The 144179-nt window shown below is 34.8% G+C and overlaps 6 protein-coding genes across 8 annotated transcripts in view; 2 read left to right on the plus strand and 4 right to left on the minus strand.

Annotated features, from left to right (window-relative positions):
* LOC141299866 (unconventional myosin-XVIIIb-like) overlaps positions 1-1684 on the minus strand; it is a 78840-nt gene extending 77156 nt beyond the window's left edge. The window contains exon 1 of the mRNA XM_073830232.1: positions 1550-1684. The gene's annotated coding sequence lies outside the window, so the exon portion shown is untranslated. The remainder of the gene's footprint in view (positions 1-1549) is intronic.
* Positions 1685-9450: 7766 nt separating this feature from the next.
* grk3 (G protein-coupled receptor kinase 3) lies at positions 9451-91041 on the minus strand. 2 transcript variants are annotated; one of them, XM_073829127.1, is made up of 22 exons: positions 89054-91041; positions 80150-80226; positions 53505-53578; positions 53144-53245; positions 51439-51513; positions 51232-51293; positions 51082-51133; positions 50902-50993; positions 50715-50814; positions 50544-50622; positions 44722-44852; positions 41737-41831; positions 37449-37556; positions 32982-33048; positions 30307-30407; positions 29159-29225; positions 26069-26164; positions 25540-25702; positions 21164-21300; positions 21026-21064; positions 18105-18218; positions 9451-11074 (listed from the first exon to the last, which is right to left on the minus strand). In XM_073829127.1, the coding sequence occupies exons 1-22, from the start codon at positions 89164-89166 to the stop codon at positions 10913-10915; spliced, it is 2106 nt and encodes a 701-aa protein (XP_073685228.1). In that variant the 5' UTR covers positions 89167-91041; the 3' UTR covers positions 9451-10912. The 2 variants fall into 2 exon arrangements, with proteins under 2 accessions (XP_073685228.1, XP_073685229.1); XM_073829128.1 differs by lacking the exon at positions 21026-21064.
* Positions 91042-94504: 3463 nt separating this feature from the next.
* cryba4 (crystallin, beta A4) lies at positions 94505-100217 on the minus strand. 2 transcript variants are annotated; one of them, XM_073829698.1, is made up of 6 exons: positions 100150-100217; positions 99764-99810; positions 97707-97825; positions 95075-95216; positions 94827-94969; positions 94505-94738 (listed from the first exon to the last, which is right to left on the minus strand). In XM_073829698.1, exons 2-6 carry the CDS (start codon positions 99800-99802, stop codon positions 94591-94593), a joined length of 591 nt encoding a protein of 196 aa, XP_073685799.1. In that variant the 5' UTR covers positions 99803-99810; positions 100150-100217; the 3' UTR covers positions 94505-94590. The 2 variants fall into 2 exon arrangements, with proteins under 2 accessions (XP_073685799.1, XP_073685800.1); XM_073829699.1 differs by having other exon boundaries at positions 99764-99807; positions 100150-100197.
* An 8165-nt stretch (positions 100218-108382) lies between these two features.
* On the plus strand, positions 108383-111244 carry crybb1 (crystallin, beta B1). The gene is made up of 6 exons (XM_073829594.1): positions 108383-108519; positions 108722-108868; positions 110090-110208; positions 110453-110585; positions 110665-110807; positions 110890-111244. The coding sequence occupies exons 2-6, from the start codon at positions 108743-108745 to the stop codon at positions 111065-111067; spliced, it is 699 nt and encodes a 232-aa protein (XP_073685695.1). The 5' UTR covers positions 108383-108519; positions 108722-108742; the 3' UTR covers positions 111068-111244.
* Positions 111245-113541: 2297 nt separating this feature from the next.
* acads (acyl-CoA dehydrogenase short chain) lies at positions 113542-121701 on the plus strand. Its single transcript, XM_073829827.1, has 10 exons — positions 113542-113616; positions 114495-114658; positions 114751-114900; positions 116181-116292; positions 116513-116664; positions 116770-116940; positions 118706-118843; positions 118978-119073; positions 120383-120439; positions 120523-121701. The coding sequence occupies exons 1-10, from the start codon at positions 113589-113591 to the stop codon at positions 120673-120675; spliced, it is 1221 nt and encodes a 406-aa protein (XP_073685928.1). The 5' UTR covers positions 113542-113588; the 3' UTR covers positions 120676-121701.
* A 3827-nt stretch (positions 121702-125528) lies between these two features.
* On the minus strand, positions 125529-126986 carry cldn5b (claudin 5b). The gene has a single exon (XM_073829591.1). It carries the CDS (start codon positions 126878-126880, stop codon positions 126227-126229), a length of 654 nt encoding a protein of 217 aa, XP_073685692.1. The 5' UTR covers positions 126881-126986; the 3' UTR covers positions 125529-126226.
* Positions 126987-144179: the final 17193 nt, after the last annotated feature.

The raw sequence follows: 144179 nt of genomic DNA on the forward strand, positions 1-144179 counted from the left end.
CAACATAGATAGCTGATCATAACTAAATAAAATTATTTTAATTCAATTATATGATGACCAAAGGCCATATTACTGTACTAAAACATACAAATATAAAAGGTTTTCATTACTTTGACAAATAAAAAAATTAAAATTCTGCCAAAAAAAGAGGAAAATATTTTTATTTTAACCATATAAATATTCTAAAATATTCTAAAATCAATATTAACAGTTGCAACATAATATTATATATATATAGAGAGAGAAAAATTTAAAAAAGAGAGAAAAATTAATATAAAATAAAAATATTAATATCTAAAATATAATCGACCAACATACATAGCTGATCATAACTAAATAAAATTATTTTAATTCAATTATATGACGAAAGTCCATATCACTGTACTAAAACATACAAATATAAAAGGTTTTCATTACTTTGACAAATAAAAAAAATAAAATTTCTGCCAAAAAAGAGGAAAATATTTTTATTTTAACCATATAAATATTCTAAAATATTCTAAAATAAATATTAACAGTTGCAACATATATATATATATATATACACACATACATATACAGATACATATATATATATATATATATATACATACATATACACACACACATATATATATATATATATATATACATACATATACACACACACATATATATATATATATATATATATATATATATATATATATATATATATATATATATATATATAAAGAAATCATGGTATCATCTTGTGTGTGTGCTTTAATTTTTTGTTGTTGTTTCATGTACTATATTTTTTATAAACTGCAATCATTTTATGTCAGATATCTCAGCCATTCATTGACACATTCTCAATCTAAATGCTCGACTCTCATGTTTTTTGTTATGAAACATAACTAGGCTTAGAATAAAAATATATTTGGGCTTTACCTCTAAATAATTCCTGACCTTGGTACAATGGAAAAAACATGATTTTTTACAGGTAACAAATGAAGTACTTTGGAATACAACGTTTGCACCAAATAAACATTAATTAATCATCAAAAAGCATGCATCTTTTTTGCAAATCACAGCTTTCTCTGGAAAATAAACAGTTGCTCACTTGTTTTCTGCAAATCACCTCATCTTAATGCAAACACACACACAAACTCTGACTCATGTAAAGTTCAGGTCGCATGATCATGACATTGCATTCTCATTTCAAATCCTGCCAAACCTCCACATCTTGTCATCTGTTTTGACATTACACGGCAAACAACAAAACAAATCAGTCAGAGGCTGAAAATGATCCTAGGAGACGGAGCTCAGGTTTCAGCTGGAGTCAGCGCCACGTTTAGTCGGGGAATATCCCGGCGATCCAAACACAAGGCCTTTAAATTTCCCAACCTGAACAAAAGACTCGACTTTTGGGCCTAGACCAATGACCCCAATGTCTCAACCTCTCTTAATTTCATGAGGAGAACACCAGACTGGCCAAAAGAGACTTGTGGCTGCTTGTGAAGGTCTGGGACCTAGAAATAAATCACAGTATCTACAAAAGAACAGATATCTACAAAGAACACCATACCTTGTGATGGCTCCTCAATGGAGTGGAAGAATATATCCAATGAGAGAAATGAATGTGTAAAACTCCAGGGGAAAACTAAGAGGCCAAAAGCAAGGTACACAGTCTCACTGTCACTGAGAGGGTGAAGCTACAATCTGAAATAGACACATACACACACACACACACAGAGATAAGCATGGCAGCTGAGTTAACACAAGACACACAGCTATAAATATCCCGCGGCTAGAAGAGGTGGGACATACTACCCTGTTTGGGAAACACTTGAGAGCTGTAAACGGGGGGGGAAACAGGACATTATTTTGACTTTAACACGTTGAGGATTTGATGCATCACCTGAATGTGGATGACTTCAAAACATGGAGGATTAATTCGGCAGCGATGTTCGGCCGTCTCACATGGACTTTGTCAAGACTGGACGTCCAGAATGACCCTTTTTAGACATTGAGACACTGGAAAACAGGGCTCAAAACAGCTCGAAAAAGCACACAAGTAGACCATCCGCAGGCTTGCTAATGGCTGTCGGCGCGGTTTGATGGACAGACTCAGCTGTGAGACGCTGGGGGTGGGAGGTGAGCTGCGGGACAGCGGGAGGAGGTGTCAGAGAGAATTAGAGAGAGGACACGAGCGAATCATCACAGTCATGATCTCTGGGAGGAAACGCCGGAGGCCAATGGATATTATGGTTTGCAGATGAAGCCGCCGTGGAGGAATATCTCATCCCGTCGTTTTGATCTCGAGATGATCTAAATTTAATCTTTAGTGGGCTTGATTACCATCTGTTGAATCAATTTCACACGGAAGGTCTTACTTTGTCTGGTTTCATTAGCTGAAACCGTTTAGGTGGCTGGAATATTAGGTATTTTATCGACTGGGTGATCAAATGGATGCAGTTTGATTTCTGATTCTGAGAGGAATAGGTACAGTTGAAGTCAGAAGTTTACATGCACCTTGCAGAAATAAGAGGGATCATGCACAATGCATGTTATTTTTTATTTAGTACTGACCTGAATAAGATATTTCACCTAAAAGATGTTTACATATAGTCCACAAGAGAAAATAAGTTGAATTTGAATCTAGATCCATCTTTTCACACTGAGGACAACTGAGGGACTCATGCAACTTAAGGTTCAAATGCTAACCGATGCATTAAGAGCTGGGGGTGAAAACTTTTGAAACAGAATGAAGACGTGTACATTTTTCTTATTTTGCCTAAATATCAGATTTTTTTCATTTAGTACTGCCCTACAGAAGACAAAAAGTAGTTAAATTTACCCTGATCTTCAAATTCAAAAAGTTTTCACCCCCTGGCACTTAATGCATGGTTTTTCCTTCTGGAGCACCAAGAACAGTGGCACAGTGAGCGTTTGAACCTTCTGTAATAGTTGCATATGAGTCCCTCAGTTGTCCTCAGTGTGAAAAGATGGATCTCAAAACCATACAGTCATTGATGGAAAGGGTTCAAATACACAAAACGCTGAAAAACCCAAGAAAGATTTTTCTGAAGGACAGTTTTGCAGATTCTGCAAGTTGTATGAAAACTTTTGACCTCAACTGGATATGAACCCTCAACACTGTGATATGCTTCTTATATTCATTTTCATGTGCACTACATGCATTTCAAACACTTATGTGCAGGCTAGTTCCCAGTCCCAATTACCGTTGATGACTTAAACATTATAAGAGGTTTCTATCTAAATATTTAGTAAATATTTAGACTCATTCATTGACAGTTCACATCACGTGAGAAGGAAATAAACACACACAATGATACAATGTGAAATGGAAGTAAACTTAAGTTGCATGAGGCTTCTACATTAAAACAAGCCATTAAAATTCTAACCGATGACACATTTTACATGAGAACTTGAGCTTCTTATCTTTAAGGAGACAATTTAGAATTCTAGAATGTGAATCAAATTGTTACAAAAAACGCTTTTGTGCCAAGAATTCCAAAATTTGGATTTGTAAAACTTCTGTATGCATGCAAGAGGTTGTAACATACACTACCGTTTAAAAGTCCATGATCAGTAAGATTTTTCATGCTTTTTATAGAAGTCTATATGCTAACCAAAGTTCCATTTAATTGATTAAAAAATCAGGAAAATTAAGATATATGATTGCATCTTAAAATAACAGTTTTCTATTTTAATATACTTTAAAATATAATTTACTTCTGTGATACAAACCTGAATTTTTACCCCAGTCCTTCAGAAATCATTCTACTATGCTGATTTATTATCAATGTTTGAATCAGCAGTGCAGCTTAATATTTAGTTTGGAAGCTGTGATAGTTTTTTAGGCATCTTTGATGAATACAAAGTTAAAAAGAACTGAATTTATTCTAAATAGATATCTTTTCTAACCATAAAAGTCTTTACTATCACTTTTTAATCAGTTTAACACATCCTTGCTGAATAAAAGTATTCATTTCTTGCGAACAAAGAAAGAGAGGAAAATTACTGACCCTCAAACTTTGAAAGGTAGTGTATATTGTTACAAAAGATTTCTATTTTAAATACTTTTTAACGTTTCCAACATTACTAATAAATCAGCATATTAGAATGATTTCTTAAGGATCGATGTGACACTGAATACTGAAGTAATGATGCTGAAAATTCAGCTTTGCATCACAGGAATAAATTACATTTCAAAGTACATTAACATAGTAAACCACTATTTTAAATTGAAATAATATTTCACAATATGACTGTTTTTTTTTTCTGTTTTTTTAATCAAATAAACAGCCTATTTTGTTTTTATTTTATATTTATTTTTATTTTGAACAGCAGTGTATTTGCATTGCAGCATGATTTTATTATTGTATTATGTGCAACTATGTGATGTGTGTTAGAGGGACAAACTTCACAAAAAATGGGACAATAAAAGTATGCTATATTCTATGCATCACATCTGTGCATTGTACAAAGTACTTTTGAATCCATTTGAAAAAAGTCATATTCAAGCATTAACATGATTCATTTTTTCCTATTGATTAGACTATTTCAGGTCTACACCACTCTTTTTAATTTGTTTTGTTTATATCCAGTCCATCAAACTATTATCAACCGATTATTTCGATGCATGTAAACATAGCTATTATGTTATGGCAACCATTTTCATTTTTTAACTAATAATCCCAGTATTATACCAAAAATAATAAGATCATTTTACATACAGTAGCCCCAAGACACACCAGACATTTGAAGTCTACATTAAACAAAACTGCAGTCAAAAACAATTCCACAATATGACATTTCAGAGTAAAAAAAAAATGGGGGCAAGACTTGATTTGATTGTCGCCGTGGTTCTGAATATTTTTCTCCAAAGGCTTCATAAGTTTTCAAAGGTTTTTACAGTTGATTTATGATTTAGTGCATTGTTAGATCATCACAAACATTTAAAATCCATTTTTAATCACCTAATAGCATGGCATGAAGAGAAATGTGACCCTGGAACACAAAACCAGTGTTTAGCGCCTTCATTTGATTATCAGAAAAATTAGAAAGTACATCATCATAGTAAACCACTATTTTAAATTGCAATCATATTTCACAATATGACCATTTTTGTCTGTATTTTTAATCAAATAAACAGCCTTGATTAAAGAAAAGACTTCTTTAACAACATTAAAAACCTTACTGATCACAAACTTTTGAACAGCAGTGTATTTGCATTGCATCATATTATTATTATTGTATTATGTGTAACTATAACACTTAATTGTAGAAAATATACTAAATTATTATTAAAGCTTTTTAAACTGAATATTTAATTTTCATTTGATTAAAAATAAATAAATGTTTAAGGCCTTCATTTGATTATCAGAAAAATTAAAAAGTCAACATAGTAAACCACTATTTTAAATCGCAATAATATTTCACAATATTACTGTTTTTTTCTGTATTTCTAATCAAATAAACAGCCTTGATTAAAGGAAAGACTTCTTTAACATTAAAAATCTTACTGCTCACCCACTGATTTACCCCTGGCAAATTCTGACTTAGATACTTTTATTCAACAAGCAAGTTTTTTTTTGTCCAGAAATGACACAGGCTTCTCCCAAAAGATAATAAGACGATGTACAAGAGGCATCATTGTGGAAAAAAATATTTCTCAGCTTTTATTTTATTTGAACAAAAAGTGGCATGTCCAAAATTATTCATATCCTTTGCAAACTGTCACAGTCTATGGGAAAATCCAAAGTTCTATACCATTCCAAATAGTCCAAGCTGTTCTAAAGCATCCTAATTACCCTGATTCATTGGGAACAGCTGTTTTAATCAACTCAACAGGTGAAAAACAGAAGCTCTCTGCTGTTGGTTTGTGGACAGTCACGGCTAAGACAAAGGAGCTCACTGAGGACCTGCGGCTGCGCATTGTGGCTGCTCACAAGTCAGGAAAGGGCTATAAGGCCATATCTAAAGGTTTTGAAGTTCTGGCTACAGTGCAAAGTATTATTAAAAAATACAAGACGTTCCGCACTGTGAAAAATATCGGAGGACGTGGTCGGAGGCCAAAAGTGACACCTGTGCTGGCCAGGAGGATAGTGAGAGAAGTAAAAAAGAATCACCACCAAGGCCATCCTGATGAATCTGGGCTCTGCTGGTGGGAACATCTCAAGGCAGACAGTCCAACGGACACTGCACACCGCTGGGTTCCAGGGACGCAGACCAAGGAGGACACCACTTCTCCAGATAAGGCACACAAAAGCCTACTTGGCCTTTGCAAATGCTCATCTGGACAAAGAAGACGACTTCTGGTCTTCTGTTTTACGGTCAGATGAAACAAAAATGTAATTGTTTGGCCACAATGATGTAGCCTTCATTTTGCTGAAAAAGGAGAAGCCTTCAACCCCCAAGAACACCATCCCCACTGTGAAAAAATGGTGGTGGGAACCTAATGTTTTGGGGGTGTTTTTCAGTCAGTGGACCATGGAACCTAATCACAGTAAACGGCACCATGAAAAAGGAGCAATACATCAAAATTCTCAACAACAACATCAGGCAGTCTGCAGAGAAACTTGGCCTTGGGCACCAGCGGACATTTCAGCACGACAACGACCCAAAACACACAGCAAAAGTGATGAAGAAATGGTTAGCAGACAAAAACATTAACGTTTTGCAGTGGCCCAGCCAGAGTCTTGACTTAAATCCAATTGAGGATTTGTGGAAGGAGCTAAAGATCAGGGTGAATGGCAAGAAGACCCTCCAACCTGAAAGAGCCAATAAAGGCTTTACTATTGACTATTGAGAAGGGTATGAATAATTTTGGACACGCCACTTTTTGTTCAAATGTAAATAAAAGATGAGTAATAATGTTTTCCACAACGATGCCTCTTGTACATTGTCTTATTATCTTCTGTAACTTTAAGTCAGAATTTGCCAGGGGTATGCATAATTTCGGCCTTGACTGTACCTGTGCTACTTAAGACATATTTTGGTCTTTGTGGTCCAGGGTCAAATATGTATTTTCTTCATTTAGTTATACTCTTATTTCTATGACTTTTTTAGGTCTAGAAATCACCTCAAACATCCAGGTTTTTCAAAGCAGTAGGAGCAGGTTCTTCAAAGAACAAAACACTGTTGATTTGAATGCTTGTTTTGTCTCGTCTCGGGCCACTGATCGAGAACCGCTGATGAGTTGGGAATTGACTGAATCATCAAAAATGAGACCAGAAAAAATAGTTAAGCAGATCAAGCTGTTTTCATTTTGATGAGAGATTAAGACATTTTCACTGACAAATGCTTGAAGAAAAGCTTGTGTATGAACGTACACCTTTAAAATAGTTTACAGGAAACTGAATGAACCGGTCTAACAGCATTTAAGCACAGATGCCACTTGGTGAGATTTTAATCTAATGACGTTTAGACATTGTGACTCGAGCGTCCAAAACCCTTCCAAGGCCAGTGGAGTTTCATTCAGAGTGGTAAACAAGGACAGATATTACAATACGTCGAGGATAATAAACCTCAAGAACCCTTCGATTCATTTGAGCTGTGATTATAGCTGCAGGATAGAGAAGGATGTCCAAGAGAGGAGTGTTTACTCCAGAACACTAATGCACTGCTCAATCACACGAGCTCCAGCGACGAGACTTGGCCGCAGTCCCTCCAAATGGCTTTAACATGCCCTGAAAGTTGGCTAATGGAGGTTTGAGTTTATAAATCGTGTCCTCGTTCTAATACAAACAGGATAAATCCTCGAAAACCAAGCAGGAGACAACAGACGTGGCAACACGAAAAAGGGGCTTTTATTTCTGAACTGTTTTTATAAGCAGTCCAAACACACATGTTCCTAGCTGTTCTGAAAAAACGAAAACAAAAGGAAATAATCTTAATAACAATTATCATTCATTGAATAATATTATCAATAATTATTATAATCATAATCATCATCATCATCATCAGAACCGTAACGGTAATAACCCCAGACAGTAGTATTTGCGTTTGCGTTTGTTTGTGGCACATGAAAAAAAGAGAGTTTCGGTTGACTGTAAACCCGGATACTCGACAGCTCCGTGCCCTAGGTAAACCAACGCACAGAGGGACTAGCTCCCCGACCAGACAATAAATATGAAAGAGAGCAAGAGAGTCCTGTATTAAACGAACAAAAATAATAATCTGTAACTCGTAGGTACAATATCTAAACTTTTATGTGCAAGATCTGAGCTGATTCTTCTCCACAAATAGTTGAACTCATGTCGAACCCGATCCCTTCCCCGATTCGATTTTTTTCGTGTGTCTACGTCGTAAAAGTCTTTTAAATAAACCTAAGCTCACTTGTTTTCATTTCATATACACATATATACTTAGATTTTTCTTAGTTTGTTTTTTTTTTTCTTTTTTTTTTTTTAATCCTTCCTATTTATCGTCCTGCGTTCGCCCACGCACAAAATTCACCGCTACGGAACAGACACACAAGCAATCGAATGAAGCAAACACTGACGAAGTGACTGAAAAGCTACCGTTAAAACAAAATATAAAACCCCTGAATAAAACATGGATATTTAGGACTGGCGGAGGTGCCACCCTTTATTTTTGAGAAACGGGCTAGCCGGTCAGTAGCTTTTGAGGCGTATGAGACGTAGGATTCGATTCTTGTTCCACGTCACCTGAATTTGGTCACATTTTTGTACCCTTTCTCAAACTCGCCCGTACCAGTTTAACATCTCGGCGAGCATGGCGTGAGCTTTTCATTGGTTCAAGGACATTCTCCTACAGTCGTTTGGCACATTTTTGTCGTCAGCTCGTGAAGCGTGGTGGAAAAAAGTGCAGTGATGTACATTTCAAAAGAAGCCATTTTGGTTTCAAAATAAACTAAAACATCCTTGGGATGGCACCTCCCCAACAATTAAAGGCTACAAAAACTGATCGACTCCCAAAGCCCACAGGCCCAAAAACAAACGGAAGTCGTAAAAAAAAATTACTGCATGGAAAACAAAAAACGAACCTGAATATACACGAAGAAAACACTTCTTTTAAAAATCACCTCATGCCTGTTAAGCTGTGCTTGTTTTTCCATTCAACAAAAAGAAAACCGAAATAAATGCACATAACATACTCCAAAAAATATGTCATCTATAGAAATCTGCATTTGCGTCACATTCAAAACAATATAAAAATTAACTATATTCAAATCAAGCCTTACAACAAATGGTTTGAAGTCATCTCTGTCCTTCCACCTATCCGAACACCTGTGAGCGTGAGCGCCCTACCTTCGTACTGAATAACGGTCTGCCTGCCCGCGAATGGATAACGGCGACGCCAGAAGACCTCCTCGCACCTCATTATGAGATAAGCCATCTGACTCTCCGCTCTCTCACACCGATGGTCCTAAAAGTATGCACACGCCCGCCGGTTGATTGACAGATGTGAACCCCGCCCACCCCGCCCGCCCCCAAGCTGAGACATAGGGACAAACACAGACAGGCAGAGACAGAGATTCGCCATATATGCAAACATTGTCAAGAAGATTATACTGTAGATGCACAGAGAAAGGATTCATATATACAGTCGGATAAAAGACTCCAGGGATGCTGCTGCTGCTGTTTTTTTTCTTTTTCTCCAAGTGGTCCCTCGAACCGAGACATCACGCATCATCATTGGCGTCCATATGTTCAGTTTTTGTAATTCTGTGCGTTCGGTTTCCAACACTGTTCACAGGTGGCCTGGACTCAAGGAATCCTCAGGTGTCTCAAGTCGAACGTTTATTTCATTGGCACTTTTTGCACTTCTGAGGGTTCTGGGGAAAGGGGTTGGGTTTGTGTCTTAGTAAACGTCCCGCCACGTTCTGTCCCATTGTGTCGAGCAGCGTAAATCACTCCATCCACGAAAAAACAAACGAACGAAAAAGAGAAACAAAAATACATTCAAGGTGAAAGAAAACAATTCTTCCTGGGGGCATTTCCTTTTAAAGCGACAACACCTAGTTTTTGCAATCGTGTACACGCACAAGTACACGCATTTAATGCACGTGAGCAACCCAAATGAATTGTGTTTACAAGGGCTGAGCACCAAAAAAAAAAAAAAAAAAAAAAAAGACAGAAAACGCTCCCTAGTTTTTACACTGTACGTAGTCCTCTGAGAGCGCAACTTGAATGCGCAGCACTCGCCAGTGCAGTTCGTTTAATAGCGAGTATTAAGGAAGTGTCGAAGACTTTTGTACTTTACAAGTACGGGACAAGAATCAGGTGCCACAATAGTCTACAAATCCGAGTCCCTTTAGGACAAAACGGCATGCCATGGTCCCACGATGTTGACAGAAAGTGGTGCAAAGCATACGCTTCAAGAACGGCACAGTCAGCGGCCATGGCGTTCCCACAAAGACGACGGGAGGGATATTCGGGTGTTTCCATCTGATCAGATCTCCCAGGCCGCATGGCTCTAGTTTCCCTCTAGTGGAGGTACTGATACTGTCTGGCGTTAGCACACTGCCATTTGTAAAGAAGCTCATCAGGTCTCTATACGAGCATGCCAGCGTGTGCAAGAACAACGTGGGGATCACAGAAGGAATGACATGCTCACAAACAAGGCGCAGTATCCCAGCCTGCACCACGAGGTCCCAGATTCAGCACTGATTGTGAAGGTTCTTTAACATTATCCTGGAGCGATGCCCACCCCGGCGTGTCAAGTTGCAAAGAGGTGTGTACGTGTATGTACTGTGTGTGCATTTGATTGACGGAACAGTTGAGGAACACCTTCTGAAAGGGCCGTACGGTGGCTTGCTGTGCCGGTTGGGAAGCCTAATGGTGCTGGACAAGCGTTTTGCTGGGAGACAAAAGAGTGTGAGAGCGTGTGCATGTGTGTCGATGAGGTGGATGGAGAGGAGTGGTGGACGAGGGTGGCGGGAAGGGGGGTAGGCGGCTCACAGGCCGTTGCTGTTGCGGTGCGTGAGCGGAGGTTTGGACAGTTCCACCACATTGGTTCGGCCCTTGCCGATGACTTTGGGCGCACGGCGCAGCAGCTTCTGGGCCTCGGTGAACGCTTCGGTGAGCTCCTTCTTCCACTGTACGAACTCTGGGTCGCTCTGTGAAAAGAGAAACAACATTAGTGATTCATTCTCAGCTGCTTTATGATTTTTTTAAAGGAGAACTCCGGTGTGATATTGACCTAAAGTGCATTGAATCATGATACCGAGTGTGACGTACCTTGCATATCTCATCTCGTCTTGTCCACTGCAGTCCGAAATCTGGGGTCAGTTAGCCGATGCTCACAACAGGTTGTCAATGAGAGTCAATAGGGCATCGAAGTAGCCATGTAAATAAATCACTGTTTTATGCCATTTACGAGGCACAAAGTAGCTCCACACTGCATTGGTAGACTTCCAAGGGCCCTGACATTTAAAACGAGACATTGAGAACTGCAAGAAGTTTAGCGATCGCCGCCATCTTGAATGTAGTCACGATAAGTCGAGTGACGAGCAGGAAGGAACTTATCAGGTTTTCAACTTATCAGGTTGTAGTTTCCTTCCTGCTCGTCACTCGACTTATCGTGACTAAATTCAAGATGGCGGCGATCGCTAAACTTCTTGCAGTTACTGTCTGTATAAATCTTCTCGTAAATAAACTACCGGTGCTTTTTCTGAGTTCTCAATGTCTCGTTTTAAATGTCCGGGCCCTTGGAAGTCTACCAATGAAGTGTGGAGCTACTTTGTGCCTCGTAAATGGCATAAAACAGTGATTTATTTACATGGCTACCTCGATGCCCTATTGACTCTCATTGACAACCTGTTGTGAGCATCAGCTAACTGACTCCAGATTTCGGACTGCAGTGGACAAGACGAGATGAGATATGCAAGGTACGTTCACACTCGGTATCATGATTCATTACACTTTAGGTCAATATCACACCGGACTTCTCCTTTAATACACCTAGTGAGCTACTACTAGTCAGCGCTTTTGAATGCAAAATTTCAAATACAGAAAATGTCTTTCTTTTTTGAATGAGGCCACACCTCAATTAATCGAAATTCAGTTTCGATTTTGACTTCAGCTTCAAACGATCATTAAAATACAGTGATCGAGATTAAACTATTATTGCGCCTCACCGCCACCTTTCCAGTGGTGCGCTTTCACTCCTCCATAAAAGCCTAATTTCACATGAAAATCAGTATCATGTAACGTGACTTTTATAAAACGGGACGTGCTTGATTTATTAATGTTTCTTGAGGTTGTGTTTTTAAAAGCGAGAAAGAGAACGTGCACTGTTCTGTGCATGCGCTCAGGGATGAAGCAGAACACGGACATGTAAAGTTTTCTTTTAGCTCAAGGTGCGTGCCAAAACGGTCAAATACACGCAAAAATATTTCAAAATGATTATTGGTGATTTATTCATGTAAACCCTTGTCAGTTATGTCTTAAATGATTATAAACAGTTGAGAATAAAAAAAATATGCGTGTAAACGTATATTGCACCCGTGTGGCTCTTAAAGCGACAACAAATAATATTCCTTCAGCCGTCTCTGTGCTTAATATTAAACGTAAAAAATACAAAGAGAAAAATCACTCACTGCTCTTGAATGAAGGACTTTTTTAGTTTTAATAAAGAAACAAAGCATGTTTAATTCACTAATATAAAGTTTTTGGACCAGTCATAATAGTGTTAAATAATCGTGATTACAATATAGACCAAAATAATCGTGATTAGGATTTTTGCCATAATCGAACCGCCCTAGCCACACCACACTCTGAAAGCCAGTTAGATGTTGAAGGGATGTTGGGATGTTGAACTCCACCCCAAAATGTCAATTTTGTCAGTCACTTGCCCAATGTCGTTCCAAACCTGTAAAAGCTTTGTTCGTCTTCAAAACACAATTTAAGATATTGTGATAAATATCTAAAATGGTCCATCTGCCATCAGTGGTTCAACCATAATTTTACGAATCTACAAGAATACTTTTTGTACGCAAAGGAAAAAAAACAAAGAATTTGTCTCCTTCACGTCAGGAGATGAATTGTTAAATAAAGTCTTTATTGTAGCTTCATAAAATTATGGTTGAACCACTAATGGCAGATGGACTATTTTGACGACGTCTTTCATACTTTTCTGGGCCTTGACAGTAGCCCCTTTCTCACATACAGTCTTTACTGGTAAATTACTGTTACAAAATCATGTGTGAATAGGATAGAAATACCGGTATATTTGTTCCGGCAATTTACCAGTAAGGGTAGTTGTAACATTACCAGTAAATTGCCGGAATGACGCTGTGTGTGAACGCGGAATGAAGATTACCGGCATGAGCAAGTAGAATTGGCCAATCATAGCGCTCTTATGGAGATGACGTGATTACTCTGAGCTGTTTACCAAGCTACACTGCTTGTTTAAATGGGTTTTTGGATATCTTTGACCATTGCGCCTCATCTCACAGCTGTTTCAAGTGTTGCGATCAAGACTCAGCCTTCTTTCTTATTCATCAGCACTGTGGCTCTGCAGTGCAGGATAATATTATGCGCGTCTCGGGTTTATAAGAGCAAAAAACACGTTCTGGTGGATCATTCCCTTATGCCGGACACTATACTTTGTCAAATTGCACAGATAGTAAAACTGAAGCAGCATTCTGCAGACATGACAGAATTTACCAGCATTTTGGTGCTGTTGTGTGAATGGTCTCTTACTGTTAAAAAGTCAGAACACCTTTGCCCATGTGAACAGCATATTTCTGTATTTACCGGCAAAGTCACACTGGTAATTTTTCGGCAATTAACCGGGATTGCGGTGTGAAAGGGGCTAGTGTTTTTTACTTGGCAGTCAATGGGACAGCCACAAAGCTCCTGGTTTTCATCCAAAATATCTTAAATTGTGTTCTGAAGACTAACAAAGCTTTTACAGGTTTCATTTTGGAGTGGAGTAACCCTTTAATTGTGACCCTGGGCCACAAAACCAGTCGTAAGTACCACAGGTGTAGGGCTGCTCGATTTTGGCAAAAATCATAATCACGATTATTTTGGTCAATATTGTAATCACGATTATTTAAATGATTATGACAGGGTCCAAAACATTATAAAGTGATTAATTTAAAGATAGCAATACAGCGAGAAAAAAAGATACAAATTTAAAAAAGTGCTTAAAAAAAATACTGAATACTTTTATGCAAGTCTAAAGTAGTCTAACAATACTACAGAAAATGAATGTAATTATTTGAATGTAAAATAAAACAGCGCCTTCACTGTAATAGTTAAACATGCTTTGTTTCTTATTAAAACTACAAACGTCCTTCATTCAAGAGCAGTAAGTGATTTTTCTCTTTGTATTTTTACATTTTATTAATATTAAGCACAGAGACGGCAGAAGGAATCTTACGTGTTGCACTTAACCACACGGATCCAATATACTGTTACACACGTATTTTCATTCTCAACTGTTTATGATCATTTAAGACATAACTGACAAGCGTTTACATGAATAAACACCAAGCGCCTCATTTAGAAATATTTTTGCGTGTATTTGAGCATTTAAGCACGTACATGGAGCTAAAAGATAACTTTACAAGCCCGTGTTCTGCTTCGTCTCTGAGCGCATAGACAGAACAGCGAAAGTTTTCCTACGTGCTATTAAAAATACAACAAAGAAACATTAATAAATCAAGCACGTCCCGTTTTATGAAAGTCACATTACATGATTTTGCTGATTTGCATGTGAAATTAGGCTTTTATGGAGGAGCGAAAGCGCACCACTGGAAAGGGGGCGGAGTGGGCCGCAATAATAGTTTCATTTCGATTACTGCATTTTCATGATCGTTTGAAGCAGAAATCGAAATCGAAACCGAATTTCGATTAATTGCACAGCCTTACACAGGTGTATTTGTAGCAATAGCCAACAATACACTGTATGGGTCAAAAGTATCCATTTTTCTTTTATGCCAAAAATCATTAGGATAGCAAAGATCATGATCCATTAAGATATTTTATGAATTTCCTCTGTAAATAAATCAAAACTTAATTTTTGATTAGTAATACGCATTGCTAAGAACTTCATTTGGACAACTTCAAAGGCGATTTTTTCAACAGTTTGATTGTTTTCCAGTATTCAGATTCCAGATTTTCAAACAGATGTATCTCAACCAAATATTGTCCTATTCTACAAACCATACATCAATGGAAAGCTTATTTATTAAGCTTTCACATGAAGTATAAATCTCAATTTCAAACAATTGACTCTTATGACTGGTTTTGTGGTCCAGGGTCACAATTTTATTTTTCAATTGTATTTCGCAACAATATTTTGGTATGCTTTCACGCCTAGGGTATCATTATCGTGCAAATGTCAAACTGGATTGGAATCAATCAAGCTCGAGGCTTGTGCATTTAATGTTAGAGATATTTGTATGGCACAAGATGGCCATAAAAAGTATTTCAAATCAGTTCTATATGAGGTTTAATTTCGGATCAATGTTCACTAAGGTCTGTAAATGCACAGACATGCACTTCAGATGCTGCTCCAGACTCAAAAGGAAAAAGGTTTCCTAGAACAGTAGTTCATAGCAGCACATACAAAAGCCCACAGAGGCCCTTCTTGTTTCTGCAAAATCCATCCTTTTTGGATTATCTAGTAAATTAAATGTACTTACTTGATATGATCATATATAAGAAGCACATAATGGCTGTGCGTTCCTTTTTTTTTTATGTAACAAAAGCAAACACAAAGGAAGTTTGGGCAATATGACCATATGCATATATTATGGTAATTATGGCTATATAATCACTTATAATATTAATTATTATTATTACTATTATTAAATAAGGATGTTATAGCTTGTTTAATTCAGGCATAATCCAGTGAATTAAATATTTTAATTTATTATTATCATATATAAAATACATCGTACGGACAAGGCTTAAGCTGTTCTGCCTTATTTTTGTGATTTAAACCAGTTTTCTTTTTTTGATGAGAAAAACAAGGCTGTAAAATAACAGTAACACACTCTAGTTAATTTTTATTATTAATTGTATATTATTATTATTTAATATTATTATATATTATCATATATAAGCAGGCCATCGAGGCAGCACTTTGTTTTCAGTCACAAAGTTGAGGCAGAAAAAGAAAAGCAAGGCCATAAAATACAACAGTAACATTTTTTTTTTTTTTTTTTTTAAGAAGTCTCTTCTGCTCACCAAGCCTGCATTTTTTGATCCAAAACACAGGAAAAACAGGACAATTTTTAAATATTTCTTACTATTTTAATACATTGTAAAATGTAATTTGTTCCTGTGATTTCAAAGCTGAATTTTTAGCATGATTCACATGATCCTTCAGAAATCAATCTAATATTCTGATTTGCTGCTCAAAAAACATCATTACGTTGAAAACAGCTGAGTAGAATTTTTATAGAATTTTTGATAAATAGAAAGTTCAGTAGAACAGCATTTATCTGAAATAGAAATATTTGTAACATTATGAATGTCTTTATCAACACTTTATCAATTTAAAGCACCCTTGCTAAATAAAAATATTAATTTCTATAATTTATTTTCCCACCCCAATAAAAAAATAAAAAATAAATACATACATTACACTGACTTCAAACTTTTCAACGGTATAGTGTATAATGTTACAAAAGCTTTTTATTTCAGGTAAATGCTGATCTTAGAATCGTTCTATTCATCAAAGAAACTGTTTTAAATATTGATAATAATAATAAAATAATAATAATAAAAATGTTTCTTAAACAGCAAATCAGCATATTAGAATGATTTCTGAAGGATCAATGACACTGAATACCGGAGAATGATGCTGAAAATTCAGCTTTGAATTCACAGGAATAAATTACATTTTAAAATATATTCAAATTGAAAGTAGTTATTTTAAAGAAAGTAAAAATATTTCACAATATTACTAATTTTGCTGTATTTTGAATCAAATAAATGCATGCTTGGTAAACAGAAGAGAATTCTTCTAAAAAAACCATTATAAATTCTATGGTTCAAAAACATTTGACTGGTAGTGTACACTGTAATATTTATAATTTTTGTATTATTACAATTATAATATTTAATCTTATATGACATAACTTGACTTTTTCACTGTTATATGCATGAGGGCGCTATTATGCATCTCCTGAATGAGTCCAGAATCTCCCGATCAAAAACACAGGAGAGGAAGACGCAGAAGTGAACAATCTCATATGTGACCCTGGACCACAAAACCAGTCATAAAATTAAATTTGACAAAACTGAGATATATACATCATATGAAAGCTCAATAAATAAGCTTTCTATTGATGTATGGTTTGTTAGGATAGGACAATATTTGGCCGAGATACATCTATTTGAAAATCTGAAATCTAAGGGTGCAAAAAATCAAAATACTGAGAAAATCACCTTTAAAGTTGTCCAAATTAAGTTCTTAACAATGCATACTACTAATCAAAAATTACATTTTGATAGGTTTACAGTAGGAATTTTACAAAAAATCTTCATGGAACATGAACTTAATTTCCTAATGATTTTTGACATAAAAGAAAAATCAATCATTTTGACCCATACTATGTATTTTTGGCTATTGCTACAAATATACCCCAGCGACTTAAGACTGGTTTTGTGGTCCAGGGTCACATATGTAAGCAGATGCATATAAAAACAAAAAAACAAAAAATCAAAAAAACAATGCTATTATCAACAATAAACAGCATGATGAAAACGGAGTAAAAATGTCAGTGGTAAAGAACTGTGAAGCTTTGGGAGCGCTGATGGAAGCATCTTTGATTTGAAACCTACATTCAAGTGTTGATTAAAAAAAATGCTTGAAGCTAGAATAAAATGGATTCTTTTGTTTATTTTGCTATATTGCATGCTCATATATTTATACAACAAGCAATCAAATTTTAGCAAAAATGCTGGTGGGGAAAGCGTTAAGTACTAAAAATGTGTGACTTTGTTAGATTAGACTTCTTGGCTTATTTTTACAGTTAGTTATGCATTCATTTATAATGAGACACCTCACTCGAATTTGGAAAAGAGGCATAGGGAACAATAAAAGTGAAGCAAGATAATCCAAGAGCAAAAGGGGAAGAGAGAAACCCACGACGAGACGGTGAGAACAGCATGAAGGTGCCCTACCTCGCACTGCAGGACAAACTGTTTCCCTCCTTTGATCCTCAGCAGGATGCACTTTTTGTCCTTGATCTGCGTCTCCTCCACAGTCACGATCTGCTCCATGGTCAGCAGGTTTTGCTGGGGGGAGGAAAGACTAATTAGTGCGTCCCTGTAAGAGCCTTCTCGCAGACTATCCTACTGTGTTCGAGAGGAACACGCCATGCTACCTGCTAGCTCAGGACGGGTGGGATTTTACTCTACGCCTGAGGTATACTCATCTATCCGTGTCACTTACACTATGGCAGAAATCCTAGAGGCTGTCTGGGGCTACGAGGGAGCAAAGACACGGATGACAAGCTGTTCTTGTACTCAATGAGTCAGCTGTGGTACAACAGGCTGCAGACGTAGCATCTCATGTAACCGTCTGATCGTGGAAACCTGATACCCATCAGGCTGAAGGATAATGGAAGTCACTTCAAATCTGTACAAACATTTTTCCTCTAAATGACACGTACCACATTCAGTCAGGTTTCTAAAGGCCTTGATTTAAAGTACGCTTCTGTGTGAAGACTAAGAAATCCAGTGCTTTTTTTATCTAAGGATCCTTTTATTCAATGTTCGCCAGAACAGAAAGCGATTTTCAAATAATGCTGTATAACAACAAAGCTAGGAATGCACAGATGATAATGATGAACAAACAAACAAAAGGTTTTATATTATAGTAATAGCATGTCAGAAAAGTAGTTTTTATTGACAATTCATGGAAAAATATATATACACTGCCGTTTAGAAGTTTGGGATTAGTACGATTTATGTTTTTTGTTTTTTTAAGATGCTTCTTACGCTCATCAAGGCTACATTTATTTGATAAAAAATAAAGTAACATTGTGAAACATTTAAAATGTAAAACATCTGTTTACTATGTGAATATATTTTAAAATGTAATTTAATCTTGTGATGCAAAGCTGTATTTTCAGCATCATTACTCCAGTCTTCAGTGTCACATGATCCTTCAGAAATCATTTTAATATGTTGATTTATTATCAATGTTAAAAACAGTGCTGCTTAATATTTTGTTGGAACCTGTAATACTTTTTAAGGATTCTTTAATAAAAAGAAAAAGAACAGCATTTATTTAAAATAGAAATCTATAGTAACATAAATATAAAATATAATTTAAAAGTTTGTGGTCAGTAAATTATTATTCTTTTATTCACCAATGATGTGTTAAATTGATAAAAAGTGATGTTAAAGACTTGTATTGTTAGAAAAGATTTCCATTTTGAATAAAAACTGTTCTTTTTACTCATCAAAAAAATCCTAAAAAAAAAAAAAAAAAAAACGATAAACAGCATAGAGTGTTGAAAGTGGTAAAGCACTTGGTGGTCAGTAAATTAGATTTTTTTTCTTTTTTTAAAAGAAATTATTACTTTTATTCACCAAGGATGTGTTAAATTGATAAAAAGTGATGCCAAAGAAATGATTTCTATTTTGAATAAAAAAAGATTTTTACTCATCAAAAAATCCTAAAAAAAAATATTACAGGTTCCAAGCAGCCTGTTTCCAACATTAATTAATAATAGGAATAAATCAGCATATTAGAATTTCTGAAGGATCATGTGACACTGAAGACTGGAGTAATGGCTAATGAAAATTCAGCTTTGCACCACATGAATAAATTATATTTTTAAATGTATATAAATAGAAACCATTATTTTAAACTGTAAAATTATTTCATAATATTACAGTTTTTTCTGTATTTTTCACCAAGTATATGCAACCTTGATGAGCATTAGAGAGAATTCTTTAAAAAAACATTAAAAATCTTACTTTTGAATGGAAGTGTAAATAATTATATATATATAAAAATCCAGTCCATTTTTTTTTATTTGAAATTATCTTACAAGTTAAAAACAATATTAAATAAACAAACATTTGTTCATTTTTCCAGCTGCCAGAATATAACATTATTTTTTAAAAACACTGGATTACAACATAAATCTAAGGGTGTACAGATTATTAGTGTTATATTATTACATAAGTATTATACATACTAAGGTTGTATACATAATGTTACATATATAAAGGTTGGGCTATATGACTAAATTTTATATTACTGTAATTATATACAACAAAATGAATTATTTATTGATTCATTAAAAAAATTAAATCATGTCATAATGGCATTTTTTGGTTATTCAGTGAATTTAATATTAAATAAAAAATAGTATTAATAACAAGTTTTATTTGAAACTGACAGAATGGGAGCAAACTGAAAGACCGTAAAAAGTTCAAAAACACTATACAGGACTGTAATATCAAATAAATAACGAATGAATGAAAATTAAAGCCAGACTGGCTCTCTAAAATTGATAAAAACACAGATCTGCAATGTAGTCAAGTATAAGCATCACAGCTTGCAAATCTGACTTGTGAGTTTTTTTTTTTTTTTTTCATGCATCTCCTCTCCAGCATGTTCCACAGGAAGTGCATTTACCCCTCAGATTGAAGATTCAGGAACTCCGGGAGTTAAAAATGCAGGAAACTGGCAATATCTGCACTTCTTAATCTTAGTTACAGATCAGGGCAGAAACTCTCTGGCCCCAGGGAACCTGCAGTGACCTACTTCTGCATTACACAGATCTGAGCGCAAACGCAATCGGCTTCCTCCGGATGGGAAAAGATTGAGGTTTGCTTTAGCGGTGGAAAGCAGCAGAGGATGTTTAAAGGGAGAGGTGGGCATCTCAACGGTTTAGGCTGCAGGTGAATCTGCGTCACTATGGGAATTTCGGAGCAGGGTGGAGCACGCGTATGCTAATCTCTAAAGAAATGTGATTCCTCCTCGCCTTTTTTTCTTAGAATAGTTCTTAATACTTCCTGTTCTGCAATAGGTAATGAAACTTTAAGCAGAGGAGGAATCAGCTAATCAAATGCATCAGACTCACCTTGAATTTACATTTTTTTAATGTTTTAGTCCAATGTTCCTACAGCATAGGGACACACAGGCATGTTCATTCTCAAAAAAATTGAATTTCAACCCTTTATACAGGTGGTAAAAGTAAAGAAAACACAAAAACACTCACCCGAGACTCTCCTTCACCTCTCCACTCGACGCGGTTAGGGAATAGGTAGAAATACCGCCGCTGCCACTGTGTCAGGAAGGGGTTTCCAAGCTTTAGCATGTAGCCGTGCATGATACAGTCCTTCCCCAGCGCATAGTCTGCACAAACACCACATAAACACAATCACAATGCACAATGTCATTTTAGAATAAGTGTACATATCTTTGGGACATTCTCATTGAAACCCTATTGTAACTGTTAGAATGGTCACGGATCAGCGATCTCCACGTAAAACTGATCGTGCAGAGCAAACCGTAAGTCGTAGAGACTTGAAACTTTAAGGGATGGTAGTACTCACACTGCCTACCATGTGACCAAGGCTTGCCCCAATCGGCCTGACGGGGGCGCTATAGCGATCAAAAGTACAAAAATTGCATTTTTTGGAAAACCTACTTTTACCAACTAGACGTAAGGTTTTTCGCCCGATCGGAACTAAACCAGTCAAGAAAGATCCTCTGGAGAGCGAATTAAAAAAATGATCACAAAAAAAATTTGAACTCTAGACTTACTGTCGCAAAGGGATGTCAAAATGTTCGAAAGGGGCAAATGTTCGAAAGGGGCAGGGACACTTTTAGTAAAATGCCTAAAACTCAATCTGAGGTCACAGGGAAAAAATTGTGGAGCTTGGCCACTTGGTGGTGCTATAAGAGGGGGCTATAACTACGCAATCATTTGTCGTATCAACATGGAAATCAGTGTGCATGGTCTTGGTCCAAAGTGTCACAAGTGTCTACAAGGACATTTGCGTATCTCAAAAAACATGGCCGATGAACTTTGAGCACCTGTTAGACTATTTTAACAGAGGCATGTTCGACTCTATCGGCCACTAGAGGGCAATACCGCACTTTTCAAAGATGTAAACGATTGTACGTCTTTAATTTTTTGCACATATGCACGATATTTATATACCATAGAACAACTCATTCTGGACAACTCGGCCTCTAGAACCACTGCTGTCAATCAAATCATATGTAAAATGATTGAGAAGATGTTTAAAAAAAAAAAAAAACTACTTTTGCAAACTAGTCCTAGGTTTTTCGCTCAACCTGAGAAAAAAAAGTTGTAGTACAATTCCCTAGCCTTTCTTGGCCAATCAAAAAATGTTGAAATTTACTCTTGAGAAGCTGTAACTATAGAAGCCTCTGAATACAAAATAAAAAAGGTTATTGCAACCTCTCACAATTCTGACTTTTTTCTCAGAATTGTGAGATATAAAGTTGCAATTGTGTGACAAACTTGGAATTGTGAGTTATAAAGTCAGAATTCCAAAATATAAACTCTCAATTTTGAGAAATAAAAACTCGCAATTGCGAGTTAAGTCAGAATTCCCGAGATATAACTCACAATTCTGAGAAATAAAGTCAGAACTGCGTGACATAAACTCACAATTGCGAGTTATGAAGTCAGAATTGCAAGATTTAAACGCACAATTTTGAGAAATAGTCGCAATTGTGAGATATAAACTCGCAATTGCGAGTTAAGTCAGAATTCCCGAGATATAAACGTGCAATTCCAAGAAATAAAGTCACAATTCTGAGAAATAGGCACAGTTGTGAGATATAAACTCGCAATTGCGAGTTATTAATTCCGAATTTCAAAATATAAACTCTCAATTCTGTGAAATAAAGTCACAATTGTGTGATATAAACTCGCAATTGCAAGTTATTATGTCAGAATTCCCGACATATAAACTCTGAGATTCTGAGAAATAGTCAGAATTGCATGATATAAACTCATAATTCTGTGAACATATCAGTCTTTTTTTCTCCTCAGAACCAGACTTTACAACTCGCAATTGCGAATTTCTCACAATTCTAAGAAAAATTGATACGAAAATGATACAAAGTTGCAATTGTGAGAAAAAAAAAATCTGAATTGCGAGTTTACATCTCACAATTCTGACTTTATTTCTCACAATTGTACATTTATATCCTGCAATTCTGGATTTATATCTAGCAATTCAGACTTTATAACTTGCAATTGTCCATTTATATCTTAGTTCTTAGAAAAAAAAAGTCAGAATTTTTAATTTTTAATTTTTTTTTTTTAATCAGTGGCGGAAACAGGCTTCCATATATAACAGGTTCGTTTAGAAATAGGGCCTGACCAAATTTACGCAAAAAATTACCCATCCTATAAAGCCAAAACGAAAACTCAGCTTCATGAAACCTGCTGAGCAGGTTGAAGGGGGTCAGACCACAGCTGGTGCTATTTCAGTCATAACTGTTAAAAAACAAAATTTCTATGGTCAATTACCTTGGTTTACCAAAAATGCTTTTTAAATAATTGATTTAGGTTTTCACAAGCTTGCTAAATAATGTCTTTTTTCATATGAGCTTAAATGCTTTAAAGTGCTTGAACCCCGGTAATCGCTGGTTGCAGCTATAGTTATTATATTTTTGTAAAGAAAGTCAAATTTGGAAAGACACAGGAGTGAACAAATTAATTTTTTTGGGTCATCAATTCCTTTTAACTCCTGTGCTTGTTTCTTGGAGATGTGACACACACAATTAAATTCAGCGTTTGCTAAATTACACGGGCTCTTTCAGATCTATTTCTGACCATCACACAGTCGGTCATGTGATGGGTGCTGTGTCTTTCCCTTGAGGGAAGCATGTGGCACCAGCACAGCACGACAAGTACGTAGGGTTCAAGCCTTTCCTCGAGGTCACTGACGGAACTGACGCTGGACCCGTGAAAGTCGATTAGCTGATGTCAGTCCGGGCCTTTAATTCATGCTGGAGAATGTGGCACTACCGTAGCAGAGGCCGTTTTCCTCTCTCTGCACCATCGTGTGAAATTACTGCTTGTCAATTCTGTAGACGGCTTATGATTTAACGTAAACTGGAGCTTCCAGCAGAAAGCATTATCTTTTGGACCGGCTTAAAACCTGGGTAAATGACCGAGCGCCGCAGACGATGCGACGCCTGGAGCAGCCGTTCATTAGCTTTCATGACCCCATGTCCAAAATACAGGACACTCCCAAGGAACTCGCTACAGTAGTCAAAAAATGAGAGTCTGCTGAATAAGAACAAACAGGATGTTTACAAACAGCATTTTGCAACCAGCTGTTCTGTGTACATTGCCATGACACCTCTCACTAGTCACAAACTTATGTGCATATGAAAAGATTTCTTCAAGAAATATAATCTAAATATCTATTCAATGCACAGGCAGCTCTGCTATACATTAGAGAATGTTCAAATGCTCACTGATGCTTCAAAAGGAAACACGATGCATTAAGAGAAGGGGGATGAAAACTTTTTGATTTTGCAGCTTAGGGTAAATTTGACTTATTTTGTCTTCTGGGAAACATGCAAGTATCTTCTGTAGCTTCTAAAGGGCAGTACTACATGAAAAAATATGATATTTATGCAAAACAAGAAAGATATACACATCTTTATTCTGTTAAAAAGTTTACACTCCCTGGCTCTTAATGCGTTGCGTTTCCTTCTGAAGCATCAGTTGTCCTCAGTGTAAAAAGATGGATCTCAAAATCATACAGTCATTGTTGGAAAGGGTTCAAATACACAAAAACGCAGAAAAACCAAAGATTTGTGAGACCTGAAGGACTTTTTATGAAGAACAGCGGGCAGTTTAACTGTTCAGAACAAACAAGGGACTCATGAACAACTATCATTTATAAAAAAATAAATAAATAAATAAAAAAATAAAAACAGCTATGGATAATTTAGGTAACAGAATTAAGAATCAAGTGTATGTAAACTTATGAACAGGTCATTTTAATAAATTATACTATTATTTTCTTTTGTGGACTATATGTAAACATCTTTTATGTAAAATATCTTATTCAGGTCAGTACTAAATAAAAAAATAACATGAATTTTGTATGATCCCTCTTATTTTTGTAAGGTGTATGTAAACATTTGACTTCAACTGTATATGCTAGCTTATTAGTAGACGAATGCTGTTCTTTTGAACTTTTGATTCAAAGAATCCTAAAAAATCTGCATATTAGAATGATTTCTGAAGGATCATGTGACACTGAAGACTGGAGTAATGATGCTGAGAATTCAGCTTGCAATCACAGGAATAAATTATATTTTTAAAAATATTAAAATAGAAGACAGTTATTTTAAATTGTAAAAATATTTCACAATATAACTGTTTTTACCATATTTGATTCAATAAATGCAGCCTTGAGGAGCCTTGTTTTCAAACTTTTTGAAAACATAAATATAATACAAAATAAATAAATTAAAATTATATTTGAATATAAAGCTATAAGGCATTCATTAGAAGTAGGGGGTAAACTGTGCAGAAAATAAATATAACAATAAAATGTTATATGGCATAACTTATATGCCATGTCTCACCCTCTTCATGGCCCTGTTGCTTGTTTTTGGCCCTCTTGCGTGCCTCATTCTTATCCGTGTCACTATTGACGGCATCATACACCGTCTCGGCCACCTCCTGCTGCCAGCGCTCGGAGATCACCAGCGGAAAATTCTTATAGAGCTCCTGATCACTGTCAAGCAGCTGAGAGAGAGAGACGAAGACGACAGTTACTTTCAATTCAGGCAGTCTCTTCATGTCTAAATAGGCAGTCTTGGGGAGAATAAGTTGCAATGTAGACCAGACTTTATGCTTGAAGTCAAATTCAGTCTACAAGGGAGTAATTTAACATGCTCACAGCATAGTGGAAAATTCCTCCAGATTTCAAAGCATGAAACACAAGCTCAAGTGCTCTCAGATTTTAATACGGTTCTCTCAGTGCTGGACGCAATCTTGGCTGTACTTGAAAAACTACTAAGTAGTCCACTATGATGGTCACTGGGCTGAAGCAAAGACATCAGCCTTGAGTGGAATAAGTGAAAAGTTTGGTCCCACGGTTACTAGTTTTACCTTAATTCCCTTGGTGTCCTCCTCGTCGAACGAGCCGATGTCGAAAGCATCTGCAGCGTTGACTTCTCCTCTGGGGGGAATGAGGGGTGGCGGGTACTGCAACCGAACAAAAGATACAGAGAATATTACACAAATCCTTTGAAAAACAATAATGGGAAGAATGTACAAATATATTTGCAGAATTGTAAATCAGGAACCAATTAGATGTACAGTGGTGGCTAAAATTATATTTTCACCAGCTAAAAATGGTTTAAAAGTCATTTATTTCTATCTTTTGCTCTAGTGTGTCAGTAGGAAATATCAGGTTACACTTTCAAACACTCATTTTGCCATTAATTGTAATAATGCAGTGAGATTTTTGTTTGCACAAGGAGTCTGACAACAGCCAGTGCTCCACACAGAGATCTGATCTCATCATCATCCAGTCTGGAATGTCTCTTGAAGCATCTTGGAGATGTTGCCATAGTTCTTCTGGATTTAGTCTGTCTCAGTTTGTTCTGTTTCATGTCATTCCAGACAGACTGGATGATGATGAGATCAGATCTCTGTGTGGATCACTGGCTGTTGTCAGACTCTTGTGCAAACAAACATCTTTTACAATTAATGCCAAAATTGGGAAATGTAAACTGATTTTTTCTACTGACACACTACAGCAAAAGATAGACTGACTTAAAAGTATTTTTTTACTAGTTTCCTAATCATTTTGGCCACCACTGTAAATTTTGGTCATATATTGATGTTAAAAAACAGCCATTCAGTGCATCAGTGCCTGACTTTTTCAACAGCGTTGGTTTCCAAGTATTTCTTCCATTCATTCTTCCCACAGGGATTTTAAACAGTGTCTTCATTAAATCATTACGTCATGCAGCAAATGAACTATTTACACAAGGTGAATCACAACATTACTAAATTTGATTTGAAGAAAAAAAGCATTTTTAAAAAAACAGACAAAGTCACAATGCTGTGTACTTACTTTTATGGAATTAAAAATGGAGGATTATAAAACTATTAATTTAAAGTTGTTGATTATACACACAGAAGCGATATATTTTAAGTTAATTGCAAAAAGTGCAATAAAATTAAATATAACTATACAAGAGAAAATTATTAATAATTGAAATAATAGTATTATTTAGTTACTTTAATAATAAAAAATAAAGTTTGATAATACTATTACATAATTTATTTTAAAATAAAAAATGTGTATTAAATAAAAATACATTTATTTTATAGTACACTTAGAAAACAATGCTTATATTTACATTTTTATTTTATTATTTATTTATTTTTATTTTTTTTACTTTTTTAATATGTGACCCTGGACCACAAAACCAGTCTTAAGTCGCTGGGGTATATTTGTAGCAATAGCCAAAAATACATTGTATGGGTCAAAATTATTCATTTTTCTTTTATGTCAAAAATCATTAGGAAATTAAGTAAAGATCATGTTCCATGAACATTTTTTTGTAAAATTCCTACTGTAAACCTGTCAAAATGTAATTTTTGATTAGTAATATGCATTGCTAAGAACTTAATTTGGACAACTTTAAAGGTGATTTTCTCAGTATTTTGATTTTTTGCACCCTTAGATTTCAGATTTTCAAATAGATGAATCTCGGCCAAATATTGTCCTATCCTAACAAACCATACATCAATAGAAAGCTTATTTATTGAGCTTTCATGTGATGTATATATCTCAGTTTTGTAAAATTTAACCTTATGACTGGTTTTGTGGTCCAGGGTCAGATATGAATTTTCAAACCTAAAATCAGAAAGCTTCTTTTTTGGCAGGTTGCCGGCTCTGCCAGGTTTAGCGCTGCCGAGCAAAGTGTGCCAGTAAATGAAATGTCACACTTTCGCATATTTGCTCTGAAACCAGCAGTGCACAGCCTAGATTAATGCATTCATTTCGAATGGATATCTTATACAGTACTACAAGTCAATCGATCTGAAATGGTGATCATGCATTAACGTGCATCAATCGTGCACTTTGTTACTGATAGTTGTTCATGAGTCCCTTGTTTGTTCTGAACAGTTAAACTGCTGAGATGCTGAAAAACCAAATAGTTAGTGGGACCTAAAGGATTTTTCTGAAGAACATCGGTTTAACTGTTCAGGACAAACAAGCGACTCGCAAACTACTATTACTAAACAAAAAAAGCTGTGGATCATTCAGGTAACAACACAGTATTAAGAATCAAGCGTTTGTAAACTTTTGAACACGGTCATTTTTATAATTCAACTATAATTTTCTCTTGTGGACTATATGTAAACATCTTTTAAGTGAAATATCTTATTCAGGTCAGTACTAAATAAAAAATAACATGCATTTTGTAAGATCCCTTTTATTTCGGTAAAATAATTAACATTTTCTGCAAGGTGTATGTAAACTTGTGACTTCAACTGTAGAATGCATTTTAACAGCAAAGCGTGATGGGTGTGAATGTGAGACTTCAGCAAAATAACCACTGAACTCAGTAGTTCTGTCTTTAAAGCTTTACAAGTTATCGTTACAAATCAATTCCCATATGGATAAAATGAATGAAGATTTTTACTTGCACAGCCATTGCGCTCCATAGGCTCATCGACCACTACCTTTTATTTCAGAAAACTATGATAATCCTCATAACGCAGAGATCTACAGATTGCGCACACTAATGGGAACACTGCTCACAGGAAGTGATCTGAGGTCTGACAGTAATTGTCTTATGAAAATGTATCGTCGAAGGCTTGGCTTCGTGCTTTGATGGCAGTTCCGATGGTGTTGTAAAGGGGATGAAATTAGAGTCACAACTTCCTAGAGAGGATTTTAGTATGCTAACAGCCACTGACAGCACTCTAATACACTCTCCGTGATGATGCTCATCTAAATTCATGCCTATTAAAGCAGCAGCACTAAAAAGAAAAAGGAAAAAATCCGAGGCTTGCTAATCGATGGTTGGATAACTAGTCCATCATCTGGACTCCAAATCAGATCAGTTATAAATTGCAATTACACAAAACCTCTTATTCTATCAGAGTGTGAGACAGGAGGACTTCAACAGAGCTTCGTATTAGGGCTAATACCAAAAACAAGGTCGAAGGACTCACCTTCTGAAGATAGACCTGCTGCCAATCGATTCCCTTGAAGAACACATGCTCCTTTACCTCTGACGCCCTACAGAGCGTAAAAGAGATCAGAAGTCAAATACATTTGTAAAGCAATCTTCACACTAAACATTGTTTCACAGCAGCTTTAAAGAAATTCATGTGAATGTTTTTAACATCTTATCATTTTAAGCCCTTATAATTGCATTGAAAATATATATATTGTATATTGTATGCATGCAGAGAAAGTCAGATTTATATGTGCACTTGGACCACAAAACCAGTCATAAGGGAATTTTTTTTAAATTGAGATTTATGCATCCTCTGAAAGCTGAATAAATAAGCTTTCCATTCATTTATGGTTTGTTAGAATGGCCGATACACAACTATTTGAAAATCTGGAAACTGAGGGTGCAAAAAAAAATCTAAATATTGAAATGGATATTACTAATCAGAAATTAGGTTTTGATATGTTTGCAGCAGGAAATTTACAAAATATCTTCATGGACCATGATCTTTTCTTCATATCCTAATGATTTTAGCATAAAAGAAAAAATATTTTTTTTCCATTTGTCAACCAGAACCACAAAACCACTCATAAGCAGCATGGGTATATTTGTAGCAATATCCAAAATACTTGTATGTATGGGTCAAAATTATCAACTTTTTTTTGCAAAAAAAATCATTAGGATTTGTTCCATCAAAATATTCCATAGATTTCCTACCATAAAAATATCATAATTTAATTTTTGATTAGTAATATGCATTGCTAAGAACATAAGAGGTGATTTTTTCAATATTGAGATTTTTTTTTTGCACACTCAGATTGCATATTTTCAAATAGCTGTATCTTGGTCAAATATGGTCCTATAACAAAACATACATAAATGGAAAAATTGAGGGGTACATACTGTATGTATGCAGGTAAAATAAAATATCAACCATCACCACTTCTGACCAGCAGGTGTCAGCAATTCAGAACAAGCTGCAAATAATTCCCAGCATGCCGTTCTGTCTTTTATAAATCTAAATGCTTTCAGACAGTTGCTTCATTTGGACATAGGGCATCGCACAGTTTGTTTTCATTTGTATAGTTCACTACAAACCAAATACAAATCCGTCTCGACAGACGTCTAATCCTGAAAACTTACCCTCGTCCCAGACACCCCAATCTTTTGGCGACGTCTCTCTGTAAGAGTCCTTCCAAGAGGGACTTGAGCTCAGGTGTGAAGGAGTCAGGCAACTCCACATTCTGACGAGAGAGAAGGAACAGGAAGCGGCTCATGAGTTTGACTGACATCTCGTTAAACACGACTTTATGCCGTGTCGGCCGGTGTTTGACTTTCAAGAGATGTTTGCTTTTGTTTCATTAGCTTTCCTCATCAGTTACACTGAACATTCATTAGTAAAACGCAAATACACGGGAACGGCAAACTTTCCAGTAGCCGTCTGGATCAACAGAGCTTTAACAGTAGCGAGCGCTTAACGGTATTTAAATATCCTCACAATCATACAAATGAAGGCGAGGACAACCAAAACAATTCTCTTACATAACAGGCAGTGCCAACTGCACATTCAAATCAAGGTCATTGTTCACCAAAGTCACAGTAAATGCATGCAAACAAACTTCACTCAGTTCAGGCTGTCAGGTACTGTCATCGTAACACTGAACTAAATAACAGGGCATTGCATTATAGATGATAAGGTTTTCTGAGTGGTTTTCTGAGCTTGTTGCTATGTACTTGCGAGTGCGTTTGAGTCAAAAGAGCCCAAAAGTTTTTGAACAGTAAGATTTTGTAATGTTTTTTTTCCTGCTCACCAAGCCTGCATTTATTTGATCAAAAGTACAGCAAAAACACTAAAATCTTGAATTTTTTTTTTTCTGGTTAAAATAACTGTTTTCTATTTGAATACGTTTTAAAATGTAATTTCTTCTTGTGATTTCAAAGCTGAATTTTTAGCATCATTACTCCAGTCACATGATCCTCCAGAAATCATTTTAATATTCTCATTTGCTGCTCAAAAAAAATTGTTGAAAACAGTTTTTCAGGTTTCTTTGATGAACAGAAAGTTTAGAAGAACAGCATTTATCTAAAACAGAAATATTTTGTAACATTATAAATGTTTTTATCATCACTTTTGATCAATTTAAAGCATCCTTGCTAAATAAAAGTATTCATTTTTATTATTTATTTACCAAAAAAGAAGAAAAAAAAAAAACACTCCAAGCTTTTTAATGTTTTTTATTTCAGAAAAATGCTGATCTTTGGATTTTTCTATTCATCAAAAAATTCTGAAAGAAAATGTACTTAACTGTTTTAAATACTGGTAATAATAATAAAAATGTTTCTTGAACAGCAAATCACTGAAGACTGCAGTAATGATGCTGAAAATGTAGCTCTGATCATAAGAAATAAATTGCATCTTAAAATATATTCAAATAGAAAGCAGTTATTTTAACTAGTAAAATATTTTACAATATTACTGCTTTTCTTGTAATTTGGATCAAATAAATGCAGGCAAAAAACATTAAAAATCTTGATAGTGATAGTGTGTGTATATATATCCACTCTTATAAAAACAGTTATTTTATACTGTAATAATATTTCATTAATTCAGATCAAATAAATGCAGCCTTAGTGAGCATCAGAGCCTTCTTTAAAAAAAAATCTCAACTCTAAAATTTTGAATGGTAGTGTACACTGGCCAACGAACCTCTGGAGTTTTCCAGTCCAATCTTAATTAAATCTGATCAGACTATAAAACAGCTTATTTTACAAGATACCCTCTAAATCCTTGACTAATGAAAGCTGGAGATAATTTTCCCTGTGAGGTCAGCATCCAAAAACAAACCTTAATAGCTAAATTATTGACAGAATTGCTCTGGGTCCACTGGAACAGCTTATATTTCACCAGAGAAAAAAACAACAACGATTTACTGCTTGACATTATAAAAAAAAAAGGAAAAAAAAGGCCTCTGAACATTCACGATCATCCTGCCTGTCAGAAGAAAACTGTTTAACGTCTCTGCCGGGTGAACACCTGCTTGGACACCGATGAGCTTTTTCTGCTGATTTCTGACTAGATTTTTCCAAGTCCTAATGACTGATCTGCATCATGCTTAAAAGGAGGAAAATAAAATCTGACATGTTTCTAAACAAGCAATTTGATACCCTAATAAGAATAAAAAATGCATTCATCATTGACATTTGCATCCACTAAGCTGCACAATGTATTTTTAGGACTGCTTTGATTTTAAATCAAAACAAGATGTCTCAGAAAGTAGCGTCATTTTGCCTTGGGATCGCTGACGCTTAAGTAGACAGCTCTCTTGAGTCTTCATTTTGAAGGGAAACCACAAAATCAGCATTAAAAACAAGTGACTTCCTTTCTAGTGACTGTACAACAGTCTGAGCGTGGCAGCACGATGAGGACTAAATTACTGTGATGGTGAGAGGAGGACAGTAAATGCAAAGCGTGGATGCAAATTCCTCTCCATTAGCATTCCCTTGTTAAACATGGTGGGTGTAAAGGCACAGGTGCTCCTGTGATGAAATGTTCCCTCCTTACTTCCATGGAAAGCTGTGGCTCGTTTATCCATCTCCTGTTTCATAGCAATATCAGTCAGTCGGCATAACGGAGCTCGCTCCAGTCTGAGCATTTGTAGACAGGAGTCACTTGAAGTCTCTTAAGCTATAACTAAGAACCGGGTGGTTGCTTAGATGTTCTAGGTAGCTGCTGCTGGATTAATTATATACATATATGTGATTGTGTGTGAAGGTACATAAAGGAAAACAACAGAGAAAACGTCGCTTTGGTTTCTTACCATGGTAAGGGTCATGCGGTCGATCTCATGTTTGTCTTTGGTCTTGTGCTGCCTGAATGGACTGTGCCTGCAAGAAAAGAAGAAACAGAGTTCACGTATCTGAAGACAGAGTGCTTAGCCTCGCAATGTCACACAGAGGACACAGGTAGTGATTTAGCAATGACATGTAGGCGGGAGGGGGTTTCCATGAGAAAGTTTCAATCTCAGTCATTGATCGTGAGACACAAGCATCTTACTGTCATGTCCTTTTGGCAACTGTTGTGAAGCAACAGTTGAGAGGATATAAATATGTTATTATGAAATAAAAAAAATATTAGAGGGGGGGAAAAAAATACATACATTAGCAGTCAAAAGATTTTTTTAAAAGAAGTCTCTTCTGCTCACCAAGCCTGCATTTATTTGATCCAAAATACAGCAAAAGCATTAATGTTGTGAAATAGTTTTACTATTTAAAATAACTGCTTTCTATTTAAATATGTATTTAAAAATGTCATTTATTCCTGTGATCAAAGCTAAATTTCCAGCATTATTACTGCAGTCTTCAGTGTCACATGATCCTTCAGAAATCATTCTAATATGCTTATTTGCTGTTCAAGAAACATTTTTTATTATTATTAATATTTAAAACAGTTCAGTACATTTTCAGGATTCTTTAATGAATAAAAATATCCAAAGATCAGCATTTATTTGAAATAAAGAACTTTTGTAACATTATACACTATACCCGGGGTCGTCAACTGGCGGACCGCGGTCCGGATCCGGACCTCAAGATGCGTCCATGCGGACCGTGAAAGCTTTTGACATATTTAAATAAAAAAAATGCCAAACGCTAATTTCTAATAAATAAATTTATATCAAGCATTTGGGTGCAATCTTCCGTGCAGTCATGAGAGCAGAGATCGGCGCATTGCGTACAGACAGATGTAGCTTTCACTGTTATTCAACCGCGCAATATGTTAAAGTGAAAGCGCTTTCAGTAACTGACGTGCATTTTCTCTCAGAGACAATGATAGACAAATATACTTAATATGCTGATATTAATTTACTTCCCTAATATTTCTCTTGTGTGCCTAACACAGTGGGGAAAAAATAAAAAGAACGTATTTTGTGTAGGATAAGGGTTGTTTTTGAAAGTCTGTGTTTAAAATAATTAATTTTCATTGATGACTGCAGTATTATTAGGGGTTAAGAAAGTCTTAATTATGATTTCAGGTTGTCTTAAATGTGGGGACTAAAAGGCAAGAATTGCGATGAAACTTTATAAGGCTATCAATTGAGTAAATATGAGCGCTGCACGTTTCAAAGTCAGCTGCGGCGTTGCTTTGTGTACCATTCTGATAGCGCCTCCTGCTGGAAGAGAATGATCTGCTATTTTTAATCAGCTTGTATCAATCTGCTGTTGTCAAAAAGACCAATGTGAAAATCAGTCCTAGTTTTAGGCAGCAAACACGTAGAGTTGTAAATGTGAACTGATGGATCGACAAGATCATGTGTTATACAAATTTAAACAATTAAGGCAGTAAAATATGTATATGCTAATTAATATAATACTTGATTGACAATAATTGTTTAAAATAATATACAAATTGATACTTTTGACTCTTGAAGGCTGGAATGTGAAGTTTATAATTTAAGAAATCTTTTTTGTTTTGTGAAACCTGCATCTGAATTGTAAATCATGCTTTTTACAGTCATTTTAATTATTTATTTATTTATTTTTTGTTCAGGTCTTTAAAAAGGTATTTAAATGTCTAGAATTTAAGCTAAAATATACTGCAGAAACTCTGGTCTCGCAAAAAACATAAATAGTTTTTTATATATAATTGTCCGGACCTCGGCTGGTGAGCAAGGTTCATTACTGGACCTCGAGCCGTTTTAGTTGAAGACCCCTGCACTATACCGTTCAAAAGCTTGGCATCAGTGTAATTTTTTTTGTAAAGAAATTATAGAAATTATTACTTTTATTTAGCGAGGATGCCTTAAATTCATCAAAAGTGGTGATTAAGACATTTATAATTTTACAAAATATTTCTATTTCAGATAAATGCTGTTCCTCTGAACTTTCTATTCATCAAACAAACCTAAAAAAGTTTTTTCAACAATGTTTTTTGAGCAGGAAATCAGAATATTAGAATGATTTCTGAAGGATCATGTGACTGGAGTAATGACGCAAAAAATTCAGCTTTGAAATTACAGGAATAAATTACATTTTATAACATATTCAAACAGAAAATAGTTATTTTAAATGGCAAAAATTTTTCAAAATTTTTTGTTTTTGTTGTATTTTGGATCAAATAAATGCTTGGTGAGCAGATGTCCAAAAACTTTAACTGGTAGTGTAACGTTACATAAAATATCTTTTAATATAACTTCAGAAGTTTATTCACGTTTATTTCATGCTGAAGCTGCCATTGAAGTGGAGATGATCAGCTCACGTGCCGCTTCTCTTGAACTGAGGCGCTACAATGATCTCGCACTCCACATTAAAAAGCACCAAAATGGTATTTGTTTGAAACAGAATTTTTGTTTCATATCAAAAATAGCCAAGCACAAAGCTTATCGGAATGGATGTGCGCTACAATGTTCCGTTCATTAACTAAAAACAGGCTAGACTAATCGGTTCTTGGGATTTAAGAATCCTTATAGTTTGTAAAAATGAGAATAAATTAAAATTGAGAAATCAATCATTTTTTTACCCATCCCTATTTACAATAATTTATAAATCACCACACATAATATATACCTGTACAGTCAAACCAAAAATTATTCAGACAGCAGACATAATTTTTGATATTTTACTAGTGCATGCAGGACACTTTAGTTAATTCATGTAAGTGAGGATAGCAAAATAAAGTAATCTGTGACATACACTATACAGCCAAAAGTATTGGGACACCACCTTCTAATGAACAGGTTTGACTACTTTAGTAACTTCCATGAGTACAAATCTTAATGTTTAAGCGTATAATGATATTCTAGGGGATTGTGCGCTTTTAATTTTATAGCAACGGTTTGGACAGGACTCTTTTCTGTTCTAACATGACAAGGCATCTGTGTATAAACAAGGTTCAAAAGGAACTTATTGATTCAGTCAGTGTGTAACAACTTGACTGGTCTAGAGAAAGCAAAGTCCTAATCCCAGCTGAACACCTCTGCTGTGACTTTAAATGCAGACCTTGAGCCAAAAACTTATCACCAAACACTAATAACTTGTACATATGAGTATAATCATTTTAAACTCTTTCAAAACTGTTGCAACAGATATGAAAATACAATTTTTAAATATATGAATTATGTTTCCGTCTTTGTTGCCACAGTTTTCGAAGTGCATTTTTCTGTTCTAAAGAAGGACGTGTCCCAGTACTTTTGTCCATGTAGTGTGTGTACAAATCATTGGTGTTTGGTAATGAGTTTTTGGCTCAAGGACTGCATTTAAAGTTCAGCTGGGATTAGGACTTTGCTTTATGCAGACCAGTCAAGTTTTTCCACACTGACTGAATCAATCATACCTTTTTGAACCTTGGCTTACACAGATGCATTGTCATGTTAGACTAGAAAAGGGTCCTGTCCAAACTGTTGCTATAAAATTAGAAGCACACAATTCCCTAAAACATCATTATATGCTTAAACATTAAGATCTGCACTCATGGAAATTACCTAAGTAGTCAAATCTGTTCATTAGAAGGGGGTGTCCCAATACTTTTGGCAATATAGTGTATTATACCCACAAAATCTTCATACAGTGGATATTCTTCATACAAAATTTGGGACCGAAAATTATTCAGACACTTTGACCTGACCATGTTTTGCTTGAGTGTTTTTTCTTTAATTGCTAATGCGACCTTTTTACACCACAGACTGAACTAAATTAAGCATTGCTTGGAAATTGGTCTACAAAGTATTGATAGTTGTCTAAATTTTTGGTTGATTGTAATCCATTACATACCTTTCTATCAAAGTTATCTGACATTGTCAAGATGAGTTTGTTCTAAAACTCGGAGTTCCTTTTCTAAACTATAGCAAATAAACTGATAATGTGAAAAAGGTGTCTGAATACATTTTGGTTTGACTGTATATATGTATATTGAGTACATATAGAATTTGTTTTTTGTTGTGTAAAGTGCAAAAATACATGGTGCGTTTTACCAAGCCTCTTCTGACCTGCTTCCATTCTGCTTTGAAGAGCATGACACACACCTCAGTGGAAAGACATGTCCCAGACTCCTCCCCCCATTACCCCCCCTCCCCACTCTCTACCTAGCAACCGTTTCAGTGGTCTCTACCCCCACTCTCTGTGTCTTTCTTCTCTATGATGTCTGCTCCTGACCTCCTACTTCCAAACCCCTGACATTTAAACTTTACACTCCACATCAAACAGGTGAGAAACACAGACAGAGACTAAAAGAGAGAGAGAGAGAGACACAGATAAAGAATTCATGAGCGGGCCGCTGTAGAGGGCGGTCTTACCCTCGCAAGAGTTTGAACAGCATGCAGCCCAGAGAGAACCAGTCGGCGCTGCTGTCGTACGCCGTTCCTTTCTGCAGAACCTCAGGTGCCATGTAGCCATGGGTACCTCTGCAAACACAGCAATTAATGCACATTAAATTCAAAGCGTACACACACACCCCCCGGGCTGAGCGCACACTGACTGTAAACACAACAAAGCTCATTCTCATACATAACACAAACAGTCAAAGAACTGCTACATTACACATAAAAGGCTTTCCATCCTCTCTCTGACCCTTTGAATTCATCAGGATGTTTTCGCTACTGTGCCTTTAAGATTGTACGCTCTATATTTATCAATGCAAATATGTGACCCTGGACTACAAAACCAGCCATCAAGTGTCAAAAGCTGAATAAATAAGTTGTTTATTGGTTTGTTAGGAAAGGACAATATTTGGCTGAGATACAACTATTCGAAAATCTAGAATCGGAGGGTGCAAAAAAAAAAAATATTGAGAAAAGCGCCTTTAAAGTTGTTCAAATGAAGTTCTTAGCAATGCATATTACTAATCCAAAATTAAGTTTTGATAAATTTGTGGTAGGAAACGTACAAGATATCTTTATGGAACTGCATGGATACCTTCATAAATGTGACCCTGGACCACTAAACCAGTCATAAGGTTAAATTTTACAAAACTGAGATGTATACATCATATGACAGCTCAATAAATAAGCTTTCTATTGATGTATGGTTTGTTAGTATAGGACAATATTTGGTCGAGATACATCTATTTGAAAATCTGAAATCTGAGGGTGCAAAAAAATCAAAATACTGAGAAAATCACCTTTAAAGTTGTCCAAATTAAGTTCTTAACAATGCATATTACTAATCAAAAATTACATTTTGATATATTTACAGTAGGAATTTTACAAAAAATCTTCATGGAACACTGAATTTCCTAATGATTTTTGACATAAAAGAAAAATCAATAATTTTGACATATACAATGTTTTTTTGGCTATTGATACAAGTATAACGCAGCGACTTAAGACTGGTTTTGTGGTCCAGGGTCACAAATTGTATGTTTAATAAACTCATATTTTGAGCAATGAGGTTTCACAAATGAAATGAAAAAAAAAAAATTAAACAAAACTAAATAAAATATAAAAAATAAAACCAAATAAAATAAAATAAAGAAGTTACATTTAAATTTAAATTAAATGTATTAAATATTTTGTTTTATCAGTGCTTTTTAAATTTTATTGATTTATTCAAATAATTAAATATTTTTATTCAAATAAAAAAAATGTACATATCTGTATACACACATATAAAGAAAATAAAAAATAATTAATTAAAACACAAATAAAACAAAATATTTAAATTAAATAAATAGTATGTTTAATAAACACATACTTTGAACAATGAGATTTCACAAACAAAAAACTAACAAACAAAAAATTAAACCATATAAAATAAAAACATTGAAATAATTAAAACACACATAATTAAATTAATTAATTAAATATTAAATAAACTGTATGCTTAATAAACTCATCTTTTGAGGAATGAGATTTCATAAATGAAATGAAAAAAACATATATATACACACAGGTCCTATTCAAAAAATTAGCATATTGTGATAAAGTTCATTATTTTCTGTAATGTACTGATAAACATTAGACTTTCATAAATTTTAGATTCATTACACACAACTGAAGTAGTTCAAGCCTTTTATTGTATTAATATTGATGATTTTGGCATACAGCTCATGAAAACCCAAAATTCCTATCTCAAAAAATTAGCATATTTAATCCGACCAATAAAAGAAAAGTGTTTTTAATACAAAAAAAGTCAACCTTCAAATAATTATGTTCAGTTATGCACTCAATACTTGGTCGGGAATCCTTTTGCAGAAATGACTGCTTCAATGCGGCGTGGCATGGAGGCAATCAGCCTGTGGCACTGCTGAGGTGTTATGGAGGCCCAGGATGCTTTGATAGCGGCCTTAAGCTCATTCAGAGTGTTGGAACTTGCGTCTCTCAACTTTCTCTTCACAATATCCCACAGATTCTCTATGGGGTTCAGGTCAGGAGAGTTGGCAGGCCAATTGAGCACAGTAATACCATGGTCAGTAAACCATTTACCAGTGGTTTTGGCACTGTGAGCAGGTGCCAGGTCGTGCTGAAAAATGAAATCTTCATCTCCATAAAGCTTTTCAGCAGATGGAAGCATGAAGTGCTCCAAAATCTCCTGATAGCTAGCTGCATTGACCCTGCCCTTGATAAAACACAGTGGACCAACACCAGCAGCTGACATGGCACCCCAGACCATCACTGACTGTGGGTACTTGACACTGGACTTCAGGCATTTTGGCATTTCCCTCTCCCAAGTCTTCCTCCAGACTCTGGCACCTTGATTTCCGAATGACATGCAAAATTTGCTTTCATCCGAAAAAAGTACTTTGGACCACTGTGTTTTATCAAGGATGTGGGGCTCATCTCCTGTTTCCAAAATGCATCACAAACTGCTTGACAATTGCATTTACAACACAATTAACTATACAAACTTGTGTAACCAACTATTCCTACACTGCATGTACTTCTGCGTAAAAGGCTGCGCGACGTGCGCGTTGCAGTTAAATATACAGACGCGAGCGGGCATGGATATCTGCGTGCATAGTTAAACTGCGTTGCTTTTAGAAGCGTCAATTCAGTTGTTGCATATAGTTTAATGTCTTTATTTCGGGATTATCAAAGTAAATTATAACTCACGCATGTGCCCCAGTAAAAAGGGTCTAGCAACGCCCCTGCCCTGTAGCAAACCCGGCGGCTTCATAGCTGCATCCATGTTAGCACGTCTCGTTTGATGTGGTAATTTCACAGTATGCATACACACAGGTTCGAAGACTCTTTCTCGCCCCCTAAAGTGCAATTCTGTTAGGTATACATCCGCACTAAAATATCAAGGTGAAAGTCATCATAGCTTGCGTAGTATAGACCCAGCTCCCAACCCAACTTTGAGAATAGATTAATGGCGATATTTTTTTTATCGCCCGATTAGAGTCTCACGTCAACGCCGATAACAGCCCACCACTAATATATATATATATATACATACACACACACACACACACACATATACATATATAAAATATAAAAAATAAAACCAAATAAAAAATGTATTAAATGTTTTGGTTTTTAATTTTATTTATTCATTCAAATAATAAAATATTTAAAAAAGTACATATTTGTATACACATAAATGAAATACAATAAATAAATAATTAAAACACAAATAAAACTAAATATTAAAATTAAATAAATAAATTGTATGTTTAATAAACTCATATTTTGACAAGTGAGATTTCACAAATGAAAAACAAACCAAGTAAAATAAAAATTAAACCATATAAAATGAAAAACATTTAAATAATTAACTAATTAATTAAAACGCAAATAAAACTAAATATTAAAATTAAATAAATAAATAGTATGTTTAATAAACTCATATTTTGACTATTTCATTTTGAGATTTCACAAATGAAAACTAACGAAACCAAATAAAATTAAAACATAAAATGGAAAACATTCAAATAATTAATTAATAAAACACAAATATATTGTGTTTAATAAACTCATATTTTGACCAATGAGATTTCACAAATGAAAAACTAACAAAACAAAACAAAAATTAAACCATATAAAATGAAAAACATTTAAATAATTAAAGCACAAATAAAACTAAATATTTCAATTAAATAAATAAATAAATAGTATGTTTAATAAACTCATATTTTGACCATTGAGATTTCACTAATGAAAAACTAAAAAACAAAACCAAATAAAATAAAAATAAAACCATATAATCAAAAATGAAGTTTTGATATATTTGCGGTAGGAAACGTACAAGCCATCTTCATGGAACATGATCTTTACTTAATATCCTAATGATTTTTGGCATAAAAAGAAAAATCAATAATGTTGACCCATACAATGTATTTTTGGCTATTGCTACAAATACACAAATGCTACTTAAGACGGTTTTGTGGTCCAGGGTCATATATGTGAGCACAAACACTTGTATACGTGCACATAAAGAAAACTTGTGGTATAAGATTCTGTAACTGCAAAAAAAAAAAAAAAAAAAAAAAAATGCGGCAATATGCATGAGACAACAAAGAGCTTGTGTGTGCTCAAAGAAACGTGGTGAGAGAACAGAAGCAACCACACCTTCCCCAAACAACAGGCACTTTTATTTTGCACTAATAAAAGATGAGGGTTTGAAGCCTCGTGAAGAGGAACTTACACGCTGGCGTGAGGTTTCTTCTTGGAGAAATCGCAGGCCAGGCCCAGGTCGGAGATGCGAACGTGGCCGTGTTCGTCTAAGAGGATATTTGCAGGCTGTGAGGAACAGAAAGCGATGGGGAGATTAGGACACCGTCCAACACGGCCCAAAAAAATCTTTTTAAGAGCCTGATAAAGAACAGACTGTCTTTTTGTAAGCAACATCTAGCAAGACAGCATCACTGTGATTAAATGGAGTACATTTAATGAAGAAAAACGGCAAGTGTAACACTTTCTCTGAGCGCAGAGCCAAAACTGTCTAGTGTAAAACAATTTGACCCTAAACAGAAAGCATTTGCTTTGCAGTGTCACACAATAACTGCCATGGAGAATATATCTGATGTTTAATTTACAGGGATTGTGACTTTTGTTTTTTAACATTTTATTTGTGCTGTTTTAATTTTAATTATTTAAATAATTAAACATTTTTGTTTAAAATTAAAAATGTGTGTGTGTGTGTGTGTATTTATTTATTTATTTATATTTAGATATATATTACATATGTGTATAAATATATATTATATTTATACACATACATATATACATACACACACAAAATTAAAATATAATTTATTTTTTTCAAATTAAATCAAATTAAAACAAAAATATAAAAATAAAACCGAATAAGTTACATTTAAATTTTAAATTAAAATTATTAAATATTTATTTTTTGTGCTTTTTAAATTTTAATTTATTTACAAAATATTTTTATTTTTAAAAAGTACATATTTTGACCAATGAGATTTCACCAATTAAAAATTGACATGAACAAAACCAAATAACATAAAGTAAAATTTTAATTTAAAATTAAATAAAAATGAAATTAAATTAATGTATTTGTGCTTTTTTCATTTTAATTATTTACATATTTAAATAATTCAATATTTTATTTAAATAAAAATGAAATTAAATATTTAAATTTATTTGTGCTTTTTCATTTTAATTATTTATTTACTTATTTAAATAATTCAATATTTTATTTAAATAAAAATGTACATATCTGTATACATACACATACAGTATATAAACAAAATTTCAAATAAATAATTAAAACACAAAACTAAATATTTAAATTAAATATATAAATTGTATGTTTAATAAACTCATATTTTGACCAATGAGATTTCAAATGAAAAAATAAATAAATAAATAAAAATTAAACAAAACCAAATAAAATATAAAAATAAAAACTAATAAAATAAAAAGTTACATTTAAATTTAAAATTAAATTAAAAATAAACGTATTAAATATTTTGTTTTATTTGTGCGTTTTTAATTTTATTTATTTAAATAATTAAATATTTTATTTAAAAATGTACATATCTGTATACATACATATATAAACAAAATTAAAAATAAATAAATAAATAGTAATGTTTAATAAACTCATATTTTGACCAATGAGATTTCACTAATGAATTTTAAGCAAAACCAAATAAAATATAAAAATAAAACCAAATAAAATAAAAAAAACATTTAAATTAAAAATTAAATTTAGTTTTATTTGTGCTTTTTAATTTTTTTTTTTTAATTTAAACTAAATATTTTAATTTAAATAATGTACATATCTGTATACACACATATATACAACAAAATTAAAAAAATTAATTAAAACACAAATAAAACTAAATATTTAAATTAAATAAATAGTATGTTTTATATATTTTGCCCAATGAGATTTCACAAATAAAAAAAACGTATATATACAAAACCAAATAAAACATAAAAAAAATAAACGAGATGAAAATGTCATTTAAAAAAAATAATGTAGGCTATATATTTTTAAATAAACCAAAATAAAAAATACAAAAAAATAAAACAAATAAAACTAAATATTTAAGAATAAGGAAATTAAATAAATTGTATGTTTAATATACTCATATTTTGACCAAAGAGATTTTACAAATAAAAAACTAAAATAAACAAAACCAACCAACCAATAAATAAATAAATATATAAAATTACCACCTAACCACTGAATCTCATGCAATCACAGCAAATGAGAACATATTTGATATTTAATATACCGGGATTTTGACCAATGAGATTTTAAAATTTAAATAAATATAAAAAAATTTGCCCTTACAACCACGTTGCACGATCACAGCCAATGAGAACATATTTTGTTCAACATAAACAGGTTTTGTCCATGAGCTTTTAAAAAGCAGTGTATAAAATGCACATTAAAAAAGCAACAATACAAGTACGGAACGACATGAGGACAGGTAAACTGACAAATTTAATTTCTGGGTGAATTATCCCAACAAGAAAACACATTGTACTAAAAATCTCACCATGTTTTATGGTTCTTAGGACCATTTCTCAGAGGTATAAGCAAGCAAACATGATCTATTTTGCGCTGAATTTTACTTCTACACAAACAGCAGTGATACTGTGGAAAAACAACAGGACTGCTCACTCACAGAATGCACCCCGCTCGCATATGCAGTGTCCCGTTTCAGGAACTTGCCAGGGAAGATCCTGCATATCCTCAGCGATCTGGCAGCACGAAGCCCAAACATCTCACTTAAAATTGCATAATTGACAACAATCGCATAACTATACTCCTGCTGCTTCCACACGGAGGGTCTACAAATTACGTGATATTCGCGGTCAACCCGATGGCAGGCTACACTCTACGTTTGGGACTGTAGGTTAACCTCGGCTCGCTCCGTCATATGACGTACTTTTCCGTTTAAAGACAATAAACAGTGCTGCCAAGAGAGACAGCTCGGCCAAACTTAATAAAAAATAACCTCAGACGACGACGTAGAACAGATACAAGCTTGCGTTACAAAATACACAAACTCAACGGAACATTTCATTTTCCCTTTTCAGCAGCAACAGGGAATCGCAAACACAGATCGACAGCTTTCTGGTGACAGAGGACAGCACGAACGATTCTTTCTCTGTGAGAAAGGCACGACTGGGACAGTGATGACCTTACCTTGAGGTCTCTGTAGACGACGAATCGATTGTGCATGTGTTCGAGGCCCAGTATAATCTCAGCTGCATAAAAACGCATATCTTTCTCGCTGAAGACACCGTGCTGAGACAGGTGATAGTGAAGGTCTCCACCTGAAAAACACAAGTACAATCAATTACAAAAATATAATAAAATAGAAATCGCAATAAATTCCATGAATCAGTGATTTCAAACCTTGCGACCAACTCATTTCTTTAATACATTGTATATGTTTATTTTGAATCCCCCTTCAAATGTAGAATAAAATAAAGCGAAATAAAAAAAGCATTAGATTATAAAACTACAAGCAAAGTAAAACGTAAAATTAAGAACAATAATAAAAGCAGAAATAAAATAAAGTTGGGTAAAGTAGAATCATTTAAAAATAATCAAATTAAAATATAATAAAAAATAATAATATAATAAAGTAGAATAAAATAAAGCAAAATAAAAAATATATAAAATTATAAAAACTAAAAGCAAAGCCAAACATAAATAATAATAATAATAAAATAGAATAAAATAAAGCAAAATAAAAAGTATAATAAATTATAAAAGTAAAAGCAAAGCCAAACATAGCATAAAAAAGTAGAAATAAAGTAAAATAAAGTGGAACAATTAAATAATAAACAAAAATATAATAAAGTAGAATAAAGCTATATATATTTATATATATATATATATATATATATATATATATATATGAAATAAAGTACAATAAATAAAGTAAAATAAAGTTGAATCATTAAAAAATAAATAAATAAAATAATGAAATAATATAATAAAGTAGAATAAAATAAAGCAAAATAAAAAATATATAAAATTATAAAACTAAAAGCAAAGCCAAACATAAAATAAAGAATAATAAAAATAAAGTAGAAGTAAAACAAAGTTGGATTAAGTAGAATGATTAAAAATGAATAAAATGATTAAAAAAATGTATAAAAAATAAAATAATATAATGAAGTAAATAAAATAAGCAAAATAAAAAATATATACAATAATACAACTAATAGCAAAGCAAACATAAATAATATAATAAAGCAAAATAACAAATATTTAAAATTATACAAGTAAAAGCACAGCCAAACACAGCATAAAAATAAAAATAAAGTAGAAATAAAGTAAAATAAAGTTAAAGAACCATTTTTAAAAAATAATAAAATAAAAATAAGGTAATGTCAAATATAAAAAAAATGGTAACACTTTACAATAAGGTTCATTAGTTAAACATTAACTGATGTATTAACTAACATGAACTAACCATGAACAATACATTTGTTACTGTATTTACTAATCTTTATTAACATTAGTTAACGGAAATACAGTTGTACATTGTTTGTTCATGTTAGTTCACACTGCATTAACTAATGTTAACAAAATTTTAATAACGTATTAGTAAATGTTGAAATTAACATTAACAAAGATTAATAAATGCTGTATAAGTGCAGTTCATTATTAGTTCATGTTAACTAATGTGGTTAACTAATGTTAACTAATGAACCTTATTGTAAAGTGTTACCAAAAAAATAATAATAAAAAGATAAATAAATAAAGTAAAATAAAGATTGAATAAATTAGAATTAAAAAAATAAAATAAAATAATAATATAATAAAGTAGAATAAAACAAAGCAAAATAAAAAATATATAAAATTATTAAACCTAAAAGCAAAGCCAAAACATAAAATAAAGAATTAAAAAAATTGTAGAAATAAAGTAGAAATAAATAAAGTAAAATAAAGTAGAATAATTAAAAAAAATAATAAAACAATAAAAATAATAATATAAAATAAAAACTGAAGAGAATCACCTGGATTGACCTGAAGGTTCTTGATTAATTTCACATTTAGAATTGACTGAAATCTGCCCAGCAGCTTTTTTTTTGAGCAATGACATTTATATTTAATTGCAGTTTGCAAAACACTCATCCTCTCTAATTAGGTTTCAAATAAAAGGTCAGTTAAGGATCTTCTAGTTCACCCAGTAAGAGTTTTTCATTAATGAAAGTAATTTGATGGAGAGACGTCACATGAACAGCCACTTGAACGTTGAGCGTTTCTGAGAATTCTGGGAAAATGTTTATCATTCTGATATGCAGCATTGACCATTATTAATTGAGTGTCTGTTCCTGTCTGAAGATCTGTGTAAATGGATTGTTTCACAAATCCAAAAGGACGTACAGAGAAGTGGCCCATGCTGCAGCGCAGATACAGGAAGTGTGAGTTTGTCTGAAGAGGAAGCTCCGCCCCATATTCAAGCTGACATTAAGTTATAGAGGAAGGCCAAATTTAGAGCCCTAAATAGGCTTTTAGACTTTCTTCAGTAGCAAAGAAATGTAGGTTTTGAGAAAAACATTTCAGAATTTTTCTCCATATAGTGCACTTCAATTGTGGCCAACGGGTTGAAAGTTCAAACTGCAGTTTTAATGCAGCTTCAAAGGGCTCTCCACAATCCCAGCTGAGAAAGAAGGGTCTTACCTAGCAAAACAATCAACCGTTTTCTAAAAAAAATACAAATTTATATACCTTTTAACCACAAATGCACAATCTTGCACTAGCTATGTGATGCCTTCACACATTACGTAATCATGTCGGAAAGGTCACACGTGGTTAGTTCTTTTTCTGTGTACTTTGATTTAAAAAGGTAGGGTAGAGCGAAAAACTCCATCTCATTTTGGACATTGTTGTTCTATGAAACACTGGGTTGGTACTTCTGTCTACGTCACACCTAACCTTTCCAACGTGACTACAATGCATATGCGTAAAGTCAAGCTAGTGCAAGACGAGCATTTGTGGTTAAAAAGTACTTCTTTTTTTTTTTTTCAGAAAATGACTGATCGTTTCTAGGGCTGTCCCCGAATAGTCGAAGATTCGATGCATCGATATGCGGAGCCTGATTCGACCACCGATCTCACAGTCGAATCTTCACGGGTGAAACGAGCATCACACCATTTTGGCAATATAGGGGTGCTCAATGTCTAACTGCACACAGAACTACTAGATTTTGTACGGACATATTAAGTTATAAACAGCCTTAGATTATGATAATGCAGTAAAAACAAAAGTGAAAAGAAAGAAGCGTTCAATAAATATTTTTAACGTGTTTGTGAACAAATCCAACCACCACTGTGACAGATTTAATTTTCACTTGCCCTGATCCATGATGAGATGAGGACGGCAGGGATTAGGCGGCGATCACACCGAACGCGTTTTTGCCGTTGGAGGCGCCTCTTTTGAATGGTTTTCTGTTGGCAGTGAGCGTTTTGCGCTCCGTTAATGCGTCCCCAGCGCCTCGCGTTTTTGCAGGAGCGCTCCGAGCGCCTGAAGTTGAAAAAAAATATCAACTCTGAGCGGAAAAACGCCCAACGTTATTCACGTTCTTTCCCATTGTCCAATCTTTCGGGTCTTCGAAAGTTTACCGTCGCTTAAAAAGTCCGGAGACTGCAAGAAATAGAGGAGAAACCTTTGGTGTCTATCATGGGAAACCAGGGGCTGTATTATTTAGGGTTTCTGCTAATATGACAGTTTAATTAACAGCAAAAAACTAGATTTTAGAGCGTTCGCACTATAATCCTTTGATTTGACTGACAGGACAGCTGTTTTGGTCGTTGCTTAGCAAAAAAGGCAGTGCTGTGCGCCTTGCGTTTTTAGAACTAAAAGACGCGTTCTGTCTTTTTATTTAAACCTAAATAAGTTTGTCTGTCAGTTTTGCAGTCAGGCAGGCAGTTTTGGTCGCTTTATTAAAAGTTGTTGCTGTGTGCAGTGTGTAAAATAAAATAAAAATGGTTTTACCCTCCTGCTGACTATAGTGTCGTGTCCCTCCTATCCCATTCACACACACACATAAGCCTAGATGATTCGACTATCGGTCGACTATAGAAAGATTCGAAAATTCTGATTCGACTATGAAAATTCTTAGTCGGGGACAGCCCTAATCGTTTCACTAGATAAGACCCTTATTCCTCAACTGGGATCTTTTAGAGCCTTTTAAAGGGGTCATCGGATGCTAAACTAACTTTTACATGTTGTTTGAACATTAATGTGTGTTGGCAGTTTGTGTACACAACCACCCTACAATGAAAAAAATCCACCAAGTGGTATTTTTTTTTTAGACACAGTTGATTGACATGAGCGCCTTACCTTAGACCCGCCCTCACTGAGCTGAAACAGTCCGATTACGATTGCCATTGTGTCGACTCAGGTGCAGAGGAAGACTCTAATTGATCGATTGAGGTGTTCTGTTGTTGGATGTAATAATGAACATAGCAGTCGTCTTTTACTTTCGACATCTGAGCCGCTTAAGAGGCAGAGGACAACGTTACTTTCGTTTTTAAAAGGAAAGCGCCGATCCCAATCTACATATGCTTCTATGTTCGTGTGAATCATTCGTGATGCAGCTTCACCCACAGCAGAAGTGAGTATAAGGGTTTTTAATGCATCTTTGCAAATGGCCTTTCTTAATAATGTGCTTGTTGGCAAGTTTCGCCGATAAACGCGGCTAAATGCAGCTAAACGTGGCTAAATGCAGCTAAAGTAAACATTACAGCTTGTAATCTCTCAGCAGAGAGGGGCTGGGCGAGCAGAGCTCATTTGCATTTAAAAGGCCCATGCAATAAAATGAGCTGATATTTTGCAGAGCTGATTTTGACAAGAAAAAAGTTTTTTTTTTTACACTACTATTGAGAATTTTTAACCAAAGTATATTAGAGACTTTTCATTAAGACCCTAAAGAATCATATGAACTTGTGGAAAATGGGCATCTGATGACCCCTTTAAGGCCGCATTAAAACTGCAAATTCGACCTTCAACCCGTTGACCTCCATTGAAGTCCACTACATTGAGAAAAATCCTAGAATGTTTTCCTCAAAAACCTTAATTTCTTGCTACTGAAGAAAAAGACATGAACATCTTGGATGACATAGGGGTGAATTGTGACCCTGGACCACAAAACCAGTCATAAGGTTAAATTTGACAAAACTGAGATTTATACATCATATGAAAGCTCAATAAATAAGCTTTCTATTGATGTATGGTTTGTTAGGATAGGACAATATTTGGCTGAGATACATCTATTTGAAATCAGAAATCTGAGGATGCAAAAAAATCAAAAAGACTGAGAAAATCACCTTTAAAGTTGTCCAAATTAGGTTCTTAACATTGCATATTACAAATCAAAAATTACATTTTGATATGTTTACAGTAGGAATTTTACAAAAAATCTTCATGGAACATGAACTTTACTTAATTTCTTAATGATTTTTGGCATAAAAGAAAAATCAAAAATTTTGACCCATGCAATGTATTTTTGGCTATTGCTACAAATATACCCCAGCGACTTAAGACTGGTTTTGTGGTCCAGGGTCACAATTAGTAAACTTTATTCTGAAAGCAAATTAACCCTTATAAGGATTAACAAAACGTACAGATAATTTACTCACCCCCTTGTCATCCAAGATGTTCATGTCTTTCTTCAGTCGATAAGCAATTATGTTTTTTGAGGAACATTTCAGGAACTGAAATATCTTCATATAAGACCCTTTTTCCTTTTTTGCCTTTTGAAGCTAAATTTAAACTGCATTTTGGAAGTTCAAACTCGTGGGCACCATAGAAGTCCACTATATGGAGAGAAATCCTGAAATGTTTTCCTCAAGAAACAATTTATTCAGAACTGAAGAAAGAAAAACTCTAACATCTTGGATGACAATGATCTGTAAATTTTTGTTCTGGAAAAGAACTTCTTTAAACTAACTAGTTTTAGTTGGAACAAGCCTACAGCAGGCCAAAGAGATGATGGCTGCCCTTACCATTCATCAAGTCCAGGATGAAACACAGTTTATCAGGAGTGTGGAAGGCATATGTCATACACACTATGAAAGGGCAGTCCTGCAGAGAGAGAAAGAGATAAAGAGGGTCAAACAAGCGAAAGGGGATGTTAGTGTGCAATCTGAGTTGGTGAACGTTTGCGTATTACTCACCCCGGTGCTGACCAACGACAGCATGATTCTCTCATTGAGCGCCAGCGTTTCTCCCTGCTTCATTTTGATCCGCTTTTTATCCAAACACTTCATGGCATACCTGTAACACACACAGTAAGTGAGCGGATGCTTTCATGCAAAGCCAAAATTGGCTTCTTTTTGGTTTCATTCTTACAGCAGGCCTTACATTTTCCCTGTGTCTGCTTTCCTGCATCCGTAAACTTCTCCAAAACCCCCTCTTCCGATGATTCGATGCACGCTGAAGTCATTCATCGTCAACTATGTGAAGATCAAAAGCAACATTAAAAATAGGAAAATAAACAACTTAGCAGTGAATAAAAAGGACAGAATGTATGGAGAAACTCACATGGATGTTGAGCTCGACATTCTTCCACTGGCAAAAGCGTGTGAACTTGTCGCTATAGGGTGAATAGAACAATTTCAATTTTCATGTTAAAATCACTCTCAACCAACGAAAAAAAGTGCAAAAGTGCTTTTTGGTAGCAGTCCGCATTACCTTTCAATGAACTTCTGAAAGATCTTTCCTCGAAGACTGTCACAGATTTCAACTATGTATGGCTGGAAAAAGAAAAGCAAATAAATGCATCAAGATCTGTTGAGAGTCCTGCTACCTAAACACTTCACTTCCTTTGTGCTAAATGCACAAAAGCCAACCCGCACCCGGAAAAACAGGTTCGATTTTATTTCGTGTTGGGGGACTTACCTGAAAGAGATTTGGAGGAACTTGTTTCTTTGCTAGGTGAGTCTGGACATGGTCTACTGCCTTCTTAGAGAAGGGCTGTGAGAAAGGAAGGTAGATTAAGTGACATTTTGCGATAAGGGAGGTCAAAACACTAAAACAACAAGAACTGCTCCCCCCCAGAACAAACGTCAAGCTTCAACATTAACCTCCAAAGCATTCCCGGTTATCACAACATAAAACACTGTGACATAATCGCACAGGCCTTGAGTGTCCTATAGGCCATTGTGTTGGTTCACTCAGGCTTCCTGTTTCTAAAAAGCTACGACTGGAGACTGACGGAGGGCTAATGGGACACTTGTTTTCTCAACAGAAACATCCGAATGGAGTCTCCGGATCTTCAACGGACAATAAGAACCATAGTCTCTCCAGCTAGCACCATTATAGAAACATACCTCTATACTTTTATAGTATAAAAATATATATTTATACAAACAAACAGAAGTGGTAATTGAATGGTAAGCCATTCAAAAGCTGAATATTATAATTTTTCAGTGTAATTTTTTGGGGGAAGGGGGCAAATATGAATACTTATTTAGCAAGGATGCTTTAAATTGATCAAAAGTGATAAGGGCATTTATAATGTTACAAAAGATAAATGCTGTTCTTCTGAACTTTCTGTTCATCAAAGAAACCTGAAAAAATTCTACTTTTCATAATAATAATAATAATAATAATACTACATTTTAAATCATAATATTAGAATGATTTCTGAAGGGTCAAGTGTAATGATGCTAAAAATTTTGCTTAATAAATAACAGGAATAAATTACACTTTAAAATATATTCAAATTAAAAAAAAGTTATTTTAAATAGTAAAATTATTTCAAAATTGTACTTTTTTTGCTGTAATTCAACTGTAATGCAGACTTAAAGCTGAAGAGACTTCTTTAAAAAACTTGAAAAAAATAATATAAAATATTGTAAATAAACTTGTAACAAAAATATATATATTATAAAAAATTATATTATTTTAATTAATTATATATATATATAATATAATTATATATTATTTTATATGTGTGTGTGTGTGTGTGTGTGTGTGTGTGTGTGTATATATATACATATATATATATATATATATATATATATATATATATATATATATATATATATATATATATATATATATATACATACACACACACACACACACACACACACACACACACACTTAACTAATATTTTATAGAAATATTTTTTTTAAATTTATATATAAAAAAAATTAATTTTTTTTCTATAAAATATTAGTTAAATATGTGTGTGTGTGTGTGTATATATATATATATATATATATATATATATATATACACACACACACACACACACACACACACACATATATAAAATAATATATAATTATATTATATATATATATAATTAATTAAAATATAATTTTTATAATATATATATTTTTGTTACAAGTTTATTTACAATATTTTATATATATTATTTTTTTATATATTATTATATATTATTTTACAAAATAAATAATATATTATTATATATTATTTATTTTATATATTTTATTTTTTATATATATATGAACACAAAAGCGGCAAAGATATAACCTAAATTACTGCTTTGAGTGTGATGCATGAGCATTTGTCATTTGCATGTGAAATGACTGCTAGTGATCATTTTACACATTTTCCCAAATGTTTTCTTACATGTGAACATGACAGAAGCTCCTTCATTATATAGACATCATAAATCTGTCGACTGCGAGTTAGCCTCTCCTCTTCCGAATCCAACTTCTCGTACTCTTTAATCTGAAAGGGACAAAACGAGATCACCGTTATCTTAGACACAACCCTCAAGATCTTTAATAGGACACACGGTGTTCTTCAGGTCACTGGAAGGGGAACAAAACTTCGCAACTGAGCCGTGCCATTTCAGGTCTTAACCAGAATGAGGACAGGTCAGGTCAAGTACACAACTTGGAAACTATTTAGTAAAAAACCCACACAATTTTCACAAAAACTTTTATGTTAACAATGAAAAGAACATCTAGATTGAAACCAATTTTACCTCCTCGTAAAACTTCAGCTGTGGAACGGCCTCGTCGATCTCGTTCATGCAGAAATCCTTGAACAGGAGGAAACCTGGACAACAGAGGGAGGAAAGAGAACAGTTAGATAAGGTGCGAAACAGACCGATTAGTATGCACAATGCAAGAAAAATGTACGTTTTATATAAAAACAAACATATATATATATATATATATATGAAAAAAATATATACACAAAACTATATATATATATATATATATATTTATATATATGTAATTAAACAAATCTATATATAAAATTTTATATATATAAATATATATCTATATAGGGCTGCAACAACGAATCGATAAAATCGATAAAAATCGATTACTAAAAGCGTTGGCAACGAATTTCATAATCGATTCGTTGTGTCGCGCGACGCAGAGACATTTGGTTGTTATTATATATATTTAAAAAAATTGAGCGCAGAGCGGAGTGGACACATTCGGTCTCTCTCCCGCACTGATGCCAGCAGAGTTCGGCACCTCATAAACTGTGTTTCCATCCAAAAATGCAAATTTAACTTATGCGCAAAACTGGAACATTTGAGCATAAAGCACCGTTTCTACATTATATATATATGCTGCCCCGATTTATATCAAACATGTTTGATATTTAAGCCTACTTTGGCTAGCGTACTTTCACAGCAGCCAATGCTCGATCGCAAAACAGCTGGTGTACGGGTCGTTGGATAGTGGAGACGGAGAAAACTACTTCTATAGTTTTTGTAACACTGTCTGTCTGTATAATGTGTCGAAAACATACCACAACCGTAAGGAGAAAGAGGAGCTCTGCTGAGGTGAAATCGTCTCAGTTTTGAATAGGGCTGTGACGGTGGCACGTTGTTTTTTTATATAGCCTACACTTCAGTCAGCGAACAAGCAGCCTAAAAACGCTAAAATAAATCAAAGAAATAATATATTTAATTAAGAAAGTAGCCTAAGAATATTATATAGGTTATTAAACAAACATTCCTTGTAAAATTGTCCGACAGCTCATCAATTTTTGGCCGACTGAATTTCCAGTCCGACTGTCTTTTTTTCTCTTTCTCTTCCTCATTACACAGCTGCTGGTTTTAATAGCAAAGTGATTACATTTATTTTCGTTCCTTTAGTTTATAAAGTTAATTTAGAGATATATTTGGAACACTTTTTGTTTGTTAAATTCAAGTTTTTGTTTTTTAAAGTTATACTAGCAAACAGCGGCAGACAGATCAAAAGCCTGCTTAATTCATCGCGATTTAAATTAAAATCCATTGATATAAAAAACTTAAACATATCACAATATTAGTTCAATCATTCAATCAATATAAGTCCAAAGTTTGTGCGGGGAGAAGCGCGCTTTGCAGAACATGGAGACGCCAGTGCAATGTGGAATTTCTTTTTTGCTCATAAAGGTAAGAGTAATTTACCACCCGGGCCGGAACTGTAAAGGGTCTACCTTAGTTTGTGTGTACTAACAGTATCAACAAAATGTGCTCTTAAAGAAAACAAACAGAATACGCTTGATATCTTTGGTTTAAACAGGAGCGCTTCACAATAATTAACCGAAACCCAGGTAATTGCCTCACAAACACAATATCTATAGAAAGCTTTAAATTATTATTTTACTATAAAACGAAATAATTAAAATCGAAAACAAAACTCTTTCATTAGCTAATCCATAAAGATGCATTAGGCATTAATGAGCAGATGGCAGGATCGTCAATTTCATCTTTGCAACACTGAATCAGAAAATACTAGTTTATTAATAAGTAATTCGAATATTTTCTTAATTTTTGCCTTGACACATTCATGGTAATTACTTTTGCTGGGGCTTTGAGGCCAGTTTTGCGTGCATTTGAATGCGGAACTCTTCCAGCTGGTCGCTGCTGATGGCAGGATGCTAAACACCGCCATGGCAGAATGAATGTAGCAGAAAGTTAGTCAAGTTATCCCGTTCCAGCGTGCAAAGTCACATGACTTTTTTAATGCGCACTGAGGAATTTAATTTGAGAGGCTTCTTGATGGGAAATGCAGCATGTACACCACAGCAAGCCGCTGTCTTGACGGATAGTAATTTTAGTTTATTTAGTCTATATATTTGGCAGATGTAAAGCATACATGTGTATGTTTTTTGTGTTAGTCCATTTTTATTTTATTATTATTATTATAACAGTTCAAGGAGCAACATGTTTTTCTAAAGATTTTAGTTCTGTTTTTGAATAAAGGGTTGTAAATCCCTTGTTTTTTATCCGATTCATCGATTAATCGAAAAAATAATCGACAGATTAATCGATTATTAAAATAATCGTTAGTTGCAGCCCTATATCTATATCTATAAAAATACATATAAAACAAATAAAACAACAGCTATATTAATGTATGTCAAAGTTCCTTTCATGCCAAAGTAAAGTATAATCAGAGCAAATAAAAAAAAAAGAGAGAGACCGTTCAAACAGCAGCTGTACCACCATGAATAAATATAATATGATTTGCTTTAAAGGGAGAAGCTGTTTCAACAAAGCAGCATTTTCATAACCAAATCAATATCACGAGGTGAAGAACAAACAAGAAAGACCACAAACTATACATATTTAATAGATATTCATCGTAAACATACATTACATTCATCCTTGCAAAGGACTTTCTAGGTTTATTAATCATAAAAACAATGACATAATAACAAAGCTTTTTATACAAAAAAAAAAAAAAGAATTTTATCCGCTTTTGGTTTTAGGATATGACACAACCTCGAGATTCACCCAAACAGTTTAGCTCTCATTTTCGTGAGTCGTAGAGGTAAGCGCTCTCGGTGAATGAGGGACGATAACAACAACAACAACCCAACCAGTGGACCGCGGATTAGTTACTGTTGAGAGGATTATCCTTAAATCACAGGACAGACACCACTCTCCTAATTCAGAAAATCAGACAGCCAACTTGACCTTTCATTTCGCTCGATCCCGCCAGCTGCAGCGCTTCCTTTCTCATCTTCGACTTGTTTGCTTTTCGTCGAAGCGCAGCAGAAGTTGCCAGTTTAACAACCCGTGCGCTCACGTGTCGGCGACGTGGCACAGAGGGAGAAGATCAGCACGGACAGCAAAGTTGAGACTGTTCCCATAGCAACAATAATGGGCCGCCGTCACGAGCGGAAGGGACGGACCTTGGTTAGCGACTGCTGCCCGTCTCGACGCTTGATTGGGCGGATACACGGACAAACAAGGGCAAAAGTCATGAGATGAAATGCAATTCGAGGGTGTCAAGGAGTGATACGGTCTTCGCAAGTGATATAAATGGAGCTGATTAAAGGATGACGGAGGAAGAAGTGGCTTAGCATGACTGTTCCAGCGCTGGGTGCTGAGATCTGAGAGCGTGGCTGCTTCTGATACCTGCAGCATTAGAGCGAGCTGATTACTGCTGTTAAAATAGGAGGGTAATGCAGGCGTTAATTGGATCACAGCGGAATTATCTTCGGGAGATTAAAAGCAAAAAAACAGCACAAACATGGTGCTGCGGGGCAGCTACAACACAAATTCTACAGCTATTCTCTTTAAATAAAGAATTAAATTGTTTTAAAATGACATTTCTATCAAAATAGTACAACACAGCTGAAATTATAAGCATGTAGTAATGTATTGTGATACTTTATTATACACACTGCCAGTCAAAAGTTTTTGAACAGTAAGATTTTTAATGTTTTTTAAAGAAGTCTCTTCTGTTCAACAAAGTACAGCAAAATTCTGAAATATTTTTACCATTTAAAACAACAGTTTTCTATTTGAATATATTTTAAAATGTAATTTATTCTTGTGATTTCAAAGCTAAATTTAGTATCATTACTCCAGTACATGATCCTTCAGAAATCATTCTAATATTCTGATTTGCTGCTCAAAAAATGTTTATTATTATTATTATTATTATTATGTTGAAAACAGCTGAGTAGAATGTTTTTAGGTTTCTTTGATGAATAAGAAAGTTCAAAAGAGCAGCATTCATCTGAAATAGAAATCTTTTATTATAACATTATAAACCTCTGTATCATCACTTTTGATCAATTTAAAGCATCCTTGCTAAATAAAAGTATTTATTTTTATAATTTATAATGTTACAAAAGCTTTTTATTTCAGATAAACGCTGATCTTTGGATCTTCCTATTCAAATAATCCTGACAAAATGTACTCAACAAATAAATAAATGTTTCTTGAACAGCAAATCAGCATATTTCTGAAGATTTCTGAAGAATCATGTGAGACTCAAGACTGGAGTAATGACGCTAAAACTTTAGGAATAAATTACATTTGAAAATCCATTCAAATAGAAAACACTTACTTTGAATAGTAAAAATATTTCTAAATTTTTAAAAATTATTAAAAATCTTTGTTCAAAATCTTTTGACTAGTAGTGTAAAATATACAATATTATACATTATATAAATTATATAAAATAATTTGTGTGTGGAGATGCACCGGTCAACCGGACATCGATCCGAACCAGTCAGTTTTTGCTCCAAACACGAGATCAGCAACTAGCCTTTTGTTTTATTTTGCCAGATTCCCAAAATGCAATTTGTCTGGAAATACTACAAAATATTTTTTAAATATATCACATAAATATACAATAAAAAAAGCAGTTAGCACTGTTTTCTCCACAACCACCTGCAAACCTCAGATGTGGAACATCTACTTTACGCAATCCAATCAACTCACATTGGATGAAGTCAAGTCTTACCCTACTATTTTCATAAATCCATCACATACACGGAAATAAAACAGGCTGTGCGTGACTTCAATGTAGCTCAAAAAATCAGCATGCACAAACTGATGAGCATTTAGATCAAAATAATGCATGTAGTACAGCAATGATATAGTAATATATTATAATACTTCATTCTCACTCAGTCCCTCCCTTCAGTGGAATTTTTTGCCCATTTTTGCAAGTTCAATCAGTTTGAATAGTGCTTACACACCTCTCAACAACAAGCCATGCGATTTGAGGTATAATTCAGGTCTATATCACAATCTAACCTCTTAAGTATAAGCAATAGTAGTAGCGATACTAAAAAGGGCCTCTCAGAAACATTTTCTCTCCTCTCAGTATCTTCCCTGCAGTCCTCTTCCTCCTCTCGGTTATCTCTCGGACACTCATCTTTTGTCTTCCTCCCTTTCCTGCTGTCTGCAACGTAGAGTCAGAAGGTCTCATACACACCATCCAGAGAGAAATAACCCCAGTGACTTGTGACACAGATGTATAGAAACAGTCATGGATCAGTGTAAACATATTGATTAGATGGAGGTCATATTAATGAGCATATAAATGCACATAGAAGGAATCAACAGGCTTACGGAAAATATAAAGTGGTTTAAAATGAGCAGTTCAGCTCTAAATGCTAAACAAGACACATATAATACTGAAATTGCAGATGGAATTGTCTAATGCAAGGTTTCCACTTCCTGATGAGGTGAGCAGGACTGATAAAAAGGATGCCAACCTTCGGCGTGGTTTACGTCACAGAGTTAATGGATTACCCTTAATCGCGCTTCGAATGCACAAAGCGATCTCTCTCCTTGATTGCTGGATTCTCACTCGAGCCCGAGTACAGGTGGGGTTAGCCTGCCGACAGACCGCTCAGCGTGTGCTTCCTCTTGAAGCACAGGAGATCTGGGAGGACTGTCATTGAATCACAAACTCATCAGTGCCATAATCCAGTAGAAATCCAATGAGAGCTCCTCTGAATACAGCTGGGGAATAATTACACGTAGGCCTGCAAGGAATCTGCACTGTTTTTTTTTTTCTCCACACTGTTGGCCAAATTAGCAATATACAAAGCATTTATCATTTTTATATTTATATTTATATATTCATATGATAATGGATATTAATAGGGTTGTTTTCATTTCAGGATTTCTTTCCATATAATGTACTTCAATGGTGCCCCCAAGTTTGAACCTCCAAAATGCAGTTTAAATGCAGCTTCAAAGGGCTCTAAACGATCCCAGCCAAGGAATAAGGGTCTTATCTAGCAAAACGACTGGTCATTTTTGAAACAAACTGACATATTTATATACTTTTAACCTCAAATGCTTGTCTTGTCTATGTCAACAGTTTAAGGTTTAATACAGATGAGGCATGTCTAAAAATCCCATCTCGTTTTCGTCCCCAACTTCAAAATCGCCCTATATCACTGCAGAAGTACCAACCCAGTGTTTACAAAGTGAAAATACAATGCAAATCAAATGCTTACAAAAAAAAGGTAAAACAGCGATGTAGGACAGTTACGAGATAATGAGAGGAGTTTTTCAACATACTCTAACTGTACTGACCCAGATTACACAGACTACACATGTAAAGTATATAAATTGTCAATTTGTTTTGAAAATGACAGATCGTTTCGCTAGATAAGACCCTTCTTCCTAGCAAAGGGATCGTTTAGAGCCCTTTGAAGCTGCACTTAAACTGCAATTTGGAAGATTCAAACTCGCAGGCACCATTGAAGTCCACTATATGGAGATAATTCTGGAAATGTTTTCCTCAAGAAACAATTTCTTTACGACTGAAGAAAGTAAGTCTTGAACATCTTAAATGCAAAAGGGGTGAGTAAATTATCTGTAAATGTTTGTTCTGGAAGTGAATTAATCCTTTAAATATAGTACAAATATAAATTCTTAATTATGAGAGTTGTGGCTATATTAAAATCTCTCACTTGGAAAAAATGAAAATTTTGTAACTTTTAAAGTTCAATTATTCCATTTAACGCACTTTGAGAGTTCAAAATTTGAGAGCTCCAACCCATGTTTTCAACGAAGAAAACTTAAGTCAGAAAAAAGTCAGTGAATTGACTTGTACCTGAACTTTAAAGGAGACTCAACCCTCTTTTTATTTGTGGTATACTGTCCCAGTCTAAATTACATTCACATTCACAGTGTTTTAATAAGCCAAACAAATTAGTATAGAATAAAAATAATTTTAATATTATTACTATTACTAGGGATGGCGAAAACTAAAAAATTTCTTGACCGACCACCGAGCCTCATTAGCCGGTTGAAACCGGTTAACCGATTAGTTTAATATGGTACGCTATTTGAAATAACAGCCATTTCGAGCCGCGCCTGCAATTTCGCAACTCTGTCGCATCTCTCTGCCGCTCTGCCTCCCGCACACACACACACACACACACCACACACACCACACACACCACACACACCACACACACCACACACACCACACACACTGCCACTCACGTCACTTTTTTAAAATCCACTACAGCGCGAAACATGAGTCCCGCAAACGCGGCGCCGAAGAGCTTGTTGTATGTAATCGTAGGACAAATGGCTCCTTTAGTTTCAAATGGTTTGGGTACAAGGTGATCGCTTTGAAAATAAAGACGTTTGTTTTGGTTAGAAGCTCATTTGAAACATTGCCACGGCTCATTTAAGAAAATGACAGCTCCGAAGAGACGCCGCTTTAGTTGAGGTAACAGTGCTAACCATAATAAAGAAAGATGATGATCATCATCACCTTATCGGTTACCACTGAAATGTAGATGTAATGTATTTCCAAATCTAAGCCCATCTTATGCGGAATGTTGCCTAATAGACTGCAACATGATAAAACCAATGGATAAAACAGGCACCTTCAGAATGCGTAAAAGACGCACCGGCACTTTTTTTTTTTAACCGACTAACGACAACTTTGACTGGTTAACGTTGATACGGTCAACCACCGGTCAAACGGTCATCGGTTAACATCCCTAACTATTACTATAACAATAATAGCCATATATTAAAAAAAAATATGAAAATGAATATTTCATAGCTATATTATTTTTGCTTTACACTACAGTTGGAAAATTACAATACTTCTTTTCTAATTTCTACACTTGAAAGAGATATTTTGAATTTGGACTGCAGTACCGCTACCCATTTAGACCGCTAGCTGTCAGAAATTCATGCACTTAAGATTTCATTTTGATGGAAACGATAGTTCCAACTTTCCAGCTTTTATTTTGACACGAAACTCCAGCTTCAGGGAAAACAGGCTTACAAAAACACGTCTCGCTACATATCTAGCAAAATGCTACAATCATCTGCCGCAAAAATAAAGCAAACTGGTGGCCGTTGTGTTCCCAAACTTTCCAAAAGCACATGCGAAGAATGAGTTTACTCCATTTACTGTGAACTGAGCCATTCTGAGGGGCGGAAAACACCGGATCACAAGCTTTTAAAGACTTTATGAAGGGGCATGTAAGTCATATTGTCCTTTCGGTTTTAGATCGTTTGACAGATACTGTGCCAAACCATAACGACCCAAAAGACCTTTAAATGCTAGATAAAGAAGTTTAAGAATGTTTTAAAAACTATACTTTTTGCTGAAGACCTTTTGTTTCATATCACCCCTATTAAAAATATATTTGTATAACACATTTACATTGCAATATATCAGCCAACAACTACTAAAGACTCACAAATGGCTAAAAGGGGCTAATTTTGCATCCGCTTCACAACTTCAGGTCTGAAACAGGTACTTTTCATAATCCATTCAACACACAAAGGATACAGTCAAGTCTTGCCCTACTATTTTCATGAATCCATCTCATTAAAGAAATAAAAAAGGCTGCGAATGTCAGATCATATTGATTTCACTGTAGCTCAAAAAACGGCTCTAATGTACTCTGAATGCAATAAACTGGATGTAAATGCAAGATAAAAGTAGCTGAGAGTGCTACAGGCTCATTAGCAGTTGAAAGCATTACCAAATGAGCCTGAAGGCATAACAAACATGAAAGAGTTTGTGCATGACAGGTGTTTTAATACTACAGAAATTTCTATGGAATTCTGAAAGTGTGAATTCTATAGTTGACTTGTTTGCCAGAACAGATTCTGTCATTTTCACCAGCCACCCGGAAGCATGTAATCAATATCGAGATGCGGGTCTCCGTGAGAGGAGGGGAGGAGCGTTCACATGTGCATGCAAGCGTGCAGGCCGACACTAACCACACTGCCCACGCACAGCCCAAAAACACAAGGAACTACATTAGAGTTTACCATGGGCCATCGCAAAGGGAAACAACCACCATTTCCTGGCCGGTTTAGTAGGCCAGTTTAATGTGTCTTTACTTTACAATACCTTGCCAACAACCTGAGTGTCTTAGTGATGTTTACAAGGCAGGTGAAAGATTGAAAAACGGACAGCCCATTAAATACACACACAAGCGCACACATACACACCCACTGCAGACTCAGCAAACAAGTGTATGTTTATTTTAGGCCGAAACTGTCATGACTATTTCACACACGCCCTCATCTTCTCTTATTCTGTCACAAACACTTCCCTATGCATAGTTTCAATATCGACGGCAGTGTGGAAGGGGGTGGATAGCGAAAAGACGCGGCGCTCGTGCCGGGCCGAATGGAGAGTGGGCTTGAGACTCGCAGCCAGAGCTTCTGTTCAGGTCCAAGTCCAGTGACAGATCCTTCTAGTCTTGAGCATCATGACTATATACATGATGATTCAGACCAATAGGCGTCGCACATGTAGTGTTGAGCGTTGGCCAAGTTTTGAAAATGCAGGAAACTGATTTTTCTTACTAGATAAAGCGCAAGGTGCTGAAGAGTTTGGTTTCTGGGGCAGAACGGTGAAAATAATTGTTGTCAAACAGGTTTTATTTGTTGGCCCATATGCCAAACAAATAATTTGATATAAACAGAAAAATACAACCTACAAAACACTTAAAGGGAAAGTTCACTCAAAAATATGAAAGGTCGGTCATCATTTCCTCATGGCGTTTTAAACCAGTTCGCAGAATTCATATAGATTCTGTGAAATGAAATTTCAGAACTTTCAAAAACTTTTCAAACACTTTTATAGATTTCTGAGGAATTCAAAAAGAGATCTCACTTTTCAAACAATGTCTTCATTAAAATAAAAAAGGTAAATAGATAAAAATATATACTAACAAAACAAAATGGCAAAAATAAAGTGTAGCACATGCAAAGTATTACTACTAAAATATACTACACTTTTACTATAGTAAAACAACTGTTCATTTTCTTAAGGGATTTGTATGTGTATATAGTTTCTTTTTCTTTTCTTTGTTTTGTTTTTACAACTGTACCGCCTGGATTGTTTGATGTTTTCTACTGTTTAAGAAAAAGAAAAATCTGAAAAAAAAGATTTCAGCTCTGAAATCCTGATCTGAATCAAATGAGTCACGCTTCGAAGTTCTGATCTTAAGCAAAAGATTTGCGAGCCTGCTCCCAAGTTCCGATCTAAATGAAATAATTTAAGATTGACACTATGAAGTCCTGATCTGAATAATGATTCGCAAACTATCATTTCAGATCAGGACTTCGGTGTGGAGCACATATCACAAATCATTTGAGTTAGATTCGGACTTCAAGTTGCATATCACAAATCATTTTATTTCAATCATTTAATTCACAAAATGATTCACGAACCTGTTCCGATCAAAATCAAATGATTCGCTAACCCACTCAAAAAAGTCCTATTCCAAATAAAATGATTTGCGATATGCGATTTGAAGTAACAATGCTCCCAAGTTTCAATCTCATTTAAATGATTTGTGATCAACACTATGAAGTCCTGATTTGAATAATGATTCGCGAACCATCATTTCAGATCAGGACATGGAGCGATTTTAGATCAGGACTCGGAGCAATTTCAGATTTTGATTTGAATCGTTTAATTCACAAAATCAACTGATTAGTAATACACGCTCCGAAGCGAAGTCCCGATCTAAATCAAATGATTTGCTAACCCACTCCAAAGTCCCGTTACAAATTAAATGATTTGCGATATGCGATTTGAAGTCCCCATTGGTTTACCTTATTTGGAGTTTCGAATGCTCGGTATATCACTACATGCTTTTTAAAATCATTACAAGTGATGTCGAAATTCGACAATGAATGGCTCTTTTAATTGTTTTTTTGCTGGTGAATCATCTTAAATCAATCAAAGTCAAGAGTTCGAATCAACTGAAGTGGATCCAGCGTAAACTGAACTGATTTGATCTGTTCCTCTTTCTGCTACTTCAGCCATGTTTACACAACAGTGTCAGTACTACTACTGGCTTAGCTTGCTAGTTTTAAGACATTAATTTAAAATAAGAGGCAAAAGTATGATGGTTTTTTTTTTTGTTTTTTTGTTTTTTTCAAAATTTTGTTTGAAAAGATGTGCTAATTGAAAAAAAAATAAACACTTATTTCATAGATACATTGTCTTTCAATAATTCAAGCACTTTACATCAGGAATACTCAAGGTCTTCAATTTGAAAAAGTCAAATTCAAGTACTTCAAGCACTTAAAGCACATTGTACAAATCCTGGGTTTGGGTTTCTTTGTTCCAAGACCTTATTTTGTGCATACAATGAAAATCGTTCAATGCATCACTAAAAAGCAACTAAAAAAAACACTGCTACATTTTTTCAAATATCATCTTTTATGTTCTACAGAAATTGAAAGAAATGAGGTTTGGAACGACATGAGGGTGTAAATTAGGGTTGTGACGATAGTATCGTGTATTGATGATAGTTAGAGATATCGCCACTTGCTGATGCCTTTGACGATAGCAAGACGATTATTATTATTATCCATCAAAAAGGCACCTAACTTTAGCGATGCAGTGCAGAGAGTCGGTTCTAGGATGCTTCAGAAACTTGCCGTGGTATAAACACAGGCATAGAGTGGCCACATCTCCTTAACGCGCCGCATGGGGAAGAGATTTATTCATCATACAGTGTAGATAGATAAACTGATTATAACGGGAGTGTTTTTAAAGTGCACCTCGCACTAGACTAGGCTACACTAGTTAGTGATGAAGTTCTTTGATAATGTAAATGTTCTTTGCTTGTTATTAGCTGCTTTTTAAGATGATGTAAGGATTATATTATCCAGCATTGCACTGTCATTAGGATAAAGGCAGTAAAATGTGGTTTAGGCTGAATTAAATATAATATATCAGAATCCGTCTGTTTATAGGAAACAAACATTCACCTCTGTAACATCTATATGCGTTCATTAGAATTACGGTGCGATAAAATGGCGCTAAACATACACACGTGAATTACACGCGCACCGTTTCTCCTCATTTTATATGAACTGAACTACAACATGAACTGATGACAATGATCAGACTTACAGCGGTAACATTATTGCAATATGACGGGTATAGAGAGATACACTCATTTACATTCAAGCACGCACATTTACCACTCACTGAAGACAGCAGAGAATGAAACCGAAAGTAAACTTGAACGTCTCCGGCAGAACTACAGTCAGCGCTCTGTACATGCACAACTTAGTCACATGCCCAATAACAAGACTAACCTTGCTAAACGAATAAGGAATTTAGTACATAGAGATTATTAAATAAATTAGCACGATAGTATCGTGCATCGGCGATCTCACAGGCTGACGATAGGACGATATGAAAATTGAGCAAATCACCCAACACTAGTGTAAATTCTTTAAATGTGCAAAGCCAACTAAAAAAAAAAAAAAAAAACACTTCAGCTTCAAGAAAAAAATCAGCAAGATAGAATGCACATAGCAAGAGTGTCACTCTCTAACAATAAAAATCCAAGTGCATAAATGCAAAATGGTGGCCACTCAGACCATTCTCAAGCTGTAAACACACAGATGCAAACATTGTTTTCTTCCTGCTAAAAGTAATAATAATCAAGGTGGCGGATGTGACTTCCATGATGACTGTCATTTTATGCAAAGTGTGAGGATGATGCAACTTTCCTTTCTGCCTAATGTGACAGTCTTCAAACAGGTTATTTGCCATCTGTCATGTAACACAAACCCTTCATCCAAAGGGCCACATTTCGCAAACTAGCTTCCGCTGTTGCTACTGCTTATTTGAATGATGTAACATCAACTTAAGGTTCATTTTCCTGGTCCAAGACTTGGCATTCTGAATGCATTACTGCTTCAATCTGGATGCCAAAACATCTACCGCGCCACGGGAAAATCCCATGGTGGAGCAACTTGGAGCAGAAGATCGCTTTTTTGGAAGCTGCGGCTCGTTCTTCAAACTGTCATCTCGCAACGTCAAACAGACAGGCTTGGCAAACTGCCGTGCACACAAGGAAGGTCACAAGCTTAATTGCAAAAGCAGCAAATATCTCTGGCTGCATATTGACAAGTGCGTGGCTTTCAAATAAGTCAAAGTCTCCAAGAGTCAACAGGATGTTCAGTATCGCAGGATCTAACCTGCCGGATCTGTTCGGAAAAACTGGTAGTAAGAAAAGAGCCAAAGAGCCGTGTCACACGACGAAAATAAACAGCAATTATAGGGCAAAGACGCATGCAAGATTCAGCCCGAGTCTGCCTGGGAAAATAACTGTACGACAGACCACAGCACGTAAAAACCCACAAGGGCCCTGTGCCAAAAGTGGACAGAGGACGAGAGACTGCGGCAGAGAGACAAAAGAGAAAACAGCCCGAAATGATTAGAGAACTACACAGCATGGTGACCGGCCAAGAGACAATGATTCTGTGAGAGAACGCCTGCAGTCACAGCATATAATAGAGTCGTTCTAGACGCTTATGTGGATCAGGCCCAAATGGAGCCGCTTGGATATGAATCAACCCAAAACACAGTAGGGATGTTCATTCTGGTCATCTGGGCTGCTCGAGTACCCCGCAGACAAATACGCATTTGTTATTGAACACAAAAAAATATATGAATCAGGTGCATTTTGAATAAAATAGTCATTTTTTTACTAAATCTAGATGCTTTTTGGTATTCAAAGAAATTGTAAGACTTCAAGGTTTAATTCAATAAATGAGTAAGTATCATAAACTAAGAATAAACAATGATTTTCAACAGCATTTATTAATCTAGAATAATATTACTTTATAAATATGCTATTGTATATTGTTAATTCATGCAATTCATTCAAAAGGTCACTTCTGCTTACCAAAGCTGCATTTGTGTTTAAAAATACAGTAAAAACAGCATTATCATGAAATATTTTTAACTAATTTAAAATAACTGTTTTCTATTTTAATATATTTTAAAATGCAATTTATTCATGTGATGCAAAGCAGCAAATTTTCAGCATCATTCTAAATCATTCTAATATGCTGATTTGTTGCTTAAGAAACATTTAATTATGTAACAATATCTCATAGTATCATAACATAGTATCATAGTATCATAATATCAATCTCATGTAACAAAATCTCACAGTAAGCTAATATCTTGGTATGAAGTCCACAATACGATATAAAAAAAAATTAAATTTAAATTATTCTAATGCACTTTGAGAGTTCAAAATCAAGAACTCAAACCCATGTTCTTGACTAAGATAATTTCAATGAACTTTAAAAAAAGACTCAACCCTCTTTTTATTTGTGGTACACTTTCTTATCTATGACAGTAATAGGCATATATAAAATGTAAACCAATTGGACTGTACAATAAATGAAAGTTAATATTTTATAGGTATATTATTTTTGCTTAAACTACAGTAGGGAAATTACAATACTTCTTTCCTAATTTCAAAACTTGAAAGAGATATTTTAAATTTGGACTGCAGTAACGCTACCTGCTTAAACTGCTAGCTGTCAGCAATTTGTACTGCACTTTTAAGCTCTTATTTTGACGGAAACGGCAGTTCAGCTTTTATTTTGACGGAAAACTCGAGCTTCAGTGAAAACAAGCTTATAAAATGCATCTCACTCCAAATCCAGTGAAATGCTGTAATTATCTGCCATGATAATAAAGCATAACTGGTTGTCGTTGCATTCCTAAATGCACGCTAAACTCACAGCACATGCAATAAATGAGTTCACTGCATTCACTGTGAACTGAGCCGTTCTGAGGCGTGGAAAACACCGGATCACAAGCTGATCGCGTTAACACTTTGAAACGTGCAGTGAAAACACAATGAAGGGATTGAGCCATATCGTGCTTTTGGTTTTAGTTTGTTTGACGGATACTGTGCCAAAGCATAATGGCCCAAAACACAACTTTAAAAACCTTTTATGTTAGAATAAGAAGATTAAATATATTTTTAAATGTACACTTTTTGCCCAGAACACCTGTTGTATTTATATCATCATGTGACCATTTCTATTATTGTCAATACTGAAAGCAATCATGCTTCTTTTCTCTGTAGAAGACATGATATTTGTCATTGATTTGAAATGGAAATCTTTCGTTCCACATCTAAAATGCACTGCTTTTATGAACTTTGTTGAAATGCACTGTGGATTTGCTTTGTCCACATATATGTGATCAGGGATGGGCAGTATTTTAGATAAATGTATTTAAAATACGTATTTGAAATACAAAATACTATTTTGTATTTTGTATTGTAAAGCCTTTGGGAAAAATCTAATGTAATTTGTATTTAAATACATTAAAGAGAAGTATTTTGTATTTTCAAAATTAGGGATGCATGATATGAAAAATTCTAACCGATATCGATAACCGATAATTAAGTCCTTTTGGCCGATGCCGATACCGATAACCAATAAATTCATATTTTTATATGATAATTTTGTGCACACAGGAGAATACAAAATCTAAGATAAACTAATGAAATTTATATTATTTATCTGGGTCTAACAATCATAGCAAACAGTCCTGACTCTTCAAAAATGTTTTTATTTTTTTGTGTAAGGCACCACAATTCTAAATAAAATAAAGTGCTTTGACATTTTGTCAACCTGGAAAAAATGAAAAGTGCATCATGGAGTAAAGTCAGATGTCCAAATGTCTGTGGTAAAGCTTACATGTAGTCCATTCTTATTGATCATATTATGAATGTGTGCAGCAGCCAAATCGTACAACGCAGGGAATAAAACATCAGAATCGAGATAAAAACATCTCAACTCTTCAGAATGCTGCAAGCGCAACGCAGGTCATGTGACATGAACCAACCACTCAGCTTTATCCTTTCCCTTAATAACACTGAAAGCACTGTCAAGGTGGAGAAACAGCTTATCAAAGCTGTACAGGAATAAACATTTTTAAATAAATTTGATAACAGAGCTACTGCAAGTGATTTTTAATGCTGAAAATCTATTTATTCTTTGCTGAAACTACCGCGTCTTTATGGAGAGCGCATGTCCTGGCTGCTTAGCAACGGCAGACGCCACTGGAGCTCAAACTACAGAGCGGTTTGGCAAAGACTGGGTTTGGAAAGAAAGAGAAGGCGGCGCTTCAGCGTTTTCCACGCGTTTTTAGGTGCGACATGTGAACGGCCCCTAAAACAGATTCACCGCGATGACGACCGCTGAAGTGAGATATAAGATTGTTAAAACTTAACGGCTTTTTACCTCCTCTCGGAATCCTTGCTAAACATGTGTTGCAAATAGCAGTAGCATCATCGTCCTCCTCTGTCACCGTGGAAAAACTTCCAGACCTGCGAAGGCGATGATGTCGACACAGATGATGATGTATTAAACGCGACAAAGGCTGAGAGTCACTGCAGTTTACAGCTGCAGTCACTTGCACTCGGAAAGCAGATGAATCTCTGATAAACCAGACTGATTGATTGATTTACCAGCAAGAGTAAAAATATCAAATTTTAATTTTTGGCTGAACTATCCCTTTAACACTCATGCACGTGAGCTGCAGCAGAGTCAGCGACTTTTCTCAGTTTTCTGCATTAAGGTAAGGGTGTCATCATGATCGATTCCTTGTTGATTAAAGTTAAAATGGTGCATCATTCAGATTTGCCTTCAGAAAACATGAAAGAATAAAAAAGCACCGACACGTGTAGGAGAAAAATAGCGTTAGCTGCCTGTTAGCCAATCAGTTTTGATAGTTTTTTTTTTTTATCTATCAACTTTGTGTTATTGAGTTCTTGTTACTGAGTTGAAGTCATGATGGTGATAAATCGTAATAAAAGATGTTTGGGGGGGGGGGGGATGTACTTTTGTTTTTCCTACAGGGCAGGGGAAGGGAAGATCATTTCTAATCAGTAGTACACATCTAAATGTTTTTGTTTTGCATTCAGAATATGTCCAGATATATTTCAGCCTAATAGGGATGCCTGCACTTGATGGCCAATTTCACATGTATTTTGTGTATTTTAAAAATACAAAATACTGTATTTGTATTTAAATAAAAAAAATTTTACACAGTATTTTGTATTTTTATTTTAAATACATTTCTATGTATTTATGCCCATCTCTGTATGTGATGTTGCCATAGAATTTGATCAGAAAAAGAAAACAGGCAGATTTGGAAATACCAAATCTCCAGAGCCTTTCACAACGGTCCAAACAGCAATTGGAAGAGACAAGCAGCCTTCAAATTTGAAAACCGGCTCAAGCCTGGCCCGTTTCCACAAACCGGCCTTTATTTTTGCTACTTACATGCCTGGATTGCACATGATACAAGTTCAAATAATACATTAAATTCAAACAAAGTACATTATAATGGAAAACAAAAAGTGTTTCTGGAGACTAACAATTACGACTGTTTTGATCGAATGAGAATGTAAAATTAAGCTGGTAAATGACACTTCACATTTCAAAACTAATGTGACCCTGGAACACAAAACCAGTCTTAGCACAGGTATATTTGTAGAAATAGCCAAAAATAAAAAATTATAGATTCTTTCTTTTATGCCAAAAATCAATAGGATATTAAGTAAGGATCATGTTCCATGAAGATATTATGTAGATTTTCTACCGTAAATACATCAAAATTGCATTTTTGATTAGTAATATGCATTGCTTAGAACTTAATTTGGACAACTTTAAAGGTGATTTTTTTCAATATTTCTCAATACTCAGATTGCAGATTTTCAAATAGTTGTATCCCAGCCAAATACTGTCCTCTCCTAACAAATCATGCATTAATGGAAAGCTTATTCATTTATTTATCATAATGTATAAATCTCAATTACAAAAAATTGACTCTTATGACTGGTTTTTCGGTCCAGGGTCACATTACCATGTCATTTTATTCACTGACCCCAGTCACCCTGCATTTTCTAAATGTGTCCATCAAGCAACATGATTTGAGCATCCCTGGTGTAGGCCAAAGAGAGACAGAGAGAGGGTGAGTGGGGTGGAAATAATGACATTGACTGGCCAATTAATTCTCCAAATCCCAAAGCAATTAACAGAGGCTGGTGGATCAAAGAACTGTCAATTAATGCAATGCTAGTGCTCACATATGCGCACGTATGCATGAACTCGTCCACTCACTTACACACAAACACATCTGGGCACAGACGGTCTGGCTGGCTAACAAAGGACACACATCGATATGTTGCACTTTTATCACACACAAGAGGCAAACGTGCATCTAAATACACTGAAAATGAAACCTAAACGGTTAATGGGCATTGATCATTCCAGCCAGTCAGAGCTCCCAGCCTCAGGCCAGGAAGAGGACGGGTGTAATTATCCAAACATATCAGTGCAGTGAATTATCTGTTAGGGTTTTTTTGTTGCTTTGTTTGAATGGAAATCATCTATTTCCTTCTTTAATTCATCCTTTAATTTCATTTTCCCGGTCGCCAAGCAAACACGGGATATCTTCGGCGTTCCCATGGCAACCGCAGTTGCTAGGCAACACAAAACTCTCAAACATCCATTCCAGAACTCTGACAGATGGAACGAGAGAGAGAGAGAGAAGGGGAGATGTGAATGAGGGAGGAGGAGGAGGGGTGGACAGGCAGAACACAAATGAAGAAACCAGGAGGAGGGCAGATAGAGGAATAACATCATAACAACAGAGCTGAGCAGTAGGGAGATCCATAGGAGCCGTGAACGCCTCCCTTGGGCATCAAAGCCATAAGACGCATGCAGCAGAATAAACCACAGCCGACCGGCTCAAAGAGATGGCGGAGATACGAGGATGGTTTTTACGGGGACGGCGAGTGCTGTGTCCTTTGACAGCTCTGGCCTGTCATCGTGAAACCATTACAGACGATAAAGGGGGAGGCGGGGTCTTGCGTGATAAGTGATGGCTTGGGCCAGGAAATGAAGGGACTGCTCATCTGGTTGTGTATCATAAACAAGTACACTGACTCACAGAAGAGCAGTCTTCGCTATTGGTGGTATTTTCGCCTGTTTAGGCCTGATGGGACAAATGAAGAGATGTGATGGTACGTCTGAACTAGCCTTAAATATTCATGACTTTCATGTGAGATGCATTAGAGTGGTTTAAAGAATTAGTCCATTCAAAAATGACTCACCCTAATGTTGCTCCAAACCTTTCTTTCGAAAAACATTATAGGAGAAGCTCTGCTGAATGTTCAATTCACTATAAGCACCACAAAAATATTATACCTTTTGCACTATATACAGTTGAGGTCAAAAGTTTACATACACTGCAGAATCTGCAAAAAGTTAGTTATTTTATCAAAATAGGAGGGATCATACAAAATGCATGTCATTGTCTATTTAGTACTGACCTGACTAAGATATTTCACATAATAACTGTATACATATATGCCACAAGAGAAAATAATAGTTGAATTGAGTCCCCTCGAATTTGAAGATCAGGGTAAATTTAACTTATTTTGTCTTCTGGGAAACATGCAAGTATCTTCTGTAGCTTCTGAAGGGCAGTACTAAATTAGTATAAGAAAACTGTACACATTCTGTTCAAAGGTTTACACCAAATACACAAAAAAGCTGAAGATCCAAAGAATTTGTGGGACCTAAAGGATTTTTTTTTTAAGAACAGCAGGCAGTTAAACTGTTCAGGACGAACAAGGGACTCGTGAATAACTATCACTAAACAAAAAAACACAACTGTGGATCATTCAGGTAAGAAAACAGTATTAAGAATCTAGTGTATGCAAACTTTTAAATGGGGTTAACTATTATTTTCTCTTGTGGACTATATGTAAACATCTTTTATATGAAATATTTTATTCAGGTCAGTACTAAATAAAAAAATAACATGCATTTTGTATGATCCCTCTTATTTTGGTAAAATAATTAACATTTTGACGATTCTGCAACGTGTATGTAAACCTTTGATCTAAACTGTACAAAAGTCTTATTATATATAAAAATATATTATTAAAATATTCAATGTATTAATTTTCAATAAATGGAAAATGGCAGGTGAAAGACTCTGCAAAACATTGGTGCCCTACTTAGGGCAGTATGAAATCAATTTTATTAAATTCCATTTCATTTTAATTTTTTTAATCATTTTTTCTGTTAATTAAATTATTCTGGACTAGGTTGTAATTGTTAAATAAAAAAAACATCAATCAAAAAGCATGTCTACTTAATTAAAATCATGAAACACAGTTTAACAGAAATTTATTAAAAGTTAATTTAAGGCCCTATTAAAAACATTTTATTTTCTTCTCAAATTCAGTTTTATTTTAAACAAATTCTATGTGTTCCATTAATTTTCTGGATTTCATTTTAATGATTTCATAAAAATGTATTAAACAAAAGCATGTCTAATTAATTGAGATAGATATATATATATATATATATATATATATATATATATATATATATATATATATATATATTAGCAATACTGCGTTGTTTATTTACATTTTTATATTTTTTTATATTAAAAAGGTAAATACTAGTAAATTCTGGTAAATATGCCTTAATAAATATTGTTTAATAATAATTTTAGTAGTAGTAGCAGCAGCACTTTAATTACATTAAGTAATATATTTCTGTTGTTTTTTCAAGTCAAAGCAAACTTTTATTCTGATGGACTGCTGTGAAGTTTCTGTTTGCATATATATATATATATATAAATTGCTCATGAAGTGACTCTCAGAGCAGTTCTTGAGTGTTTATGAGCTCATATTTTGAGGCGGCAGAAGCTAAAAACAGAGGAAAGAAGCATGTTCACTTCTGAGTGAACTACTCTTTGAACATCCCTGTCGACATTTCTGGTCTTCCATGTTAATGTTTAAGCAGCAGCACCATAACATTTTATTTCTGCACGGGGTTCAAGACCTTGTTCCAAAAATTCCGCTGGCCGCAATTAAACGAAATTGTTGTCACCTGCCACAAAGTGAAGCATGCTAACAAGAAAAAGAGCAGGAGAAGAAGAAACAGTTCAAACGAGAGAGAGAATTGCACTGCAGTGCAGCATCACAGACCGACATTGCCGACCAATAAATCATGTGTCATGGAAAGGGGGTGGGGGTGGGGAGAGACATCATTATCAGCCCAAAACTTGCTGTCAAACTGTCACGTTTCTGCACAGATACATGCACACGAGCACGCATGCAACGGTACACCAAAGTCTTTCTGCTAAACAGTGCTATTCATCTTCGCCCTGAGCTGCCCTGCTTTATTTATTACAGTCAGTCGTGACTTCCCAGACAGGACGAACACTTAAATAAAAGGCATCAATTCAACAGGCTTATCGATCTGCAGAGCATGCAAGATCTTTGGTGCGTGTAGGTCACGGAAGAGTTTGGGCAAAATGGCTTTAGTTTAACCTGTGAGGGTCGAACAACGGTAGCTGTGAAATGCTACGCTTGTCTTTTTCTCAGAAGGACTGTTAACCACTTAATGCTGGGGAAAAAAGCTCTTAAAATCAATAAAAATGATAAATGCTGACATCTCGCCACATGAAACTTTTAATTGTGTGGATGGCTGAGAAAAAAAAAAAAAAAAAAAAAAAAACACGCCACTGATGTGGATAAGCAATCCAATATCTATGGATGCTTCTCATATTATAACATGTATAGACAGCATTATCTAGACCATTCCAGATGTTCTAGTAAATCGAGTTCCTCTGCCAATAAAGTCAGACATCAAACGCTCAGTTTTTCCATGCAAACGTCTTTATGGCTGTGACTGTCAAACCAAATTATATCAATAGAGGAGGATGGCATTTTCCTCTGTCGTTCTGGGCCGACAGACACCCCTGAGCCTGAGCTTTTCATCCTTGCGTTGCTCTCTACATCTCCTCCTGCTAAGCAAGATTCATTTCTATTAATTTCTCATGCAATTTTAATGGTAAAAGCTACTTGTTGATCCCTATTAGGTCTCATATGACTAGGTGGTTCACAGCGAGAGCTGGGTCTTCACAGTAGGGAGAACGAAGGAGTTTTTGTGTGACCTTCTAAAACTAAACTAAACTATCAGAGAAATTATACAATATTAGCACTTTCAGGACATTATGATCATATGCACGTCATCCAATACAACTAAAATGGATCAATAGGTCACAGCTATCATGACCTAAAAAAACTGGCCCAGAAAAGCCCATCAGTAATGTATATCGTTACGTCACGTATTATTTGCTTCATCAAATAAACACGAAACGCCACAGCGACGAGGGTTAAAAGACAAAGACAGAAGGGAAGCATCTGATTATGCAACCAGCCCCTGAGTCATTATCTCTTCCACTGGTCAGATGCAAAACCGAGACATTTGTCATTCAAATTCAGCATGTGAACTAGCGGCACCGCAGCAGCGAACTTCGGTTTCCTACTTCGGCCTTTCTTTAGAGAGGACCTGGAATATTTGCAAGCTACTTCAGGCATTTGCATTAGTGAAAATCTTTCTTTTACTTAATTAATGCACTTGTTTTTTTTAGTCCCATAAACATGTCACATGCCTAGCGGCTCGGTTTGCCTGTTAAGATCACGAACAGGTTTCCCACTCAAACAGTCTACTTGTTTACATGTACATAAATAACAGTTTGTGATAGTGACTCATCTTATACTACAGTAACACTTTTGTAACAACACTGACAGGCTAAAACATACAGCCTATGAAAACATAAATATGTCCACTTGCTACTATCTTCTACATTTAAGAATAGATTCTTAAAGGTCCACTAAATTGCTTTAAGAACACACAGTGCTATTCTAAACTATGACGTCATTTCAACTGAAACAGGAAGACATTTTTAAATAGCCAATAGCGTTTCGTTTTTATTACAGCCGTTGAGCTCAGTACAGCCTCATTTGACAGCGTATGCCAACCACAATCTCATCCATATCGCTATAAAAGAATTCAAATGGGTCAGATACGTTTTATGGTCTGCGCCGACTCGCGCATATGATCCTCGCCATGCTATTGCATCTCTGGAGCAGAAAAGTTTCTCTAATGGAAAGCATATTTACACTGTCTGAATTAGGGGTGTGCGATATGACGATTTTTGATCGTGGACGATTAAAATGTCTCCACGATCTGCTTTTGAATAAATATCGTAGTATCGTGCTACAGTGTGCCTCCGTCTTAATACTGTACATTCACTCACGGGACACTGCACTTATTCATATTCGCGATCACAAAAGTAGATTATTTGAATGTGCTTCAAAGTCTTGCCGGTAAAATAACGCCATTTGGTCCGCGCGCTGTTCTGGCATGCGCTTCATGAGCGCGTAAACCTGAAGCACGTGCGCTAAAAGCCTGTCAAACAGCACCTGATTACTAAACTGAGCTATCTTTGGCGTTTAATTTGCTTATACTGTCAAAAACACGCAAGGATTACATATAAACACAGTCGGTTGTCTAAAGTGAAAGTAAACAGTTAAGAGAAAAACGGATGCGCGTCTGTATAGATGCGTGCAGCTCTGCGACAGAGCTAAACATGCTGTCGATTGTCATTAAAGGGACAGTACACCCAAAAATGTTGTCACTCACATGTCCTAAATCTCTATTATTATTTTTTTCTTGTGCTTAACACAAAAGAAGATATTTTGAAGAATGTGGGTAACAGTAGCTGGTCCCTACTGACTTAAAATAAATAAATAAAATATATGGAAGTAACTGGGGACCCAGCAACTGTTTGGTTACCCACATTATTCAAAATAAGTTTTATGTTCAGCATGTTTTATGCTTAAAAAAATGCGAGAGTGAGTAAATGATGACAGAATTGTCATTTTTGGGTGATGATACACTAATAAAACAAAACACAAAGGAAAATCACTCACTGCTCTTGACTGAAGAACTTCAATACAGTTGCTTTAAATGTTGCTTCTATGTATAATTTATGTATATAATGTATATAGTGTTTTATTTTTATATTTGTTAATTAAATTTCTTGAATGCTACTGACAAATACATGGACTGTACCTGAAAATTAAAGCACTGTTTGTTTTATTTGTATAGTATGTGTATTTGTAACATGTAGCTTATCTTTGTTCTTATTTTTTAAAAACAAAGAAAATAATGACAAAGATTTTTTGTCTTCGCCCACTTTGGCTTAAATATCTGCCATTCTTTTTATTTTATATTTTGTTACCTTGTAAGGTTTTGGTTTTAAAATAGAAAAATTAATTTGTCTGTACTACTCAGACAACTTGTAAAAAAGTAAAACCAACATGACAAAGAATCGTGATAAAATCGTGAATCGTGATATTTCTTGAAAAAATCGTGATATGATATTTTTACCATATCGCCCACCCCTAGTCTGAATCGTTCCCTATCCCCTATATATTGCACTTCGTCTCATTCACCGTACATAAAATACTAACTCTGTGAACAATTGACTGATGTTTAGAATTTTTTCTCCGTATAATGGACTTCAATGGTGCCCCCGAGTTTGAACTTCCAAAATGCAGTTTAAATGCAGCTTCAAAGGGCTCTAAACAATCCCAGCTCAGAAAGTAGGGTTTGGCTAACGTTTGGTTATTTCCAAAAAAACAAACAAAATTGACAGTTTATATACTTTTTAACCTCAAATGCTAGTCTTGTCTAGCTCTGCGTGAACTCTGTGTATTCTGGTTCAAGACAGTTAGGGTAGATCTAAAAATTCCCATCTCATTTTCTCCTCCAACTTCAAAATCATCCTTTATCATTGCAGAAGTAAAGACCCAGTGTTTACAAAGTGAACATGCAAAGAAGATCAAACGCTCTTTATCAAAAAAAGGTAAAACAGCGATGTAGGATAGTTGGAGAAGAAAATGAAATTGAGAACATGAGTTTTTCGACATACCCTAACTGTCTTGAACCAGAATACACAGAGTTCGCACAGAGCTAGACAAGACAAGCATTTGAGGTTAGAAAGTATATAAATTTGAACTTTTTTGAAAATATCCAATAATTTCGCTAGATACAACCCTCATTCCTTAGCTGGGATCATTTAGAGCCCTTTGAAGCTGCATTTAAACTGCATTTTGGGAGCTCAAACTCAGGGCACCATAGAAGACCACTATATGGAGAGAAATACTGAAATGTTTGCCTCCAAAAATATAATTTCTTTAAGATTGAAGAAAGAAAGACATGAAAATCTTGCATGACAAGGGGGTGAGTAAAGTATCTGTAACATTTTGTTCTGGAAGTTCTCCTTTAAGGTTAACATATTCATTCTAAAAGCCAAAAAATCTTTTGATTACAAAATTTTGATTTCATGAGGACTTTACAAGAGGTGCATCCTGGGATGCTTTTTAAACAGTACTGAAGGAGTTCACATGCACGCAAAATGATCTTTTCCTTCACTATCTGATCCAACACGCATATGAGTCTTTAAACAGGTGATCTAGGTAGCTCAGTGCACAATGGCCTACAACTACGGTTTGAAGTTGCATTAATGATGGATTTGTTAGGAACAAACAGCTTTTCACTTCACAAAATGTTAAAGGAGAAGTTCACTTACAGAACAAAAATGTACAGATAATGTACTCACCCCCTTGTCATCCAAGATCATGTCTTGGATGACAATGTCATGTGATCATGTCATCATGTCTTTCTCTCTTCATTCGTAAAGAAATTAAGTTTAAGGAAAAATTTTTTTATTTTTTCTCCATATAGTGGACTTCTATGGTGCCCCGAGTTTGAACTTCCAAAATGCAGTTTAAATGCGGCTTCAAACCATCCCAAATGCAGTTGTGGATTATTTAGATGTTTTTTTTATCAGCTGTTTGGACTCTCATTCTGAAAGCACCCATTCACTGTGACTTTTTTTAGCAAGTTTTAGTTTTTGGGTTAAGGATTTTTTAATTATTCCCTAGTTTTTCCATCAACTCTCAAACCCCAGGTGGGGAAACCCTTTTCCAACACATCTTACCATTTTGTTGGTTAAAACCAACAAATATGATAAGAATTTTAGCTACCATAAACAGACACTATAAGTGTGTTATTGTATAATGCATGAAGGGAATGCATGCAAAAAAGTCAAGAGAGAGAGAGAAACCACTGAAGCGGATCCTCACTTGGGACTTCAGACACAGAAGTAAGTAAAAATTAAAGTTAATCAAAATCTGGGGCTGGCTGCAGCGTTCCCATGGTGCCTTCGCAGCTCACACTTCACACATTACAGCAAACGCCGTTCCTCCAAAAGCGGCAAGTGGAAAAAAGCATGCTTTCACTTAGGTACCTGAGGTTATTTGGGCATATGCATTCATCGCACCACAACACAAGAGCATTTGTACGACACGCTGTCTTGACAAAGAGTTTAACTGTTCAGGTGACTAATAGAGAAAAGCAGACATAACGGCCAGTGGTTACACAGAACAAAGAGCTGTCTTTGACTCCACAGATAAGAAAAAAGGAAGAACAAGATCCTTATTTAACTTCATGGTGATTAAAATGTCCTCCTTAAGGGCCTGTGGTGTTTTTCTACAAGCTTTTTCAAAGAATTACTCTATTTGCATCCTCAATAGCAGCCTTTTTACAAATCCGAAATGATCGGAGCATTTTTTTTTTCCCCAAAGCAAATCTGTCTCATAGCGACAGGAAGGATTAAGAAAACTCACCAATCTTCTGGTTGAAGATTTTGTCAAAGGTCAGTTCATCCCTTTCCTCCAGGTACTTCTGCATGACACTCCGAATACTGTGAGAAAATGGAGAAAACGAAATATAAAAGATCAGTTCTCTTTTTTTAAAACTTTACATGCAAAACAAATGCCATCCAAGCCCTAGGAAGAAGGCAACTGGACTTTTCAGGCAGCTGACCGTGCTGCCCTTCCACCTCGATCCCGGCCTTAGTTTAGGTCTCTCCACAACCACCTGCTCAATTCTCCACCCGTCGCTTCCCAACGGAGGGCACTGCCGCGCTGCCCTGGGAGAGGGTGTTAATGAGCAGCAAGTTTGGGAGACTGAATCAATTAGCACCCCCTCCAAGGGCTCATTATCACTCAACCACAGCCCCACAGAGTCAGAGTGCAGGTCAGAGGAGATGGGAGTGTCCTCAAACATGCTCCTGCAGTCCAGGACCAGACACAGACACCCCTGTAGTGAGTGACCTGACACATTACGGTAAAAGGGCATGGCTGATATTAGGACTGCTAATTTAAATAAGGCTGTGCAATGATATATGAATACTCATTACATATTAATTAGGGATGTAACAGTATTATCAATATCGTGGTATTGCAATAGCAAATTTGTTTTAAAATTATCGTGGTCACGTGATGATATAAAACAATAGGTCTTTCGGGCAAAAAGTGTCGATTTTTTTTTTTAAATACATTTTAACTTCTTATTCTAACATAAAAGGTCTTTAAAGTTGTGTTTTAGGCCATTATGCTTTAGCACAGTATGTGTAAAATGAACCAAAACCGAAAGCACAATGTGGCTTAAATTTGGCCCCTCATAAAGTCTGTTTTCGCTGAGTGTTTCAAAACAAAGCGCGCACTTCGTTCAAGCGATCAGCTTATGATCCGGTGTTTTCCGTGCCTCAGAACGGCTCAGTTCACAGTGAATGCAGTGAACTCATTTATTGCATGTGCTGTGCATTTAGTATGCGTTTGGAAACACAACGGCCACCAGTTTTTTCGTGGCAGATGATTACAGCATTTCACTAGATTTGTAGCAAGACGCATTTTTGTAAGACTGTTTTCACTCAAGCTGGAGTTTTCTGTTGAATTAAAATAACTATTGTAATTTCCCAACTGTAAAGCAAAAATAACATACCTAAATTAATTTAATGTATTTTTTAAACTAAAAAGTGCATTAGATAGAAGAAATTAACTTGTAATGTATTGTACAAAATATACATTTTTTTGTCTTCATTTGTCTTTTTATTTAATTATGGCAATGAATATCGTATTGTGATATTATAGTATTGTGAGGTTTATATTACATTCCTAATATTTATAGTAATTCAGTTGGCGATATAAAATTAAGAAATACTGGGAATATCATGAAAATGCAATGCAATTTATATTTAGTCACTAAGTTTCATACAGACAACAAAAATGGCATATACAAGTATGCAATTAACCAATTCATGGCTCTGATTCAACTATCGTTTGAATTATTAGCCATTTTAATATGAAAAGTTTTGGCTCAGTACGTTTTTTTTTTACAAAATGGATCCTTCAAAAGTGATCCATCAAAAGTGCCAGTAAAGACATTTATGTCACAAAAGATTTCTATTTTCAAAACTCAACATTGATGATATAATGTTTCTTGAGCAGCAAATCAGCATATTAGAGTGATTTCTGAAGATCATGTGACACTGAAGACTGAAGTTATGATTCTGAAAATTCAGCTTTGCATCACAGGAATAAATTACATTTTACAATATATTCAAATAGAAAACAGTTGCAGTGTTTCCCCTAGGTTTCCAGCTCCATTACTTTGTGTAATAAGGAAAACATTTATTTCAGTGAAAAATAAGTCCAAAACTCTCTATTTTAACATTTTAAACAATAGGGCTCTACAATCTTTTGCCTTTTTTTTTTTTTTTTAGAAATTATGTTTTAATTTTTCTGATAATCAAATGAAAGCATAAACATTTGATTTTAATCAAATGAAAAATAAACCCTTTTCATTTTTGCCATAAAAACAGAGGTTTACTGTTAAAATCAATACATGGAAAAAAAAATTATATTCAGTTTAAAACGTTTAAATAATAATTGTAGGACTTTTTTCTACAATTAAGTGGTTAATCTTGTTGTAATTTTTTTTATCATATGTGACCCTGGACCACAAAACCAGTCATAAGGTTAAATTTTACAAAACTGAGATGTATGCATCATATGAAAGTTCAATAAATAAGCTTTCTATTGATATATGGTTTGTTAGGATAGGACAATATTTGGCCGAGATACAACTATTTGAAAATCTGGAATCTGAGGGTGCAAAAAAATCAAAATACTGAGAAAATCACCTTTAAAGTTGTCCAAATTAAGTTCTTAACAATGCATATTACTAATCAAAAATTACATTTTGATATATTTATAGTAGGAATTTTGCAAAAAATCTTCATGGAACATGATCTTTACTTAATTTCCTAATGATTTTTGGCATAAAAGAAAAATCAATGATTTTGACCCATACAATGTATTTTTGGCTATTGCTACAAGTATTCCCCAGCGACTTAAGACTGGTTTTGTGGTCCAGGGTCACATATATTGTTTTATGTAAATTATTTAAATAGGAATATATAAACACCTACATTATACTGTACAAAAGTAATACAAGACTAATATTGTTGTTACATGTTAAACCGTACTTTTATTTTGCTAGGTTGCCATGAAGTTTCTGTGTACAGTATGATATGATGCTAATTTTCTCAAATGAAACGGTAAAAGTGACACTCACTTCAGCTTTGGAGACTGAGTTTATCTGTTCATGTGAGATGCAAAGGCCAAAAATTAGCGGGAGCTTCACGCGTGCTTCAGTATGCCTGTAGTAAAAAAAAAAAAAAAACGCGCCTCCGCCATTCATACATACAGAGGCAAACGGAACATGCAGGATTCATATTAAAATGGTCTTTTTGCATTTCAGTTTTCACAGACACTAGTCCATATCGCGATTTGAATTAAGTGACAGACCAACTTTTGATTTATTAATCCAAAAATCGACAAATTCCGTGGCATTTCGCGCTATAGAGTAAATTCCATTTTTATGAATGGAGTGCGCGATCCCGTCCGTGTTTTCGCGGAGGAGACATTGTAAACGCGCGACCATGTAGAGACAGAAATGACATGCCTTCGTGTAAATAAGATAAATCACATAAGGCAATTTAGTTTGTTAAATAAAAGAACAATGTATAGACCTGTTCTATAGGAAAGATAACCTTAAATGACTTCTATTGTGATCCGGCACTATATCGAAAATAAAACGAACTTGACGTTCAAGGGGGGCGGGGGGTGCCGTTGGGGGGGCGGGCCACCCCCCTAAGATAATGGTAGGGGAAACACTGAGTTGAATTGTAATATTTCACAATATTGCTGTTTTTACAGCATTTTTAAATCAAACAAATGCAGCCCTAGTGAGCATAAGATTCTTTACAAACATTAAAAATCACCAACTGGAGTTCTATATTTCGTCTAATTCTTCCATCTTCCAAACACTATCTTAAGTCATCTCCAAGCAAATACATAAATAGCGATCAATATCGGATCAATACAAGCTTAAAAAACAATATTTTAGCGCCCTGCCCTAAATGACTTAACACATTAGTGTAAAAAGCAAAAGCTGATATCTGGAGCGCTCACAAGCCATACACTTGAGTGGCTGAAACCTCAAGCCTGCGATGAGCCCTTTTAAGACATAAACAAACTTCTCATTTATTAATGACTACATGTTTTACTCACGCACCGCATTCATAATTTATCGTCTGGCCTACATTATTATGACACATTAACTGGCCTTTAGCATCTCAAAAGTGGCAACTAGTTTGAAACCACCGACTAATGGACACAGGATTGCACCCGTGCAGGAGATATTGCATTCAAGCACAACACGCACGACCCCTCGCCGCCTGTCTCTCTCAGGATGCAGACGCATTCATCTCTTTCTCTGTCTGTCTGCAATCGCATCAGTTCCGTCCCACGGTCCAACGTCTACGTGACTGAAACGATCTCCAGTCTCTTCCACTCGTCTCGCTGTCAAACAATCCCGCCAGCTCCTCAAACACTTCCAGTCATGCTGTCAAAATCTCACCTCTCTGCCAGCGGGCTCACGGCTGGCCCGAGGAGAATGTAGCAGAGCCGCGCTATCTCTCTCCGCCGCTACAAAGTATCTTCTATTTATTAACAAACGCCTTTGTTGTACCACCAGCTTATGCTTTTATATGCACGCCAGATCATTTCAGAGGTTTAAAAATGCTTACTGAACAACAAACAAACGAGCACTTGGATGTCACAAGAAGAGTTTGACATTAAACAACAAGTGTTAGTCAGAAGGCGCAGCTGGGAGTGGCGCAACGCTTATGGAGGCCGTAATAATGCTAATGATGGGGACACTGATGTCAACGGCTAATGCTTTCACTCGATCTGTGGTGATGCCGCCCTGCTGCGGCCTACAGTAATCCCTCAGAGCAAACAGAGCCACTAAAGCAGACTAATCACAATGAGGAGCGGATGTATGGCTTACCACTTTGCCGAACGGAAAAGCCAACCCTTGTTATCGTTTCAGATTCGCACCGCGCATTACCACATCATCCGGGGAGGCTAAGTAGCCCACCGGCACATGCATCATCTCAGGCCCAGGGAGAGACGTTTATATTAGCCTTGGCGTAGGAAGGAAGATGATTAACCGTAAATGAATCTTGCCGCGAGTTTACTCGGAGAAAGCTTTTCGAAACGCCTGGTCGAATGCTTTCGTGGGATTTCATGCTATGTTTACATAGGTAACAATCACTAAGGACAAGCTCTATAAATAATCGGCAGGTCGGCAATAAAAGTGAGCACTTGAAATGCACTTCTACTAAGATGTTATTGGTTTAAGGTTTTAAAACCATCGCGTTAACTAAAACGACTTTAAAGTTCAAGGTGCCACCATTACAAATTCTATTAGCATGCTAAAAGTCATGAACACTGAGGTTAAAGCATGCAACTTAACATTTGTGACCCTGGACCACAAAACCAGTCTTAGGTAGCACGGGTATATTTGTAGAAATAACCAAAAATACATTGTACGGGTCTTCTTTTATGCTAAAAATCATTAGGATATTAAGTAAAGATCAATTTCCATGAAAATTTCCTACCATAAATATATCCAAATGAGTTTTTGATGAGTAATATGCATTGCTAAGATTTTCATTTGGACAACTTTAAAGGCGATTTTCTCAGTACTTTGGTTTTTTTGCACCCTCAGATTCCAGATTTTCAAATAGCTGTATCTCAGACAAATATTGTCCTATCCTAACAAGCTAAATAAGTATTTTTCATCAGCTTTCAGGTGATGTAAAAATCTCAATTTCAAAAAATTGACCCTTATGTGGTCCAGCAACAAGTTAAAGAAATCATTCAACCCATTTTCAGTGACCAAACCGAATAGAGTCTTTGCATTGACTTGTTGCTGGACTTAAAAAGTGGACTCAAACCAAAATCAAAGATTAGGAAGCTAACAATTTGAAAAACAATAATAATAATAATTTGACATTATTTTTATAACTAGGACAGAAATATATTACTATTGCAAAGGTGTAGCCAAAGAATTTGAATATAATAATAATAATAATAATACAATATCATTATACCAAAAGACATGAATACATAAATACTGTCAAGGTGTGGTCATATTTACCGTTGCTCTGCAAATTTTCACGGGTGAAATCTACAGGATCGGGATTTTCGAATGAAAGCGAAGGATTTCCACAAGAGGTAAACTGTTCACCAAAATTCACCATGATGACCAATGGAAAGCTGTTTGGTTTGAAAGTGACTTCTGTGTGAGCCGTTTCTCACACATCACTACACTTTACACAATATTCAATAGGCCTTTTGCCAAAATGTTGCTAATGCGCAGTGTAAATAAATAAATGTTGTAAAATTGTTGTAGCAAAATTACAATACAGTCTCAATTTCTTCACTTCCAAGAACGGCATTTAATAGGAAACACTGTATACCATAACATGCTGAGGAAAAAAGTCTAAACATGGCCTTAACTGCCCATATTTCCAAGAAAGGGATATATTGCTACCTGTGCACTTTTAACTAATCTTGTCTGTTTACCTGACAACAAGACTTGCAGCTACACTAAGAGATCACTAATCACATTTAAGTGTTACATAAACTTTAAAAACATTCCAGCTACTGCAATTCCACGAATGCGCAGGCTATACTGAGACACATGCGCGTGTAAACTGTACAATAAAAGCTTTGTGTTGAACCACAGGCTTTACATTGTAAACTGACAGCCGTATCGCCATAGTGATCCAATGAGATGAGCAAACTCTGAAATATGAAATACCACTTCCCATTTGTTGGGCCTCGGTTTGTTACCAAAAGCAGGCCTAAATAACATTTACAGTGTTCGGTCTCCCCATGGGGTAGTAAACGGCCAAATAACCACATAAACTGTGACGGCATAGTCAGTTTATCACTTTTACGGTTTTCAGACAGTGGCCATAAAAAAAAAGAAAAAAATCCAATACACACAAGGGACTCCTCACATGGTGTTCAAGAGGACAGGTACAATACACTCCCAACAAAAAAACGTAATTAACAATATTTTAGGCCTATCTAATTATGTTTAGTATAGGTTTACTACTTCTAGATTCCTGTATTCGTTTTCTGAGCAGCAAGTGTTTTCAAATGTCTAGATAAAATGAAGTGGATTATATGCATGAACGGATTCAATCTGATATAAATGGATGACAAACGCATCATTTTATTAACTGATTAACCAGCCCAGCTTAACTGGATGAAAAATCCAAAAATATTAATAAATATCCATCCAACATCCAAACAAAGTGCAAAATAACAGGGTTCGTACAGATACTGTAAAATGAAATTCCAGGACTTTCAAGGGCTTTAAGCACTACTTTTTTGATTTTCAAGGACTTCAATCAGAGTTCTCACTTATCGAACAATGTCTTCCATTTCAAATTCTCAAAAAAGAGAAATGGATAAATAAAAATATACTCATAAAAAATGGCAAAAATAAAGTGAAGCACATGAAGTATTACTACTAAAGTATTACAAAGTATGCTACACATTTAATACAGTAAAACCACTGTTCATTTTCTAAAGGGATTTGATTTTTTTTTTTACTGTAAAGCATTGATGGTTTTATGTTTTCTACTGTTTAAGAAAAAATACATATTTGCAAAATTGCTCTGAAATCCCGATCCTAACCAAATTCACAAGCTTCGTGAACCTGCACCCTGCAAGTCCCGATTTGAATCGCCCTCCAAAGTTCCGATCTAAAGCAAAAGATTCACAAACCCACTCCGAAGTTCCAAGTCAAATCTAATGATTCCCGATTTGAATTTGATTTAGATCGTGACCTCAAATCGCATATCACAAATCATTTGATGTGAATCATTGACATCGCTACATGATTCACAAACCTGTTCCTATCTAAATCAAATGATTTGCGATAGGCACTCCAAGTCCCGACCTGAATTAAATAATTTGCGATATGATTTTAAAATCGTTACAAGCGATGTTGGAATTCGAAAATGAATTGCTCTTTTAATTTGACCTGGTTTTTGCTAGTGAATCGCTTAAAATGAACAACCGAGTTACAAGTCTGAATCAATCGGAGCGGTTTCTTAATTGATTTGGTTCATCTGTTCCTCTTTTCGCATCTTTAGGCATGTTTACACGACACTGTCAGCACTACTACTTGCTTAGCTCAATTGTTTTCTGACATTACCTGAAATAAGTGAAAAGGTTTTTTGAATTTTGCGTGAAAATTTGTCTTATTGACAAAATTAAACACTTATTTTATAGATAGATTCTTCTTCTTCTTCTTCAAGATGTCTTTCGAAAAGTCAAGCACTTTCAAGTACCTCTTCAAGAATATTGCTATGTTTAAGGGTTTTGCAGGCCTTAAATTTCAAAAAGTCAAAATTAAGTACTTCAAGCACTTTACACACCTTGTACAAACCCTGAGGCTATGTGGAGGCGAAAAAAGGGGTTAAAATGTAAGCTTACAATTTAAAAGCAGAAGTTAAAAACATGAAAAACAAAAGCACAAACTGAAAGCTAAATAGTATGGCCTTAAAAACACATTCACCATCCGAACATTTATACTCCAATACAATACACACTGTTTTGACGTTTCCAAGGTCTAACCATTCAAAACAGCCACACAAATCCCCAACAAAGGGCACTTGTATGCCTTATTGAGTATGCAAGCGCAAATGTGAAGCCAATGTCAGAATTTCGACCTGTTTACAGTGAATATCACCCTCAACCCGGTGCAAATCTACAGGTGATAAGAGCCATTGATTCACACGGGGGAATTTTCCCAGCAGGCCTCAGTAACTGCTGAACCACCTCAAAAACACTAAACACAGCACAAAATGTGACACAATAATTAGGATTTAGCCAACGCTTACAGAAAAAGTACTGTGGTGTTACCACGATACTACTAACGTTAGTTAGTACTTTGATACTATACAGGCCTGATTATCATATTCTCATCGTATTTACACCCTACTCTGAGGTAATTAAATAACAGGGTTTATTACTGAGCTATATCTCGAAATAAACATAAGTAGCTTATCTAAAAATACCACGGTGTTTTTGTAAGCGTAAGAAAGCAGTAAACAGCAAACCCTGTTTGTACATGAGAGGGCCGTTGAGAATGGTGACAGGGAATTTCAAACACAATTAAAATCGTTTAACATCATTCAAATGCAGTGGAAATTAATAACTAAATAGGTTTACACGTCGCTTCACAACAAAATATTAAGCGTAATGTGTAGGAGTTAACGTAACTGTGTGGCAGACTCGTTTCGTTTACGTTACCTGGGTTCGGGAAGGATGATTTTCTTGCTCGCCCGGGCCGCTGGAGTCGATTTGCTCTTCTCCATCGCCATCAGGTAGCTGACATCGGCGAGAACCGCTTCGAGGTCCGCCATCTTCGAGCCCTCTGGGTCGAACCGAGTCGCTAACTGTACCAGAACCAGCCGTGAGGGAGGAACGTGAGGGCGGACTCAGCACGAGACGAACGCGGGAGCTGCTGTGGTGGTGGTTGAGGTGGTGAAGATGATGATGGTGGTGGTGGTGATGATGCGAGAGAGAGGCGCGAACATCTATTCCAGCCTCAGTTTTTTTTTATTATCGCGTTTTTCCCCTTCAGAAGTCTCTCAGAAAACCATCGTGGATGAAAATAGACGAAAAAATCAGAAGAAAGAAAACGGTAGACAAAAAAAATCCACTCTGAATAGAAAACCTATATGTTGCTTATATGAAGCAACGCCACTCCAGGTCCACCGGAGTTGCAGAAATGGCTTCTTTCTTCAGAAAGGAGAAATATATGTGCTGGGCATCACCTCCAGGTCCGGAAATTTCCAAAACAATAATAATTCTAGATGGTGACAGCGATAATGTCGATTAATCGAGCCCCCCATCCAGCACCCACCCCCTTTGGGTGAGTTTAACGCGAACTACCCACCTGCCGGTGTAACGAACGTCAAAAAATGACATGTAACGTTAAGTTAATTTGAGCCACCGATTGCAGATATTGGAAATAACGGGTTGGTTAACTAATACATGCAAGCTGGCCAGTCAAATCAAAAAGACGAGGCGAGATATCTCCTTAAGGTGTTAAAGCAAGCCAGCTCGCTGCAAAACCTTCAGAATCGCCAGTGCATGAAAATGGACGACGTATGCGCCGATGTTTCCCTGTTTAATCACATTAACCAGTTGACAGCACGCAAACAGACCACACATAACAAGGGTAATATGTATCCTCCTCTTCTTAAAAGGAGAAGAGATGGTGGAAATCTGAAGCCCAGTGGTTGGAGAAACATAAATAATGGCTATCGATGCGACACGGGCATCCAAAAATGCTAAGCAAAATCATTCAAGATCTAAACAGCATAAATATCCTGGTCATATCACAAACAAATCCTCATTTTTGTGGTTCGACGGTTGAGATCTGCCTGTCACTCCTCTTGCTGATCCAAGCTGGTTGTCTTGATCTTAGAAGCCAATTAAAGGGCCAAAATTAAACTAGACGCCTTTTAGATGTGGCAAGTCCACTGCCTTGTGCATTGCAATGCAATGCAGTTTTCCTCTTAAACTGGATTTGCTTGCTCGTCAATTTATTTATATAATGAGAGAGGTGTGCTCTAAGCACAAAACGGCTGAGATATTGCTCTACTGTAACCTACAGATGAGAGGGGGGCGCTAGAAAAGGAAATAATGTGAACGAAAGCAATCCGAGTTTCCTTTTTCTAAAAAAAAAAAAAAAAAAAAAAAAGTCGCGATGGTGGCACAAAACGTGCTCAGACGAGACTGCAAACCAGTAACGCACATAAAAACACAGCTAATGTGATTTGATGTAAATAAAACACAGAAAAATAAAGAGTTCACCCTGAAATCTCTGCGCTAGATCTTGCGGAACTTCATATGCATGGCTGTGCGTCTCAAACTCAAGCTTATATGGACGAAACTGAGTTTCGAAGAAAACAAAACGTCGTGGCTTTTAACCCCAACACGCTTCGTTCAGAGGCTTCGACTGTGCTTTCCTCCAAAAGACTTCTGATTTAGATTTTTTGATGTTATTGCCGAGAGAAACCACTCTTTTCTTTCCCATCCGTGTTTGGGTCGCAGATCCAAGTCTTCATCTCTTCCGACATCGCTCAACGAAAACACTATATCCGTCCACATAAAACACTCCAGTCCGATTCCACTCAAACGGGTGCTTCTTGAGGATTCCCTACGTTTAATCCAGATGGGAATACACGACTATTTTCTTGTTTTAGTGCTTGTGTGTGAGCTGAGCCCCAACGGCGCGTCGTGAAGTGAAATTCAGGCTCTTCTGAGAGCTGCACTTCCTCCCAGCGGCCGAGTCGACGCAAAACCCGGCACTGGAGTCGCAAAACAAGGAACTGGAACGTTGTGACGAGGCGGAGCTGGACTCCGGTTTGAGCTCTCCAGATGTGAATTCTTTGTTTTATTTACGTTTTATACGTTTTGACTAGTTGGTTAAGGACCATTAACTAGTTTACGCAGCACATGCTGGCTTTTTAAATAAACGAGTTAAAAACGAAAAAACTCAAGGCTTGAGTTATGCATATTAATTAGAGCCTGCTGACGTTGCTTAGTAACCTTCCTGAAGCGCCCAGTCACGTTACCTCATTAATATTCATGAGTCAAACCTTCCCCATAGAAGGATTTTTCATTCGCCGGCTGAATAGCGCCCACTCGCTTTTCAGCAAATATGCTAGGCGTGCTTGCGCACGTCACGTTACGTACTTAATATTCATAAGCCGTGGCTACATCATAGTAGGAAAGTCTAGTGGCTGCGCCATGGTATCTAAATAAAAAAAATCGTTGTGTAAGCGCATCCCACCTCTTTTATCAACACCGCATCTACAAAAAAGCATAGTGTATTTTTTTTGGGGGGGTTTCTCCTTTCGGTTCCTGGTCATATGATTTAATCTGACAAACAATGATATTTAAACCAGCTTCTAGGAACAAGTTAAGTCATGTTGAGGAGCGTTGTCCTTTATTCTCTAAAAGGGAATTCTTATATTTTGTTTGTCATTAAACATGATTATTTTATATCATGGCTTTTCTATTTATGATCATTTGGCTTGTAGGTTTATTGCTCCCCCTGGCGGAAGATGAGTGAATGTGCATTTTTAAATGAAAAATCTGTCATAATTTACTCACCTCAGGTTTTTTTTTTTTTAAACCTGTAGGATTTTTATTTCTATTGAGCGAAAAAAAGGTGATATTTTGAAGAACGTTGGTTGACATTTGACGGTAGCCATTGACTTCCATAGTATGGGGGAAAAACTATGTAAGTCAATGGGTACCATGAACTGGTTACCACCATTCTTTAAAATGTCTTCTCTTATGTTCAACAGAAGAAAGAAACTCATACAGTTAAACAGAATTGATATTTTTGGGTCTATTATTTTATGACTATTATTTTAAAAACAAAGTTTTTGAGCCAAAACAACTTTATATGTACCATTCTACAGAATTGGTGCAAACTGAAATGCACATCCAAAAATAGGATTTAAGTATTCAAATCTTCAATGTTTATTAAGATTCTTCTATTATCTATAGAAACCCACAATAATATTTAAAATATTAGTAAGCTTAATATATATAAAAAAAATCATCTATTGGCTACTTTTCAGTTGGGAGGTGGCTGTCCTGAACACTAACTCCAACATTTTAACTTATGAAAATTATTTTGAAATAATTTTTGTATTATTTTCCATTGATGTTTTTAAAAGTATCTTTCTGATTCTTTTAAAAAGTGAAGTTAAAAAAATATATATTATATTTCCCTGTAAATTATGAAACTTGCGATTTTTCATGTCACTACCAAAACAGTGTATGTTTTAGTATATTGGCTGAGACTGATTTTAACTAAACACATATATATATATTTATGATCAGGAAATACTCCTGTGTCCCTCTCTCTCATAGCTACAAGGTGTGAGTAGATAGGTCTCATTATTTTAAGGTAAATGTGTTCAAAAATCTGTGTGTCTCTTTAAGGAATGTCACTTTTTCAATTAAGCACACTTTTGTGGGAGTTACTCCATAACATTTCGTTTTTTATGTATACCACTGTTCGGAACTGTGCTAGCTAACCATGTAGCATCTTTGAGTTAAGTTCAAAAGTATCTACACTGCCCTACAAAGCAAAAAGGCAGTAACTACGCCGAGTGCAGAACTGAGAAAAATTACTTTAAAGTTATTCTGTCAACCAGCCTGTTATCCAATGTAAAAACCGTCCCGTGAGGATGCCGCGAAATCACACACATTTGAGATAAGATATTTTGTCACATAACAAAGGATGCCTTGAATGTCATGAAAATGATAACTCATTTTTGACCAAAAATGCAGTTACTGCCTTTTTGCTTTGTAGGGCAGTACAGTTGTCACTACCGAAAAATTTGGTGAAGTTTTGGTAGTGACATCTTTGTTTTTGGGTGTTATCCCTTAGAATTGTCACTACCGTAACAGTCACAACCGAAACATTTGGTGACATCTTTGTTTTTTGGGTGTTATCCCATAGAATTTACACTACCATAACAGTAACGACACATTTGGTGAAGTTTCAGTAGTGACATCTTTGTTTTTTGGGTGTTATCCCAAAAAATTGTCACGACCGAAACATTTGGTGACATCTTTGTTTTTTGTGTGTTAGCCCATAGAATTGCCACTACCATAACAGTCACGACCGAAACATTTGGTGAAGTTACGGTAGTGACCTCTTTGTTTTTTGGGTGTTATTGGGTGTTTTTTGGGTGTTATAGAACTGTCACTACCGTAACAGTCATGACCGAAATATTTGATGACATCTTTGTTTTTTGGGTGTTATCCCATAGAATTGTCACTACCGTAACAGTCACAACACATTTGGTGAGGTTTTGGTAGTGACATCTTTGTTTTTTGGGTGTTATCCCATAAAATTGTCACGACCGAAACATTTGGTGACATCTTTGTTTAGACATGTTTCGGTAGTGACAAAAGGGAACACATAATCCTCATATTTGGGGGAAATAAACAAAATTTTAGTACAGCTATGCAATTTTTTTGTATTTTAGTATGTTTTAGTAATTTGTAACGTGATGTGGTCGCTACCAAAGCATTACTGTCACTACCAAAAATGTGCAGTCAATACTGAAACATGGAATGTTTTGTCAAAAATAAAGTATACTGAATTATCAACTAAAATGTTATGATAATTTTTGGTTCAATGTATATTCAAACTAAAGAATCCTTAACTTTGAAAGCAGTATGATCAACTTTTTGATTCAATATACAACAAATCTCATAAGTTACACTTGAAATATTGTTAAAATGTAAATACTGAAAAAAATGTATAAATAGCAAAAAAAAAATCTCAATAGGTCAATATAACCCTTATAATTAAATGATTATTACTGTGTTTCAGTAGTGACAAATTTGGGGAGAGGACAAATATTCCAAAACGTTCTCAAAATACAATATGAGAATTAACTGCACAGTTGCTAGAAATGTGTACCTTGGATATTATACAATTTGCATACATGCATTTTTTTTTTTTTTTTTTTGGAAAAATAAATCTTTTTAAGACGTTTCCAACTCTGGACCAATTCTGTAGAATGGCTACTAAAAGGCACATCATTTTATATTTTTAATTTGTTTGAAAGTGTCCAAAATTCCATAATGTTGCTCTGAGGTTTCAGTAAATGCACTCCTTTTTTTTAATTTGGACACAGATTTATAACAGGAGGTCAGTGAGGTTTAAGAAAGACAGTTTATTTAGCATCGGTCAGAAAGGGGTGTGAGAGTTTTTTGCAAGGCGAGGGGTAAGGAGAAATGCGTTACTGCTGGATACGGCGGATGGACTGGATCTGAGGGGTCTGGCAATGGGAGCCAAACTCCTTGAAGTGTTTGTACTCCCCACAGTGGCGGTCACACTCCATGATGTACTGGTATCCACGGTAACCAGGGAACTGGTAGCACACAAACCTGACAGCGAACAGAACAGACAGCGGTGAACGAAAAAGCAAGAACAAATGACACAGAAGAGATCAGGAGAACCCAAGCAGATACTCACGCTCCGGACTGAACACGCATAGAGCCCACTTCATTGTTGCACCATCCCATAGCCTGAAGAGAAGGGTAGTCGTCACTGAGCTCTCCCTTGCGGCCCAGGTAGTTCTCCCTCTCGTAGATGGTCATTCTGCACTCTCTGTGGTTCTGGATGGAATTATATGACACATAATGTCAGCCAGAGAGCATTTTTTTCAATGTAAACTCATGCAAAAATGAGTCAGATATGTATTTAGAGCTTTGTGAACTTACAGAGCAGGAAATGGGTCTAAAGGAGGTCATTCTCTCAATGTGGTAAGCATTGCTTCCTCCAAAGGCATCGCACTGAGGGTACTCGCCCCGTTCCAGCACAAACTGGTGACCCTGGTAATTTCCGTGCTCGTAGCCAACCCACCTGAACACAAACACAGCAGCCTCGGCTTAACTTTTGTGCCACAGTGTTTACTGTTAACTACAGTTAAAAATATAAAAAATCTTTTTAGTTAATTAAAATAAAGTTGAAAAAAAAAAGAATAAAAAATGACAAAAGCACATGACAAAATTACTAAAATCTCAGGTAAAATAAAAAAAATAGAGAAATAAAAGCAAATGCAAAACATTATACATATATAATATTTTGCATTCACTTTTATTTAAATCATAAACTGAAAGAAATTGGTGTTGAATTTACATTTCACAAATACTTAAAAAGAAATGCCAAGTAACACATCAAGTTAAATATGTTTTTTTTTTAATAAAAAGACTGAAATAGTATTTCTTGTAAAACATACTCCAATAAACAAATGAAGAATATTTTTTGACAGTGTTGTTAACTAAAACTATTTCAAATGTTTGAAATTAAGCTGAAATAAATAAAAAATAAATATTTAATCAAAAGAACTTCAAAAATGTTAGCAAATTAGAAAGGCATTGGCACCTAATTGAAATAAAAGTAAATTAAATAATAAAAATTAAATGAAAGTTAAAATGAAATATTAAAAAATAATAAAACGACAAAAGCGCACAACAAAATTAATAAAAAAAACGTAAAGTTTGCTAGTAAATTTCATGAATAATTACAAAGAAATGGCAAGTAATGCATCGAATTAAACATGACATTTTTGAAATAGAAAGACCGAAATACTTTTTATTGTAAAACAAACTCCTATAATCTTATCAAAAGCTTTTTTACAACTGAAAAATATTTTTTTACAGTGTTGTTAACTAAAACTAAAATTATTAACAACAAATAAAATTAAAAATTAACAAAATGACTCAAATGTAAGCTAAAATTTAAAAATGAAGATGAAAAATATTGAAAAATGAAATGCATAATATTTTAATAGTGTATATAATACACCAAAAGGTGTAGAATTTACTTTAAAACTTTTATTTTCACTCAAAAATAGCTAGTGAATTTCATGAATAAATACAAAGAAATGGCAAGTGACACATCAAATTAAACATGAAATATTTTAAATAGAAAAACTGAAATACTATTTATTGTAAAACATACTCCTATAATCTTATCAAAAATATTGTTTTAAAGTGTTGTTAACTAAAACAAAAATGATTAAAATGTTTTTTGTTACTGAAATAAAGCAAAATAAATATTTGATTTAAAGAACTTAGAAAATTAAAAATTTTAGCAAATTAGAAATGCCTTGACAACTAACTGAAATAAATAAGTTGAAGTGCTAAAACAACTCAAACGGAAATAAAATATATATAATTATTAAATAAATTATTAAATAAATTATAAAAACTACAAAAGCACACACAAAAAATACTAAAATGTGACCCTGGACCACAAAACCAGTCTTAAGTCGCTGGGGTATATTTGTAGCAATAGCCAAAAATACATTGTATGGGTCAAAATTATTGATTTTTCTTTTATGCCAAAAATCATTAAGAAATTATGTAAAGATCATGTTCCATGAAGATTTTTTGTAAAATTCCTACTATAAATATATCAAAATGTAATTTTTGATGAGTAATATGCATTGTTAAGAACTTAATTTGGACAACTTTAAAGGTGATTTTCTCAGTATTTAGAATTTTTTTGCACCCTCAGATTCCTGATTTTCAAATAGATGTATCTCGGCCAAATATTGTCCTATCCTAACAAACCATATATCAATAGAAAGCTTATTTATTGAGCTTTCATATGATGTATATATCTCAGTTTTGTAAAATTTAACCTTATGACTGGTTTTGTGGTCCAGGGTCACAAATGTAAGCTAAAATTAAAATTAAAACTGAAAAAATAAATAAACGCATAATATTAATAAATACTTTAATAGTACAATACACAACTAATTGTGTAGAATTTACTTTAAAAAATGTACTCAAACAAATCAAATTAAACGTGAAGTTTTCAAGTAGAAAAACTTAAATAATATTTTCTTACTCCAAATAATCTTAGTCTGATTTATACCTTTGAAAGTAATTTTTGCAGTTTACTAAAGCAACGTTGCGAACATGTTCTTAAGTGACCTGCCTGTTCAAATTAAGGTTACATAAATAAAATGCCACATTAAATAAGGACATGCTTGTTAAACAAAACCCCTGCTGATCAAAAATCACCATTACTGTTGCTCGTACTTACAATTTTTATCACCATTAACCTCAACTTCTGCCACTTAACCAGCACTGTTTGTGATACGACATGAATGATACCTCAATTTGAGCAGGCAAACTTACTTGAGCCACATCTCAACAGAGAATTGGCCACTAAAACTAAACTCTAAGCCTAAACCCTCATATTGATGTTGTTTTTGGCTTTATAAAGCATGTTTTTTGAGAGTAAAGGGAGAGTCTCAGAGTCTCAGCTAGTGGAGATAATTGGCACAAACCTCAGGACTTACGTAAACTATCAGACAAAGAGCTTGGAGAAAACACTCACGCTCCGCTCTCCACTCTCAATGAGCGCACGCTCTCGAAACCAAACTCCATGACGTTGCAGCACTCGGAGGTGAACTCATGGTGACGACCCTGGAAGCACTCCTCGTCGTACACGATGATCTGGAACAAAGAGATTGGGCACCTTTAAAGATTTCAAGGGCACAATTAGAGGCTTGCATGTTGGGGAAAAGGCCAAATGGGATGTGGAGCACTAGAAAAGCAGCAGGGTTACTCAACACCAGAGCTCATATTAGGATTTACACTAGCAAAACCGTCTAGATAATAGCATTCCTGGAGCACTTGAAATCATTATGCAATCTTTTCGGACTTATGTAAGATTCCTGGGAACACAACCACTTTGGAGATCTCCATGAGTGACAGCATTGTGTCAAACATGCGCTGTGTGTTGAAAATTGCAAGTAAATTTCAACAGTTGCAAAGAACATTGAATTAAAAATGAAATTTTGGAGTAGCTTTTTCTTGCAAAATGTACTTCAATATCCTTGATCTCCAACAATCTGGCCATTTCTACTCAGAAATTGCTAGTAAACTTCACAGTTACAAAGAAATGACAAGTTATGGGTTGAATTAATGTGAAATTTTGGAGGAGAAAAACTGAAATAGTATTTTCTTTTAAAATGTACTTGTTTATTTTACAACTTGATGATGCATTGAATTAATGTGATATTTTGACGTACAATTAAAATGTTTTTTTCTTGTAAAATATTTGACAAATTTCACTCATATATTTCAAGTAAATTTTGCAAACAATTACAGAGAAATGGTAACACATTGAATTAAATGTGTAATTTTAAAGTAGAAAAAAACAAAAAATACTACAATAATTTCTGTTTTATTTATAACTTTAAAAACTTAACTTTTTGTAAAATATTTGTTGTGTTTATTTAAAGAAATATTAAAAAAGATTAAAATTTAAGCTAAAAGTAAAATGAAATGTAAAAAATTACAAGCATAAAAGCAAACGTAAAATATGAATAAATACTTTATACTAATATACAATACAGTGAAATGGTGTGGGATTTACTTTGATTCATTTTTACTCAGAAATTGCTAGTGAATTTACAAAAATAAAGATTAGAAAATGTAAAATAGTATTTTTTATTTTCTTTTTGGTAAAATGCCCTTCTTGATTTATGTAAAGATTTGTTTTTTAAATGACTAAAACTTAAGATAAAATGAAAATGAAAACTGAAAGTACAAAAATAACAACAAATACTAAATATAAATAAATACTATATAATATTATATAATACACAAAATATTATGTAGGATTTACTTAGATTTACTTTTACTCAGAAATTGTTAGTAAATTTCACAAACAATTACAAAAAAGGTTAGAAAAACTAAAATTTTATTTTCTTGTAAAATGCACTTCCTGCAAAATAATCTGTTAGATTTATTTAAATACATATATATATTTTAAAACTACTAAAACTTCAGCTAAAATTAAAAAGAAAACTGAAAATACCAAAATAAAAGCAAATGCAAAATATTAATATATATTTTATACTATTATATAATACAATAAAAGTCTAGAAAATTTTTTGTAAAGTGCAATTCTTGTAAAACAATCTTTGGTTTATTTAAAGAAATATTTCTTAACAATTACTAAAACTAAAACTATTAAAATGTTTGAAATAAAGCTGAAATAAATAAAACAAAATAAAATAGGGTATATACATTTAATTAATAGAACTTAGAAATGTTAGCAAATGTAAAACTGAAATAAATAAATTAAAGCTAAAATTAAATAAAAAATACTAATAAAACAACAATGCACACAGCAAAATGACTAAAACGTAAGTTAAAATTAAAATGGAAAAACAGCAAATGCAAAATATTAATAAATACTTTTTACCATTATATAATATGCTAAAAATTGTATAGGATTTACTTTAATTTTTACTCAGAAATTGCTAGTAAATTTCAGTTACAAAAAAAAAAAAAAAGATTAGAAAGACTAAAATAGTACTTTCCTGTCAAATCTACTTCAACAGTCTTTTACCATTTCAGAAAAAAGATTTTTTCACAGCATACCTTCCAATGGCCAGAGAACTTGGTGCAATGGTGAGTCATCTCGTCTGCTTAAAAACAAAGTGCAAGTTGGTACAAACAGTTCAAAGTTACAGATTAAACATGTAATTAGTCAATTAAACTTCACTAAAGAGAGTAGTGATGACAAACCAACACCCCATACATCTCGCAACCACTAAACACCACAAACATGAACATCCACATAGGAATTCAACTAAATCAGACTTTACATCATTACGGTTTGACTATGTGCTCTGTTTCTGAGTCATTCTCAAGTTATCGGACCAAACAGGAAGGCCTCTGTAAAAGAAGCCGAGGACCTGTGGTGGTTTAGACGTATGAGGGAGGTGGGGGAACAGACAACGGGCCCGTAGCGGAGAACAACTCACCTCGCTTCGATGCCCTTGGGACGTCCTGATGTGAGAGTGAAAGCTGGGCATGTGCATGTACCCTTTTAAAGCCTCCCCTGGCAAAGGGCCCAGTAAAAGCCCCGGCTCAGCAGCGAGGGAGGGGCCTGCCATTGTCCAGCTGACAAAGGAGGGGTTAAACCTATACAGCTGGAGAAGTGCAAACGCCACACTATCCCTACCTGTATCCAGGCCTGGGACGCTCGGACCTGGACACACGCGAGTCACATAAACATACGTGTTAAGGGTCGACACGGACCTGAGACGATGCATGTACAGAGAGAGATGTGCGTGTCTTTACAATAGCTACACTAATGGTCAACTAACCGTTAGTCGACAAAAAGAGGCTTGGTCAATCAAAATTTTAATAGTCTCTTATTTGCAAAAAAAATAATAAAATCCACAGAAAGTGGCGAAGTCACGCCGTTTGTGGCGGACAGATCATTAACGCCTGGTCTGTGTGGTAATATAGTACATCGGTCAGGACATCCAAACACTCACCTATCATTCATCGACCTCAAATGTGGCTTTTCATCTGAAAGATGTATGTAGTAGCAACTTAACTTAACCGCTCAATCTAATCATTAGAAGCTATTGAAGTGTCTGTGCGGAGTGTAGAAGCTGAACAGTAGCATGCTCACTGCATGACAGATGGAGGCGCCAGTGCAGTCACTTGCTTTTAAAATACTCCGTCATTTTTGGTACAAAACATACAGATAAAAGATCATTTGTGTGCACTCACAATAACAACAAAATGTTGTGCTTTTGTAAAATATTTAAAGCAAACAGGATGCGCTTTCTGCCGTTTTGGTCTCTGTGAACTTGAGTGTGAAAATCTGTCTACTTTTAAATAAACCAATTTAAATAGAAAAAAAATATTCTCAAATTATGTAATCCTTATAAAACATGCATGGTGCATCACTACTGCGAAGATGACGAGTCAGTTTCACCGACGACTTCTCTTAAAGGGGTCATCGGATGCCCATTTTCCACAAGTCGATATGATTCTTAATGAGAAGTCTATAACATACTTTGGTTAAAGTTTCTCAATTGTAGTGTACTTATTTTACCTTGTCAAATACAGCCCTTTTTAGAGAGAGCTTGTGTTCCTTTAAATGCTAATGAGCTCTGCTCGCCCCGTCCCTCTCTGCCGTGGGATGACGAGCCGTAATGTTTACTTTAGCCACAGAACTTGCTAACTAGCACATTATTAAGAAAGGCCATTTCTTGTCTTCCCCTGCGACACAATGGCGACTGGAGTCAGACTGTTTCAGCTCGGTGAGGGTGGGTCTAAATTAAGGCGCTCATGTCAATTAAAGGTGCCATAGAATGGAAAACTGTGTTTACCTTGGCATAGTTAAATAATAACAGTTCAGTACATGGACATGACATACCATGAGTCTCAAACACCACCATTTCCTCCTTCTTATATAAATCAAGTGTTTGCAAAAGACCACCGAAAATCAGGTCAATTCCAACATAACACCGACTGTTACGAAACTTTCCCGAGATCGTTAATAGTTACGCCTCCAACATTTGCATCGGCCAATCATCGGTAACGTCAGTACATCAGTAACACAAGGCAAGCCACAGAAGGGACAAGGTTAGCTTAATGCTAACGGTAGCCTGTTACATTGCAATACATAGGATTTCACTTACCACATAAACAGAGAGATGACTGCGCTGATGATGGTGAATGATGGAGAAATGACTGCGCTGATGATGGCGAATGATTTACAGATCTTGAGAATCACTGACAAGCAGCTCAACTTGTGTGGTAAGTACTTGTGTCTCTGCATTATAACTTTACACAGAGCACATGCATCACAGTAATCAGACAAAAATGTCGGCGATTCAAAACGGCAGATTCAACAAACCGCATTTTAAAAGCAGCTAGAGCTGAGATGAGCAGCTCTGTGAAACATCCAATCAGAGCAGAGCTCATTAATATTCATGAAGCTTCCAAATAAGGCAATAACAGAGCTTTCATTATAGGGACAAATCCTAGGGTTGTAAATGGACCTGTAAAACCATTTATGGAGATTTTTTGCCTTTTCCTATGCCATATACCTTCTATGTAGATATCAGAGAACAATTTAAAAATATTGTATTAATGCATTCTATGGCACCTTTAAATATCGTGGGAGCGGCCTCTGTCTGTGTGCTGTCACACCAACAAGAAGCTGAAAATGACTTGATTTTAAAAAGGGGATATTACTTTTAAAGATTAAAAAAATACCACTGGGCGGATTTTTTTCATTGTAGGGTGGTTGTGTACACAAACTGCCAACAAACATTAATGTTCAAACAACATATAAAAGTGCGTTTTGCATCTGATGACCCCTTTAGGCCAAAAAACAAAGAAAGCACTAGTTTATCAATAAGTTAATAAAATGCTAATGCAGTCTCCTTGCTGTTTTTCCCTGACACATACATAATTATTATATCTGCCGAAGCGCTAGGCACTAGCGGTCTAACAGCGCTTATCAATGTCATAATGACTGAGATGGCCAATCCAATCCAAGTAGGCGGAGTTTACTGTTCACAGAAGCAGAGCACGATGCTTAATGTTGAAAGAGAGCAAGGTAAGATAAGCTGCAAATCATTTAACAAAGGCTATTTTACAATAGAAATGTTAAAAGAGAAGTCCACTTCCAGAAGTAAAATGTACAGGTAATTTACTCACCCCCTTGTCATCCAAGATGTTCATGTCTTTCTTTCTTCAGTCGATAAGAAATTATGTTTCTTGAGCAAAACATTTCAGAAATTATCTCCATATAATGGACTTAAATGGTGCCCCCAAATTTGAACTTCCAAAATGCAGTTTAAATGGCTCTAAACGATTTTCAGCTGATGAAGAAGGGTCTTATCTAGCAAAACAATCTGTTATTTTTGAAACAAATTGACAATTTATATAATTTTTAACCTCAAATGCTTGTCTTGTCTAAGTCTGTGTGAACTGTTTTTTTCTGGTTCAATACGATCAATACAGTTAGGGTATGTCGAAAAACTCCCGTCCCGTTTCCTTCTTCAACATCAAAATCGCCCTACATTGCTCTTTTACTTTTTTTTTTGTAAAGGGCATTTGATCTACTTTGCATGTTCACTTTGTTAACACTGGGTCGGTATTTCTGCAGCGATTTAGGATGATTTTGATGTTGGGGAAGAAAATGAGATGGGAGTTTTTCAACATACCCAACTGTATTGGCCGAAAAAAAATAAAAATAAAATAAAAATAAAACGCGGACTTAGATAAAACGAGTGTTTGAGGTTAAAAAGTATATAAATTGTCAATTTGTTTTGACAATCACAGATCGTTTTGCTAGATAAGACCCTTCTTCATCAGCTGGGATCCTTTAGAGCCATTTGAAGCTGCATTTAAACTGCATTTTGGAAGTTCAAACTTGGGGGCACCATTCAAGTCAATTATATGGAGATAATTTCTGAAAGGTTTCCCTCAAGAAACATAATCTCTTATCGACTGAAGAAAGAAAGACATGAACATCTTGGATGACAAGGAGGTGAGTAAATTATCTGTAAATTTTTGATCTGCAAGTGGACTTCTCCTTTAACTGACCAACAGCTGTATCCAGTGATGCAAACTACTCGACTTTTTTCTTAAATATGGTCAATGTGTGTGTGTGAGAGAGAGAGAGAGAGAGAGAGAGATGTGTGAATTGTCTGCGTCTGTGTCTCTGTACAAACAATAAAGCTGAGTTTAGTTACTTAAAAAAACAGTGATTTTACCGCCCACTTTGCAGAGCAATATAGTGTAGCGATTTGGTATCAATTAATAAAAGTCGTGGGCAGCACTGACAAGTTTATGAGCTTCTGATTCTTACTGTTTGCACAGCACGATATCCGAAGTGTGTGTGTGCGCGTGTCAATTAAAGCAGCACATTAATAAAGAACGTGATTAAACTGAGAGGTTTTAATGCATTGGCCTTGTCACACACACATACAGTGGTGTTCAGTACTGTCACACTGTATATCTGTTATTAAAGACATTTTTGAAAAACAATTCATGAAAATAAATCTTCGGAAACTCTTTGCATGTAAATCAAATATAGTTTTTTTTAATCTTATCATTTGAAAATGTTTATGTACTGTATAAATACAGCATGTATTTAAAAAGGGTATATTGGCACAGTGGTTGACCAGAAAAATTAAAAATGGCAGGTTGCCGACCCCTGGTTTACAACACTGATAATAAATTAGCATATTGCAGTGTTGTTTTTGACAACCATCTTAGATTTAGTCTTAGTCTTAGTCTTTTGGACTAAAATGCTTCTTAGTTTTAGTCAAATTTTAGTCACTTCTATATGTGATAGTTTTAGTCCAATTTTAGTCGACGAAAAGTCAAAAAGGTTTTAGTCTAGTTTTAGTCAAAAAAAAGGGGAAAAAGTAGTCTTTTAACAAATTAATGTAGGTCAGTAAGTATTTTGCTGTTGGGTAGTGTCACTTATAAGTTCTGAAAATAGCAGATCTATAGTTCAACACAATGTGAGCCTCCGGATCGACTATTTTCACCAATAATTACAATAATGAAGGAGTGTTTTAGAACATAAAAGACAAACAAGAATGGAATGCTAAAACGGCTTGCCATACTAGTATAGCAAAGAGTATTTAATGCTAAAACGGCTTGCCATAGCGTCAGATACTTTTTAAGTTTTAATTGGCATGCACAATAAGCGGAAATGTCATGCATTTCAAACGTCTGACGGACCACCCACTAACATTTTCGTCTATTCTCGTCTCATCAACAAAAACTCACACACGTCTCGTCATGTTTTAGTCATCAACGAGCCATTTTTATCTCGTCATCGTCTCATTATCGTCATGAAAAAAAGTGGCGTCAACGAAATGATTTCGTCATCGTCATCGTTGACGAAAACAACACTGGCATATTGGTAATAACTCAGAATGATTTCTGAAGGATCATGTGACACTGAAGACTGGAGCAATGGATGATGATAATTCAGCTTTGCATCACGAATAAATCATATATTACAGTATATTAAAATAGAAAACTTTTTTTATTGTAATATTTCACAGAATTACTGTTTCTATATTTTTGATCAAATAAATGCAGCCTTGATGAGCAGAAGAAACACCTTTAAAAACAAACAAAAAAAATTGAACCGATCCCAAATTTTGGAACAGCAGTGTTGGTAAAGCAATGATACAGATAACCTTTAAGTATGCTGAGGAAGCTATTTACATGTTTTAAAATAAAAAAATAGACATTTATTAACCAACTTCAGCTGTATATTATGTAGATCAGGTATTTTTTCTCAGATGAACCTCTATGACCTAAATAATGTTCATGTTTGTCAATGTCAATGTTTATGTAATGTGAAACATAAATGCAATATTAAGCTATTGCAATTTACAATAGCTTTGCAAACTACCCCAAAATTTTGGTGCATGGTAAGATTTCTTTGAAAGATGTCTTTTCAAGGTTGCATTTATTTGATAAAAAAATATATATTATGCAAAATATTATTACAATAAAAACAACTGTTTTGTATTTAAATATATATTTTAAAATGTAATTTATTCCTGTTATCAAAGCCATAGCTACGCTTTTCAGCGTCATTACTCTAGTCTTCAGTGTCATATGATCCTTCAGAAATCATTATAATATGCTGATTTGCTGCTCAAAAAATGTATTATTATCAATGTCGAAAATAAATGTGCTGCTTAATATTTTAGTGGAAAGAGCATTTATTTGAAATAGAAATCTTCTGTATTTTTTATGTCTTTACTGTCACTTTTAATCAACTAAATGAGTTCTTGCTAATAAAAACGTATCAATTTCTTTAAAATAAAAATCGTACTGACCATAAACATTTGAACAGTAGTGTATGATTGCTACATTCTACATTTAAATGGACAATTATTTATTTATTTACTTATTTGTTTGTTCGTCTGTTTGTTATTGTTGTCATAATTATTTATTTATATAATTAAGTCTTGGTATTTTCTTCATAGACTCACAAACCCTCTTCAGTTCCATCTCCAACCCCAAGGGAAACCCTGACAGAAGTTTTTTAACCACTGTTTTTTTTATCAGTAAACACAGAATTCTGGCCTTGATTAACATTGCAAAAGTGTAATCTAAAACAAAACAAATTAAAAAATAAATATATCATCTATTTTTTTTAATAATTAAAATAAATTATTCTTACAGCACACTTCAAACAAAATGCCAACAAAAAAAACAAACACTTATTATATAAAATAAAAGGCTTCTATAAAACTAAAGCATGTTGAGGTTTGTATTTATCACTGCTTTCAAAGGTTATTGCTAATCATTCAGTCAGTCAGTCAGTCAGTCAGTAAAGAGAGGCTCTCAAAAGATACATTGCAGTTCTTGCAAGGCTATTGCAACATTCATTTTAAAAGATTGTAGCCGTAGATCTCATACCGCATGTTCAAAGAGTGCCTGTGAGACTCTGTGCAACTCCATGTGGGATCCTTCAGTTGCATAACGAGCTCATTTTGTGTCTGCTATCACACAAACATGACTACTGAAAATGTAATATTAAACTAAAAAATCATGAGTATCTGAATGATTGGAGTAAAACTGGTGTCAGATTTCACATATTGATTTTCTGATGGCCAACAGTATGTAGCAATAATAATAATGAATTAAACCTAAAAAATACACTACAAAATATATACAGTATCTCACAAAAGTGAGTACACCCCTCACATTTCAGCAACCATTTTAGTATCTTCTTAAGGGACAATACTATAGAAATGAAACTTGGATATATTTTAGAGTAGTCAATGTGCAGCTTGTATAGCAGTGTAGATTTACTGTCCTCTGAAAATAACTCAACATACAGCCATCATTGTCAAAATAGCTGGCAACAAAAGTGATAACAGCAGTATGTTGTTTAACCATGCAAAGCCACATGTCCTATTCATCATGTTTATGATTTGTCTGCTTGACAGGATTATACAAACTTGTGTATCTTGTATTAGAGCAATTAAAATTAGGTGCTTTAAGTACAATTCTCTCATACCGACCACTGGATGTTCAACATGGCATCTCATGGCAAAGAACTCTCTGAGGATTTGAGAATTAGAATTGTTGCTCTCCACAAAGATGGCCAAAGCTATTAGAGGTTCGATAACACCCTGAAACCGAGTTAAACTACAGTGGTCAGGGTCATACAGAGGTTTTCCAAGATGGGTTCCATTCGGAACAGGCCTCACAAGGGTCAATCAACAAAGTTGAGCACTCGTTCTGTGCGTCAGGTGCAGAACCTGGCTTCAAAAAACAGATGCATGAGTGCTGCTAGCATTGCTGTAAAGGTTGCAGAAGTAGAAGGTCAGCTTGTCAGTGCTCAGACCATACGCCGCACACTGCTACAAGATAGTTTGGATGGGCATCATCCCAGAAGGAAGCCTCTTCTGAAGCTGGCTCACAAGAAAGCCTGCAAACAGTTTGCTGAAGACAACCTGTCCAAGAGCATGAATTACTGGAACCATGTCCTGTGGTCTGATGAGACTATAAGATAAACTTGTTTGGCACAGATGGTGTCCAGCATTTTTGGCGATGCCCTGGTGAGGAGTACCAAGAAAATTGTGTCTTGCCTACAGTCAGATTAAGGCAGTGCCTGATAACAATGGTGCTAACACAAAATGTTAACACTTTGGACAAGTATACTTAGGGTGTACTCACTTTTGTTGCCAGCTATTTTGACAATAATGGCTGTATGTTGAGCAATTTTCAGGGGACAGTAAATCTATACTGCTATACAAGCTGCACATTGACTACTCTAAAATATATCCAAGTTTCATTTCTATAGTAATACTATATAAAATACATATTTAAAAAATTAAAATATATATATAAAAAAATCTATATATAACTATATTTGAAGAAAGTAATAATTGCACACACAATATGTATTATATATTGCAACGCATTTGAAAACAGATTGTAACTCAGAGTGCAAACATCACAGTGCACACTACTTGTTAAACTCAGAGAGCATGTTAAAGAGCAGGTTAGAGCAGATTAGGATCACGTGACCTCTGACCTGCATGCATACCTTTTATCCATATGTAGCCTATAGCATAGAGCGCTGGCTAAGAGGGGAAAGTGCCATTGTCAGGGCTTTTCATTGACAGTAAAATGCTTACGGGCGCTGCGGGGAGAGCCTTCTGGGCTATGCGATGACCCTGCGGCTTTGGCACAGGCAAAGTCTGATGACGCTGTGTTTCTATTGTACGATGAGCGCCTCTGTACTCCCCTTGCCAGGGTATAAAAGTTAGAGCACTGGTCAGAGGGGGCCAGCACGAGCCAGCCAAGCCAGCACAGCTGTACTCAAGCAGGTAAGAGCCCAGGTAAAACAGATACAGCAAAAGCTGAGCCCCTACGGATCTAGTAGGGAATTGCCTGTGAAGCCCAAACCCTACCCTTTCCCTAACATTCAACCCCCCTGTCCCACAACACCAGTCCCATGTGGATGTTTTGGAGTATACGCACCAGTTTCAAGCCTCATGACATTTCCCACCCTTTGCTCTTTTCTCACAGACGTTTTTGAATCCCTTCACCATGTCTCAGGCCACCAAGTCCGCCACCAACCAGGGCACTGATGCCAAGGACAAGGGAGCTCCCGCCCCTGCCGCCACCAGCAAGGCTTCCAAGACCGGAGAGCCCGGATTCATGGGTAACTACAGAGTAAGTATCTGCGTTCCAACTGGTTTGAGGGATTTTGGCAGACAAGCTGCACACAGACATTGTGATCAGCATGAAACCAACACTCGTAAAATTAAAGGTTCTTTATTGAACTCTATCAAACTCTATTGTTCACTAAAAGGTTCTTTGAGGGAACCAAATTGATTCTACTGCAAATTTAAGGAAATTAAAAGTTATTTTTTGACTACGATTCCATGAAGAACACTTAACATTCATGGAACCCCAATTACACAAAATAGTTCTTTGTAGTGGAAAAAAGCTTTTTTAAGAACTGTTTACTAAAAGGTACTTTGTGGAACCAAAATCATTCTTCTACAAATTTAAAAAGCTATTTTTTGACTTCTGTGATTCCATGAAGAAACCGTAACATCCATGGAACCTCCATTGCACAGAAAAGTCCTTTATAGTGAAAAAAATGTTTTGTTCACTTAAAAAGTTCTTTGGGGAACTAAAAAGATTCTTCCTCAAATTTGAAAAATTAAAGTTATTTTTTTGACTTTTGTGATTCCATGAAGATGGAACCTCCATTGCACACAAAAATATTTGGTTTTTTTTTTTTTAAAGAACTGTTTACTAAAAGGTTCTTTGTGGAACTAAACTGATTCTTTTACAAATTTAAAAAGTTCTTTTTTGACTTTGTGATTCCATGGAACCTCCATTGCACAGTAAAGTTCTTTATAGTGGAAAAATGCTTTTTAAAGAACCGTTCACTAAAAAGTTCTTTGAGGAACCAAAATGATTTTTCTACAAATTAAAAAAATTAAAGTTCTTTTTTCGACTTTTGTGATTCCATGAAAAACCCTTAACATCCATGGAACTTCCACTGCACAAAAAAATTCTTTAGATTTGTAAAAAAAAAAAAAATCTTCAAATGAAGAAAATGTGTTTTTTGAGAACTGTTCACAAAAAAAGATTCTTTGAAAAATTTATTGGCTTCTATGGTTCCAAGAAGAACCTTCAATACCCATGGAAACTTTCCATTGAGCAAAAGTTTTTTAGGTCATCAAAATGTTCTTCACACCAAGAGAAAATTGTTTTCAGAAGGTTCTTAGGGGAACCCACAATGGTTCTTCTATGGCACTGCTGTAGAAAAACTCTTTTGGAACCTTTATTTTTAAGAGTATCCACAAAGTCCAGCTAAATTGTGAAATTAAGAAAGTAAGCGGGAAACCTGGTCATGCTCTACTTCTTCTTCTCTTCCAGATCTTCCTGTTCGATCAGGAGAACTTCCAGGGCAGGATGATGGAGGTCCAGAATGAGTGCATGAACGTTTGTGAACGCGGAATGGACAGAGTCCGCAGTATCATTGTCGAGTGCGGCCCGTAAGTCACCGACCAGTGGATATTGTCTAATGTGGAAAGGAAAAACATTTATTTCAAATGCCAAACATCTATTTTTACTCTTTCAGTTGTAGTTTTACTTAACCATAACCCTCAGCTGTTGGTACCATCTTTTTTTCTCCATACTCATGCTGTCATCCCTCCGTCCCTCTTTTTTTTCCCTCATCCACGTGTTGCCGTCCACTGTGTGGTGGTCTGCATCTCTCCCTGCTGTCCATGTCTTCAGCTTTGTTGCCTTCGAGCAGACTAACTTCCGTGGCGAGATGTTCATCCTGGAGAAGGGCGAGTATCCTCGCTGGGACACCTGGTCAAACAGCTACCGCAGTGATTGTCTCATGTCCCTCAGACCCATCCGCATGGTAGGACACTTGGGAGGGCATCTCAACTTCTCCTTACTGAACTCAAATGCATGTTGCTAATTGTTCCAAATGCATACAGGACCCCATGGAGCACAAGATCTGCCTGTACGAGCTGTGTGACTTCCAGGGCAACAAGATGGAGATCCAGGAGGATGACGTGCCAACCCTGTGGGCGCATGGCTTCTGCGACAGAGTGGGTAGCGTGAGGGTTCCCGGTGGATCGTGAGTACCTAATCAAAACCTCAACAGACAGCTAACTTCAATACTATACCATGGTTTACACACTCTTTTCTTCTTTTCGAAGTTGGGTGGGATACCAGTACCCCGGCTACAGAGGCTACCAGTATCTGTTTGAGTGCGGCGACTACAGACACTACAACGAGTTTTGCGCCTTCCAGCCTCAGATTCAGTCCATGCGCCGTGTGAGGGACATGCAGTTCCACCAGCGCGGCTGCTTCAATCTGACCGCCACTAAACAGTGAACTCATCCCGCTGCGGTCCTGTAGCATAGCGACTAGCCTTCTCACGGCGCTTTTTATCCCCGTACCTCCCCCTTTTCTCTGACTCCTCCCCACCAGAATAGATTCATTTAAATTGTCCCGGACATCTAACTGACTTTTTATGATGCCAATAATAAACATGTTTTGGAAAAACAAAAAGCTTACTTTTTTTGGTATTCCTTTCTTACTTTGTTTTTAGCACTGATCATAAACATTTAAAGGACTTAAATAGGCAAATACACAATACAAAATCCACAATTAACTAGGGTAAAAAAAATACATTTCCAGGGAAAGTGTTCAAAATTCAAATATTCAAAACCTTTTTAATTTTTCTTATCAGAGCTATTTTGTTTTAAAAAATCTCATGGGAAAAACATTCCATTACCTGAACATAATTTGTATAATATAATTACATGATCTGAACATCTTTACAATATTATAACTTTATAATATATTATATATTTTATAATTTACATTTTAAATAAAAATGTTTTTTTCATGTAAAATTAACATTTATATTTAATGTAAACTGAAATAATTTGTTCTAATATCTGTAAGCCAATTATTAATAAGATTATGTGTTAGTATTGCAATAAATGTTTTATTTTAAATGTATTTTATACTACGATTACATTGCTTCAATCAAAGCAAAGCCTTGATTTAATTAAGCCTTTAATTTTGAATTAGTATAGATTAATATAAACATGTAAAATTAATTCCATTTTTTTCATATTAAATTAAATTAAATTATTCATACAGATGATATTACTAATTGATAACTTTTCAAGGATGTACATTTAATACATGGGCGGAGTAAGAACATGTAAGGTAGCCGAAATGTTTAAAACATACGTACACAGTACTGAAATACTGTCACCAACTGAATTAAAGTTGTCACTATTTAAAATACGGTGAATTAAGCTACAAACTAGATCCTACCGCACAATGTTTTCATCTAACGTGTTTTGATGTGCAGCTGAGCTTGTCATATTAATGGAGTGTTTTCACTAGTTAGCATTAAACCGGTTACCTCACCTCAATATGTTCGTAGATTTGTGTTGAAAGCTGTCTTTGGAAAGGAAAAATGTATATTTCATTTGTAAACATCATACTTTTTTCTCTTATTTCAGGTAATGTTATAAAACTAGCGAGCTACGCCAGTAGTAGTGCTGACAGCGGCGTGTAAACATGGCTGAAGACGCAAAAAGCGGAAGATGAACAAACCAACCAAATCAATTGAGTGAGTCATTTACGATGGAAGCGCTCCGATTGATTCAAACTCATGACTTTGATCATTCGGTTCAAGCGATTCACTAGCAAAAAAAAAAAAAAAAGATTAAAGAGCCATTAATTTTTGAATTTCAAATTTATAATGATGGGTGAAGCGGAGCTTTTCGAGACCCAGAAGGTCCGCATCAGTTACTGCGTCGCAAAATGATTCACTGTTTCGAATCATTTGATATAGATCGAGCCTGCATCCCAATGTGCAAACTATCCATCCTAAATTCTAGGTGATAGTAGTCATTTTTAATATCAGGGCAGATAGGGTGGATATTATGCTCATTGGGACGCAAGGCGAGACTTCGGAGCGGATTCGCGAATCATTTGATTCAGATCTGAACCTCGTGTATTGCGAATCATTTGATTTAGATCGGAACTTCGGAGCAGTTTCGTGAATCATTTCGCGAATTGAATGAATCATTTAGATCGGAACTCCACGAATCATCTGATTTAAACCGGAACTTCGTGAATCATTTGATTCAGATTGGGAGCTCAAATCACGTAGCGAGAATCATTTAATTTAGATTCAGACTTTGGATCGCGAATCATTTTCCAGATCATTTGCTTCAGAATGGAACTTCAGTTCATTCGATTTAGATCAGAACTTCGGAGCGGTTCCATTAATCATTTGATTCATATCGGAAATTAAGAGGACATGATAAATGCAGAGATGCAATTTTCACTGCTTTAGGATAATTGTCTCAATGAGTAAAGAAAAAAAGGTTTAGAGGCAGATTTGTATATGTAAAATTTAGCTAGCAGGAAACAAATTGTTATATTGTATATATAACAATTGTTATGTTCCTATATTCTATTTTGAGTAGTCAAGCAAAACATCTTTAAAACAAACAAAAAACAGCAAAGTCGGACATGGCTTGTTAGGACTTTCAAGGGCATAGAATTTAGTTAGCGACTACTGAATTGTCCCTAGCAATAATTTTGATCAAACAATTAAATGTCTGCTGTATTTTATTTTATTTTATATTTTTTTTTGTTTCATGCTGTTATGTCCCCACCAATGCCAAAATCATACACCCTTGGAGCGAGACATTAATTTACTTAGTCTTTTAGAATTCATATAATTTAATATTACAAAATTAAAATGAATATTTAATTTTAAACAACAAAATAAAACGTCAGTGTTACATCATAATCACATGACCCGACCGCTCGCACACCGCTTCCTGTTTGCTGTTGCAAAAGCAGATACATCAGAGCCAAGATGGCGGCGCTTTTCAAAGCACGGAGAGGTCAGTAGTGTTACTGATTGTTAATGTATTTACACCAGTATCACTCGCAGCTCAAGAGCGACTCTGTGTGCACGTAATATGCCTCTGGATGCATTTGCAGCCAGTTTATTTAAAAGACCCATGCAGAGTGATTCTAAGCACATAAAAGTGCACAAACATTTGTAGGACTGTCTAAATCACTGGTGGTAACTGAATAAATATTAACGTAGAACATGATTTCCTTTATACCACGCTGTTTCGATTAGATCTTAAGAAGTTAAGGCCACTGATAAACTAATCAATGACTAATATAAGACAAAGGACATGCTTATTTTATTCAAATGAACTTGAAATAGATATGTAGTATGTTAAACTACATATGAAATGTTAGTTTGATGTGTTCGTGTTATTTTAGATAGTTTATTGTCATGTACGGGGTTAATCTTTACCCTGACAGCTGACTGTTTCATTCAAAACAAATGTCATCCATGGTGAAGTCAAATTGCTGCTGGTTTTTCAATGAAACGCACGCGCTATGCGTTCAGAGTTGTTCTTTGTAATTAATTATGCATATACATAGGCGCATTTTTACAAGTTTAATGCATTTTTTTCATTATAGTATTTTTGGATAGTGCGAGAGCTGACCTTTTACCTACTTTTACTTTGTGATTGTGCGCATGCGCATTAACTCGTATTTCACTAGTAATGTGTTCATATATGATTTTATACGATTATGGTTCAGTGTTGCAGTTTTTATTCCCATGTATCTATGATTTCACTGCTTTATTATTAACTTATTTTTGCTGAATCATATTTATGTTGCAGTTTTGTTTTATTATTATTCATTTAGTAAGTACATACAGTATGCGTACTAATATCATCTTCTCTGTATTTATCAGCTCTGGGCATGGCAGTGGGCCATGGTGTTCGTTGTTTGAGCCAGCTTGCGGAGCTGCCAGAGTTGCACCAGATAATGAGGCAGACGTGTAAGGATTACGCTCAAAAAGAACTTGCACCAATCGCTGCTCAGCTGGACAAAGATCACAAGTTCCCAGCCAAGCAGGTAAAGGAACTGCAGCCATGGAGCTCCACAGTAGTCCCAGTCTCTTTATTAGATCACATGAGGATAACTGTGGTTGATTTTCATTGGTGTAGGTAAAAGAACTGGGAGCGATGGGTGTCATGGCTGTAGAGGTACCAGAGACTCTGGGTGGAGCTGGAATGGATTATCTTGCATACTGTCTCGCCGTGGAAGAGCTCAGCAGAGGATGTGCATCAACTGGAGTCATCGTCAGTGTGAATAACGTGAGTCACATTTTATTCTGCTGAACCTGTTTAAGTGCACATTTAAAACTTGAATCTGTATTTCAGTAAATGAACAATGAACTCATGCAATGCCGAAAGAACTTATGCGATTATTAGCAAAGAATATATTTTCATATATACAGTTGAAGTCAAAAGTGTACATACACCTTGCGGAATCTGCAAAATGAGGGATTTTACATTTAGTACTGACCTGAATAAAATGTTTCATGTAAGTTACATATGGTCCACAAGAGAAAATAATTGTTTAATTTATAAAAATGACCCTGTACACAAGTTTACATACACTTGATTCTTAATACTGTGTTGTTACCTGATTGATTCAAAGCTGTTTTTTTTTTGTTGTTTAGTGAAATTTGTTCACGAGTCCCTTGTTCTTCAGAAAAATCCTTCAAGTCCCACAAATTATTATTTGAACCCTTTTCAGCAATGACTGTATGATTTTGAGATCCATCTTTTGATACTGAGGACAACTGAGGGATTACAAAAGTTTACAAACACTCACTGATGCTTCAGAAGGAAACACGATGCATTAAGAGCTAGGGGTAAAAACTTTGTTAAATTTTAATATCAGGGTAAATTTAACTTATTTTGTCTTCTGGGAAACAAGTCTCTTCTATAGCTCCTGAAGGGCAGTACTAAATAAAAAAAATATTTATGCAAAATAAGAAAAATGCACACATCTTCATTCTGTTCAAAAGTTTACACCCCTGGCTCTTAATGTATCGTGTTTCCTTCTGAAGCATCAGTGAGCATTTGAGCCTTTTGTAATAGTTGCATATGAGTCCCTCAGTTGTCCTCAGTGTCAAAAGGTGAATCTCAAAATCATATTGTTACTTTTGGAACAGGTTCAAAATCCAAAGAATTTGTTTCTGAAGAACAGTAGGCAGTTTAACTGTTCAGATCAGGACAAACAAGGGACTCATGAACATCACTAAACAAAAAAAAATAAAACACAGCTGTGGATCATTCAGGTAACAACACAGTATTAAGAATCAACTGTATGTAAACTTTTGAACGGGGTCATTTTTGATAAATTCAACTTTAATTCTCTTGTGGACTATATGTAAACATTTTGTATGTGAAATATCTTATTCAGGTCAGTACTTAATAAAAAAATAACATGCATTTTGTATAATCCCTCTTATTTTGGTAAAATTATGAATATTTTGCAGATTCTGCAAGGTGTATGTAAACTTTTGACTTCAATTGTGTATATATATATATTTACTTGTGCATTTGACTGGATTGCTGTGTTTTAGTCATTGTACCTGGGTCCAATTCTGAAGTTTGGAACAGAAGAACAAAAAAAGCAGTGGATTACGCCTTTCACCACGGGGGAAAAAGTGGGCTGTTTCGCTCTGAGTGAGCCAGGTAAACACAGCTGCAGTTCCATGAGCTCCGTCTGCTTTCTAAACACAGTTGCACTGTCATTCTCCACCATACAGAACCACTAATTGTGGAGCCTTATATTGAAAAGATTTTGTATATAGATCCATAGAGTTGCTATATTTACACTAACATCAGTGAGAGCTTGTTTTCATCTTTGTGTGGTATGAAATGTTGTGCTGAAGACTTGCTTTTTGCTATAAAGGAAACGGCAGTGATGCAGGTGCGGCGTCAACGCTGGCACGGCAGGAGGGAGACGAGTGGGTTCTGAACGGAACCAAAGCCTGGATAACCAACTGCTGGGACGCTTCCGCCACCGTCGTTTTCGCCACAACAGACAAGAGCCTGAAACACAAGGTTTGATGTGTGATGAATCAACGGATTTGAAAAAGATTGATTATAAGATTGATACATTATACAATGATTTATTCGATATGTTGTTTTATTTTATTTAAAAATCAGGGGATTAGTGCCTTCTTAGTGCCAATGCCTCATCAGGGATTGTCTTTAGGCAAGAAAGAAGACAAACTGGGAATTCGAGCTTCATCGACTGCCAATATCATTCTGGAAGACTGCCGCATCCCACTCGGCAACATGCTGGGAGCACGAGGAATGGGCTTTAAGATTGCAATGGTATGATTTTAAAGGAGATTTATGGCCCTTTTTACATGTCCCCAGAATGTGTCTGTGAAGTTTCAGCTCAAAATACCCCACAGATCATTTATTATATCATTTTGAAAATGCCTATTTTGAGTGGAAACAGAAACACAGTGTTTTTGTGCATGGTTCTTTAAATGCAAATGCATGTAACTCAGATAAAAAAAACACGTCTGTTTGGTTTTGATTATCACGTCTATAGCACTGAAATCATGCGTTTTAAACCATATTAGTTTAAACTTCTGATACAGGGTTTGCTAAAATGCACACATGAAGGAAAGTAAACTAAGAGAACTAAACTAAGTTCTCTTTCATGTCTTATTGCGCTTAAACTGTCAAAAACACACAAACCATACGGTTATGTCTGTGAAGGATAACAGCTAGGAAAGAAATCACGTTCATATTAGATCTGTGTGGCAGCAGCATAATTTACAGTAATTCCCCCCCACCCACCCACCCCCCCGGAACTAGTACACCGTTGTAGCTTGCATAAACAAAATGACAGCTTTGTGGGTGGAAACATGCAGATTAAGGGGCGGTAAAATTACAATAAGATCCCCTTACCACGTCAGAGGGAGAGTGAAATCTGACATGCTCGTTTTTCACATGCTTGCAGAAAAAGGTTTACCAAAACAGTTACTTAGTTGTCCCTTTTCACGTTTTCTGTGTTGGTAGATGCACTGGGGACCTGATTGTAGCACTTAAACCTTTTTAGGTGGTGTATGTAATTCCTATATTTAGAAAACATGCTAAGTTCACATACTTGTTTCTCTGAAAAACAATGCTACAGTCAGTTATTCGACTTTAAAATGTGCGTTTCATGTCGAAATGTCTGTCTTTGTTTTGGTCTATGACTCCGCCCACTGCTAATTCACCCAATAGTAGTTCAACACTCTGGGTTGCCAGTTGGCAGAAAACACAGCATATTGCAGCCATAGAAGCAAATAAACTAGGTCAGAGAGTGCAGATTCTACCCATCTAAAAAGCTTTGGTATCCATCTAAAAAGCTCTATGACAAGAGGCATATTAAAATGTGGATAATCAGCTCATCAATTTACAGTGTAAGGCTTACCTCAATCTGGCAACCCATGTGAGGAGGAAAAACTCTCCCTTTAATATTTAGAATTTGAACCGCAGTACCATTTTACTTATTTTAACATTAGCTGTTGATATTACATACTGCATCTTTAACCCTGGACCACAAAACCAGTCTTAGAAGCACGGGTATATTTGTAGCAATAGCCAAAAATACATTGTATGGGTCAAAATTATAGATTTTTCTTTTATGCCAAAAATCATTTTATTTAATATCCTGGATCATGTTCCATGAAGATATTTTGTACATTTCCTACCTTAAATATATCAAAACTTCATTTTTGATTAGTAATATGCATGTCTACGAACCTCCTTCGGACTGAACTTGAACTTTAAAGGCTATTTTCCCAATATTTAGATTTTTTGTACCCTCAGATTCCAGATTTTCAAATAGTTGCATCTTGGCCAAATATCGTCCTATCCTAACAAACCATGCATTGATGGAAAGCTTATTTATTCAGGCTCTTATGACTGGTTTTGTGGTCCAGAGACACTTATATTTCAAAATGTTTAATTTAAACTCAAAATGCTTTTGTCAGTTAAATAAAACCATTTCATTTAGGTCAACTGATAAAACTAAAGCTCTCATTTGCATTTTATTTGGTTGTTTACGTGTAATCTAATTCAGCTGTTTTACATCCAACAGCAAACTCTTGACAGCGGGCGGCTTGGTATCGCAGCACAAGCTCTCGGTATCGGTCAAGCGGCGCTGGACTGCGCGGCTGATTATGCTCATAAAAGAACAGCTTTCGGTGCTCCGATTGGAAAGCTGCAGGCGATACAGGTGATATACTGACTATAACTCACTATAAACTGTCCCTGTGTGACATTCAGAGGGAAAGCGGAAAGCTTTAGTGTTTTCATTTTTCATCTAGGATGATTCAGCTGCTGACATTTCTCTATAAATGTCTCTTTCAGTTTAAACTGGCAGACATGGCCTTGGCCATAGAGAGCGCTCGACTTCTCACATGGAGAGCTGCAATGCTGAAAGACGCAAAGAAACCTTTCACGAAGGTTAGTCTGTTTTCTTATAACTAACAATGAATATATTTGGATATATGGCATGTGTGGACTCTTTCAGCCCCGTAGCAACTACATACACTACCAGTCAAAGTATTTTTTATGTTTTGTTGATGAAGTCTCTTCTGCTCACAAAGCCTGCATTTTAATTGATTCAAAGTACAGCAAAAACTGTAAAATTTTGAAACATTTTTACTTTTTAAAATAACTGTTTTCTATTCGAATATATTTTAAAATGTAATTAATTCCATTGATTTCAAAGCTGAATTTTTAGCATCATTTCCTTCAGAAATTCTGATTTGCTGCTCAAAAACATCTATTATTTTTGTTAAAAACAGCTGTTTTTCATCAAAACGTTTTTTGAAGAACAGCATTTATCGGAAACAGAAATTGTTTGAACATTATAAATGTATTTATGATCATGTATCATCACTTTTGATCAATTTAAAGCATCCTTGCTAAATAAAAGTATAAATTTCTATCATTTCTCCCCCCAAAAATTATAGACTCCAAGCTTTTGAATAGTATAGTATGGAAGCCCATTTCCCCCACTGAATAAAAAAAGGCAATTCTGAATTTTTTTTTTCTCAGAATTGCGGGATATAAACTCACAATTGCAAGAAATAAAGTCAGAATTGCTTTTTTTCCTCGCAATTCTGACTTTTTTCTTTAGAATTGTGAGATATAAATTGTGAGTTCTAAAGTCCAGTTCTGATGAGAAAAAAAGACTGATATGTTCACAGAATTGCGAGTTTATGTCTCACAATTCTGACTTAACAACTCGCAATTGTGAGTTTATATCTCACAATTCGGACCTTTTTTTCTCAGAATTGTGAGATATAAACTCACAATTTCAAGTTAGAATTATAACAAGCAGCAATTACCTTTTTTATTTTTTATTCAGTGGTGGAAACAGGCTTCCATAAGTATAGTGTATAATGTTACAAAAGCTTTGTATTTCAAATAATCCTGAAAAAAAAGCTAAACTGTTTTAAATATTAATAATAAAAATGATAAATGTTTCTTGAACAGCAAATCAGCATATTAGAATGATTTCTGAAGGATCATGTGACACTGAACACTGGACTAATGATCACAGGAATAAATTACATTTTAAAATACATTCAAATAGAAAACAGTTATTTTAAATTGTACTTTGGATCAAATAAATGCAGGCTTGGTGAGCTTTTTTAAAAACAAAAAACATGACTGGTAGTGTAACAACACACTTTAGCAATTTAATACACATCTTCCTAGTAGTTCCTGCTCAAACTCTTGATATTTGTGTGTGTTTGTTCTGCAGGAAGCTGCTATGGCCAAACTGGCTGCATCTGAAGCTGCTACATTTGTCTCCCACCAGGTATATTCCTAATTGTAGATATTTTAATTCTAAAGCAAGAAATGCATCCACTAAGATGAGTATTTTTCTTTTTTTTAATGAAGGCCATCCAGGTGCTGGGCGGGATGGGTTACGTCACAGACATGCCTGCTGAGAGACACTACCGCGATGCCCGTATCACAGAGATCTATGAAGGCACCAGCGAGATCCAGAGATTAGTCATCGCCAATAACATTCTTAAAGAATATCAGCAGTAGGAGAGCTGATGTTCACTGACTGTGCCTGGATTGGCTGATCACAGATCTCAGGACTGTATTACTGTGACTGGCCACTGAACATGTACTAATTTATCACAGATTGAGTGATCACAAGACAGTTTGAAGTGCATTTTCTCATTTGTGCCACAAGAGTGCAGTAGAGAGTCTGTATCGTTTGCCTTGTGTCAGACTCTAAGGACTAATTTTCGCTGGGAATTTAAATGCATATCTGATTGTACATAAGGAATTGTATGCATTTGTTATGCATTTTAAAATGAACAATGAAATCGAATTTTAATACTACGATTTATTTAAAGTTGTTTTATTGTAACACACCTAGTTGTACTTTTAAGATTCCTTTGCAGCAAATGTTCTGATAATATAATTTGGTTTTAATCTTCAGTTTATTCAAACTTTTTTCAAACTGCTTACGTGCACTGGTACGTGTTCCAGTTCCAGAATAGGATGCAAACTTAATTAATACAATGCTAAAATTATGAACAGTTTTAAGTGGGCTTGAGATCACGAGTGAAAATGCTTCTGTTTGTCTAATTTAATAAAAAATGCACGTAAAAATGTGTGTGAAAATGTAACTAAAAATGTACGCTACCATTCAAATGTTAAAACAGTAAAATTTGTTTAAAATGTTTTTAAGAAGTCTCTTCTGCTCACCAAACCTGCATTTATTTGATCCAAAATACAGCAATATTGTGAAATATTTTTACTATTTAAGATAACTGCTTTCTATTTAAATATATTATAAAATGTAATTTATTCCTGTGATCAAAGCTGAATTTTCAGCGTCATTACTCATCTTCAGTGTCACATGATCCTTCAGAAATTATTCTATTATGCTGATTTCAAGAACCATTTATTATTATTATAAATATATAAAACAGTTGAGTACATTTTTTCAGAATTCTTTGATGAATAGAAAGATCCAAAGATCGCCATTTACCTGAAATAAAAAGCTTTTGTAACATTATATCTGAACATTTTATTCATTAAATAAACCTGAAAAATCTACTCTGTTTTATTATGTTTTCAACACAATAAAAATAATAAATGTTTTCTGAGCAGTAAATCAGAATATTAGAATGATTTTTGAAGTATCATGTGACTGGAGTAATGTTGCTAAAAATTCAGCTTTGAAATCACAAAAATAAATTACATTTTAAAATATATTCAAATAGAAAGCAGTTATTTTAAATAGTAAAAATATTTTAAAATTTTACTGTTTTTGCTGTACTTCGAATCAAATAAATGCAGGATTGCTGAGCCAAAAATCTTACTGTTCAAAAACTTTTGACTGGTTGTGTACATGAATGTCTTAAGTTTAATTAGTGAGCTGGAAAAACAGCAGAATATTAAATGTATTATAATTAAAAAAAAAAATAATAATTTAGGTGGAAATATTTTTGCACATAGTTCTAAAATTAAAATAACTTAAAATAATTCTATTAAAGAACCCTGATTATTTAACTGATATAATCAATGTTTAATGCACTTGTATGTGCTGTTAGTGCATGTTCTTCCTGAGCTCATGGGGAAATGAGCGCTTGACCAGATTTGGCTTTAGGCCCAACTGCTGCTGGTCTCTAATCTATCGGCCACATCAGGGGAGAAGAGGCGCCATCATTTCTTGTGTGCCATTTCTGTCATTTCAGAGCATGTGAGCTTTTCCCACAGGACTCAGAACTGGGTCAAAGTTCCAGTATTCCAGAGACCTGAAATGACGCTGATGATGTTTAATGAGGATAAAGGTCACAGCTCTGTCTTTTGTCGTCCTTGCTTTAACAATGCCTGAGATCATACTCAAAATAAATAAATATACATTCTAACCAGTGCAAGTTAAAAAACTGATTCCCAAAAAGAAAATTAGTTCTCTTCTCAAGATGTTGGACTGGAGTGGTGTGGATTACCTGTGGATTATTGTGATTTTTTTTATTTTTATCTCATTCTTAATTCTAAAATGATTGTTAAAAGAGTTCAATGGTACACTCTAAAAAATGCTGGGTTAAAAACAACCCAACTTGGGTTATTTGGCAACCCAGTGCTGGGTTTTTACCCAACATGCTGGGTTGTTTTATTTAAGTCAACTATTGTTTAAAAATGATTATATTACTGGCTTTAAATGGGCTGGAATTTAAAAATCAAAAGTTGAAAATGTATTATTAAGCAAGTACACCCACAGACAAAAATGTTAAGACAAACTTCATTTATTTGGGTGAATACTGCATAGATTATTATATAACTTACATTTAAACTCGTTTAACAAACATTTTTGAAATAGAAAATGTAAGCAGCATTTGAATTTAAGTTAGTTCTTACACTCTAAAAATGCTGGGTTAAAAACAACCTGGCTTGGGTTATTTGGCAACACTGTTCAGGGTAAAAATTAGACAGAACACATGCTGGGTTATTTTGACAGGGTTATTTTGTTTTATTTAAGTCAACTATTGTTTAAAAATTATGTTGCTGGCTTAAAATGGTGTGGAAATTAAAAATCACATACAGAACACAAAATAAGACGAATTTAATTTAATTGTGTGGTTATAGCATACATTACATAAGAGGTGGTGGGCTGTGAGTGGTGTGTGGTAAGAGATTTATTTATTATACAGTTCAATAGTTTCACTAGCCTTACGCTGGAGCTGGTTTCCGACATGTAAATAATTAAATAAATTAGCACAATAATGATAATATCATGTGTCTGATGTTAGGACCAACACTACTGTAGTGTATTATTTACTTATCCTCCATGCATCCTAGGTGTATATGACTTCCTTCTTTCAGACGAATGCATTTGGAGTTCTATTAAAAATATTCCTGGGACTCCCAAGATTTAGATGCTTTGTTTCTCTCCATAAGTCTAAGACAAGTCCAAAGTGCATCGATCCATAAAAAAAAAAAAATTTTAAAAACTTATAATGGCTTGGGGGGGGGGGGGGGTGGATGGGGTGAAAGCCTCCTGTAGTGAACCGATGTGTTTTTGTATAAAAATATCCATATTTAAAACGAAAGAATCACTTTAATCTATTTTATGCTAACAGTTGTACACGGAACTTGTTGCTTTGGGAAGGGACTGAAACGCTGTCTAAACTGTTCGCCAATCGCAACGCAGTGGGACTGCTAACCAATCACAACACAAAGGCGGGCCTTCATCAAATCCGGAACTAATCGAGTCATTTGTGCCAGGATGAGGAGAAAGCTATTGTAATAATATAAATTATGTGAAAAATAATGTTTTTCGAACCACCAAGCATGAGAGCATTTTCTAGTGCACCCCCAAAACAAAATAAAGAGCATAATATAGGACCCCGTTGTGCACCAAATCAGCAGCACTGAGAACTGCTCTCTCCTGTAGAGGACGCAATCACGCAAAATGCCCACGCTTTGACTGTAACTCAGCACCTGGGTTGTTTTGTCAGAGACAGGCTCAACCCAGCAGTTGGGTAGAAAAAACAACTTACAAAAATGAACCCACAGCTTAGTTACAGAAAAACTACCCAGCACCTGGGTAAAAAATATAAAAAAAACAAGCCAATAAAATGACCCAGCAGACTGAACCCAGCATTTGGGTTAAAAAAATAACCCAGCATTTTTGGAGTGTATATAATGTTGAAACATTATTTTTGTCCAAGGGTGTTCTTGCTTAATAATAAATGTTTATCTTTTTTTTTATCTATTATTTCTGTTGCCTCTATAATTCTGTGTGTGATTTTTAATTTCCATTCCATTTTAAGCCAGGTATATAATAATATTTAAACAATAGTTAACTGTAATAAAACAACCCAGCATGTCTTCGGTCCAATATTTACCCAGCGCTGGGTTGCCAAATAACCCGGGTTGGGTTGTTTTTAATCCAGCATTTTTTAGAGTTTATGAAAACAAGTTGGAAATGTTGGCTTATAAAATAAAAAAAAATCTGAAATTCAAAACAAAATTGCTTTTTCTACAGTTTTTTTATTATTAAAGTGCACTCTAAAAATGCTGGGTTGAGCCTGTTTCCAACAAAACAACCCAGCTGCTGAGTTACAGTCAGAGCAGGCTTTTTGCATCCTCTGTTGAGTCATTTTATTGGGTTGTTTTTCATATTTTCACACAGGTGCTGAGTAGTTTTTCTGCACTCTAAAAAATGCAGGGTTGTTTTTTTTTTACCCACATGTTAAGTTCAGCCTGAGTCATTTTACTGGGTTATTTTTAAGATTTTTACCCATGTACTGAATAAAGCTGCTGTTTGTAGTCCCCTGGCGAACAGCAGCCCATCACCGGCTTTCGCCAACACACCAGAATGAGAATTACCACAATTTCTGTGAAAATTCCAGAGAACGGTTCAATACATTTAAATTAAAATGCTACTTTTAAATGTTACATTTTTTACTTCTAAAATGATTGTTAAACAAGTTTAATGGTATGTAATATTGTAAAATATGCTGTATTCACCCAAATAAATTCAAATTTTTCTTTTATTTTTGTCCATGGGTGTTCTTGCTTAATAATAAATGTCCATATTTTGATAATTGCTTTTGCCTCATTAATTCTGTGTGTAATTTAGAATTTCCAGCCCATTTTAAACCAGCAATAAAATAATTTTAAAACAATTTTTGACTTAAATAAAACAATCCAGCATGTTTGGTAAAAACATTTAACCCAACCAGCTGGGTCAAAAAAACAGCATGTGTTCTGTTCATTATTTACCCAGTGCTGGGTTGCCAAATAACCCAAGTTGGGTTATTTTTTATTTTATTTTTTTTGTAAGAAAACAAGCTGGAAATGTTGGCTTATTTTAGAAAAAGAATCAGAAATTCAACTTCCAAAACTTCAAGGAGCATAATTTATGTACCATCAAAATTATTCAACAAGACAAAACAATTTTTATTTATTACTTTGAATATGATACTAAAAAACAGTTTCATACAATTATGTACAATCAGGAGGTTTAAATGATCAAAACAGTCTCATGTAAAGCTGCAGCCTGGAGTCTATAGGCAGAACAATAGGCATTATTCAACATCTTATTGGAGCACAGAGCGTGTCTAATTAGTGCACTCTCATAAAGACGAACAAAAACAAGAAATATAGACCCTCCCTTCACCCCCTTTAGCCACAGTGATTAAAATCAAACGCAAACAAGTGGGCCGCTGACCCTAATATCATTAACTAAGACAAAAATACCCGTGTGCATCTAATTCATCATTGCCATGACTGTTAAACAAGCTTAAGACAGAAACATCTAATCAAACAGAGTTTATACATACATACACACAGTCAAAAGTTTATACATTCTGTCAGTTGATCATCTGAAAAGTTTGCTAAGTTGCATGTAAATGGGAAGTTGGCTCCAACATGATTTTCATCTAAAACTTTTTTAAACAACATGTTTTTGTTTCATGACATTCAGTTTTAATGAATATTCAATCTTTTCAGCCCAGTTATAGCACCTAAAAAATACATTTTCATATAAATTTGAACCTTAAAATTGATTTTTAATGACAGCTTACAGCCTTGAAAGTCTATTTGCGCAGAGCCACTAGTCCACAAGTTCAGTTCACACATAGTTTCGTTTATCATAGTCCCCATTGACTGATACACTTTTCATAGGTGGAGGAACATATTTTAGAGGATACGAAGATTTCTCATCAGCTGGACGAGAGAAACACAGAATCACTCCTCCGACTAGAAGCATGGCAGATGCTGCCCATCCGACGTAGAGCGCAGCTCCAATTTCTCTCTTCTTTGCATAAGGCACTTGCGGGTCATAGAAGTCCGAGATGATGTTATTGGCCATCCAGCACAGAGGCACCAGCACAAACAAGCCTGCGATTATGTATATCACCCCTCCGACGTTGACTACTTTGGCTTTGATGGACTCTTTACTGATGCAGTTGGTGCACTGAGCTCCAGCGATGGTTATCATCAGAGCCTGGACGCCCAAAACCGCTGAGATGACCGTCAGAGCCCGAGCGGTTTGCAGGTCAGTGGTCAGCGCCAGGACAGAGTCGTGCATTTTACACTGCATCTGACCTGTGCTCTGGACCACGCAGGACATCCACAGCCCGTCCCAGATGTTTTGCGCCACCACAATGTTGCCCTCGATGAAGGCGGACACTTTCCACATGGGCAGCCCACAAGCCACCATCACCAAAAGGGTCCCGGAGACGCTCAAGCCAAGTCCGATAATCTCCAGACACGCAGAAATCATCTTTGCAAAGTGTTTGATGCTTCTCTTTGTTTAAAAAGTCTAGATCCCGTAACTTGATTCAAATTAGGTGCTTAGAGTAGAAGTATCTCTACATCGCTTGGCAGTGTTGCTGTGGAAGTTTTGTGCACTTGTGTGTAGGGAGGATGCTGTTATAGTGCACCCACAACAAAGAGGAGCGGCCCCAGCCAATCGGAGCGAAGCGCGTCTCCCGACAGCCAATCAGAAGTGAGAGCCGCTGGACAAAACTGGATAAAGCCAAACTGCATCATTCACTCGGAGTTTTCAAAAGTGATGGTAGCGACAATATACTGGAAGTGTGACTTCCTTGTCTTCCTGGCATTCTTTAGGAAGAAAAGTCCCGTTTGCACAAGGGGGCCAGGTGTCAAAACAAGCACACAAATGTATAAGATAAGAGAGATTTTCGTTATGTTAAAAAGGCACGTCAGAAATAGCCTAATTGACTACGACGGAGCGTTGCAAATGATTAAGCAGCCACGACGCGAATTAATTGTTTTGTTTAAAAACGGCAAATAACAACGTTAACAGCGCGAAATGCTTTCAATTCTTTCATATTGAGCAAATGTGTGTGTGTGTGTGTGTGTGTGTGTGTGTGTGTGTGTGTGTGTGTGTGTGTGTGTGTGTGTGTGTGTGTGTGTGTGTGTGTGTGTGTGTGCGTGCGTGTGTGGAAGAAAGCAAGCGCTTACCTGCGTGTTTTCAATGGTGCTTTCCCGTCTCTCTCTCTCTCTTAAACCCTTCAGTACATCCTAATACAACATTTCATCTATTTACAGTTATTTTTTTACATTTATTACTTTTAAAAGCGAAACTTTATACGAGTTAATTAACCATTTTTTCCTTTACCTGTTGTTTATTGCCTCTCTGTTGCTAGTTGCCACTTAGTGGATGTTTGGCGAAGTGATATGCAACTGTAATGCGGTCAAAAAACCTTGAACTACTTCATTCATAGACGTCCAACGCTAACAACGCAAAGTAGCCAAACGGAACATCATAACCAGACCTAGCAACCAGACAGAAATTATTAAATGATTTAAAACATTCTAACTAGACTTTGTTAGGAAATAATTAAGAAGGCTATTTTGTGTGTGTGAAATGTTAAATGTGACCCTGGACCGCAAAATCAGAAATTGAGATGTATACATCTCAAGAAGAAATCTGAATAAATAAGCTTTTCACTGATGTGTGGTTTGTTGGGATAGAACAATATTTGGCAGAGATACAACTATTTGAAAATCTGGAATCTGAGGGTGCAGCAAATTGAGAAAATTGCCTTTAAAGTTGTCCAAATGAAGTTCTTAGCAATGCATATCACTAATCAAAATTTAAGTTTTGATATATTTACTGTACAAAATAATATCTTTTTTTTCAACCCTTTTTTTTTCATTTTCATTGAAAAAACCTACATACATACAGTACTGCCTAAATTCTTACAAGAAAGAGATGGACCATATATCAAAGTTCTCTTGGAAGTACTCTAACACAGTGAGTTTAGCTTATTACAAAAAGGAACTCAAAACCCCAACTAACATTGATTAAATTGTTTGTGGAAGGTTCATAAAAAATAAAATAAAAGGCATATTATACATGAGTAACATTTATAATCATAATATGGAACTGGCTGCGACAGAAATTAAAAATTGAAGCAAGGTGTACATGGACAATGAAACCAAAAGAGACATTATAAAATAAATAATGAAATAAAATAAATTAATTAACATACAATAGTCTTGTGAAAGTCCATATGTGACCCTGGACCACAAAACCAGTCATAAGATAAAATTTTACAAAACTGAGATGTATACAACATATGAAAGCTCAATAAATAAGCTTTCTATTGACATATGGTTTGTTAGGATAGGACCATATTTGGTCAAAATACTGAGAAAATGACCTTTAAAGTTGTCCAAATTAAGTTCTTAACAATGCATATTACTAATCAAAAATTACATTTTGATATATTTATAGTAGGAATTTTACAAAAAATCTTAATGGAACATGATCTTTACTTAATTTCCTAATAATTTTTGGCATAAAAGAAATATCAATAATTTTGACCCATACAATGTATTTTTGGCTATTGCTACAAATATACCCCAGCCTTAAGACTGGTTTTGTGGTCCAGGGTCACATATCAGTTTAGTCTATCTGCAAAAATAGTATGGTTCCCAAATCTTTTTAAAAATGGACAGTTTGTCACTTAGTGTGAATCTCAGTTCTTCTAAGTGTAGCATATTTCCCAGTTCTCTAGCCCATATTTCAAAGGTGTGAGCAGCATCAGATTTCCACATTTGTAAAATGATTTTTTTTTTTGCAATACACATAAAGAATAGAATTGCTTGTGTTTGATTTCTACTGCAAGAACTGTCCACTGCTCCTAAAAGTCCAATACTAGGATCAGGTTCCAGATTCATTGAATACACTTCAGAAAGAAATTTAAATATATTTTTCCAGTATGGTTGTAATTTACTGCATGTCCACAAAGAATGAAACAAAGTTCCTGTTGACACATTGCACTTATCACAACATGAAGAGATTGTTGGAAATATTTTGTGAAGTTTTGATTTAGAATAATGGAGCCTATAAATTAACAAAATAATATCTTTATGGACCATGATCTTTACAAAATATCCTAATGAGTTTTGGCATATAAGTAGAAAACGACAATTTTGACCCATAATGTATTATTGGCTATTTGGCTTAAGACATAATTGTGACTTTTACCTCACATTTCTGACTTAATATCTCACATTTTTTCTCACAACTGATTTTTTCGTAGAATTCCGAGTTTACATCTCAGAAAGTCAAGTTATAAACTTGCAATTGCCAGAAAAAAAAAAAATCTGAATTGCAAGATAAAAAGTCACATTTACCTATTTTATTTTCCTTGTTGGACAAAAAAATGACTGAATTGTGAAATGTAAACTTAAAACTGCAAGAAAAAAGTCAGAGTTGTGAGATTTTAAGGGTTCTTGCCATTAGGAATTATGTTGCCATATACTGCTCAAATAAATAAATGGAACACTTGGAGTTACATTGTGTTGTTTAAGTGTTCCCTTTATTTTTTGAGCAGTATATAAACATGCATATTTAAAATATGTAAACATATTCTACTACTTGTTTTTTTTATGGTTTGTCATATGATTAATCTGAATAACAAAAAGAAAACTATACATACAAAATCCTTTAATGTCTTTCAACTTGCGTGATACGGTTTTTATCTACGTGCAGCCCAGTGTGTCATGTGTACAGTCATAATGTATGCTTAGATTTGTTACTTCCTCTCCTAAAGCATGCAGAGGAGTGGCACAGGAAAAACAGGAAGAGGGGTGAACTGTCTCGTATTTGTGATTGTGAACATGCAGCTGCAGAGAAAATGACGGAAGACAGCCACAGTACCACCTTAGATACTAAACAGTTTGATTGAGCAGAAAGTGTCAATTTGACCTATTCATTAATTTTACATATAAATATATCATAATTATTTTTTTATTTAGTTTAGATTTGAATTAAATGGACATTGTTCATTGTTCACACAAAGCTTCATTCCCAGAAGTGACAGTTTCCTATGTCCTATGTCTTAGCTACAATTGTCCATTTACTGGAGTGGACGCCCTTCACAAAGGCTTAATTCCATTGAAAGCTATTGATGACATTTACTGTAGCCAGGTTTCTGTGGTATTGAAAGCTCTCTGATTCTTGAAAAAACGAAAGTGTTCCAAAGTGTGTTAAAAATGCTGAGCAACACATTCGGTGGCAGCTTGACAGCAGAACTAATCATGAGTCAGACCGAAGCAGGAAAATCTCTGTTGATTCAGGCTGTTGTTTTTTTTCAGGAGGGTCTGCGTAAAAACCCCGCAGCATGTACCAGCCTCCACATCTTCTGTTTGGAGTGAAATGCTTGTATTTGAGTTGGTGGAGATGCATGTCTGTCTCACACAATGCCACAGTGGTGGCCAAGATTATTAGAACACTAGTATTTTCACCAGCTAAAAAATGGGTTTAAGTCAGTTATTTTGATCTTTTGCTGTAGAAAATATCAGTTTACATTTCCAAACATTCATTTTGCCATTAATTGTAATAATCCAGTGAGATTTTTGTTTGCACAAGGAGTCTGACAAGCAGTGCTCCACATGAAGAAAACAGAACAAACGGAGACAGACTAAATCCAGAAGAACTGTGGCAACGTCTCCAAGATGCTTCAAGAGACCTACAAAGCTACCTGAAAAACGATGCACAAGTGCACCTACTCTTTTAAAAACAAAGGTTCTTTGAAGAAACTTCTATGAAGAAACTTTTCACTAAAAGAGGTACTTTGGGGAACCAAAAAGGGTTCTTCTATCACTACAAAAACACTCTTTTGGAACCTTTATTTTTAAGAGTGTAGGGCAAAAGCTCCTTTAAACGCAAAGGATGGTCACACCAAATGTTAATTTAATTTAGTTAAGAGAAGTTAATTGATAAAGGTAATCTATTTATGACATTATTTTATTTTCACTTTACAGCATTTTTGCACAAGTGCCTAAAACTTTTTTAACAGTACGGTAAGAAAAAATGAAGAGGACGTCGAAGATCTTGATGAAGATGTTTATTGCAGCATGGCAGTGACAAAGTACATGTTGTACCTTGGGTTCAACGGAGTCGGAATGAACCCAGAACATCCTTAGCTTAAACTTTTTATTCCATTACAGTTTGCTACCCTTAATGCAAATGAAGTTGCTCCTGTCGTAAAAGCTGTGGTCTGTATGTTAATTAAGTTCTGACACCCCTTTGTCTGAGATGGTTCTCAGTGTCTCACACCCGCTCCCATTCTACAGTTGGTCACCTTTTGCTCAGGTTGTGATTATTCCAAATGGTCTAAACTGTTGACTTTCTTCTTCTCTATAATAATTAAGCCATTTGGAGAAATGAGCATAATTAAACATATATTGTGGAGTGGAATCTGGGTCGAGGCAGACTATAATTCTTACAGTACTAAAGATTTGCAGGTATGGTTTCGTAAAGCATCTTGGAGGCATTGCCACAGTTCTCAGTTTTAGGCACTTGTGTAAAAATGCTGTAAAATGAGGCAGTCATGGCCTAATGGTTAAAGAGAGTCAAGCTTGTAACCCAAAGGTTGCCGGTTTGATTCCCACACCGGTGGGGATTGTGAATGAACAGCGCTCTTTCCACTTTCAATTCCATGATTGAGGTGTCCTTGAACAAGGCACCGAACCCCAATTGCTCCCCAGGCGCTGTTGTCAGACTCCTTGTGCAAACAAAAATCTCACTGGATTATTACAACTAATGGGAAAATAAAGGTTTGGAAATCTAAACTAATATATCCTACTGACACACTACAGCAAAAGATAGAAATAACTGACTAGTTCACTTCTAGAACAAAAATCTAGAGATAATTTGTTAACCCCATTGTCATCCAAGATGTTCATGTCTTTCTTTCTTCAGTTGTAAAAGAAATTGTGTTTTTTTAGGAAAACATTTCAAGAATTTTCTCCATATAGTGGACTTCTATGGTGCACGCGAGTTTGAACTTCTAAAATGCAGCTTCAAAGGGCTCTAAATGATCTCAGCCGAGGAAGAAGTATCTTTCTTTACTTTTTCTTGAAAAAAGTAGAATATATATACTTTTTAACCTCAAATGCTCGTCTTGTCTAGCTCTGCGATGCACATGTGTACTCTTTGTGCTCTGGTTCAATACAGAGAAAAACTCCATCTCATTTTCTCCCCCAACTTCAAAATCATCCTACATCGCTGAACGTGCAAAGATGCAAAGATCAGTTTGCCCTTTACAAAAAAAGGTAAAACACCAATGTAGGACAATTTTGAAATTGGAGGGGAAAATGAGATGGGAGTTTTTCGACATACCCTAACCGTCTTGAGCGCACAGACAAATCGCATCACAGAGCTAGACAAGATGAGCATTTGTGGTTAAAAAGTGTATAAAGATCAATATATTCATGAAAATGACAGATCGTTTCACTAGATAATACCCGTATTCCTAGGCTGGGAACGTTTAATGCCATTTAAAGCTGCATTTTGGAAGTTCAAACTTGTGGGCCCCATAGAAGTCCACTATATGAAGAGAAATCCTGAAATGTTTTCTCAAAAAACAATTTCTTTACGACTGAAGAAAGAACTAGTGTTCTAATCATTTTGGCCACCACTGTATCAGAGTATGTTTTTTGAGTTTGACTGGTTAGTTAGCCTCCGAAGTAATAATAACAGCCCACAAGAACACTAAATTGACAAAAATGGACAACTCAAGTTGTTAAATTCTTAAAAATAATAAAAATAAAGATTAATCACTGGAATTGATCTGGAACATCCATGGAACCTTATAGCAGAAAAAAGGTTCTTTAGATTTTTTAAACGTTTTTAAAATGTTCACTTAAAGGGTTCTTTGGGGAACTAAACGTTATTCTATGGCATTGCTGTGAAAAACCTTTATTTTTAAGAATGTAGAATCTATTTTAGATTTAGATGTGTTACTGTCTATGCAGGTTCAGAAAGCTGTTTGCTTCATCAAAAATATCTTAATTTGTGTTCTGAAGATGAATTTGGGTCTTACAGGTATGGAACAACATCAGGGTGAGTAATTAATGACAGAATTTTCGTTTTTTGGGTGAACTATCCCTTTCAGATTCTATTTTAACATTTTTAAGTTTACACTTAAATTGTCTCATGTGAACTGGTAAACTGTCAAAATCAACAAGTTAAAGACAAAGTCTTGCAGTCTTGTTTCTTTTGTCATATCAGCTTTTATCGCAACGCCCTTGTTTTGGTGATTGTGTTGCAAACACAGTCCTGTGAACTGACATCTAGCATTTTTTAAAAAACATTAACAGGATGTCAGTAATTGCAGATGACAGAGAAAGATGCTCTCATTGGCTGATTCAAGTTTTCTTACTTTATGTTTACTGTACAGTAAATGTAGCATGATGATCACAAGATAGACCACACCAAACCGCTAACGTTTACTACTTTTAACTATTTATACTGCTCATAACAGTGGGAAAATGTACCCCCTAGAAAGCCAAAATGCAATCCCTGAAGTCTCCTTATTTAGTGTGGCATGTGTACAAAGCGAAAGAGCCGTTACCCTTCTGACCTAGTTTGATCGGGAGGGATCTGATAAAAAAAATTACCAAAGGAAGCAAAAGTGGGTTTTTATGATAACAGAGTAATGGAAACTACCAGAATGCATTAGAAACAAGTATGCAACAGATTTAAACAAGTCATGTTTGTGCTACAGAAACCCACATTTAAATGTAGAGAATTCGTTGAAAATTTGAAGGTTTAAAGGCAGAAATGGATGGATGGATAGATATACGGACAGATAGATAGAAAGTCGTAATTTTGACTTTTTAAGTCATAATTCAACTTTTTTGTCTCATAATTATGACTTTTTGTCACAACTTCAACATTTTTATCTCATAATTATGACTTGGTATATCAGAACTTCAACTTTTAAAGTCATAATTCAACTTTTTTGTCTCATAATTATAACTTTTTGTCACAACTTCAACATTTTTATCTCATAATTATGACTTGGTATATCCTAATTTCAACTCTTAAAGTCATAATTCAACTTTTTTGTCTCATAATTATGACTTTTTGTCACAACTTCCACATTTTTATCTCACTATGACTTGGTATGTCATAATTTAAACTTTTAAAGTCATAATTTTACTTTTTTGTCGTAGAATTATGACTTGGAATGTCATAATTCTCACTTTTAAAGTCATAATTCAACTTTTTTGTCTCATAATTATGACCTTTTGTCACAATTTCAACATTATATCTCATAATTTGACTTGGTACATCATAATTTCAACTTTTACTTTAAAAGTCATTCAACTTTTGTCTCATAATAACGACTTTTTGTCAACTTCAACATTTTTATCTCATAATTAATGATTTGGTATGTCAAAATGAACATTTTTAGTCATAATTCAACTTTTTCGTCTCATAATTATGACCTTTTGTCACAATTTCAACATTATATCTCATAATTTTGACTTGGTATGTCATAATTTCAACTTTTACTTTAAAAGTCATTTAACTTTTGTCTCATAATTACGACTTTTTGTCAACTTCAGTATTTCTATCTCATAATTATTGATTTGGCATGTCAAAATTAAAATTTGTCATAATTTCAACTTTTTTTGTCACATAATTATTACTTTTTGTCACAACTTCAACATTTTTTTCTCATTATGACTTGGTATGTCATAATTTCAACTTTTAAAGTCATAATTCAACATTTTTATCTCATAATTATGACTTGGTATGTCATCATTTTAACTTTTAGTCATAATTGAAACTTTTTTGTCTCATAACTTTTTGTCACAACTACGACATTTTTATCTCGTAATTATGACTTGATATTTCAATTTCATGTTTTAAAGTCATAATTCAACTTTTTTGTCTCATAATTATGACTTTTTGTCACAGCTTTGACATTTATATCTCATAATTATGACTTTATATGTCATAATTTCAACTTTTAAAGTCACAATTTCAACTTTTTTGTCCTATAATTATGACCTTTTGTCACAACTTTGACATTTTTATCTTGTAATTATGACTTGGTATGTCATAATTTCAACTTTTAAAGTCATAATTCAACTTTTTTCTGTTTCATAATTATGACAAATTTAACAAAATGGATAAACAGACAGATAGATAGTTGAATGGTGCATTCATTTTGGAAGATTTGGCTTGATTATTTTAAAGTGCAGAACGTAAATGTGCACTTTCAACCAGAACACACATTAAAACAGGGTCAGCTAATAACCGGCGTAATTTCCTGAGAACAATCAACCCCTCATCCGCATGGAAGTATAATTAGAAAGAACACAAACAAAGCTGCGTTAATCAAAAGGCTGACCTCATAGTATGTTCATGTGCTCACAGTGTACGTCCCAGCATTCCAAGGGGGCGATATGTTTTATCACTTTTAACAGGAATCTTGAGGACTGTCCAGACACCAGAAGTGCACAAGAAACCACTGATGTGCATGTTTTCTGCAGATGTTTCCTCTAGTTGGAGCTGCGGGCCGAAGCCACGCCAGGTGTCTGGGATCAAACACGTATCTAATGGGCCTCATCAGTAACATCAGTCAGGACGTGAACACAGAAACAAAGCATCAGGACCTCCTTCTTTGGCAGCGGCCTGTGGGTGATGAACAGTCAGGCTGAGGTGAGCCGCATGGAGTCACGTGGGCCGGAGGAAGGATGGAGTTGTATGGTGCGGAAATCCTGTCCTGTCTTATTATTTCCCACAAGACTATTGTTCTAGCATGATGGCGAGTCCAACTATGTAATAAACCATTCGTTTTCATATTATTAATCTTTCACAAGCCTTCTACTGACTTTCTTCAAAAATGCTTATGAGTGCTTGCCATTGCTATTGCTTGTGCTTAGCCACTAGACTTGCTGAGTATTTATTACATAAGACTTTAAACAGGCAAAAAACATGGATTTACACTGAAAATGGACTCAAAATTTCATAGGTACGTTCACACAGTGTTTGGGAGCAACAAACTGTGATTTTCAATTTATTCTGTTCATATGAGACCATTTCTGCCATGTAAGAAAAAACAGTTATGATCATATAAAAAAGTCATAATTATTAGATAAAAAGCTGACATTATGACTTAATATTTAAAATTAGGACATACTTATTATTGACACAAGAAGTCATAATTATATGACAAAATGTAGAAATTAAATTATGACATACCAATTCAAAATTATGCTTTAAAAAGTCAAAGTATGAGTTTAAAAAAATAAACATTTTGACTTGTAAAGTAGTCATTTCGATTTTGATGTCAATTTCTACATTATCATTTTGACTTTGAAATTTAATCTCAAAATTGACTTTTTGTCATGATTGTCATAATTATGATTTAGTATTTTATAATTTAGACTTTTAAAGTCATCATTTCAACTCATAATTTCTCATAATTATAACTTTTTGCCACAACTTCAACATTTTTATCTCATAATTATGACTTAGTATATCATACTTTCAATTTTTAAACTAATTTCAACTGAATTTTGTCACAACATTTCTATCTTATAATTATGATTTGGGATGTCAATTTCCACTTTTAAAGTCATAATTCAACTTTTGGTCTCATAATTATGACTTTTTGTCAAAACTTCAACATTTTTATCTCATTATGACTTGGTAAATCCTTATTTCAACATTCAAAGTCATGATTCAACTTTTTTGTCTCATAATTATTTATCATTTATCATTTTGTCACAATTTCAACATTATATCTCATAATTTGACTTGGTATGTCATAATTTCAACTTTTACTTTAAAAGTCATTCAACTTTTGTCTCATAATAATGACTTTTTGTCAACTTCAAAATTTTTATCTCATAATTATTGATTTGGTATGTCATAATTTAGAGTTTCAAAGTCATAATTCGACTTTTTTTGCCACAACTTTTTTTTATCTCATAATTTTGACTTGGTATAATGGTCATATTTCAACTTTTACTTTAAAAAGTCATTTAACTTTTGTCTCATAATTACGACTTTTTGTCAACTTCAGTATTTTTATCTCATAATTATTGATTTGGTATGTCAAAATTAAAATGTCATAATTTCAACTTTTTTGTCACATAATTATTACTTTTTGTCACAACTTCCACATTTTTATCTCATTATGACTTGGTATGTCATAATTTCAACTTTTAAAGTCATAATTTTACTTTTTTGTCTTATAATTATGACTTGGTATATCATAATTTCAACTTTTAAAGTCATAATTCATCTTTTTTTGTCTCATAATTATAACTTTTTGTCAACTTCAAAATTTTTATTTCATAATTATTGATTTGGTATGTCATAATTTAGAGTTTCAAAGTCATAATTCGACTTTTTTTGCCACAACTTTTTTTTATCTCATAATTTTGACTTGGTATGTCATAATTTCAACTTTTATTTTAAAAAGTCATTTAACTTTTGTCTCATAATTACGACTTTTTGTCAACTTCAGTATTTTTATCTCATAATTATTGATTTGGTATGTCAAAATTAAAATTGGTCATAATTTCAACTTTTTTTGTCACATAATTATTACTTTTTGTCACAACTTCCACATTTTTATCTCATTATGACTTGGTATATCATCATTTCAACTTTTAAAGTCATAATTCAACTTTTTTTCTCTCATAATTATAACTTTTTGCCACAACTTCAACATTTTTATCTCATAATTATGACTTAATATATCATAATTTCAATTTTTAAACTAATTTAATCTGAATTTTGTCAGAACTTCAACATTTCTATCTTATAATTATGATTTGGGATGTCAATTTCCACTTTTAAAGTCATGATTCAACTTTTTTGTCTCATAATTATTTATCATTTATCATTTTGTCACAATTTCAACATTATATCTCATAATTTGACTTGGTATGTCATAATTTCAACTTTTACTTTAAAAGTCATTCAACTTTTGTCTCATAATAATGACTTTTTGTCAACTTCAAAATTTTTATCTCATAATTATTGATTTGGTATGTCATAATTTAGAGTTTCAAAGTCATAATTCGACTTTTTTTGCCACAACTTTTTTTTATCTCATAATTTTGACTTGGTATAATGGTCATATTTCAACTTTTACTTTAAAAAGTCATTTAACTTTTGTCTCATAATTACGACTTTTTGTCAACTTCAGTATTTTTATCTCATAATTATTGATTTGGTATGTCAAAATTAAAATGTCATAATTTCAACTTTTTTTGTCACATAATTATTACTTTTTGTCACAACTTCCACATTTTTATCTCATTATGACTTGGTATGTCATAATTTCAACTTTTAAAGTCATAATTTTACTTTTTTGTCTTATAATTATGACTTGGTATATCATAATTTCAACTTTTAAAGTCATAATTCATCTTTTTTTGTCTCATAATTATAACTTTTTGTCAACTTCAAAATTTTTATTTCATAATTATTGATTTGGTATGTCATAATTTAGAGTTTCAAAGTCATAATTCGACTTTTTTTGCCACAACTTTTTTTTATCTCATAATTTTGACTTGGTATGTCATAATTTCAACTTTTATTTTAAAAAGTCATTTAACTTTTGTCTCATAATTACGACTTTTTGTCAACTTCAGTATTTTTATCTCATAATTATTGATTTGGTATGTCAAAATTAAAATTGGTCATAATTTCAACTTTTTTTGTCACATAATTATTACTTTTTGTCACAACTTCCACATTTTTATCTCATTATGACTTGGTATATCATCATTTCAACTTTTAAAGTCATAATTCAACTTTTTTTCTCTCATAATTATAACTTTTTGCCACAACTTCAACATTTTTATCTCATAATTATGACTTAATATATCATAATTTCAATTTTTAAACTAATTTAATCTGAATTTTGTCAGAACTTCAACATTTCTATCTTATAATTATGATTTGGGATGTCAATTTCCACTTTTAAAGTCATGATTCAACTTTTTTGTCTCATAATTATTTATCATTTATCATTTTGTCACAATTTCAACATTATATCTCATAATTTGACTTGGTATGTCATAATTTCAACTTTTACTTTAAAAGTCATTCAACTTTTGTCTCATAATAATGACTTTTTGTCAACTTCAAAATTTTTATCTCATAATTATTGATTTGGTATGTCATAATTTAGAGTTTCAAAGTCATAATTCGACTTTTTTTGCCACAACTTTTTTTTATTATCTCATAATTTTGACTTGGTATGTCATAATTTCAACTTTTACTTTAAAAAGTCATTTAACTTTTGTCTCATAATTACGACTTTTTGTCAACTTCAGTATTTTTATCTCATAATTATTGATTTGGTATGTCAAAATTAAAATTTGTCATAATCTCAACTTTTTTTGTCACATAATTATTACTTTTTGTCACAACTTCCACATTTTTATCTCATTATGACTTGGTATGTCATAATTTCAACTTTTAAAGTCATAATTTTACTTTTTTGTCTTATAATTATGACTTGGTATATCATCATTTCAACTTTTAAAGTCATAATTCAACTTTTTTTCTCTCATAATTATAACTTTTTGCCACAACTTCAACATTTTTATCTCATAATTATGACTTAATATATCATAATTTCAATTTTTAAACTAATTTCATCTGAATTTTGTCAGAACTTCAACATTTCTATCTTATAATTATGATTTGGGATGTCAATTTCCACTTTTAAAGTCATAATTCAACTTTTTCGTCTCATAATTATGACTTTTTGTCAAAACTTCAACATTTTTATCTCATTATGACTTGGTATGTCATAATTTCTACTTTTAAAGTCACAATTAAACTTTTTTGTCTCATAATTCCTACTTTTTGTCAAAACTTCAACATTTTTATCTCATAATTATGACTTGGTACGTCCTAATTTCAACTTTCAACGTCATGTTTCAACTTTTTTTGTCTCATAATTATAACATTTTGTCACAATTTCAACTTTTTTGATCTCATAATTATGACTTGAGTATGTCATGAATTATGAATTATGAGTATGTCATAATTACAATATTTCAAGACTCCCCAAAGCAGGCTGGTGCTTCAAGGTGATTTATGCCAATGGGAGTTTTGCTTATGTTCACAATTGCACATAGAAATAATCGAATGCCAAACTTTAAGAGTCACAGAGTTCCACCCACCCTTCATGAGTCATGAGGCTTTATTACAAAATGAATTTTATAAAGTGTTCCTCAAGTGCGGTAGTGAAGTTTATATCCAGGTCCAGTTATCACCAGGAAGCAGGTCTGATTCTATCTTGTACATTAATGTTGTCATTTCTAAAGGAAATTGTGAGTCAAGTACTTTGTATACAGCTGTGCTGTACACGTATGCATCATTTCATGGAGTATTTTGCTAGGAATTGCTCATTTATGCCCCGAGGGTTAACCGGTTCTAACTGGTCCTTTAAAGTGAAGAAAATTCACTCATCTGACTCACTGTTTCCTTCAAATTTCCTGAGCAATTTTCCCTATCAGTCTTGAGATCAGCCGTCGTTTTTTAAGACTGACGCCACTTCCTGTGTCCATATGGTACAATCATAAAGAAACATTTATGGACTGTATAGCCTTTCAGAGAAGCTTTTTAGAGTATTTGCAACGTTTTATGTCGTTGTACTTTTTTGTTGTTGTTGTTGTTGGAGTTTGATTTGCTGGAAATTGGATGAGCTGACTATGCAATTTCTCTAGCTTTCCTACAAATTTGTACATTGAGTAAAATGTTGAGAGCAATGTTTGATTACAAAAAGCTATTTTAGATGTTCAGTAGCTTAGAAAATCACAATTATATTAATTGTTTTAACACAATTTTATTAATTAATTTTCTATGCATTTCAATTTCACTCAAACTCAAATCCATTGCAATCTTTAAAATAAAACCACAGTTTTCAGTTTGAGTTGGGTTTTATGAGAAAAGAGAGGAACGTTTGCCTTAACCCACACCCGTCTTGCTTCAATTGTTCGTCATGAGAAGAGAAACAAGGAAACAGCTTGTACAGAACAATAAACGTTTCCTGCAATGTACCAGGCATCTTTGCCGAGCTGGTGCAAATCCCCTCGATCCACCTTTAATGAGCTATTGTATGGATGCGTAACACAAACCCTATGTGTTCCTGAGATGCCAGTTTCCAAAGAAAAGTTATTGTGGCCCGCAGTTGTTGCTGTCCACTGGAGGAAACGTTCGGAAAGCTTCCATGCCCAGTCTGCGACCATGAAGCATCCTGTAGTACGTCGAGCACCTTGAGACATTCCAAACAGAAACAAATAAGGTGCCTCAGTCGGCGTCACCGCAGCTGGCAACAATCCACATGGTTTGCGTAGTGCTTATGTAATTTCACTGCTACCAGGTTTCATAATAAGCTACCAGATGCCAGATTGCAGAAATTTTCTAAAAAAAAAAAAAACTGTTTACGCAAATATGAATAAGCATTTCACGGACGTCACATTTAAAACAAGCAGCTTTCTGTTGGTCAATGTGACAAATTCATGTGACTAGGTTGAACACGAGAAATCTGCATGTAAATCTTTCACCTTCATGTGACATTCCAGATCGCATGGATTCCTAAAAGTGTGAATCTATGAAAGCCTGTTTCTGCCAAGGAATTAAAGGGATGGTTCGGAGTAGAATTGACTTCATTGCTATGCACTCCGAAGCCCATGTAAACTAGTCTCAAAAACTACAAATGGCGACAAGTCGACATCACTTCCCTGGTTTGAAAAAAGCACGTAAAAGTCCTCCTACACGTTGACATGCACACAGATGTAGTAGGAGGACTTTTACGTGCTTTTTTCAAACCAGGGAAGTGACGTCGACTTGTAGTTTCTGAGACTAGTAGATCTCGGGTAACACGTGTTTTTAAAACACTCATGGTGGACTTACAAATGTTCTGATGCAGCGTTTTGTGAGTACATAACCTATTTACACTACTGTACAAGTTTGGTAAGATTACTTGCACGTTTAGTGGTGCAATTTACGAGATACATCACATGTACCATTCACTCCTGTAACAAGCAATTCGAAAAACTTTAATATCTCCATAAATGTTCGACTAAGGTAAAAAAAACTTCGGATGGGGTATTTAGATGGGCTTCGGAGTGCATAGCAATGAAGTCAATTCTACTCCGAACCATCCCTTTAACAATAAAATAAGTAATTGTGACTTTTTATCTCACAGTTCTGAGGAAAAAACAAAACAGAATTGCAATATATTACCTCGAAAATCTGGCTTTTTTCTTGCAATTCTGAGTTAACATCTCAGAGTTTATATATCGCAATTCTAACTTTTTTCTCAGTTCTAACTCAGTTCTAACTCAGAATTTTGAGTTTGAGTTACATCTCACAATTTAAACTTGTTTCTCAGAATTCTGAGTTTATATCTTGCACTTTAGACTTTTTGAGTTTTTATCTCGTAAGTCTGACTTTTCTCAAAAATTTTTGTTTATCTTTTTCTCAGTTCCAACTTTTTTTGAATTTTGAGTTTGAGTTATATCTCACAATTCATACTTGTTTCTCACAAATTCTGAGTTTATATATAGCTATTCTAACTTTCCCCCCCAAATTCTGAGTTTATATATCGCAATTCTAACTTTTTTCTCCAAATTCTGAGTTTATATCTTGCAGTTCAGACTTTGAGTTATCTCATAATTCTGACTTTTCTTAAAAAAATGAGTTTATATCTTGCACTTTAGACATTTTTCTCAGAATTTGGAGTTTAAATCTTGCAATTCAGACTTGTTTCTCAGAATTTTGAGGTTATATATATATATATATATATATATATATATATATATATATATATATATATCTCAATTCTAATTTTCTTCTCCAAATTTTGAGTTTATATATAGAAATTCTAACTTTTCCCCCAAATTCTGAGTTTATATCTTGCAGTTCAGACTTTGAGTTTTTATCTTATAATTCTGACTTTTCTCAAAAATTTGAGTTTACATCTCACACTTCAGACATTTTTCTCAGAATTTGGAGTTTTAATCTTGCAATTCAGACTTGTTTCTCAGAATTCTGAGTTTATATATATCAATTCTAACTTTTTCGACAAATTCTGAATTTATATTACACAATTCTGACTTTTTCGAGGTTTATCTTGTAATTCGGATTTTTCTCAAAATATTGAGTTTTTTCTCAGATATCTGACTATAAATCTCACAATTCAGACTTGTTTATATGTAGCAATTCTAAAAAAAATTCTGAGTTAATATCTCACACAATTTTGACTTTTTTGAGTTTTAATCTTTTTTTTAATCTTTTCTCAAAATTTAGATTTTATATCTTGCAATTCTGACTGTTTTCTTAGAATTCTGAGTTTATATCTTGCAATTCTGTCTTTTTTAAACTGAATTCTTACTTTACATTCTGCAATTCCAACCTTTTTACTCTGAATTCTGACACATAATCTTAGAATTATAACATTTAAACAAAAAAATATAAAAAAAATGTTAATTTAGACTCTTTTTTTGTAATTCTGAGTCAAAATCACAAAATTCAGTTTTTATCTCGCAACTCTGACTTTTTTCTTTGAATTTTGAGTTTATATCTCACAATTCTGACTTTTTCCTCAGAATTTTGAATTTATATTTCGCAATTCAGACTTTTTTTTAAGAATTTTGAGCTTATATCTCACAATTCTGACTTTTTCCTCAGAATTCTAAGATTATTTTTCTGCTTTTTTTTTACGTGAGTCTTGCGGTTCCAACCTTTTGTCTCTGAATTCTGA

Source organism: Garra rufa, chromosome 23 (assembly GCF_049309525.1).
Source record: "Garra rufa chromosome 23, GarRuf1.0, whole genome shotgun sequence".
Lineage (NCBI taxonomy): Eukaryota > Metazoa > Chordata > Actinopteri > Cypriniformes > Cyprinidae > Garra > Garra rufa.

Bases quoted from the DNA above. Each gene is read 5' to 3' on its own strand.
- acads (XM_073829827.1), top strand. From the start codon at position 113,589: ATGGCGGCGCTTTTCAAAGCACGGAGAG. The intron at 114,901-116,180 runs GTGAGTCACATT...GCTGTGTTTTAG, and splicing joins TCATCGTCAGTGTGAATAAC to TCATTGTACCTGGGTCCAAT. The intron at 116,665-116,769 runs GTTTGATGTGTG...TTTAAAAATCAG, and splicing joins ACAAGAGCCTGAAACACAAG to GGGATTAGTGCCTTCTTAGT.
- cldn5b (XM_073829591.1), bottom strand. From the start codon at position 126,880: ATGATTTCTGCGTGTCTGGAGATTATCGGACTTGGCTTGAGCGTCTCC.
- crybb1 (XM_073829594.1), top strand. From the start codon at position 108,743: ATGTCTCAGGCCACCAAGTCCGCCACCAACCAGGGCACTGATGCCAAG. The intron at 108,869-110,089 runs GTAAGTATCTGC...CTTCTCTTCCAG, and splicing joins GATTCATGGGTAACTACAGA to ATCTTCCTGTTCGATCAGGA. The intron at 110,586-110,664 runs GTAGGACACTTG...AAATGCATACAG, and splicing joins CCCTCAGACCCATCCGCATG to GACCCCATGGAGCACAAGAT.
- grk3 (XM_073829127.1), bottom strand. From the start codon at position 89,166: ATGGCGGACCTCGAAGCGGTTCTCGCCGATGTCAGCTACCTGATGGCG. The intron at 51,294-51,438 runs GTAAGTCCCCCA...TTCTTTTTCCAG, and splicing joins TTCCTCCAAATCTCTTTCAG to CCATACATAGTTGAAATCTG. The intron at 21,301-25,539 runs GTGAGACATGGC...GTGTTTGTGCAG, and splicing joins GCAACAGGGCCATGAAGAGG to ACTATGCGCTGGGGAAGGAC.
- cryba4 (XM_073829698.1), bottom strand. From the start codon at position 99,802: ATGACTCACCATTGCACCAAGTTCTCTGGCCATTGGAAG. The intron at 97,826-99,763 runs GTATGCTGTGAA...TCTTTGTTCCAG, and splicing joins AGTTCTCTGGCCATTGGAAG to ATCATCGTGTACGACGAGGA. The intron at 95,217-97,706 runs GTGAGTGTTTTC...GTTTGTGTTCAG, and splicing joins TTGAGAGTGGAGAGCGGAGC to GTGGGTTGGCTACGAGCACG.